Source organism: Saccostrea cucullata, unplaced genomic scaffold (genome assembly GCF_032062105.1).
Source record: "Saccostrea cucullata isolate Sc308-1 unplaced genomic scaffold, CSIRO_AGI_Scuc_v1 ctg386, whole genome shotgun sequence".
In the NCBI taxonomy this organism is placed as follows: Eukaryota; Metazoa; Mollusca; class Bivalvia; order Ostreida; family Ostreidae; genus Saccostrea; species Saccostrea cuccullata.
The window spans coordinates 131,454-275,632 of record NW_026928265.1 but is presented as its reverse complement, the minus strand read 5'-3'; the positions used below and the strand labels follow the sequence as shown (position 1 = coordinate 275,632).

General features: G+C 31.9%; 3 protein-coding genes and 1 pseudogene across 4 annotated transcripts; 3 read left to right on the top strand and 1 right to left on the bottom strand.

Annotated features, from left to right (window-relative positions):
- The first annotated feature begins 45,675 nt into the window (after positions 1-45,675).
- On the top strand, positions 45,676-60,499 carry LOC134276986 (uncharacterized). Its single transcript, XM_062759271.1, has 6 exons — positions 45,676-45,893; positions 46,270-46,386; positions 53,444-53,522; positions 57,289-57,382; positions 57,541-57,614; positions 59,996-60,499. Exons 1-6 carry the CDS (start codon positions 45,689-45,691, stop codon positions 60,009-60,011), a joined length of 585 nt encoding a protein of 194 aa, XP_062615255.1. The 5' UTR covers positions 45,676-45,688; the 3' UTR covers positions 60,012-60,499.
- A 433-nt stretch (positions 60,500-60,932) lies between these two features.
- Positions 60,933-62,236, top strand: LOC134276996 (uncharacterized; annotated as a pseudogene).
- Positions 62,237-86,529: 24,293 nt separating this feature from the next.
- On the bottom strand, positions 86,530-97,814 carry LOC134276995 (uncharacterized). Its single transcript, XM_062759278.1, has 5 exons — positions 97,717-97,814; positions 87,441-87,506; positions 87,275-87,336; positions 86,918-87,052; positions 86,530-86,705 (listed from the first exon to the last, which is right to left on the bottom strand). The coding sequence occupies exons 1-5, from the start codon at positions 97,812-97,814 to the stop codon at positions 86,554-86,556; spliced, it is 513 nt and encodes a 170-aa protein (XP_062615262.1). The 3' UTR covers positions 86,530-86,553.
- Positions 97,815-116,107: 18,293 nt separating this feature from the next.
- Positions 116,108-142,621, top strand: LOC134276985 (uncharacterized). Of its 2 annotated transcripts, XM_062759269.1 has the most exons (11): positions 116,108-116,173; positions 120,039-120,060; positions 121,033-121,085; positions 127,608-127,743; positions 127,894-128,004; positions 128,845-128,930; positions 129,594-129,837; positions 133,122-133,226; positions 135,393-135,534; positions 140,992-141,081; positions 141,291-142,621. In XM_062759269.1, the coding sequence occupies exons 2-11, from the start codon at positions 120,039-120,041 to the stop codon at positions 141,343-141,345; spliced, it is 1,044 nt and encodes a 347-aa protein (XP_062615253.1). In that variant the 5' UTR covers positions 116,108-116,173; the 3' UTR covers positions 141,346-142,621. The 2 variants fall into 2 exon arrangements, with proteins under 2 accessions (XP_062615253.1, XP_062615254.1); XM_062759270.1 differs by lacking the exons at positions 116,108-116,173; positions 120,039-120,060; positions 121,033-121,085 and adding an exon at positions 124,107-124,219.
- The last annotated feature ends 1,558 nt before the right edge of the window (positions 142,622-144,179 follow it).

Genomic DNA, 144,179 nt, shown 5'->3' with positions numbered 1-144,179 from the left:
TCAATACGTACTCTTTCTAAGGGTGCTCCAGCATGGTATTGGCCAAGGTCTGCTTTGCGTGTATATTGGCTTTTTTGTTGACATTACATACTGGGCTCGTTCAGACATAAAACTCACAATCTGTACTCATTCCAATGTACCGTACTTTGATTTCACCTTCTGTAGGGTCTTCTGCTGTCCTGTATGGCCTGCTTATTTGTTGTCATGAGATCCTTCTAGAACACAGTTTTGTAGTGACTTTGGGACCACAAGCAATAATCTAGACATAGAGCTCTCTAACCACTCATAGAAAAGGATATCAATGGAAATTCGTAGTTGCGATGATCAGTTTTTAAAGTATTTTACAGCTCTACTGGAAAGAGACACATCCAGTTCAGTTAGAACATAGTTTTCTGTCTTCCTTTTCATTAGCGTACTTGTGTTTAAATCTTGCTTTTGTGCATCTCTGATTTCTTCACATGTTAAGGCAGAAGCCCAGTTACATGCATCCTTGTCTATGGTGTTAGATGTTTCGTGGTTTATCAGTTTCTTGAAGGGTCCTAACTGCTAGGGGGATTACATTATCAACATCCTCCTGGAAGCGTTCCCATTGAGCTTGCATCCGTCGACAGTAACTGCAGCCCCCACAAGGTTGTCTACTGACAGCACAACCAGCATTGTAACAGTCAAAGGACAGGTCATTTATTGACATTCTGGAGAGGCCATCAGCTTTCTGATGTTTCTTTCCACCTCGGTGCTGGATGGTAACATCATATTGTGATAACTCTTCTAGCCAGCGAGCTCGTTGTTCCTCAATATTTTTGAACCTAATTAACTATGCCAGACTGATGTGGTCTGTCCACAAAATGAAAGGTCTGCTCAGTAGATAGTATTGGAGGTGACGAGTAAATGCCACCACAGCTAGCAACTTCCTCCTAGTAACGCAGTACTTCCGTTGAGTAGATACCAAGGTCTTGCTGTTAAAACTGATAAGGACTTCCTTACCACACTGAATTTGGGACAGTTCTGCTCCAATAGCCATGTCAGAAGCATCTGTGACCAATATGAACATGCCATCATCAGAGGGGTATCCCAGAACTGCAGGGTTGGTCATTGCCTCTTTAAGGGAAATGAATGCTGTGTCCTTCTCTTTATTTTAGATAAACTTTGTCTATGGCCCATTGAGGGTGTACAGAGGTGCTGCTACATGTATCTGCGCGCACTCTTAATATGCTTTCTAAGGTAGTTTACATTCCCAAGGAATGCTTCAAGGTCTTTCTTGCATTTGGGTTTCGGCCATTCTGTCATACATTTCACACTCTCAGTTGTGACACTGACCCCTTTTTCTGTAACCAAGCGACCAAGAAACTGAAGCTCCTTCCAAAAGTGATGACATCTTTTTTTTTGTTTTAGTTTGAGATTATTGGTCCTAAATCTTTCAAATACCGCTCTAAGATTACTTAAATATTCTTCAAAATTCTGACCTAAGACTATAACATCATCTAGGTAAGCCAGGCATTCTTTCCAGTTGAGACCTTGCAAAGCTAACTGTATCACCCGTTGAAAGGTTGCAGGGCTACTGCAGGTTCCAGATGGCATTCGTACAATTTCCAATAGGCCATACCTTGTGATGAATGCTAACTTGTGCCTATCATCAGGGTTTACCTCTGTCTGATAATATCCCTGTGCCATGTCAAGTGTGCTCATAAACTTATTCTTTCCAAGAGTGTCTAGACACTCCTCCATGTCTGGGAGTAAGAAAGCATCTTTCTTAGTGACTTTATTAACTCCCATAACATCATTGCAATACCTAACAGTCCAATCTGTTTTCCAAACCAGGACCGGTGCTGACGACCACTCAGAAACTGATGAAAAAATGATACCTTTGTCAGCATACTTTTCAGATGTTCCTCTTCCTCTGTTTGGAATCCGAGTGGTGTGCGCCTGAATTTGGATTTCACAGGGTGGGCATTGCCAGTGTTAATCTTGTGTCGGATTCCTTCGAACAGTCCCAAGTCAAAATCTCCCTTCGAAAATATACCTTGGAATTCCAGAAGAAGGTGTTTAACATTTTGACTTTGCTCTGAGGATAGATCTCTTGTTGATCTGTCTGCTAGTTCTTTTAAGTGGTCTGGTAATTCGACAGGAAAAATTTCATCCGTCTTGTTGTGGTCTTGTAGCTTTCGACCCTTTGCAGCTTGGTCCACTTTAGAAACAGTCCAAATAACTACATTTTCTGTAGTTTAATTGGTCTTGTTGACAAGTTGTGCAAGAGGAATGGCACTTTATCACTGTTATCAACTAAAGCAAGTGGTGAAAGTAATCTTTTAACATTATGACATGGTTTGAAAGCCAAGGTACCAGCTATACAGTACCGACCGGACACAACCTAACAGAAAGCGAACCCGGAGCGGACCCCGGGTTCGCTCTCTGGGTCCGCTCCATGTTCGCTCGGGGTCCGCTAGGGCTGACCCCGAGCGAACCCGGAGCGCACCCAAAGCGAACCCGTAGCGGACCCCGAGCGAACCCGAAGCGCACCCAGGGAGCGAACCCCAAATTCAGTAGCGGTCCCAGAGAGCGAACGCAGGTTCGGTATTTCTTTACAGAGCTGTCAATCAGGATTAGCGATTAACCAATCAGCGCATCAACCAATCAAAATACCGCATTGATCTGTCAATTGGGATATAAGATCGAACATGTTGATTTAATTCTATATTTATCCAAACACTGTACATACAAACACAACATGTGAATGTGCTGTGTAATCTATTATGATAATTAAAAATAGTGTTTAATATTTATCTATTTTAATTCTCTGGGGTTGTACACGTTCTTTATATTTAGACATTTATTTTCTTTGTTATTAAAGCGATTAATCAATTAATATATGCTTTAATTTTCCATGTAGAATTAAACATGAATATTTACATACTTACATGTTGAATTGGAAATTCATATAAACACCATTTAAGAAAGAAATCCGGACTGCTTGGTTTAAATATCGGGGTATACTCAGGTGAAGTGCGATTTACATAATTGAACGAGTTAATTACGCTAATTAATCACGACATTAAGTAAATCGTATCTTGTATCATTCTATCAAAATTGAGGAGTAATCAGGGATATATAATATAGAAGGGATATTTTAAAATATGAATCTATTATAAATTTTGAAATTTATTAGGACTAATTATTTGGGAAAAAATTAATAAAGGCGTAAGCAATACATAATCATGTGGGTTGTTCGAGAGTTGGTAACGCAAACTAACTGTAGTGTTAACTAAATTGAAAGAATAATCTTGTTAAGTATCACCAGGAATTTGGTCTAATTCCCGTTCATTCTGATGAAACCATTCAGTTTATTAATACCATTTGGGTGGACTTCAATCTGTACACCCAGAAGGAAGATTTTCATAATTATACACACCTGTTTTTCCTGTCCAACAAGATTAAGATCAATAATTTTGAAGTAAATTTTGAATAATTTAATGTAACACGTAAATTGAAAATCATAAAAAAAAAATAACAAAATAATTGATTTCGATTTTTAAAGACAATGTGTGTGTAAAATAGGGGGCGTATATTAATAATTTATATTCTTATGGGGTCGGGATAACAGTTATTATTTGCCTTTTACTTTATTCTGATAAAAATCATAATCGCTAAAAAATTCTGAGCGTGAAAAAGATCTAATATACAGTGTAATTTTTTTTAGAAAATGTCTGGTAAATATTTATTACGAACTTTTAATGTGTAACTACTTTAAATGAAATCTAAATATATTAGATGTGTAATTTATAGATGCGGTATCATAATTCGCGTGTTAAGCAAACATTTAAACTTTACGATTTAGCAAAACGTAAGGAATAACAAATGTATTTTTTAACTATGCAAATTTAGATTTCTTTCGTCCGTTTCACTTTTACACTATTCAATACACTGAAAATCAATTCAACACTCATTTTTTCCTCTTCTCTTTTGTTTTCTCGTTAAAACTTAAGAAAAATAATTGCCTTATAACCCGCTGTTAAATTAGTTTGAATTTCTCGGGATCGAGAAATCAAGGAAATCAATTATTCGTGTTCATGTAAATCTACGTCGAATGTACAGTTGAATTTTAGAAAATTTATCAATGTTCTCCATTATATCACTGTTTACATGTACAGTGTTCATGCCCGCATCGCTGCATAAACAACAATGATCGATCCACAATACCATTGCTGTATTGGAATATACAAGGGGCGGGGCTTACTGGCGGTGAGATTAAAGCGGGGTCTGCTTCACGCATCAGTACGTAAAGCGGTCCCAAGAAGCGAACGCCGGGTTCGCTCTAGCGGACCCAGAGCTGACCCCGAGCGAACGCGGAGCGAACCCGGAGCGCACCCAAAGCGCACCCGTAGCGGTCCCAAAATTTCTGAAAGCGAACCCGAAGCGAACCCCGAGCGAACCCGGTAAGCGAACCCGGGGTCCGCTCCGGGTTCGCTCCGCTGTTAGGTTGTGTCCGGTCGGTACTGTATGCTGGTCCAAGTGGCCAAGAACCTGCACTGAAGAAAATGGTTTCAACTCGCACTTTTTGGCTTAATTTCACTTTAGCTATTTGAACTTCTTTACCTCCTGCATCTAGTAGAGCATTCAACCGTTTGCCTCCAAGGACTATCTGTATTTCTTTAAGGTGAATGGGGAACGGGACCTGTGTGTCCTTTGGCATTCTGTAGCAAAATGACTTTGTTGTCAACAGTTGAAGCACTATGATGCGTTGAGTGGTGAAGAGTTGGAAACAGAACTAGAAGTACAGTCTGTTTTCCGTGGTGGACACTCTGACCTAGTGGAAAGCTGTTTATTCATAAGGGTGATGATTTTATCTACTTTAGCGTTGGTCGCCTCCAGCCCACTTTTGAGTTCAGCTATTTCTTCTGAAAGTTTGTCTATTCTGCTTTGGGATCGTATTGGTCTAACTTCAAATACATTCAACAAACCCAAGTCACTATCGAGGTCATCCTCTTCAAAACGAACCTTTCTCACCTCCGACTTCTTTCTGCCTAAGATTAATATCTGATTATTGAGTGCAGCCTTAACCAATAGTAAAGCCGTCTCAAGGTCAGGGGGATCTTTGTCCATAGTTGTAAGTGCCGCTCTTTTATTTTCGAGGCTCTTCAGGAAAGTGCCAGTAGCTATCGTTTCTTTTACACAGTCTGGACCCTGTGGGTATCTTTCAATTACCATTTCATGGATTTTTTTCCGAAAAATCATCAACAGACTAGTCGCCTTGCTTGATACCTTGAAGATTCCTTCTAATTGTATCTGGAAGATCTCCCTGGCCAAATCTTGTTTTCATCTCTGCAAAAAGTGATGAAAAACTTCTCTGTACTTGGGCTGAACAAGTGCAGTGATACTTCTATGCTTTATCATGTAAAGATTCAACAAGGCGTTAAAGTCGCTGTTCATGGTTCCAGTTGTACCTGGTTGCTATTAAGTTGAAATGTACAATGTATGGGTTCCATTCTGATTTTCCGTCAAAGGTAGCCATCTTTGGTGGGGGAGGACCCACGCAGTACAGTTAAGGTGAGCAATGGAAATATCAACTAACTTTTGTATTTAAAAAATTATTCGTAATCGGGATGGCGATTATTTTGAGTATATTATTTATATCGGATAATTGTAATTATGATTAATAACTACATATCGAGGACGATTATAATTTATATTTTGACTAGTCAAGTAATACGGCAGTCACGTGATTTTAGCACATTGACTTGAAGTATTGATGTTACATATAAATATCAATAGTGCAAGGGCATAACCACGTTAAATTTCCAAGTTTTGTATATAAAGATTTTCAACACGCATTGTAGTTTCTGAAAAGTGCTACGATCTTATCTACATTATGCAATTTCATTGTTAAAATTATACTTGTGTGACTGTTTGCTATATTGTTTGCAGGTCAGCGGCATGAACTATTGATATAATTAAATTGTTGTTAAGATTTCATCAGGATCGCAACACTTTTCAGATACCTTAATAGTTCTATAGTTGTAATGTTAAAGCTTACTTTGACCCATAGAGTGTATGCCCTTGCACTAGATCGATTTATTAAGACATACACATTACCCTCCGATGTTCTTGCATACAAATATACGGCAGTGTCACTTAAATATGTAATGTACAGAAAATATATTAATAAAAAAGTGAAGAAGACATTGAATTAAAGTTATTGGCCCATAGAATTTCTGTAAATAATATCTGACAAGTGTATTCCGATCAGTGACTTGTTAATAACTTGTTATATATATGTGGGATTTAACGAACGACAAAACAACACACTGTAGTAAGTTTTTATGTAGTTTGATGATTTTTTACTGGTTAAATTAGCAGATAAACTCATTTTATGGTATTTTAAAGAAATGTTTTATGACGTATATTGTGTATGATGTCATACTAAAGTTTTCCCGTACAAATCAAGCTCCGCCTCCTTTTTGTAACCTTAACTGTGCTGCGCATATTTTGATAACTGGTCATGAGGTTGGGTTTCTGTCCTTTTAACTTTTTGTGTATTTCCATCTGTAGTTACCTTAGCAGCAGTGTTTCTACTGGTCGGGCCAGACAAAAGCTAGCCACAATTAGCGGTAGCACTGTCACTAGGTAATAATATTGTTTCCTTTTTGATATCCACTTAAGGTTTCATCCATTGATTACCACCACCATAAACACCATGTGGAGTGTAACAACCGACAGCATTTTTATTTATTTTCAGTAACTTTTCTTCATATGTTTTTCTCAGGTTTTCCTCAAACTGTGTTTGCATGAGTTCATAGTGTTCTTGCGAAGCCTTCCTTTGCTCCTTGAAATTGCTTGACATTTTTTCCATTCGGTCATCCCATTCCTTTTTAAGTGCCTGAAGTAACTGTGGAGGTGTGTCAGAGAAACTTTTTCTTCATCCAATAGAGTTCTGATGGTATTATAGGTGCCCTGTAGGAATTGGCATCCTCTGTTAAAAAATCCCTTTCCTCCCTTAGTTTAAGGATAGCTGTGGCTCTGTGTTGACCGATACTTTCGAGTTCAATTGGGTCCTCATAAGACGCAGTATTCAAGTTTATAGAAGGCATTATTCTATTGATTTTAAATCCTCCTCAGATACTTGTATGTCCAAAATGAATCCCGTAAAACTCTAAAACAACTTCTGTTAATGTCCTCAGTCAACTTTCTACTCCAGATCAAAGCTACACTGAATTGACCACGGATTTTTTTCCGTTATTTCCTGATTATGACAACGAGCACACGGCGGGTATGACCGGTCGGCAGGGGATGCTAACTCCTCCATGGCACCTGATCCCACCTCTGATGTTTCGGAGGTCCGTGTTTGCTCTGCTCTTATTTTGTATATTTGTTTAATGGACGTTGAGATTGAATACTGTTCGTTATTTCCATATCCTTTATCAATAAAAGGATATGTATATTTTTCAACTGGACGTAGAATCAGTCACTTCTGACACCAGCTGTAGTGACATATATGTCTGCAAGCTTAGTTACAGGCCAATACAGGGGCTCGGGGACCAAGAGGGATCACTAAACATGTATCAGGTTGCAAACTAATTTTTTTTAGATCGTACCAGGTTGTTTCGTACCACAATAGTACCTGTAATATAAAAAAAAACATATTGGAAGGAACATAAAATTTTTGCAAAACAAAGCACATTTTTTTATTAGTAATTAAGCAGATTTATGTGAAGCTACTTCTATTGACTAATTTGATCAATTTATTTTCATTAGAATTCCTAGAAATGTAAAATATTTCGAAATCATGACAAGGAGATCATGACGGATATGACTGGTCGACAGGTAATGCTAACTCCTCCATGGCACCTGATCCCACCTCGTTATTTTTGAGGTACGTTTGCTCTGCTTCTATTTGTATTGTTTCATGGTCTTTAACTTTTTAAAACTGTTTGTTATCTTGATATCCGCCATGTATTGAGAAGACGTGTATGCTAAATTGCGTGCACTGATTTATATTTTAAAAAAATATTTCGAAAAATCTAAGCATAAAATAAACAGATTTGGCATATTTTAATGTAGGTGGAATTTTTTTTTATTCGGGACCAAAAGGAAGCGGGTGGGTGTTTCGATGGAACATATGTGACGGTCTCCAGTATAATTAGAAATATTCTTCAACTACGAGGGTGTTCGAATAGGTCGTGGGCGATATCAATATTCGTCATATTACCCACTAGAAAATTGATAAGCACAACATAATATGTAATTGTTGATGTTTGAAGTTTCATTTTATTCGATTTAATAGAAATCAACTTATTTCAATTTAAAAACAACATGTTTTGTAACCACGGAGCTCACTTAACGGCAATGAGACGTCAAGAATATCTAAAAAAAAATGTTTTCCTACTCAGCTATGTAGAAGGTCAGAGTTCAAAGTCCTGATACACAGTTTAGAAGTTGAATTGTGACGTCAAGGATAATTTAGCAAGCCACATTATTAATTAACGACATTGTGATGCATAAATAACAACTCAATTATTGATAAATTCTTGTAAAATTACAATACCGGGGTAATTGATAGCAATACAGTTGAGTAATAGAAGAAACTCTCTCGTCAAATATGACGTCATCAGCCTTGAAATGGCGCAGTATAGTTAATCCAGGATTAGATTCACTGGGTTTAATAATTACAAAAATTCTTGTATAAAGATGATTTCATCGCTTTAAAAAATCACTAAATTTAAAACAAAATAACTTATTAAATACAATTTGTATACAAAATGAATCTATCTATAGCTAGAGCAGGATTGTAAAGAATATCGCTTGACCGATAAGCGTATTCGTGATATACATCAAAAGTGCAAGGGCATATATTTTTTTTTCATTAAGCTGAAATATGTTAATTTATTGCTTATGTGGTGTATATTTCAAAAAGTGGTGGGAACTTATCATGGTCTGCATAACATTATTTAACAGAATGTAAGCGAAAAGGGAATTTTTTTTAGCTATTATACATATTAGCCCAAACAACATACAGTGGAATGCATTTTCAAGCAATGGTACATTGTAACAAAGCACTGCATTCTTAAAAGTCAGAACATTCCCATATTTTATGAAGGTTATTTGATAGTTTGAAAAATATATTTATTTTAAATAGATTTTGACATAAATTGGGAAGAAAACGTTTCAAGTTTTACATGTATTTGAGTTCACTTGAGTATATATAAAACAGATTAGTATTGAAGACAAATGAAATGTCGGAAATTTATATATTCTCCATGTCATATTGTTAGCAACACAAACTTAAATACATTTTATTTTACCATAATAAGTATTTTTAAACTGATTTTTTTTATTTATTAAAAATAGAGGAACAAATATGTATCTTGTCAAAATTCAAGGTCATAAATTAGTAAACACTAATTGATAGACTTGATAAAGTTCTTTAAAAATGACTTATTATAAAAAGTAATTGAAACCTCTTTTAGGTTTTCAACTTTTGGTACTTAATTGATATGTATAGATAACAATATAATTCAGATTTAGCGGCACAAAAGAGAACTCTTTTTATTGCATGTTCAAATTTCAATTATTCTGAGCTTTAGCTATGTGGCACAAAGTTTATAAAATATCAGGTAGGGAAATGCAGAAAAAGCAGCTTTTAACATTCCAAGATTGTTTTCCTGAAATTTTGATTTTGATTAGTGTAATTGTTATAGTTTTTTCTTAAATTTTGTATAACATGTTCATTTAGAGTTTTTAAAGCATTTTTTCCCTTCAGCTATCATGAACAAATAATAGAACAAATATCACCATCCTTATCCATTGATAAAAAAACGTAGTTGCTTCACTCATACAAGTATGAATTTTTAATTCTTGAAAAAAAAAATGAAGATTAAAAATACGGCCCAATTTCCATTTGGCATTCACTGAGTTCCGTTCAAAATTTCAAAATTAATCAATAATTCTATTATGCTTTTGATGATATTTTATTGAAAAAAGGTATGTAATATTTATCAATTCAATAATGAGTCAAATGCTGACTGACGTTTTTATATTCATTGTTAGTCCATCATTTACACACTGAACTGACGACGGATTTTTTCAATTATTTCCAGATCATGACAAGCGGCGGCTGGGATGTGACTGGTCGGCAGGGGATACTCACGCTCCAAGACACCTTATCCCACTTCTAATGTTTTAGAAGTTGTTTCGGAGGCCCATGTTTTCTCTGCTCCCATTTTTGAAATAATGTTTTATGGACTTTTGAGCTTGAACACTAGTACTGTTTCTTATCTCCTTATATTTGTCACTTTGCACCTTGACACAATTCCATATTTTTCCCCAAACCCAAATATTTATATAAATATAGAGCCGTCATTTAAATTTCTAACAATTGCTTTCGGAAAAAAAACCCACTAATTTTTTCCGCCAAATGTCAATTGTGGTTTGGCAAAATATCAAATTTTATTTGATTTCTTAACAAAGATTCTCTTTATTAATGTCTTCCAAGTATTAAGGGTACGCGGAAATCTTTTATGGAAATAAACGTTCATGACCTAGTTTATGATTATTTGCATCATGCTTTTGAAAATGATGCATCAATTGATTTATAAAGTCTTAAATATAAGCAAGTTTCTAGAAGTATAGTATGTATGAACAACATTCGATCAGGTGTGCATTATTTTACATGTAAAAACGTAAACGTTCATTTTATACTGGATATCTCGCTCACTTTACAGGATTTGTTTGATCCTTTTACATAATAACAAATATAAATGTCAGTCAATGTCAGTCACAAAAAAGTGTTCTTTTTATTCTTTAAATTGGTTTGATAATTAAAATTACGAATAATTTTCACTTATCTAGGAATTATGCAGAAATGTAACAATAGTAAAACTAAAATTTTGATTCAACCATACTTATCAGGAGCAAGGCAAAGAAGAGTCGTCAAAAACTTGATTGTTTTGTTGTTGCATTGTCTTGTTTCTTAATAGTTTGCCTCATTTTAGAAAATATGCGGTTGGATATTGGAACAACTGAGAAATTTTAAGTACGCATGCAGATGAATAAGTAATATAAATGTAGGAACCTGAGGATTGAAAAGTTAAAGTCATTATGTCAATCAAAAGGCTTTTCGGTAGTTTTCTTTTAACGATTTTTTTAAAGTAAACTATCCAAATATGAATAAGATTTGTCGTAAGTTTTGGTATCTATTATTTAAAACTCACTGTGTGATGCCGATAAGACATTGTAATGGTAGTAACTTTTGTCCGTTTATAATGCCTTGTCGATATATGAAAAAGTAGAAAGCCATTGAAGGTGATTGTTTCTATATACCGTGTATTGAAACATGTGTACAAATTCAGAGGTCTACTGTAAGCAGGTACAATGTGTATCCATTGTAATTTCACAGGTTATTGAAAGACCTGATTTAAAAAAAATAATAATAATGAAATTAAAAAAAACCAACATATATATTCTTAATCTTAGAATAAATTTCAGAGAACTCGTGTGTACAAATATTTCAGACTTAATAATTTTGCAAATGACTAGAAACGACTTAGTTACATGTATATAACAAGCTTTATTTTTTTTATTGAAAAAGCAGCTGTTAATGCTATCAAATTTTCTACTTTTATTCATAAACCAGTGTGGCTGTAAAAAGTATAAAGAATTCGTCTATTTTGATGTTGTTTATTATGGTAACATTTTGTAATTTCATTTTTTTTAAATAGTCAATACCGAATTAAACTGCATATCGACTAAATATACTAAAATACAGTATTTCTGAAGTTTCTCCTTCACTGCTGAGTATTTTATAGTGAAGAGTAAAGAAAGTGGTTTGGTAGATGTCTTTGTTTGAAAAAAGTCTCATTTAGTCGTACTTCCAGAAAACAGTATAGATACGGCTATTCATATTAATATATGTTTTGATTATTTAGAAAAATGTTAAGAACGGTTCTATAATTTTGCGTGATGTCCTCACTAGAAAGGACGCTATGGCTATGAGTTGGATTACAACTTCAAGCTCACATCAAAGAATAAACCATCAGAGCAAAAACAAATCATAATGTCAAATTCATTCAAAAGATGATTATTTCTTTAACAATGAGATTAAATTATCCTTGATAAATATATTTCAAAAATTTTAATTCTTCCCATTAAAATGTTCAAAATCAGTTTTGTTGATAGTTCAATTTGATTTGTTCAACATAGTCATAGTATTACGAAAATAAAGAGAAACAGACTCTTCCTGAATTAAAGCGTCTGATTTCAACAATTTGCTGGTTTGAAAAGGGGGATAACTTCCGGTGCACCTTTATAATTAATTCGTACACAGTTTGACTCGTAATACGACTTTGTATATTCCTGATGTAATAACTTGTGTACACTTCGTCCCAACTAACCAAACATTAAAACCCTGTCCTAAATTAATAATTTACTATTTGATATAAAATCAAATAATCTTGATTATATTCAATAGAAATGAAATAAATATCTCAATGTCCAGTAATCAATATTAGAATAAATTAAAAAGGCAACACCTGTTAAAACGAATATATACCTAAATTAAGTCTATACATCCGTTCCCGTTGAAAGAGACGAAAAAGTGGTTGTTTTTCAAAGCAATACGTGTATTATACACATTCACTCCTCCAGGTATTTAAATATTTCCAACCTAATGTTGTCACACACGGTATCTGTTCATTCGAAAAGGTAAGGTTTATCTGTTTCATACAGTGTAGTGTTTTAAAAGGACCGATGCTTTGCTTGCACACTAGGAATGTTAAATTGAATGGTGTAGAATGTGGAGCTGTACATGTGTAAGGCATAAGCAATTTTGTTGATAGCGCTAAAAATATTAAGCTGTTTATATTTGGCGTGTAAAGTACAGAATTCATACGATGTTCTTGGATTTTTTGAACAGATTGTGGACGTTTTCGTGTGTAACAGGTGAAGAATTACATGTTTAACTGTAGTTTCACTGATATTTTTCAATGGGCTTTTTTCTGTAGTTCGATATATCATAAAATTAAGAAATGAAAGATTTATTGTGGAAATATTATTCTAATCTAAATTTCAGTCCGCATATTTTTTTTCACTCATTCTCTCGATATCTCTCGTTGTACTTTGTCTGTTACATTTATTGGGAACTCAGAGGATATGGCATGTAGCATTTGATTTGTTTAGGTTGAAAAAGCGTGTTGAGACTTGGAAATTGAATAAGTCGGATAGAAATTATTCAATACTTTTTTTTGACTTTGTGTCCAGGGTTTATATAATTACATGACTGTATCAATTTCATATTACTTTCCTTATTAATGATGCAATTGTATTTAGTGTGCTACTTCATGTACGAAACAATTAAAAATATGTTTCTTTTTTATTTATTTCTAGATGCAATAACATTATAATGAATAAAACAAAACTTTTTGGCTTTTCTCATAATTTTGCTCATGCAAGGCACTACGGATTTTCAAATCATTATATATATGTATATATTTTTATTCATTTGTTCTACAATACTCCTTTAGTCGATAAGATCTATTATTGCGTTTTAATTAATCGCTTGAAAAACAAATACATATCCCATTAAATCTTAAACAAGTATGTGTTTGAGAAGACAGGTAGAACCAGCTACACATTGTTCATTTTGTAAAATAAATGCCTATAATCACACATAAGCATTACGTTTCTGATGGGGTGGGGGTCAGATACTTTTCGCAAACGTATAACCCCTTTGATAAAAAAGTCACGTTTCTGGCTTTAGACCAAAAATTGACTTGAAAAATCTTTAAAGGAGTGGTAAAATTATTAAACAGTAAACGTCCCCTGCTTTTGTGATAAAAATAAATCTTACTCAATTGTCCGTCTCTCCGTCCGAATGAGTTGGACTTTTATTTTACATTGTTTAACCAATTTAAAATAACGTCTTGGAATGAGAAGAAATAGGACCTCCATATTAAATATTCAGTATTGTATTATCGGTGAAAAATCCTTTCTAAATGCACTATCATAATGATTTTGAAAATTGTGACGTTGACCTTAAAGTTTGGACCTACTTTTTCAAAAACTTTAACCTCCATCATAGCTTTTGAATGAGAATAGATAAGATTCCATATAAAGCTTTTGTATTAAATTACATTTACTAGAAAAAAAATCTTTTTAAATTGTCTAGGGTTGTTTTATCTCGTCACCCTGATCTGCTTTTCAAAAATGTTGATTTTCCTTATAAATCTAGATTGAGAAAAGATAACTGAGAAAAGATAAAGCGTTCATATTTGACATGTGCATTACCCGTGACGACCTAATTGACCTAATTTTTAAAACAAAAATCAACTTGGGTGATAACGATTGACAAGATATTTACGAGGATGCTATGATGTCTTACCCATGGATTTTTATTTTTGAATAAAATAAGATAGGTATTTCAAGTGTTATATTTTTTTAAATTGTACCAATGCAAAGTTTTAGTATTTAATTTTACATTAAATACCCCCGTAATAAAAAGGCCGGCATGATAATATTCTCATAAACTTATCTTATATTTAGGGAAAAAAATAATCTTCTCCTGACTTCCTTATTTTATAACTTTATTCAAAAAAATAATCTTAACTACATTTGTGTAAATATACAGTCTAGGTAAATATTAATTGACTATAATAGTCTCTATACTTTACAAAAGATTGTAGGAAATCCCTGCTTTTTAAACTGTTTAAACTCAATCTGATTAAAATCAGAGATGAGTTGAAACCAATCTGATTAAAATCAGATCTTTGTTACGCTCCGAAATTCTGATAGTGGCTGTACAAAGGACTATCAGAATTTCGGAGTGTAGCCAAGATCTGATTTTAATCAGATTGGTTTGAACTCATCTCTGCTGCAAGTAAACAAAACAACAGGGGACCTGCAAATTCAGAATACACAAGGGAGCGGAGCTATCATGTTACTCAGAACCTTTTTCACAAATGATTGAACAAAGCAGTCCCAGAAACCTGTCCCAAGGACAGCTTGGACTGCTGGGACTGCTGGGTCTGCTGGGTCTGCTTTTTAGAGCAGTCCCAGAGCAGTCCCATAGCGGTCCAATAGTGGTCTCAGAGCTGTTACAGAGTGGTCCGAAAGCAGTCCCGGGGACTGCTTTCTGGGACTGCTTGGGTGTCAGGTTATTTTTTATTTCCAACAACAGTAGATCCTAAATTTGAATTGTGCTGCCAAGCAGCTGTCAATGTCTAATTTATTCAAATCCGGACTATATATCAATGGAAGTTATCAACGTTGTTTTATTATGTTGTCGACGCTTCCGTTACCGATCTACATCCTTTTTTTAACGTTATTTACGGAATAGTCTAATTGATAATACATATAATGATAATAATAATAATAATAATAAATTGCTAACTTTTTTTATCAAAATGTTTGTTAAAATGTATGAAATATACGATTATAAACCAAATGATATATAGTTTTCATATAGTTAATAGTTTTAAAATTAAAAAAAAAATTTGCATTGCCGCCGCAGTTGTAATTTTTGACTTTTTGACACCAACGTCCTGCGCGACGTCATGTTTATCAAAATCATCTATTTATTTGTAATTTTATCATATATTTATTAATTTAACAAGTTGAAACAATAAATGTTACAGCATGACAGTTTGAAATTTTCAGAATTTCTAAGTGCAAAAATCAGACATATTATTATTTCGATGTTTCATTTAACACATTTTATTTAGTACATATTTGTATAATTTAATCAACCGAATATTGAAACTTTTTGACAACACTTATTCTTAATAATCTCAAAAATCTGGATAAAGAGAAAAAGAAACAAGATTAATGTTTAAGAATAAATTGTTAGATTTTGTAAGCCAAATTCAATTTTTTTCAAATATTAAATAAGGACATAAAGAATTATGCAAGTAACAATGTTTTTACAAAATGCAAAACTGCAAATCTATGATCACTAAATTAAGCAAAAAAAATTGAGTATAACTAGCAGCAGTCTGCCTCAAATATGGAAAGATAACAAACAGTATTTGAGCTTGGAAGTCCACTAAACATTGAAAAATTGGAGCAAAGCAGACGTGGGCCCCAAAAACGTCAGAGGTTGGATCTTGTTCCATGGAGGAGTGGAAATCCTCTGCCGAACTTCACACCCGATCGGGAATTTACAAAAAAACAGTTGATAACTCAGTGAATAGATACATGTAAACACCCGACAATCATTACGAAGAATGTCAGTCGGCATTTGGCTTAATGATAAATTGTACATGTTGTCTTAGAACGTATAAATACATTGTAAAACAAAGATATTCACACATTATAACATAAGGTTTTATTAAATTTTTAAGGAACAGACTGTGATATCATATGATATTCCCATTTAAAACTAATAAATATTAAGCAATGGCATAAGACAGGAAATATAATATACATTTGTTAGACAGATTTGATAAAGAATAGAGTCTCCCATGTGAAGCATAATTTTTAAATTCATAAATAAATTTAATTTCAATAAATATTATTTTTACAACAATAAGACGGTAAACATTTGTATTTTAAAAAAAATGGAACATATTCTAGTTGTGCAATGGAGAACTCATCTGGAACCAAACAAGCTCATGGTAAATTATATTATTTCCTTTTCATTTAGTACTTTCAGAAGCATTGAATTATAGTTTTGGAGGCATTGGAATCAAAAGACAAATTGCAACAACCGTTTTTATGTTAGTACAATTCTATTTTAAATTTTGGTATTTTACATTTGTGAAATTCTTGCTTACCCTGCTACAGCATTATACAGCTGAAAATCAAATGATCATTGTGCCGTAACCGAAAAATCGGGGGTTTATAAAATTTGTACTGTTCACCTGTCTGTCTGTGTATTTCTCTACCAGCAGATCATCAGATTTGATGGAGCTGTGAATTCTATATTTCACATGTATGTATCGTTTGATACGGTCTTCATTTTGGGTGTCAACTTTTGACTTTTGATCTTGACATCGGAGTTGACCAGATTTGGATAGCAAACCCATAATCTTTATGACAGATTTCGAACAATTTGTGCTAAGGTTCGGTTCTCCTACTGTTCAAAAGCCATGGTCTCTTGTTTATATAAAAAATTGATCAACCTTATGTAAGTGTCAACAGGTAAAAATTATTGGTATCTTATTAAATAAGTATTTCTATGAAATATGAATGGCCTAGTTAAAACGATTAAAAAATCATGGTCAAAGAAAAATATTTTTTGGACGGTTAAAAGCAAATGAAAAGAGGAAAATGAAAAGATAGAAAAATATCCCTTTTGATATTGAGCCGAAGTTCAATCACGTTATGGTAACAGCAATTGCCATCTCTTGACCTTGGAGAATGACTTACATGTGAAAAACATATACATTTGCCAAAAGCTGCCACATGGGACATCAGTGTTACATAATCATATCTTTCTATTTGTTCATATATTTCCGTTACTTTATGTAGGATTAAGTTATCAATTTGATAAGGACTTGATGAATAGTGACTAGTATATGGCATTTGGATAAATAAAACGGGATTTGTAATTTATAAAAAAAAGAATGAATTATGGTATTAAAGCCCCTCAAAAAAAGTTTACAATATGAAATCTGACCTTACTTTGTAGAATTGAGAGATACATGTAGCTCTCTGTCTTCTCGGTCCCAGTTAGCGTACAGTACAATAGTTGTTGAAAAGAATAATGAATGTGAATTGATATGCAAACATTTATTTTTTTAAAAAGGTTGTGCAGCAGATATCTCTTTGCCTAAAGAGAACTTACATAGTTATAAGAAACGTTTATAGAATAATACAAATCGATTTGCTTAAATTTTGTCAATATATCTTTAAAAGCTTTAGAAAGCAAAAGCTATTGTGAGTAATATTTTTAAGAGGACTTTAGAACTTGTTATTTTGCGGCGTTTTTCTGATGACCACATGTAAGACGTTAAACTATTAAAGCAAACACACAAATAAAGGAACTTTTTTTTTGTTAAATTAAAAAAAAATTAATATATATAAATATATAAGGAAACATCTCTTTGGATTTCAGTGACAATAATAACAAGGAAGCACAATCGATACAATGATGGCCGGAATAAATAAATACGGAAACACTTTTAGATCAAATCTCAAAATATTTAATAATTCGATATATTGATTTATGATATTTAAGGCGAATTACATTTTAATACAAATTTATTTGAATTCATTGTCATGAATTTCATCCGTTATAACGAATTCAATTTTTTATAAATCATGAAATTTATTCCTTATTATGACGAATTATAAAACTTGAATGCTAATTTGATAAGACTTTTAATCAGATTGGTTCCACGAATGTAATTCTCAGTTTTTTTTTATTTGTTACGTACAAGTTCAACATATTCGTTTCAGATCAAATCATCGAAACGAATTCAAAGAAATTGTTAAAACGAGTAGAATTACTTACATGTATGACGAGTTCAAAAATTCGTTATATACGAGGGGCGTTCAATAAATAATGTCATTAGCTCGATGACATACAACATAGTAGTCATATGACATAAAGCTTGACTTTCTCTCATTATTGAATCTTTAATGAATTTATAACAGTTTATGTGACCAGTTTTTCGTGAGAAGCTGGAAAACAAGGGCTATTCGTGACACTGCATTATAAATGAATGGTAAAGAATCAGTAAACGAGAGTGAAAATAAAATCTACATTAAAGCTGCTGTAAAACTTGTTAAAAATCTTAAAGAAATATTCACTGAAATATGTGACATTTACAGCAACCGATGCCTGTTTTATAGACAAATTAGCAGGTGGATTTCAAAGTTAGAAAAAAATATAATGGGCATGAAAAATGGGTACCCTCCTTGCCATAAAAAATTATAACAACTTATGTACTGTTTGCCAAATTTCAACAAATAATATTTGATGTTGTATGATTGACTTTAAGACACATAGCAAATTTGATAGACATCATATCGGGAGTAGTTTATACACTGTTTTTAAGAAACGTTTGACAGAAATTAAACTTGGTACTCTAAGGTCACCCTGTATTTTGAAAAATGAGTGAAAACGACAGCGTGTACAAAAGTCTTAACAATTATTTCAAAATATTAATAATTGTAGTAATCCACTTTTGTTTTATATTCAAACAGATATTGGAACATGAATCTATTGCTTAAAACAATTAAAACAAAATTTACCATAAGATGTACTTGGTAAAAACGGCGAAGGTCTGTCAAGACCAAAGGTATGCAAGAGCATAAAAACAAATTCATTTGCAATTTTCTTAAATATTAGTGGTTTTATTGTTTAAATTCGTATTCGGGGGAGGGACAGTTAAATATCTGAAGGTGTCTAGAAAGCAGTTCTTTTGCAAAGAAATCGAAAGGTTTATCAGAGAAAGGACCCAGAATCAGGAATCTACTACATTGAATTTCTTCATGACAGCGTTTCAATCCGCATGGCCTAAAGAGTAAAGGGGTTTATGGGATAAACAGAAAGTTAATGTTTTTTCTTTGACCTTTTGACTTGTTTCTATTTCCAAACTTGAATAGAACACCTTTCAGAAGGAAAAAAACAAGTCCAGGAAATCATTGGATCTGCCATTTTCCAGTAAATTAAGGGCCATACCCAAAAACAAGTTCTAAAAACAATCAGAAATTGGATAAAGAATGTTACGGACATGCGTTTTAATTAAAATAAATTAATAAGTAAAATCATGAAGACTAAATCATTGAAAAGCGACGTTTGCTTCTTTCTGAGCCCCAATGACATTATTTATTGAACGCCCCTCGTAAAAGTGAAAAATATTCTTTGATCTTAAAAGGGATTCAGTCAATGTTCATTTTCAAACATGCAAAATATGGACATAACATGCAGCAGAAGTCAAACCTAAGACGATATCAACCTATATGTTAAACTGGGAAGTTTTTGACAAGCATTGCCAGTCCCACTCCAATTACAATGTACATGTCTGGGAAGAAAACGTAATTTTATCAATGCATTATAGATCTATGCATTCAGGACTTTCACACTCGATCGAAATATGCGAATTGGTTCTTTTATTAAACAATGGGAATGTCAAATACATTTAACAGAAATAACTTCATTGAGAACGAAATGCTTTTGTTTTGTATGTTCCGCCGCATTATGCTTTTCCAAGGCAGATTATGAAATACCCCCTGTGGTTTGAAGTATTTAGGAATATATAAATTTTAAAAATAAAAAAATAAATAATACATGGACTTTTTTATGTCTGACAATTAAACATACGCAGCACAGTTAAGGTTACAAATGGAAATATCGGCGATTTTTAAAGATAAAAAATACATACTTTATTAGGATGGGCGATTCTTTTAGGAATTAACTGTTATCAAAAAATATAATGTGGTTTAAATCTACATGATGGGGACATTAAGATTTTTTATTCAGACTTGTCATGTAATGTCGAAGTCACATGACTTTGGCAATTATACTTGCAGTTTAGAGGTCATCTATAAATTTCAATATTGCAAGGGCATAACCAAGTTAAAAATCTTAGTTTATTTTATAATCTTTTTCAACACTTTATGTAGTTTGTGAAAAGTGTTGCGAACCTATATAGATTCCCTTTTTTAATTGGTAAAATTTAATTTGTTGGACGGCAGGTTGAATATTTTGCTGGTCAACTACATTAGATATAGCTATAATTAATTTTTTTGCAAGATTTCAAGAGGTTCGCAGCACTTTTCAAATATTCTAATGCTTCTTGAGTTTACATGTAAAATTTTGACAAGATACATTGAGGGTATGCCCTTGCAATAAATCGATTTATCAGGGCCCTTCCATTACTTTTTCAATGAATCTGCATACAAACACACGACATTATCGCTTGTCTGGAGAATGCACGTACATTTTATAAATAAAATACTAAAATAGACATCGCATCCAAATTAACGGCTTTTTATTTTACTGCAAATAATATTTTATTTGAGAACAAAAGACATTTTTCATTGTACAAAATGTGACTTGATCAGCCTCTCACTGTGTACAAACTGCGTCATTTTTGCGAGATGACGTCACATTGACAAGTGCATTCCGATCGATGCATTGTTTATTTACTGTTGTGTGGGATTTAACAAACGACAAAACTGCATGGAATAGTAAGTTTGTATGAGGTTTACGGCTATCCAGCTGTTTTAAATAGCAAATAATTTCATTTTGTGGTATTTTGAAGACCTTACATTATGTGTGACGTCATAGTAAACATTTCCCGTACAAATTAGGCCCCGCCTCCTTACTGTAACCTTAACTGTGCTGCGTAGATATAAGATTGATTGACTGTGCATATAGGTTAAGGACTCCCATAGGCCCATTACTGGCATTAGCCTATGTAGAGTTTTGGGGAAATCGATTACGACGTCACGGTAAAACTGAACAAATGAATTTTGGCCAAAGAATACTGATTTTCTTTTTTAGATAGTCTCACAAGCAATTATTTCACATAAATATCTTAATTGTCATCATAACAGTATTTGAATGTCTACTTAAGGCCACTTTGATCTCGCTGTACTGACTGAGATGACGCCAAAGACTATTTTGACAAGCAGTTTCTGTGTAATTGAGACGTTAATCAAGTTATTATTGAAGTTTGTAATTGGAAAATTAAATCAGATAAGCGTTGTATGGCTTAAATTGAGCGATATTTTAAATGCTTTATATTTTACAGTCTTATTAAAATGGAAAAAAGATTACAGGTCCCATATAAAGCCGCAGTACTTCATATTTATTCATAAACGTACTAAAATCACAGACACAAACCTTCGAAAATCTCAAAATCTCAAAGCTCAACGATATCTGCTTAATTATCAATTATGATATTGTTTTTATACACTTGTACCTATTGTCCCATCTTCACTGTTATTTAAAAAAGTGCTCGTTGTGCACTGTTGCATTTTTCCCGCAATTTTTTATTATTTCAATGCGTACAATTTTAATGGACGATGTTTAACAAAAGACGGCTAACTTTTAGATAAATTTGTCAATCAGTCTCATAGTAAAAAAAAAAATATCCGTATATAGTTGAATTCTTACTATCTTTGTAGCTGTACATATTTTCCAGCTTAAAACATGTCACGTGATAAACAGCTGATCTATAAGTACAGTCGATTTAGTATAACTTGGCATAAACCCAATACATGTATATGTAATGATATAATTTCCACTAAATTAACCTATGCTAATAAAAATAATATCAACATTATATTGACTTTCATGCAAAATTGTAAGGCGTATTTCTTATGTGCGTCCTTATCCTAGTTGCGTGATTGTAGGCTGTTTAAGGTCCCTCTCGAGAATTTTTCACTCATGTAGGGACGCCACGAGGAATAGTCAGTGAGGGATCTATTCGTGCTAGAACATACTGCGACACGGGGCCTCGGTTTATAGGACCAGTCTCCACATCCCAACGTGGGATTCGAATCGAATACATAAAGATCGACTAATTATTTCGTGACTCTGAGGCAAACGCTCTAACCACTGCTCTAAGTGGGAGACTAGATAATGTAAGAAGATTTGGCATAAGAGTAGCGTAAATTTGCTTTTGACATTTATCACTGAAACTTTTCTGTAAATGGTATTCTTTAAGTAAGAGTTATTTTACTATGGTTGCCACATTGTAGGTCAACATTCCAAGATTTCGTCATTATTAAAAGTTTATTTGTACTAATATGTAGGCGCTGAGGTGAAAAAAAAACCAACACTGTTTTACATAAATATGAATTTACATTAAAATCTCTTTGAACTCAAAACTTAAATATTTAAGATATTTTTGTCCAAGAATTTCTGACATGCATGTTTAAAATTGGTTGCTTAAATAGAAAAACTCTTCAATATCTGTTTTTAGATCATAACCACGGGGTTTCATCATTCAGAGGACTATTATAGGAGAATTGGAAATATGTTTGATCAGGTAATATATTGATCTTACGAATAACAGACTGATTTTATAAATTATACGATTACTTTTATTTTATTTTATTTCATGATGAAATTAAGTTTGACCATATCATATTCAATGTACATTATACATTAATTGCATGATAGATGGGGAAATACTCCCACGAGGAATATGATATTTCTTGGCTGAATATGTCTAAAGGTTTCCCGAAGATTTTTGCAATGAATTGTCATACCAAAAAAAAGTAAATCTTTGAAAGAAACAAAAACCTTAAAATTCGGCAACGCTCTTATATACACTTTCATTATTGAAATCGTTTGACACATCACTTATCATTATTTTTGTGACATAAGCGAAGCTATTGTGACGTCTTCTATACTCCAGCGAGTTTTCTTTCAACGACGATAATTATTGTGAGAAAATTAAATGCACTAGGTATCAGAAGAGGTGGAATATGATGAAAACCATGCCGGCGACCGTGTAATATGTTTTATGTTCCGAGCACGTGATAATCTAGAACCAATCAGATAACACGCTGTGTAAAACAATTATAATGAAGTATGATAATTGCCTTAGTTTTATTTTAAAACAAGATCAAAGTATTTAATATCAAAGAATTTATTAAGAACCATATATGTTTATTTCAACAAATTTTTCACCTTGTTTTTTTCTAGACAATAACTTACATTTCTATTAAAAATTAGGAATCTTGTCTGATTTTTGTGGTACATGTAGATCAAGATCTAGTAAATGAACGATGGCTACAGAAGTATCAATTGTGAGAATTAAATTCCTTAAATGATACATTTTAACTTAAGCTTAGTCAAATAAGGTGTTTTGGGTCAAAATTTGTATTTAAACAAGATGAAGAACCAAATTTAAACTGTTATTTTCAATGATAAAGTCATGAAAATATTTTTGAAGGATCAGGTGCCATAGAAGAAGACTATCTCCTCCGAAACGGTCCTTGTCGTGAAAGGGAAATGATAGAAAATTTAATCGTCAATTTAGTCTTTGTATATGTAATTGCTTTACAATAAGTATAAAAAAATCACTTCATAGTTGACTTAAAGATAGATTTTATTTGTCATTGTTTCGGCCTCAAAACTTACGAAATAATGACTTTAAATAAGCTTGTTTAAATTCATTTGTCATTGACGTGTTTGTCATTAACATTCTTCGGTTAGAAATCGCTTATATGTAATAGTATAAAGCATGAACAGAAAACTAACATAGTAAGTATAATGACAACAAAAAATACTATGGTATCTTCCAAAGATCTACTAAATATTTTACAATAAATAGTTTCAAAATGTGTAGAATGAAAATTTAACCTTTGATGCATTCAAATGGTTTCAAATAATAATGATTTAATGCTTACTTTGAATATCAGAATTGAGATTTTAAACATTTCAAGTTTAAAATTTTAATTGTTTTCATCTAATAAATAAAGAGAATTTGTGCCTTTTTCTATTTCTCAGCAATTGAGAGTTACAATGTATGAGTTAATTTTTTTTTCCATTCTATCTAGATCTGTCTTTCTGTTTGTATGCAAAAACATTTAACTTATTTATAACCTTTCAGTGGATGGAGATACTACAGACCTTTCATAGAATAACAAATGAGTTTTTGTTTTATCTTAACATTTGATTAAACTCACTATTTCCAAAAAATGTTCAAACTTTTACTCTGGCAATAATTCTAAAGTACTTGGTTCTACAGCTGTAGAGATAACATATAATTACACCTGTGTATTCATTGTAACAAGAGCTTTTTTGAGGTAAAAAAAAATGTCTCTTTGACCTTGGCTAGGACGTTTGAACCACTTTTTTTACATTTGGAATAACTTTAAAATAACTGGTACATGGGATTTTATATTTCAAAAGGTGTACTTTTTGTGACCACATTTCGTTTTGATGCTAACAAAAATGACCTTGACCTAGGATTTTGACTAGCATTTGAAATCTTCAAACCTCGAAATGAACTACTATACAGGGACATACACGTGTAAGTGTTCCACAAACACATATTGTTTTGTTTGTTTAAAGTGCATGTACTAGACTTTGTTTAAATGTACAATTTTTATGATGTTCTAGATGATGACTTGATAGGGCAGTTCGAATAATAACTTACATTCCAATGGTCACGTTTTATTTTTTTTTTTTTTATTTTTTTGTGTTTTGCAATATAAATGTTAAACAGTTTGTATCAGCAAATCCACATAATGTTATAGGAGAGCAGACAGAGGTCAAATTCGATGCTTGCAAAGAGATCATAAGACCATTTCTCATGACTACGATTTGCCTTGGACAAAAGTTTCGTAAGATTGCATCATGACTGTTTCTTAAAGCGGTCATATCTAATGATAAGATCTATTGCAAGAGTTTCGTAAGATTACATCATGACTTTTTCTTAAAGCGGTCATATCTAATGATAAGATCTATTGCAAGACAAAGACAACTATCTTACCGTCCTAAATCTAAATTGAGCATGGCGACAACATAGAATTGATCTGATACGGAACGACTTTTTATAGAGAACAGTTTATCGGACTATATTTGCCAAGGCCAATTGGGATATTAATCCATATCCCTTCACTTCACCTTGAATAACACGAAATTGATACAGAACATAACATGTGTCTAATCGTACCTGATGGTTGTACGAGATCCGTTCTTTTTTCAAGGCATTCTTTTTGTTCGTCGTAATTTTAATTGCCTTTCTCACCTTAAAGCTTGTTATGGCCTTGTATATACACTGTAAGTGTACCTGTTTGAGATGATGCGGATGTAATTTCATTCAATATAATTAAATTTTAAATTCAGTTAAAAAAAATCATATATTCATTTTTATTATACCCCTCGCTTGAAAAGTGGGGGGGGGGGGGGTATATAGAATTGGGATTTCCGTCCGTCCGTCTGATACGCTTTATCTCTTATCCCCAACTTCTCTTATACTACTGAGTGAAATTTAATGAAATTTTCACAGCATCTTTATTACATATTGCCATTGTGCATCTCCTATTTTACTTTTTTATTCGATATGTTTTTTTAGGTTTCCCATAGCAAAACATGAACATTGCCATTGTATGTTTACCTATGACGTCACATATAGACGCTACTGGATAACATTTCATAGGACGAGTTATTCCTCCTTACACATACAGTCTGTATGGACAACACATGGACATTATGGGAGGCGGGGGTATCATTTAGTGAGCTCATTGCTCACAGTACCCTTAGTTTGATATTGCAATTTTTACTTATAAAAAAATGAAAGTGGCGAATGCAATTTTACATTAAACAGATTTATTGATATTCAAAGCAAATGCATTTTGAATAATTAAAAAAAAATATTCTAATGAATCATATGGAGATAACAAAGAGCATTCGACATCAAAAGTCCACAAAACAAAACAAATAGAAGCAAAACAAACACGGACCTCCAAAACATCAGAGGTTCAATCAGGTGGCATGAAAGAGATAGCATCACCTGCCGACCAGTCACATCTGCCGTGGGCTCCTTGTCACGATCAAGAAATAACGGAACCATTCGTCGTCATTTCAGTGTATAAATAAAAGATCAAGAATTAAATATATTACATGTACGTAAAACGTCATTCAGCATTTGACTCACATTGGTTTGTGAAGGCAGCACACTGATAAAATTCGGCTAATTAAGATTTTTTAATGTATAATATGTAACGCTAATAGAAACAAAGACTCATGGATAAAACTTTTGTAATCATTATGTATTCTATTGACTTTATTTGGACTTATATTACAGGAAATACTACACCACGACGTATCTTGTTACTTCTATGATTAGAAAATGTGCCTAAATGAAAAAAGTTCAACACCACACCGGGGATAGTTTTTTTTTTTTTTCAATTTGTATTGTAAAACATCTTTGTACCACAAAACATGCTTCGAGAATCGTACCGTCACAAACCAAAAGAATAAGATCTGTAGATAGAAACAAAAATCAATTTTCATAGTATGCAGCGTAATATTGAATTTTTGCATCTTTTTTGTTACGAACGACAGAGGAAAGGCTGATTAGCAGGTTAACACACTGCCTGCCTTTATTGTACGGAGAAATTGTAGAATAATATTAGCATAACATATTCATTATCTTTATTCCCACATGAATCATACATGATATTCGTTCTAAATGCTTTAAAACTCCATAGATTCTTCTAAATTTGATAAAATGTTCTTTAGAATTTACAGCGTATTACATGTGAAACATGTTTGCCTAACACTTATACTATTATTTGATTTTTCGCAGGGTCTAAGACCCCCTCAGATACCTTGCTGAGGAATTTGATTGTTAATTTAAACTTATTTACATATGCAAAATATACAGATATCGTATGCATCCCTAGCACGTAAATAAACGAAATAATAATAAACCGCCCTCTAATCTATTAGGCTTAAGTTAATAAACCGCCCTCTAATCTATTAGGCTTAAGTCTGAAGTGACTTTGAGAAGCGCCCAAAATACATGTATCAATCAAAGAGCCGGCTCGTCGCTTCTACCAGAAGCGACAGGTTATTTCTACTTATATATGGACTGCCTCCTTATGCAACGCTCACGTAGACTGTTACATACTAGGTACAATCTGTTCTGCACATCGCAAAGCAATAATGACTTACGAACAGACTTACCTGTACCAATACCCTTTCGCTGACTTTCTCCTACTGCTTCTGTCTTGTAGCGGACTTCTACAATGGCTCTCTACCGCATCAGTGATTGTATCAGAAACTCACTCTATCGAGTCTCGGCGCCTTATACATACTACGAGTAACATACCCACTCGGAATGTCTGGGAACTCGGCGTTTTACGAGCTTACGGTCCCTTTCGGAACGCCCTGTCTCCTTCCTTTAATTATCTATTTCCGTTACAGATGCAATTTGGATGAAATAAACTATCACCCTCTTTCCATTTTCATATATCAAAATAAAGTAAACAATTGGTGCTTTCATGTTCTATATTAAAATTTCGTTTTGAGAATCTAAATATTTGAAAACAGGCTCTGAGAAATTGCAATGATCTTGAAATTTGCAGAAAATATGCTTATTTGACTATTTTCAGCAAAGAGTTAAAATATGTGCACAGCCCACGATCCAAAAAATAAAACATGTTTTTTTGATCTTCAGAAATACGCCTTTCATTATGTATTGGCATATTTTGGCTCAGAGGTTGTGCTCTATATGAAATATTGAAAAAATGCTTCAAATTTAGGTCATTTTCAAAGGAATTTACTAGATATGAGGAAAATGACGCATTATATGACGTCATAATGCATTGACTAGATGTGAAATTACGTCACAATAAATAGATACGTGGTCACCAACAGTCCAAGTGGTAATTACTGCATTTGCAACCTAAACTGAGCAGTTTTGAATTTTCAGAAATTTTCAGGGCCAAATAAGGCACAAAGTGGCTCTACCTCTTTCTTAATGTTATATTACTGTAAACGCAGTATAGTTTTTAGTAATTATGTACGCATCACTATTAAAATACATATATTGCATATGAGGGAATCGAGTTTTTAAGACAATATTGTGAAAAAAAAAGTTTCTTTTAAAAAGGCTAGATAACTTTTTAAATTAAACAGGAATTTACAATTGTCAAGATAAGGTAAAGTCAAATTTATTAATATAAAAAAAATCAACATGTATTCTTGCTACATTTTTTTAGTAAATTAATAGAATATTTGCTTTTATATTGCTAAATTCTTGCCTTCATGTTTGCATATAAATGATTTTAGTTCCTGGCCATAAGTCTGTCATAAAAATAGCTGATGAAATATCAAAATTAAAGAAACAATTTTTTCTTTAGTGTTAAAAAAAATCACTTTAAACATGCTGCTGTTGAATAGTTTCTTTCTATAGAGTGTATACAGTAAATTAATGACGCCACTTCATAAAAGTGATGCATTATCTGTCAATCAAATATTCAGCAACTGAAAAAATGGCTACTAGAGGTAAACAAATGTGTTATCTAATATATAAAATTTTATTTATGATAACTTTCTTTTTGCATACTACATGTAATAGAAATTCTTCCTTTCATTTGGTAATTTGTTCAATTCGTCCTAGGACATTTCTTATAATAACATCAGAATTCAGACTGAAAATCAGTTATAAAACAGGTACATGAAGGAGGTTTACGTTCAATAGCATGCACTTTGTATTTATCAAATCTACTCGATTCCTATAGACTTGAATTTATTTGCAAAGAATTAAGTGAGAAAAAAAAACTAAAGGTTAATTTTGTGAAGTAAATAATGTCATAATTAAATGTGCAAAAAACAACCAAATGTGTACCAAAACTGATTAAGCAAAACTCACGACCTACCTTTAATCAATGCGATATGTACATAATTATGAGGAGGAAGTATGCCTATTTCAGATTTGTGAATTTCAGGGCCCCTGGGACAGGGCTTATTGTGTTAGGGTGGGGAGCTAAATAAATGTTAATTTAGTGAAAATGCATGAAAGTCTTTTCCTTTGCTCTTGTGTATTATGCCAATTATCTAAGTACATATATATGACGAAGAAAGCTGCCTCTCGGGCCCCCCCCCCCCCTTGAACGGAGGTCCTTTTTGTTGGGGGGGGGGTATATAGTTTGAAAATAATGTAATGCTTTTAAATCTGCACTTTGGTATTAATAAGCAAAATGATGGAATAAAAGTTTGAAAGATATGCCCTCAGGGTTAGTGGTTCCTATGGGATGGGGTGCACAAATGATAAAGTGGAAATGCATTTTTTCTTTGTTACTCTGATATACCTCTTGGTATTAAGTAACCAAGGTACATGTAAGCATGCTAAGTGTATAGTTATGATAATAAATGGTGTCTCTTGCAAAATTGTGAATTTCACGGCCGCAGCTGGTTTAAAAAACGAATCAGATTTAATTGTTGAAAATTTGTTACATGATCCGCAGGTAACTTAAATGGCCCATAGGCCTCTTGTTCCAATATTAAAATTTTTTTTTCTTTACTAGAAATCACAATGGGAAACATCTGAATTCATAGAATCCTTACAAGAAACAAAAGGTATGTTTATTAAGCTTGCACTTATGAATACGTTACATATTCCTTTTAATTTACTATATCTATTGGCTTAACGTAGAACCTAAGTTGTATGACACCATAACTAGTGAATGTGTTTAGCCTGTGGTAGATCCATTATGACGGCATAATTTATTCATCGTCACTTTTTCCCGTACTTTACAGATTCAATAGAAATGGTAGAAAACACTGCATTTTGAAATTTACAGAATTCAATAAAAAATCATGCCAAAATAATCTTAAGGATATCGATCCTCAGCCAGGAAAGAATACTCCAAAAATTTATATTTAAATATGAAATGCATCAAAATGAGACTTGAAAATGAATTTTTTTCATGCAACAATTTTCATTTTATTTATTTTTATAAGATTCAAGGTCTTTGGAAGTATAAGAAAAGGTCTTATAAACGTTGACTTTTCTATCCTAAAAAAGGAGAAAAAATTGATACAGTTTTAGAAAAATAAGATTTTCTTGAATCCAGCCTTAGATACCAATGATTATTAACATGATATGAAATGAGACGTGATCTGTGGTGTCTTGCAATGATAGCAAAAGCCTTTTACACTATGTATTATAGAATACATGACGGAAATAGAAGACAAAAATACCAAATAAGCATGAAAATCATGACAATTTCCCTGAATGTCTGGATACCTATCGTTTTTTAACCTAAAATATATTATTGTGTTGATCAGTTTGCATTTAGAAAATAAAATGCATTGCTGATATTCCAATTCGCTTTTTCTGCAAATTCAAATATTGGAGATTTTAACAATTTTCACTATATAATATGAATAACTTTAATCTATAACTTTAAAGAAATATTGTGGATAAATTTACTTAAATTTGTGGATTCAGAGATACTTCTATGGGTATTTTGGATTACTTAACTGCTTATTTTATATATACCTGAGGATCGGACTACCTTAATTCAAGTTATATATTTTTGGTAATAATGCTTAAATATGGAATTAGAGAAATATATAGGTACCTTTTATTTACTAGATCTTGACCTTAATTAAGTTGGCAAATCCAAGATCTTTGAATGAAATTAAAATGTATACAACTTACTGGAATAATGTGACTGGTATATATTCTATATGTAGCCATTTTGAAGGAATACAAAAATCCTAAGAAATCTTCAGTAGCCAGCTAAATAGTGTAATATAATAATGAAATGCATCTAAATCAAGCACTATATTACACTATATTAAATTGTGTGATATAATAATGAAATGTATCTAAATCAAAGATGTATGTAGATCGTGCGATCGTTTGTAAATTTTTGTGATATCATATATCTATCATGAATTGATGTGTATTCCTTTTCATAATTATTTGTTACTTATTCATATTCTTGTTTTTTTAATTACAATTATTCTATCAAATATGATATTTTTTTAATAAAAAGTACAAATTTTGATAAACATTTTAAATCCGAAAGTAACCCCAAACAAGCATTTAATAATAAAATCCTGTGTAAGTGTAATACGGTAAAGAATATTAGCATCCGCAAATACTATATCGCTCATTCGTTAGAGGGGAAAGGTATATATTTTTATCACTTTTTGTAATCATTTGGGTAAGTTCTTCAGCATATTAAAGATTGAAAACATTGGGATGAAGACTTCTAAGAAATATTTACAAATGTAGGGTGGAAGATTGACTTTAAATTAGACTTCATTTGCCTATTTTTTTTAAATGTGGACTTTTCTTTCTGTCATTTGAATAAAAAAGATATTATCATTGAGAAATATTGTTCAGTGTTGTTCAGTTAATAAAGTCTATAAGCGATGACATTTGAAGAGGTATTTTGTGATAACCATGATACCAAGTTTTACAGGCTGTACAAGATTTGAAAACAAGAAACATATCATGATATTTTAACTGATTGATAAGCAAGTTCCAATTTATCATTTTGAAAAGTTTGAAAATCTTGTGACAAAGCCTTTTCCGACAGAGGTTCTACCTTAAGTGATATATTCAAATCACAATTTGACTGATGTCCGGATATCTCATTCAACTGTAAACATTTTACGTGTTTTTTTTAAAGAATTGCTAATAAATACAACCTAATTCTCAATTAAGGAGGCTGGGGGGTCAACAAATTAACCACAAAATAACCACAAGATTTAATTTATTTTTTAGGTACGGTATCTCAAGCTGTCAACTATCATTTGGCAAAGAAAAAAGCATATATTTTAGTTTAAATATTTGACCATTTTTGTATATTTTGATATGGAGCTCTTCTTTTAAAGGATATCGAAATAGCCGGAAAATGGCTGCCATTCCCGAGCCTCGTAAAGATATATAGTAAGGAGTTGTTCAAGAAAAGGTTAAAAAATGTCCTTCTAAACAGAAACTTTCCCTAAAAATAATTTATTTAAAATTTGCTGGTAAATTTTAGAATTCATAGCTCTGTCATTCACAAAGTGTGTTTGTATATTGATTTTAAATGATTTTAAATTTAAAATACTACATGTTACTTAGATGTAGTATTTCAATTTTTGTATTGTTTAATGTTCTTTTTTAATGACTACCACATATAAGGTAAAAAAATTTTGTGGATCTTATAATTATTATCCCAGAGAAAAAAAAAACTTTGAAAGATAAGTTGTCTTGTCTAACTCTTTTCAACTGAACTGTTAGCAGCATACACTTAATGTTTTCGTCATAGAATCGTGACTTTACTTTTCCCTGCAAGTACTTTATAGAGCGGTACATGTTTCTCTAAAATATGGAGTAAGTATTATTATGACGTAATATTTTAAGATATAACTCTTCTTATTTTCGGAAATTTTAGCAAGCAAGCACAAAATATAGGGGACTGGGTATTGAAGTGCGTGAAAAATGTGTTACATGTGTGTTTTTATCTAAAAGAATTCACTGGCAACTATTTTATTCTCAAAAGGAACAGGACCATATTTGACCGCATCAATGTTTATGCATCCTACCTTGTGGACTCAATTTTCTTAAAAATATAATAACGAGATTTAAAGTTAGTAAAAATGATTCATGTGAATTTATGAAAATTTCAAATGTAGGACTGCTATTGGTATACAAACATTTTAAAGATATATGAATCACATATGTACTCTCCAAATGACAGAAGATCCTGATACGATTTGGGGCATGGAATCAATGAAATGCATTTTATTATGTAAAATGCTTTTCTCCCCGAACTAACAATTAAACTGAAGCATCCAAATAAGTCGGTTTTATGAAGAAACTGACGACAGATATGTCATAACAAGGGGTTCAAAGATCAATCATATCATCTCGGTTCTTTCCGTCAGAGGTTTGATTGATTGATTGATTGTATACTGTTTAACGTCCCTCTCCAGAATATTTCACTGATATGGAGAACTCATCATTGCCGGTGACGGGCTGCAAATTTAGAGCTTTGCTCGGCACTTATGGCCTTTGAACAGGGAGGGATCTTTATCGTGCCACACCTGTTGTGACACAGGGCCTCGGTTTATTCGGTCTCATCCGAAGGACCGTTCCAATTAGTCGCCTTTTACGACAAGCAAGGGCGTACTGCGGACCTATTCTGACCCGGATCACCACGGGGTCAGAGGTATGAAAAACAACCTCGAATTTATTAACATCACTGCAAGTTAAAAATTTATACATTTCCTGTTTAATCAGATGTAGAATAGGTGGAGTTTGAAGTACTAGTCACTTCTTATTATATTTTAGACAATATCATTAAATTGAATAAAGTTAAACTTCATATTCCATAGATAAAAGGTCTCCGTGCATTCATTTCAAAGATGGTGGAAAAGGGGTTTATCATGGCGTCTACATAACACAGTAAATCTCGTTTATAACGAAGTCACTGGGACCTTGAAAATCACGTCTCTAATCCGTAATTCGTTATATCCGTATAAGGAATTCGTTAAATTTGTGTAGTTGGGGATCCAATGTTACTTCGTTATACCCGTGAATTCGCTATATCCGAGTTCGTATTAAACTTGTTTAACTGAACATCCGAGCTTGTTTTATCGATTGCAATTATATTGGGTCGAAGATGTTCACTGGAAAGGTAGGGAAATCTTAAATCTTTAGCACAGCAGATTCCTTGTAATTCAGTCCCATGGATATTTCATCTTTTTATTCAAATAAACGTCATTCATGTACGGGAGTTGAATCGATAGGTATTTCTTAATGTGCAGTAGAAATAATTTTTTTTATATTTATTTTTAAAAATAACTTATCCCGATATGAACATTTCATATTTTGACATAATTTTCTTTTTTTTTTTTTTTGGATTATAAGTTTTAAAGATTTAAGTGCACAATTAATAAAATTTTATGTTTTTCTTCATTGATATTTTAGAGATACGTGTAGGTGCAGGACAGTCAGACAGATTTGTCATTGATCATATCATAAAAGAACGATACAATGAGTTAGGTTGAAACACACAAGCGGAGACAATGAAATCGATAATAATACTTAATTTAATTTCAGGTTTTGTTATAAAGCAATATTTATGAAATTAAAGTTATTGCTAAGATAAACTTTTAAAAATTCCATCACAACTGTGACTGAAGTATTAGGTCAACATTATTGCATATACTTGCAAGACATGCTTCCATCTGTACTAAATATGAAATAATATAGGATGAACTTTTTGAGAAATAATTATGTTATGCAAAATTTAAATTATGATTTTGCATGTCCCAAAAATTTTGCACAATTTTGCACAATTTTCCCAGCCTTAATGCTCAAAGAGCTTGAAAGTGTTTCTGAATGCTCTATTCTATCGACCAGCCTGCCTTATGAACGCATATTCAGAATTGGAATCACAAGGCAGAATAAACCAGCTGAAATATTTTGGTCCTAAAACAAGCTGACAATCGTTAGAATACTCTTGATTGAATATTTTATTTGTCATTAGCATTTTGAAATGGATGTTGGTATTTGTCAAGGGTAATTAAAAACATACTATATAGAGTTTTTCCTATATGAAGTATGAGTGTTAATTTTAAAAATTTCGTCTGATATAAATTTTTTTCTTATTAATTTTTTCTTATAAAATTATGGATATAAATACCAATGTGCACATGTACTCAACAAACTAGAAAGAGATTCCATAAATCGATATGTTTGTATGTTTTCAGACCAAAACATAACAGCTTAGCGTTGTCAGCATTCTTAATTATCAAAATAGAAAAGAGTTAATGAAACGGCGGTCTTGCAGATAGGAGATAAATGTAAACATTAAAATAAAATATCACGGAAAAAATATTTCACAGTGTAAAACTGCAACTAATGATAACATATTATGACGTCATAGTCCTATACTAAACAAGTTTATAAGGAGCAACAAAATAGTTTTGGTGCAAGGGCATACCCAACTCTGTTCTTAAGAAACAAGGTGTAATTAGACGCAAGAAACAAGATGTATTTAGACGCAAAATATTACAAGAATTGATTATATTCATGCACAAAAGTTGACAATGCAATGGTTTAGTTACTATTTCCAAAGTTTTCAGTTCAAGCAGGGTAAAAATTCACCTGTTCGGTGTATGTTTCCTAAAATAATATCAATGAGAAAGTGCCTAGGATTTGTGCAACAATTTTATTAATTTTTAGAACATTCACCTTTTGAGATAATTTGCATTATTTATTTAAAATTATATAAGATATGAACTTATGGCGGTCAGGTTTTGTTGATGTGACTTTTACTTTGAATGGGAAAGATCAAGGACGTCATAATGTGCAGTTGCTTTACCATGTTATGGGTACTAAGTATGTAAAAGAAAATAAGCTAGAACCTTCTCTGTTTAAAAATGACACAAAATATGCATTTTTATTAGCTAATTTGCATAGAAACATGTCTTTCTTGCCTTATTTTACTTTCGACCATTATATTTTTGACACCAATATAATGTTGAAGTTGATTTTTTTTTTACAACTTGATGCTCATGAAGAATTAAAATTTTATCAATGAAGCATTTTTTAAAAAAATATGTTGTTTTAAATGTTAGCTTACATTATCATTAAAAGGAACCTACGTATTTTAGTGCCAAACAAGAAGTTTTAATTAGTATGTTTTGTTTAATGATTACCCTTGTTGTGAGATGAACGAAAAGAAGAATAAAGTGACGATAGATGAACGAAAAGAAGAATAAAGTGACGATATGTTCTCTGAAGTATTTAAAGCTTATTTATGAAGACATACACTAAAATGAATCTAGGACTCCTAGGAAGTTCTATTTTATATAATAAAGTAACAGTGGCTTAATCATTCGTTTGTTTAGTTTTTCTTCCTTAATTTGTGACAGCTCCTTTTGATGTTTAGGAACTATAAATATAGAATCACATCCAGCAATTTGAGCATCTACTGAACCAAGGGTCCCTTAGTTTATATAGTTTCTTACTGAAGCTCCACCTCCAGAGATGTGATTTAATTCTGCGACATTAGGACTATTTCGTAGTCCTGCGCCTCTATAGATAGAACAAAAAAGACATCACTACCAGCACCACGACAAATTCTGCTGTTCTGTCTAATAAGATTATCTACGTAATAATAACAATACGCTTCTTCAAAAAAAAAACTTGGAATATTTTTTGTGACGCTTTACCTCCTTTTCCAAGATCTACTGACCACTGTTAAACTTGTATCAACAAACAAGCTGGTAAGGTTTTGGCTTAATTTTGCGCTGACAATTTTAATAGTTTTTGAAGCTGGTTGAATTATCAGATAAATATATGTATTTATGAGTTTTGTATCAAAAGGAAGAATCGGGGATAAAGAGGGGTCGATTTACAAATATGACATCGTTACAACATTAGAGTTCTAAATTTTGAGCAGAACTACGAGGAGTTATCAAAAAGTTCGTGGACTGAGGCTATAAAATTAGCACTATGTATTCTGTGCTTTCAAAATTTATAAGGGACATAAAGAAACAAAAAAAAAGAAAGAAATGGTGAAAATTTGAGATTGATTCGTTCATTTTTTGCTAATATATGATAAAATAAAAAGGACATGATATGGTTAGCCGGCGCCGTCGCCATTTTGTTTCATGACGTCCAAAAACGTCATTGTTTTTTAATGTCCGCTTCTTCAACCTCATACACTTAGTTTGATGAGATTCCCTGGAGTTTAGTAAGGACTTTAACCCGTCTTGTTTTATGGCTTTACAATGTCAGAAACAGTGGCTTTAAATGCATATAATATTGCAAATGGATTGATACATTGGGAGAGATCCTCGCTTGACTGTGCCACTATGTTTTGCTTTTGGGAGTTTAATATCTACAATATATGATCAACGTCATTTTTTGACGTGAATAATTTTTCACAACCTGACTAGGAATTGACATTAACTGTGCATCCCTTTTCTTTCAGAATCTCTTTTGCGTAAAAAAACAAGTACTCTGGATGCATTTATTATCTTCATAGCCAGTTTAAACATTTCCTAGGTCTATACTATTTTTTTCATGGCCAAAACCTTATAGAATGTTGGAAAATGAAACCCCTCCCCCTTTTGACGTCAATTCAAGGACTTATTTGTTAGGACACTCCATGCCAAATTTACGATTAATTTCAATTCAAAACTCCATATCTTATGAAGCAATAGTGTCCCAACACATAACTGAATTAATCAGATTTTTGGATGTCAAATGTTCATATCAAAAGAGATTTTCTTAGTTATGTTCGGTCGAAAAAACGCCGTATTCGAGGTTGCGCCGCCTGGACATAACATAGCTAACAAAAACATTACTAATTTATTTAAAAATAAAATGTATGATCTGCGGTTTATTCTATAGATAGAAAAGATGCTGCTTACCAGATATTTTAAAATGCATTGATGTACCTAAAGTGGTTTTATTTTTATGGCGCCAGTCCATGAACTTTTTGATAACCCCTCGTATATCCTGAAATTTATCCAATTCATGAGGGTTTTTTTTTCTAAAGAAAGGATTGTCCACATTTTTACCTGATTAAATACTCAGGTAATTTTCGGAAGATAATACGGTGGAAAAGCATAAGTTTATGGCATCACACTTGGTATTGTTGATGCCTATAAAATAAATACAAGTACAGTCAAATAAATACAATGTCATTTTTCAAAAAGCAGTGTTCAATTGATATTAGCTCATTTTTTGTAAGTTTAGAAACATATGAACAATATTATGGCAAACAAAATATAAGAAACATGGAACTGCGAAATAATTTAGAAAAGCATTTCTACGATAAAGGTTTGTTTTTTATATTTCAGCAATAGCTAATGGATCATGACTTCTTATTGCAGAGCTGCATGAGAATACCAGGTGATGCAGTTTGATAGAAAACACTATTAAATGATCAATGCCCAAGAGCAAGCAAAGGGCATGAACTCTGTTTTGTTAGCATTATGCTTCTGATTCAAAAGATGCAGACAAAAGGGGACTTAACAATGAAGGACATTACCAACGTTTGACAATATTGATAATGTTAATTATCTTACCAAGACGTCATTTTTTCTTGTGGATGTATTTACAAAAAGAAGATAAATTTAATGATTGATTATTTTTTTCTAAGATAAAAGTCAGTTTTAAGTCTTCCCAAAACATTTGATTTGTTAGTATTCAATGATACTGGGAAAAAGGAATTTACTATGTAAGACATGACCAATAATTGGAAATGTTGGATTGTCTCACTAAAAGGTCAATGGTGTTTTTGTCTTTTCAATTGTTTTATATGTAATTAATGTTTGCTTTTCTCTTCGATTTCCGTTGGAATGTTTTTAATATCAAATAAATTATTAGATTATATTTGTGGAACTTAATTAAGGTATACATATGCTATGAAGAGTTCAACATTTGTTTCTCTAGCACTGATGTATTGGATACTATGGACATGTCAAAGTTATTTTTAAGTCCCAATCTCTTATTCTTTAAGATTATTACTATTTATCATTGATAATCTCAAAGTTTAAAAATTTCCTCAGTCCCATTTAGTATTAAATATTGATAATCATTTTAATTGTTTTTCCTAAGATTTATACAATTTTTCCTTGTTACATGAACATCAAGCGGACTGAAAACAAATTCGTATAAATCATGTAAAAAAAATATAAACCATTTACTGAAATGTTTTCAAACTTCCATATCATTTATACAAGTCCATGGTATTCGATAAATCAGTATTTGATATTTATAAAATCAACTGTATTTAAAATAATAGTTTAAAACATCATTGTTGACGTCCACTTATAAAGATAATACGGTTGAGTCTAAACGAATGTATATAGAAATAGTTCTGCAAGTGATACAACTTATATAATATGTACCACACATACTTAAGATCATGATACAAGAAAGAGTACATATATATATATTATATTTGTATACTTTTTTAAAGAAAGTGCTGTTCAATATATATAAAATACAAAAATTGAAAGACATATTGAGCAAAGATACTAAATAAGAATATATAAAGAAAAAATGAATATATATTCATGAATTTCCTTGTTTATACGAGGATTATTGAAGAAGAAGAATGTTAAACACTATAAGCTTGTTAGATATGTAAAGTTAGCTACATGTGACTGGCTACTAGTAGCTGGCTACATGTACATACTCTGTACGAGAAGGAAGTAAAGTTATCTACTTGTAAAAAATTAAACTAACTTTAAATGTAAACAAAAATAGACACTAGTAACTGGCTACAGCATCTGTGTAAAGTCAACTACTAGTAACTTGTTACTAAAAACGAATTCATAATGCAATTAAAGAACAACTGGGCATAAATAATAAAAATAATGCATTGAATGCATTTTTAAAAAAAGAAATAATCTAATTTCACTTGTATCAAGCCATTTCATTGGCTGAATCATTCAGAGGAACATATAATATTTTGTAAAATATAACATGCCTACGTCACCATGCGTTACGTCAAAAAACGTATTACTACACTTGACGTTACTTTTAAAATAATGCTCAATTTGAAGCCTTATTCTGGAGGAAAAATTGTCTCATTGTCTACACTGAAATTAAATTATAAAGAATAAAGCTAATTTCAACTTATGTTATACGTCATAACAAAATTTGGGACAGTTTACGCTTTTTATAAACCGCTTCATTCCTTAAATGAATACAATAACAATATTTTTGTTTCAATAATCAAATATCTTGAAAAATTTTTTATGATTTGGCACTAAAGTACAAATGATACATGTAGTTACATCTCTATCTATTAATATTTTTGTGAAATATTATTTCATAGGGGAGGGTTACAAAATTAACATCTTTCATGTAGCTGGATATTTAGAAAACTGACATCTACTGATACACCCAATAAGAAATTTCTTCAAGGTACTCCACATAAAACATGACTGATGAATTCTAATTTGAAATATCGAATAAATGATGACGCCAAAACAGTAGGTTAACAATATCATATTCAAGATAATGGCACAAAAATGCTATATTGCATTCATTTTTAATGCATTCAATATACCGGGTATTACTTTTATTTTCTTCAAATTAAAGTTAGTATTTTACCCAGGTACTACAATCTATATACCTGTACTTGCATTTCGAATTCGTTTTTAGTAACAAGTTACTAGTAGTTAGATTTAACCACTCGTCGTAGCCAGTTGTTAGTAGCTAGTTTTATTTACATTTAAAGTTGGTTACTAGTAGCCAGATACTAGTAGCTAATTTTTCTCTCTTAACGTAGTCAGCTACTAGTAGACAACTTTACCCATTTGTCGTAGCCAGTTACTAATAGCCAGTTACTAGTAGCTAACTTTACATATTTAAGCTTGTTAGGTTTTTTTAACCTGCTGTAACAAATGTTTATCCTCGTTTAAACAAATACTGCACGCACTTTATTGTTTAATACAAATTGTAACCAGAAGGAATTTCATATCAAAAATTGCTTTAGAGTGATTGCTTTTTTTTTTTTTTTTGCTTTTAATGAAGCTTTAAAGAAAATGAAATCCAAGAGGTCAAAAAGGAGAAAGAAAAGTCAATTGGTAAGAATACAAGCTAAGTAACAAAAGCCTTATACGATAGAGTCCAAAAAATCAAAATGTCAATATGTATCAATTTATGAAAACATGAATAAATCTAGACAATAAGATAAAAATATATTTTAAAAACTAAAGCATCCTGCTGTATGAAAAATTTAACGCAATCGTCGTATAAACAATCTTCGTATGTAACACGATGATGACTGTGCACAAAGTATAAAATGTAACATTCTTAAAAATCAGGCTTTGATTTAAATAAAAGAAAAATGATTTTTAAAAAAAGGAACTTTTCTTTTCTTTACTGCACTCCTACAGAAAAAAAATCATGTTCTACAAATTCTTAATGCACCTTAAAAAGACTAAATTTACTTCTTAAATCCAACACAGATACTTACTGGCAATATTTCACCCAAAGAGATTGAGGGAGTAAAAATTATCAACAAATCCAAGGATCTCTTTTTGATTTAGTTCTGTTTCAAGATCTTATAGATTTTTCTACATTAAATATATATAAATCCAAAATATCCATTTAATTCTGAATCGCTCTCTCAGTTTTATATCTATGTAAAACTTGATTAAATTTTTTTACATTTTGGTAAAATGACAGTCAAATCTTTACATATTTCGACGATCAGTTATGTTTGGCAAACAAAAGTTTATACAAAAATGAAAATTAATTAAATTAAATTTTGTTTGTAATCTAAATTGATATACAGCTAAAAATGTACATATCATATTTACAGGGAAAAAATTTTCAAACACCTGTGTTTATGGTAACTGACAACATGACAACTGGTAAATAAATATAGGTTTTGATTACGTTAAATTTATGGTAAATAACGTAATGAAAGAAAGATCTCTTATAGACATTTGTTCTTCTATGATTGCATAATACGAAAAATAAAATGTATTATATTAAATACAAAGACAACATTCTAACCATGACTGTACACATTACAATTTAAATTCATCTCTTTTTGCATTAGAGGAAAAGTCAGAGATACAAAAATCGAAGAGGATAAAAAGGAGAAGACATTCCACAGTAAGAATACAAACTTACTTAATACTTTATAATTGTATCGGTCAAGAAAGCATGTTTTGATGTAGAGACTATGATGATGTTGTTTTCAAAAGAAAACACTATGTATGATGAGAAACTTAATAAAAAAAATCTCTATAAATAATATTTTGCGTATGAAAAACAAAAGTGATCACAGTTTTATCAAAGTGCAAAAATGATTTTTGCATTCTTACACATGTTAGCATAAGAAAATGACAACTTTGATAGCTTTGGAACCAACTTCCTTTAAAAAGTCTACATGCAAGAAAATATATACATACGTATTATCATTGCATCTTGATACAGAGGTTCAACTCTTCATATAAAATATATGTATATTTACCTTTAGAGATTGAGCTTATTCTAAATTTCTTAAATGTAGTACATGTATAGCGAAGAGTGAATTCGTCTACGAACTTTTCGAACAACCTTCGTACATAAGTACTTAACAATTCTTCATCCAGGAAATCAAATCCGTTCGGAAAAAAGACTTGTTCCTTAAATCACGAAAATTTGACCCAACAAAATTTGTTATCTAAAAGTATGGAGTTAATCAGGAAAAAAGAGGTTAATATGATAATTTCCTTCTTAAATGGTTGATTTTAATTGTGATTTTGTAATTTAAATTGACATACAGCTGCATATATATATTTCGATTTTCAGGAGATAACTATTAAGACAACTGAGTTTATAAACACCAGTAGAGGAACACATGGTAATCAAATTAATTTTACAAATTCCAAATATTTAATATTGGTTTTTAGTTAATGAATTGTAAGGTCCGTGATTTCCATTGAACAAATTAGACAATGAGGAATATTTCAAAGGACTGAATTTCAGAAAGACACAAACAAGCTTAAACGTTTAGAAACAGAATGATTGACTAATTTATTGAATTTTATTTAATATCTCATCAGAGTGTTTCCCTTTGTAAAAAGTCTACGGGATTTGTCAATGAACTGCATTTTTTTAGTTTATTGTATTTACACATATAGAAGTTGTCAATCCTTATAGTTTTTTTCTATAGGGGCAACAAAGGTATTGATTTAAAACTTTTATCTCATGTTACGATATATACATCTTATAGCTTTGATAGAACGGTTGCTGAATAAGGCATTCTATATTTGATACGGAAATATAATAAAAAAAAACGCGGGGTAACACTTGATGCAAAATTCATGTGACCGCAAGGCTAGAAAATAAATAAAAAATAATCAGTATGGATTATTCAGCCAGGAAATACATGGCGTGTCATAATGAAAGTTATAAAATGTCAGGCGTGCACATGATACGTTTGGTAGTGTACCTTATTTTTCCGCTCTTTCATTGGAGGAATGTAAATAGTTTTTTTTTTCTTTATTGACAACCAATTTTAATTTCCTGTAATCATGGTAGAAAAAAAATGTAGATGAATTAAAACTCATCAAATGTCCATGCGTTTTTATAAGAGATTCTTTTATTGATCACATTTTTATAGCCTGCAATTCAAAAACGCAACAGAAACAGAACCTAGAACAGACACATATGGTAAGAATGCTTAAATCTGTAAAAAAAATAAAAATAGCTACTCAACATACAATTGTAAGAAGTCTTTATTGAATGATTCCTCTTATTTGTTTTTGGAAACGTATTTTGACCTTCAAATAACATGAATGTAATGCTTAAAGTGAATGCATAAATATGTTACTAATTTATTTCCTGGAATGAAAAAAATCTTCAAGATCCTATTCCCAATAATTGTAGAGAAAAATAAAGGACAGACCATGTGAGAGATATTTTTTCGTCACTTCGAAAGGTATGCAATTACAAGTAAGACTTTTCTTAACTTTTTTCCCATGTAGATATGTCATTGCACCTTTTAAATAATGCCATTTGCCTTTCTGATTAAAGGTTTAAAAAAAAGATTTTAAAAAAATCCTTCTCCACCGGAGCTCTGCCCTGCTCAGCTAAACAACTTCCATTGAATGTATATAATAAAAAAAAGAGTCCACTCAGTGGTTTTACTGTTTCATTTCTTTTCTATTAGACGGGTAGAAAACAATGGATGCAAGAACCCCATTATGTAATTATCGGACTCCTCCAGATAATTATGGACATTTAAATGGCAATGATTGAATTAAGATATATGCCTCATACTACTCTATATGTAAATTTTTTCAAATACGTGTTAGTGATACAGTCCGTTGGATACACTAATGCTTTATCAATGGGTAAATGCTTTATCAATAGCACTTCCGGTTTTGACACGATCCCTCACTTCAAAATTTATTTGAAACTTTTATTTGTGATCCCTATTATTGCCCTAATAAAATGAATGATAAAGAGCGATAATATCTATCAAAGCCAGAAAAAGAATCGTATATGTCAAAGAAGTGTCTTATTTATTTAACAAGGAACTTGTGTTGGCTACTTGAAGACCAATCTATATTATCCCCCCCCCCCCGTTTTAATCGTTTTCGGAGAAAGTAAATCCTAGCAGTTAAGTTGTTGTTATAAGTCTCCTTTAACATCTTTCAATAAGGTTTTCTTATATTATTCTACGTATACCTACCTAGTAATGTAGGTGTAACTTACCATGGATCAACAATGAATCTACAAGTACTGAAGTAGGCCCTTGCCTATCACATTTTGTACTGCCATCATCTAAAGAGTTCATTTTCATGATCCAATGTTCCTTACAACTTTCATTCAGTAGTCCGTTTTATGTAAAGCTCCAGCAATTGTCTAATAATGTTTTCAAAGATGCATATAGCAAAAATTCTAAATTTTGAACACGATCTACTTTCTTTCGAGGTATGCCATAACATCAACGTTGCGACGTCATCAAGTTATATGTCATCAATTTGAATAAGCAATTATTCATGTAGTTTGGCAGAGGAAGTCTCAAAGTTTTGTTTAAACGAAAGTCGTATGAAATAGAACATCTATGATTGTGTGCTTTGATATTGGCTTTATCCAACTCGTTGAAATGGTGTATATTCGCTCGGCAAGCCTCGCAAATCAATACAACATTTCAACTCGTTGGATAAAACCAATATCAAATCACACAATATAGATATCCTCTAAATATCAGACTGTCCCTAATGAGCCTCAAACAGTCTGATAACATAACATGTGTAGAACAGTATTGGGCATTTATCCGTTACTTAAGACTTCAGAAGTGATCTTCTTTATTTACAATTGAAAAGTGCACTACCTGTGACAACAAAATAATTCCGGTCATGCTTTAATTTCAAACACCTTGACCTTCAAGATTGACCTAATTAAAAAAAAATCTTATGGAATAACTTCTGAATGACAAATGAAAGGGCGTTCAAATTTGACATTATATACCATATTGAAAAATGACTTATACACGTACAACGACAGCGAAAGCGGGGGACCACAATTTACTTGGTTTAAGTTACTTGATAACACTTATATCAAATTCTTATGTTTTTGTTCTTTATTTTTATTAAAGATGTTTTCCTTTATATCATCATCAGTCTTATCAGAGAAAAACCAGAGTGGAAACGGTTCGTTCAGATCTTTTTGATATGCACAATGGTATGTATATATGTACATTTTAAGTGAGCATATTTTGCATGAAAATAAAAAAAAATTCCCTTACAGATTGTCGACATGATATTTTTTTTTTTCAGTTTGAAACAACAAGAGCAATGTTTTGCCCAGAATCAATGAAAACTCTATCTGTTGTTAAAGCATGCCCTTTAAATGAAAAGGATTGGCTCTCTGCTGCCAAAAAGATGAAATGCGAAAGCAAAAACCAAACTTGCTGTCCAAAGGAAGATTACAAATACCACTGTCTTGTTAATGTCTTCCAAAACGTTACATTTCAACTTTGTGCACCCAGAATAAGATTAAGTGAGTACATAAAGAAAAAAAATATGAAATTTTCAGAATTGCCAATTATCATAAAAAAGTTTATAAGAAAAACTGTATTTTTGATTCAGAAAATGAAAACAAAACTGTTGTCATGACGTAGTGATGAAAGCAAGCTGCAGAACTGTACGTAGCTCTCTGCTTGATACACATCGGATAGATAAAGCAGAGAGCTACGGATCCAAGCGTTTTAAACACCTTCGATTTACGCCGCCAAAATATATTTCCTTTTTTATTTCAGGATTATGAAAACGGTATATGCCCTTAAATACATGTATCTTATTTTAAAGAAAAGGTTATTACGAAACGATGACATATATGATTCTTCAGTTATATGTCAATGCCTTATCATTTTCAGATTACTGTCCTCAGTATAACGACTACGGAGCTAGGGTTCAGATTAACTTCAATGCTAATTGCACCGACACGTCAACTGATTGTGGGAAATTTTATGATTCCAATAAGGCGTATGAAAGTAAGTTTAAAAACTGTGAGTTTTTGCTCTTTAGCAATGTACAAACATTGTATCTTTGTGTGTGTAAAATTTACAGTGTGTATATTCAGGAACGGTGAGTGCAGTACCTTTTTTTTAAAAAATACTTTTAGTCTTACCGTAATACATAGACAGCAATGATAACAAAGGAATAGGGGGATCATAAATCGGTCAACTGTAAGACGTACAAGTCGAATATCCTGATAATCGCATGGATAAACACAGTTTCGCTTCCTGTTTTCATCGTAATACTATTTTTATTCACGATTGAACAGTGTATCTTTTATTTTTGGCTTCCATTACATGCATTCTAATATACCAATAGGTTCACGGAATTCTTAAAAATCTCATAAATACATAAATGTGAGTTAGTTTTGGATTGCTGACTTTTGCTTTTATCTTAATTCCTATAAAACTTGTACATTGTAATAAATAAAGGTATAAATGAGGTTCCCAGATATTGCATTGCAATTAGAATGATTAATTGTATTTTAATTAGTTACATATCGAGTTTAAATTTCCTTCTGCAATATTGATTTTTGATGGAATTTTTGGATTTTTTGAATCGGGTTCGTTATCACTTAATTAATGTACCAAAAGAGCTTTAAACAGGTCTGGACGATTTCTAAATAAGGAAGTCAAGAACGATAATCGTGAATTGCTATTAATACACAGAATAAACAAGGCACTTATCCTTCTGACCAATCAGATAACAGCATTTAGACAAACCCATGAGAGGATAAATAAAACACGTGGTATTTAAGGTTTTTTGCTGTGAAATTTTTTCTAGAACAAACTTTTTGTAAACTTTACACGCATTTGGGATTAAAATAATATTTATGACAATTCTACCGTGAAGAAACACGACTTGAAAGCTTGGAATACTTTTAAGTGGGATAAAAAAAAATCTGTCACTAGGAGTAAGTAATCCAAGAAGTTTACGTTTAAAAATTGATATGAATACGGTAAATTTTCAGTTTTCAGATCCTGACATAAGAATCTGATCGGAAAGATAATAGTCTTTATTATTTTTGAGTGTTTATTACAGAATATTAGTAGTCAATGCAGTTTCTGATATATGAAGTAAGATATTGGGATAAAACGCATTCATGTATAATTACAGGATTCTCTTTTCTCCACGTTAAACGCCTTTCCTTATGCCCATTTAAAGTCTGCATAGCTAAGTATTCGGCGCTCTTGAAACCCGTGATAATGCAAAACTATATGTGTATACTCCATACGATAAACACTTATGTGAGTTGATCTATACACATGGATTTTAAGCATTATCGATGGAAATCGGACTGATTAGCAAAATTATATTTACCATCATATAATATATTCTGGTAAATGTTATAACTGAACTTGATAAAAACTTGCTGCTGCGATCTAAGCCTCTGTAAATGATAACATTCTATAGTGCATTATTTTTTTCTTTACCGAGATAAAAGTGTTTAGGTTGTTCACGATAAAAATGTGGGGAATACCTTATTCTTTAAAAGTTTTCATCTACTTTCTACATATTTTTTGTTGAAAAAATCTTTTTGAGGAAAAAAACGAAAGCACGTGTTATCTTTTTGTTCTTTTAAAATATGTTTTGGGGTGTGTAAAAATGCTGTTGTCTGATTGGACAGAAAAATAATTACGTGTACTTGATGTACATTTATAGCAATTTTCGGTTATCGTTCTTGACTTCCATATTTAGAAATTGTCCAGATCTGTTAAAGGGACACATAATTTCCAATATCTTCTGGAGTTGTTCTAGATATTCTTGATTACTAGAAATATAATTAGATTAAAATTTATTAACTCTGTGTTTCATTATTATTATTATTATTGTTGTTAAAAGATGATTTATTGAGGAGTCTACTATTTACTCCCTGCTTAAAGGACTCAAAGAAACATTGATATTCTTTGTTATAGATTCAAATTCGAGATATAAAATGTTAATTATTTGCTGGCAGAATTTTGTATAAATAAAAGTCAGATATTAGAGAGAGAGCATGCATGAGAGAGACTTTTAATTTTTGAATACATTTGGAGTGACGTGATTATATCTCATTCTGCATAAAGAATATGCAATATTTCTTTTTATATAGAATGATACATTTGACCGGCGAACAAACGCCATTAAATCATTACAGAAATGAAAACAGAAAAAAGAATAAAATTTAATAAGTATGAGAGTTGTTCAAAAAGTTCGTGGACATTGTCAATCTTCTTTATACTACTGTCATACTTTTTGAAGAAAGGATTAGGTGACATACGACCCCTGTTAAATTGACAAAAAAGAATAAATGTCCAAATTTTACTATTCACTATTTACTATTTAAATTATTTTTTGCAACAAATCACTGATATGTGTACTTTAATAATTTTTTTCAACAAAATAGATGTGTTATTTGAAGGATAGAGATCTTTCATTTGGGTAGATGTGTAGCATTATGGTTCTATATATTTGTCTTTGAGCATAACGCTACATAAATGTAGTGGATTGACCAATGCTAGAAAGTAGACAATTCTCTCCAAAAGTGTGCAAAAGATATTGCGCCGTAAATAGCACATTTTTTGGCATTACGGGGTCCATCTGTAGCGTAATGGTCAGAGACAAATATGTAAAATCATAACGCTTCAGATCTGCAGCTAGGGTAGGGTTATAATGATTGCATCCAATGGTTTCCATTGAATTTTGACCCCCACCCCCATCCCTAAAATCCCTTAAAATATACGAACACAGGTAAATATTATTGTCTCCTTTGGCAGGTAACTACATTTTTTTTTTAATTCTTTCTACGTGTGAAAGGAGCAAAATGTTCATAACTGCGATCACATGCTATTTTTCAAAATAGAAATTGTAAAATTTAGCTAGCCTTATCCATTTTGAACAGATCCACGAGATTATATTTATTTTCTAATGTAAAAAGAAATTATATGCCAATTTTGGCGCTTTTAATGAAGACTACCTACCATTTACTTAAATTGATTTCTTTTCAACGAAACCAAATATTAAGCCTTAATTTGAAAGTATGAATAATTGTAAAGGTTTTTTTTATTCAAAATGTTTAGGATATTTTGTTTTTAATCCGTTTTATAGAGAATGTACAACTACAGAAATTCTTACGTTTATATATTGTGTTGTGTTTTAAAAAAGTAATTTTTTAACTGCTTCGCGATCTTATTTTAGCAGTTTTTAATTCTGGATATGTTTGAAATTAATCATGCTTGGTTTAAAATCGTGTGAAAAATTAAGGCATCCAAACATCCAGACATGTTTTAAACATATTAGAACCCAAAACAATTTTAATACAAATTATTTGAATGGATTGATTAAATATTTTATACCAAATATGAATTGCATATAACGTTTAATAAAAAAAAAATACGTCATAGATCCCAAACCTTTCCAAACAATCCTCGTATGCTTTGAATGCATCTTTTTTTCTTTAAAAAAAGGGTTTCTTTCTAAAAAAAATTCTTATACAATGTAGAATTGTATTAGAATACAAGTCCCCTACCAACAAGTTGAATCAAGTTCCCTTGAAAATTGAAAATGCAAAATTCTGTCAAAAATCAATAAAGCAGAACAAAATATTAGATCATTTGGGTTATCTGTTTCCCGTCAAAACTTGGTATAATTCTGTCAAAAATCAATCAAGTGGAACAAAATGCAAATTTGCCTATTAACATAAAATGCAATAGTTAAAATCAGCTTAATATATGTATTTTCCGACATTTCTTTTAAATAAAAAATGCGTAAAAACTGAAAAAAATGATGGGTAGTAATTTCTTAAAAACTGAAGTGGAACGAAATACAAATTCCTTTACATTTGTAGCTTGTGAAGACACATTTCATTTCAAAAAACAGGTTCATATCTGGAAGCGATAAAACAGTCGAAAAAGTAAGTTGCACAAATTGACAGACAGAAGGGCAGCTAGACGGACAGAAGGACAGACAGACTCAGCAGAATTTACATTTCAGTCGGGTTGCATCGGAATGGAAGAAACAATTGAAAAGAATGGTAGATCTCATTATTCGTGAACAGTTTAGGTTACAAAAAGTATGCAGGCCATATTTTGTATTTTCTACTGGAAATGTTATTATGACATCTCAGAAATCTAAGGGCACTTAACGTAGAACCTACGTTGTATGACATCATAACTGGTGAATGCCTTTAACATGTGCTAGATCACTTATGACGTCATAATTAATTCAATGTCACATTTCCCCGTACTTAACAGCTTCAATAGAAATGGTAGAAAATACTGCATTTTGAAATTCACAGAATTCAATCATATGCCATTCAATTCATATATTTTTGGTTTATAATGCTTTATGGCAATATATTTACATCCACTGAATATTTTCTTCTTTATTTCTTAAGAAAACCCATTGCGTTCATCCCTGCATAAACTACATTAGGCATATCAACTGTACAGATTTATTGATCAGTGGCCGTTCCATCAATGAAACGTACAAAGACGTTCGCATCATTAACACAATAATTGATATTTTTAAGCCTACTTAAAATGATAATTTAAACAGATATAAATATAAACAATAAATCATTTTTCTTTGTTTGTTGTTACTGGAATGAACGGTCGCAGCTATTGCAGAAAAAAATTACATAACCCGCTTACGCAGGTTATGGATTTTTTCTGCAATAGCTGCTTCCGTTCATTCCAGTAACAACAAACAAAGAAAGCATTTTATTGTTTAAATATTTCTGGAATAAGAAAAAATATGTAGGCACCTTTCATTTAGTAGATCTAGACCTGAAGTTGACAAACTATCTACTGTAATGAAATTACAATGTATACAACTTCCGTAATAATTTGAATGGTATGCAACCATTTTGAAGGAATGCAAAAATCGTAAGAAATCTTTAGTTGCGAGCTATAAAGTGTAATATGTGATGAAATGTGTCTAAGTCAAAAATGTACGTGTTGAACATAGATAGTGTGATCGTTTGTACATTTTTTTGTGATATCTATATCGAAATGATGTGCATTCCTTTTAACAATTATTTGTTTCTTATTCATATTTTTGGTGTTTGATTACAATTTTTCTATTAAATATGATATTTTTAAATTAAAGTTAAAATTTTGGATAAATATTAATTCTGAAAGTAACCCCAAACAGTCATTTAATTATTAAATCCTGTGTAAGTGCAAAAAGGGTATCTCTCATCAGTAAGAGGGGAAATGTATATATTTTAATTACTTTTTGTAATCATTCAGGTATGTTCTTCATCATATTAAAGATTGAAAACTTTGTGACAAAGACTTCTAAAAAATATTTGCAAATGAAGGGTGCAAAATTGACTAAAAATAATAGAGTTAATTTGACTAACTTTTTTATAATGATGGACTTATCTTTTATGTGAATTGAATAAAAAAAGAAATTATTTTTGAGAAAATATTTTTTAATATTGTTCAGTTAATAAATTTTATAAACGACGATGTTTGAAGAGGTATTTTTGTGATTTTTCATATTTCCACTATGACAAGTACCCCTAAAAATATTTGAAAATGAGAAGTCGCAATATGTAAATACCATATCAAGTTACACAGCCTGTACTAGATTTAGAAACAAGGAAACGTATCATGAGCTTTTAACTGATTGATTAGCAAGTACGTCTAATTTAACATTTTGAAATGTATGAAAATCGTGCGATAAAGATTTTTCCGATATAGGTTTTACTTTAAAGCTTTAAAACATAAACTCTAGACATGTTAATCTATATAAAAATACTGCAATCCTTTTAAAATTTTGAAAACGAATAACAACTTTTATCAATTCTAAATTCTAAATGTTTTTGATAGGAACAACGACATACGAATAACATTTTCACAATGAAATGTGTCTAATTGATATAGGATCGCAGCAATTTTAGCAAACTTATAACAATTAGTTTTTAAAAATACACTGATATTTTTATTTGTTTAACATTATGTGTTATCAGTATTTATTGGAAACATTTTAAATAAATTCAAAGACTTTGTATTTGAAAAAAAAATGAATCATTTCAAACTTATATAGAATAAAAAACTACAAAATTTGGAAGACACAGCAGGTCAAAATTAAGTTATTTACATATTTTATTTAGTTATTAACAGACATTTAAACAGTAAAATGGAACAAAACAAATAAACTAAAACATTTGAATTAAGAACTGTTAAATCAATTCTTATTCTTAATTATGGCTTAATATTTAAAATTTGAGAAGATACATTTAGATAGTTCTTATTGAGAGCGACAAAAGGCATGACTTTGTAGAAAGTCATGAAACAGCTGATAATGATGCAATTCGGTGTTATACTGGGGAAAAAGCCCAATTAAAGTATGAAAATGCAAGAGGACTTAGAAATAATGTGACAAACGAATAGTGCATGGACTGTAAATAGGGCAGTCGGTATTCAAGCAACAGCGACTCTGTATCGGACGTTCAAAATAGGTAAAACAAAAAGTTTAACTGTAAAGATCTGATTGAAAAATATCAAAAAGTTTGAACATCATGAAACATGAAACATCATGAAACAACCAGGCGTTTCAGAGTTGCTGATCTTGTGAAAGCACAGTTAAGTGATAAAACAACTTATTGAAACATTGAAAAAGGTAATTATATAACAAGAACATTTGTTTGGAAAGTAATTTTCAAGTGATACAAAAAGGTTTCAAATCAGTGGTTATTGGACTACAATGTGTGCAATGTATAGGGATATATTTTAATTTTTTTTTATTCTTTATTTTGACATAAATTACCGTTTAATGTACATGTACTCCTCAGTAACAAAACGTTGATTTAAAATGAAGTAGATTGATTTCTATGAAATCGAACGAAATGGAACTTCACACATTGACATTTTGTACACTTGATCTTGTGCTTATATTAAAGTTTAGGACATCGTCCACGATCTTTGCAAACAACCCTGGTATTTCCATTAGACCTTCAAATGTAAAGCGTACTTTTGTTGATATAATTACGGCAAATGAACAAAGAAGAAAATGAGAGAAATAAAAAATCTTCTATACTTTTAGTGCCTAATTGCTTCAAATTGAAATCAGAGGAAAACAATATAGTGGCAGATGAAAAAACACCAGATGAAGAAATTTCAAGGTAACTTTGATCGACAGATTATATTTATTTAAACATGCAGTAATTATCTATGCATAAAAATGGTAATTTTCTTTCATAAGTTTCTTATAAGATTTATTTAAAAACTATATTTAGTACATGTCCTATAGCGTGCAATATATATCTATAGTATTTCATATACAAGTTAGTACGTTTTCAGAACTCCAGATAATAAGGTTTTAAGGTAAGTTTATATATCATTGAAAAGGAACCATATCTATACAGCAAGGATATATGAATAGGAACATAGTGTCACTTTTTTGTAAATCTCTTAAAATAATTCAGACAAATGGAATATTTGTTAAATCTCCATGATATTGTAATTTCTTTGTTAGCTATATTTAATATAGATAAAGAATTATCAGATCTCCTGAAACAATCTCATGTACAAGCTGACTTATCCAAATTTAACCGCACAGTGTAGCATGAATCATTTTTACTTTTCTTCTTTTTTGTTTCTAGTTAAAAATTTGAGATAACAAACAAATATCAAGATAAACAAACATTTTTTTTTTCATATATGTAAATTAAAGCACCCACGGAATTCTGGAATATCAGAAATGGGATCAACTGCGATGAAGAAATAAACACCGCCTGCCGACCGACCGTTCATGTTCGACATGTTTTGCTTATCATGATCGAAATCGAGAATATTCAAACCTTTTTTTAAACAAATAGTATTTAAGTAAAAATTGGAATAAGAACTGACGATTTCACGCTTGCGTTCATTTAAGGTATTGTTCTTCTCAATTTTCTTTCATTTGATTTTTTTTTATAAAATCAAGAAGACACTATTACTATATAACAGTATTAGTGAGATTAAATTTAGCTTTTTGATATTAGAGGCAATGTCAGATAAATGCGATCCCTACAAATGCAATCCCTAAAAAATGAATGTTGTTTCTTTTACATAAAAATGCTACCATAAATGACATAAAAGGTATTTTTACCTTTTTGACATGAATAATATTACTATAATGGATATTGGTTAATCCGATTTTTCTCGATTTTTCTTTCTTTCAAGGTTACATTAGTTTTTTATGCACATATGCTTCCTATTATCCCAAATTTAATTTTTTTCTTATTTTTAAAGTTTTAGTTTGTCGTATAAAAATACAAAATGATACAAAAACAACAAGAGGCCCAAAGGCCACATTGCTTACGGTACCTGACGAACTGGCTGGCTAAAATCAATTATCGTTTCAGTATTGAAAAGTTTAAATATAAAATTCGGTTAGTGGAGGGTGACAAATTTTAAAGCATTCCTTTTATCTGAGTTCTAGACTTAATCATGAGTTATCGACATACAAGTAAAACTCTGTACAGTGTCTTCATAGAGTTTAAAAGAAAACAGCATGCATATATTTCAGTTATGGTACCTTGTAAATCAAAACATAAAAATATCCATTTTTTCTATCATAACACACAATAGACATAAGTAAGACATCTGCATTTCTTTTTCAATATAAATGGAAGCTAAAATGGTTTTGAAGTTTTCAAAAATGAGATTAATATGATTTAAAAATGGTATTGCCACAAAATAGTGCATACTTGTGAATCGATATATATATATATATATATATATATATATATATATATATATATATATATATATATATATATATATATATATATATATATATACATTTCCAATGTTTTTGTCTGAGATAAAATTACCAATTGTAAATGTAATTGATTTCCTCATGAATGTTTTGGCACGGTTCCAAAAAAAACCACGTGCAGGGTGGGACAACACCTAGAGAGATGCAGGCTAGGAGCACGTGGATTGGCAGAATCAAAGCATGTAAATATAAGGATTAACTGTCTGATTTTTCAAATTCATGAAGATCATCAATAGATTGGCTTGTGTGATAATTTTATGCATAAACGCCGTCGGCGTTTATGCAAACTATCACACAAGCCAATCCATTGATCACTTCATGAATTCGAAAAATAAGACAGTTATTCCTTAAATATATATATATATATATATATATATATATATATATATATATATATATATATATATATATATATATATATATATATATATATATATATATATATATATATATATATATATATATACATAAAGCACTAAAAAACCAACAACACTGTATATCCTAAATGTCGGATCTACTAAGTAGATACAAGGTCATGGATGGAAATTTATATAAAGCACTAAAATGACCAACGTTTGTTCGTGTCGTTGGTCATTTTAGTGCTTTATATATATATATATATATATATATATAGAGAGAGAGAGAGAGAGAGAGAGAGAGAGAGAGAGAGAGAGAGAGAGAGAGAGAGAGAGAGAGAGAGAGAGAGAGAGAGAGAGAAAGCACAGAGAAGAAACTCACTTTAACAAGGATATTCACTTCTGCCGAATCCGTGGGTGAACGCTCGATCTCCGGAATCTGCCTCCTAGCAGTGCAGAACAGCGCTTTAGACCGCTCGGCTATTTAGGCAAGTTAAAAAATTGCTTTCGATGCAGATGGAATTCTCACAACGCTGCCCTACACTACACGGTCATTGAGAAAAGAAATGAGATATAGTTATTTTGACATTAGTTTTTGAGGATATTTACTAATACATGTAGTGTTGAAATTAATTTAATTTATAAAGCACAAATTACAACAACTCTTAAACTTATATGACTGCCCTAAGTGAAGAAATATTAATACAGAAAGCACAGAGAAATTTACTTTTACAAGGATGCTCACTTCCGCCCCAGCCCGAGGTTGAACTCTCGACCTACGGAATATGCCTCCTACAGTGTAGCAGTGCAGAACAGCGCGTTAGACCGCTCGGCTATCTAGGCAAGTAAAAATCTTGCTTTCGATGTCGATGGAATTCTCATAACGCTGCCCTACTCTACACGGTCATTGAGAATGGAAGTGAGATACAGTTATTTAGACATTAGTTTTTAGAGGATTGTTACCAATACATGTTGTGATGAAATTAATATAATATATATATATATATATATATATATATATATATATATATATATATATATGATAATAATATAATACATAATTTATATAATATAATATATTATCTGCCACATTACTCGCCTGAGTACCTCGGCTTGAAAAAAAGAAGATATCAGTTCAATTTTGAAAAGTTGTGCCGTATCAATGGTCCAAATTTCTCAGAAGGAAGGGGCATCATTTTAACAAAAATGAGATCATAACAAGTTTACAACATGAGAGACAACAAAAGAATCGGATTAAAAACTCACTGAAGCTTTGATTGAGGTGTACAAAAATATGTTTTGCCATGCAATTTTTAGACAATTACCAATATGAAATTAGACCAGATAATGGACACAGTAAATTAATATGAAATAAATTTTCCCAGAGGAAATTTTACAAGGAAAAAGATGAGTTTCTCAATATACAATACAATGTATTGTAGAAGGGACTGAATTAATAAGGTGTGTTTTTGGTTGAAAATTAGGTCATTTATACGAACATAACCTGAGTTGATGTCTATTACCAAACCCTAACACGTAATCAACGTTTAATCTCACTTCACTAAGAGAGCATCTAAGACGTCAGCGTTAAGAATCAATTGGTTTATCAATCATTTTCTTTACAAATCGGTAAAGAAAAATGTTACAAAGACATTGCCAAACGAAGCTCTTCCTCTTAAAAGCCTCCAATAATTAACAGAAGCCCAGAATTAAAATTCAAAATGAATTAAGCAAAACTTTTTTTCATGACAATGCTTTTTTTTTATTTAGAAGTTATTTGATTGGCGTAGTAATCGGCATCTCCTTTATCATCACCATTTTGATATTGACTTTGATGTGGAAATGTAAGGTTTTCAAGCGAAAGGTAATTAATAATAGTTTCAAAGTTGTTGATCTTTTTAGTTTTTTTCACTTTCTGTTAAATAAATTTTGATTCAGATAAAAAGAAATTGTTCAAGTCTCCAAATGATTCCTAAAACAAATCTTACTCGATAAAAGTAAATATCTTATTTTTATTTAAAGGTGTGTGATTTTATGAAATGTAATGACTCGGGGGAGAATCATGTACTGCAATTCGAAATGGTTGAAATGATCAGGTAAAGAGCCTTTTTTTCAATATAATTATTTTGGATTTTAAAGATCTGTCTTATTTTATGTATAAAATCAAAGCATGTGAATTGCGATTCATGAGTTAATGGAATATGTAAAGATAAAATAAAAGGTGGTCAATTTGAATAAAAAATCTAAAGATTTTACAAGTTTTATGAAGATTGCAAAATAGTACACTTGGAAATTCCAAGGAGCAGAGTAGAGAAGTTTTAAATAACTCAGAATGTAGTTATAAATTTTGTTCGTGTGTTTTAATTTATTTGTTCATTGTCTTATATTCATGTTAATCAGTTGTGTTGCTGTTGTTGTTTTTGTCAATATCAGTATTTTAAACTAAATTAAGTGGACTTTTTTTTAGGTATTTAAGATATTGATAAATACTACATATGAACTCATTTCTAAAGAATTAAAACTATAAAGAATATTTTCTTATCTGGATCTAATTTTAAGCAATGATTTACTCTTTCATTTAACCTTGGACAACATTAGTTTAGAAGACAATGTACATATAATATATATAAATGGTTATGAATATATATCAACTGCGAATATAAGATCGTTAACTGCATGGATTGTTGACTTAAACTTAATTACGCAAAATATAAGCGTTCACAAAATCAAACCATTATTTGTCTTTGTTTATCTGATATGATCAATCGATCACCTGTACAGCTATGTTTTGGAGCATACATTTTAACAAATGTTTAAAATGATACAATTTTTTTTTACTACAAAAAAAAAACAGATATATATATAGCAATGACAACATAAGTTCACTTTCACCTGATAAAACCTGATAAAAGTTATTCCTGTACCTGGGTATCCTTCGTCTCCAAAGCATGGTGCAATAACTTATTTGCAGCTTCTTCAAAGTTAGAAGGATGAAATATTTTTTTTTAATACATATGATTTAAGACATCATTGTATTTAATTTTCTATTATATCAAGAAAATTATATTTTGTTATTTTTATTTATTAGTTATTTTAACCTGTTTTATAGCTTTAAGAAAATTATTCAAAGTAAGTGTTTATTATTCCAACTTATCCTGAATTGATGTAATCAGGTCCAGCACAAAACCTTGATAAAGGTATATAACTTGATAAAGCTATATAGCTTTATCAAGGTATAAAAATACACCAATCATGGTATTTTATGTAGTGAAAATGAAAAAAAAATCTTAAATAATTAAATGCTGAAACTCGAATTCTGAGTTGTTACAAAGTAAATTAAAAGTAATGTATTCATAGTAATCACTACACTAAATCAAAGTTTTCAAAGTTATCACTCTAGCAAATCAAATTTTAATATGTCAAAGTTACAGTGCAGGGAACTAATTTTGTTACATAAACCAGCATCAGGATCAGCATAAGTAGGATCAGGATAGAACTAGCATCAGCATCAGCATTTAAAAAAAAACAGCATTACTTGGATCAGCATCAGCAAGCAAAGGATAGAACTAGCATTGACCAAAGTGAAAACAGATAAAGGAAAGTCATTTAATACAAATAACAAATAAAAGTTACCCCAAAAATTAATTGCAATGGCTTAAAATACTGTTTTTGAATTATCCACTTCCGGAAGGATAATCCTACTTTCGGTAGCATTACTAGCATTGACCATGTTTCAAACCAGCATCAGGATAAGGATCAAACCAGGATCTGGATAAGGATAACTAGCATCAAAATCAGCAAGCAAAGGAAGCATCAAAATCAGCAAGCATAGGAAGCACCAAAATCAGCATTAATGCTGTAACAAAATTATTTCCCTGCACTGTATCAATATAGTAAAACAAAGTTTCAAGTTATCATTGAATTGAAGTAAATCAAGTTATCATTGAATTGAAGTAAATCAAAATTTTCATAGTGTCAAATTTATCACTATAATTAACTATAGCTTCTATAGTTAGCTAACTTGTTAAGTCAATGGCTGTAAAAGTAGTTTCAGGGATAAAATTCTGTAGCAATATGCTTTTCAAAATTGCCATGAACAGAATGCTTGTGAACATTTACTTTAGCTAAAAACCCTTACTTTCTACATTTTAAGTTATCGTATGTGTTCTGAACCAAAAGAGCCCTTTTTCGTTGGATTTAAATCTATAAAATTGTCCAGGGACAACATCAATCATAAATTGATAGTTTGCTCATTAATTCTAAGCAAAAAAAAATTGTACAAGACAATGCATATTTAATTTTTTCATAATATCTACTCTAAAACACATGTACAGGAACCACGAAGCAATACAAAGTATTAAATATTTATAATATTGTCAAATTCTTTAACTAGGTTATTATCGTGTATTCAAGAGAAAATAAAACTGAAAAAGTGGGTTAAGTTAATATTTAATAACATATGATTAAATCATTTCAGAAGACAAAATGCCTAAGCGGCAGACAAACTCCATACCAAAGAGAACATCATAAAGGAAAAGTCACTTCGATGCGCATAAAGAGCCTTTATCCTTCTACAACCTTTCAGTGGCAGCTATCATAAAACATTCTCAGAACTTTGTCAACACTTGCAGTTTTTATAATATATGCAGCAAGAAAAGTGCAGATGTCTGTTATAACATTACTAACCGGGATATATGTGATCATACTTCAAGTGACAACTAGCACTGTGCCTGCAGTCGTGCGCTCTGGATTTTCATTCCAATTAAAAAACCATAAACAAGCATTGTTACTCTAACGCCTCCCACTTCTTCATATTCATATGAAATTTTACAAGACATTACAGACTCGTAAAAAAAACATTGCGAATTTAGTCAATGCTGTACCTTAAGTGAGCAATTATGTAATCGTATTTTTTTAAAGATTTTGTAGAGATTTGAAGAAGTAGTTTGTTGTATTTTTGAAACTGCCTAAGCAGCTGACAATTAAAGTATACATAAATATGTACCATGTTTTGGAATGTGTAAATATAGTTTTTTCACATCCGAATCCTTTGTTTGAATGTATATATGTTGTTAATGTAACCCATGATCCAATATTTTTGTTTGGCTACGATGTGAACCGAAATAAACTGAATATATATTTACCTGGTAATAACAAAAAGTATAGAACGTTTCAGCAACAAGGAAAATTGGTTTTCCTTATCTCCTGAGGATGCAATGTTAAATGATCCTGATAATGAAAGAGTGCCCTTAAATGTTGACATTTTCAGTTCCTGGATGACATTTTGTATGGAATTAACATTTTCCCCTGTTCATCTTTAATGATGACTTCTGATTTATCTCGGTTATTATTAAGTAAACATGTATCATATAATTATGTCCGAATCTAAAAAAATAAAATGATCCAGTGAAATTATTATAGAATTTTATACACCCGTCTTAAGATGCGATGTAAAATTTTTACTCTTTCAGCATGACTTCCATAATATTTTCAGATCTGAGGAAAAAGATCCTAGCTGCATTCAAACAGAAGGATTGTGAGAATCTTGCCAAATGGATCAAGAGATTGACCAACCACCTGCACTGGGTGGTAGCTTCAACACCTGATGGGAATGGGGTCTTTATGTGGGCGAAGTGGGAGTCTGTGGAGAACCATATCCACAATGTTCATTAGGGCCCCAATGACCTATTGCCATTGTGTTCCAATGACACATTGGGGAGTGATGAGCAGAAAAGAAGTGGATAAAAACAGGTAAAACCTTATGTCAGAATTTATCAATGATCAGTACTATCTCAATTGGTTAATGTCATAACTCACGTGCAAAAGGAAAAATCCTGTGCAGTAAGTGTATGTTTATTTTTTTCCATAAAGGAACAAAAGCCAATGAGAAGATTTGTGACATCATCCTGTCCAATCAGATGAAGAAGGATATACCAAGCTATCCCCACTGCATTAAACATCCTAGATTGGGGCATTCTACAGCACTATTAATCACTTTCCACCAAAGATGGTTTTCTTCTCTTCTTATGCATTTACTGCAGGTATGCTTACAGAGTAACATACATTTTTTCTATAATAATATAGAAAGCTGTGAGAGTTCTGTTACTTTTTGTAATCAGTAAGATTTAAAATGTTATGTAGGTTAATGGTCGCAGCTCTTCATTTTAATGAGAACTCTTCAAGACTGCAGACAGTTACAAAGCAGGGAAACCTACACTTCAAGATCAGCTTTCCCAAGTTCAAGCATGGTGAATACAGTGTGTGCATGAAGACTGTAGATTCCACACGTGGTTAGATAACGTTATTGAAGCACATCAATTTAAATGTATTAAAAGAAAAAATTTTTGAAGTCTCTGAGGGACATGATAAAAAAATTACCCTATCCCCCAAAAAACCAAACGAAGAAACTGATATGTTGAATGATTTTTTTTCAATGATGCTTTGCATTTATCAAAAGAGATTGCAGCCTCATATAAGTATACTTTTTAAATATTGTCTATGCATTCCAGGGTATGCATCTGCTTTGATCATGTTGATGAGCGAGACACTTCGACATGTTGAGGCATTGTCCAGTTCTCCAGCACAGTCTGCTCCACCTGCGCTCTGCTTAACTCGGTTACAATCACCTCTTCTGTGTACTGATTTTCTTTACCCTAAAAAGGATGAAACAGTGTTTGATTTTCAGTCATGGTTCGGCTGGAAAGAAACATCTGTATGAGCCCTTGTATACATAGAACTGTAAAATTCATTCACTCTATTACTCATGTAGTAGTTTTCCAGCATACATAGAACTGTAAAAATCATTTACTATATAATAATGTTTTAGTTTGCCATAGTCTGTAAACAGTAGTGTATTAATAGTTTCATAGTTAGTATTTACTTATAAATTTTCAAGTAGTAAAAAATTGGGAACCAAGAAGCAGGGTCCCAGTCCGTTCCTGGGTGCAAAAAAATTGTACTCAAGATATTTTTGTAGCAGATGCTTTTCGAATTTCATTGTAAATACGTTCATATTGCTTATGTTTTGTTAATTTTTTGAAACTGCTTTTCTCTTGTATTGTATGGCTGCATTTATGTTTTCTTTTTATGTGTTGTGTGAGGAGCAAGATTGTTTCTGTATTCTGTTGAAACATTACTCATTTACAAAATCTATGCCATGTAAACTTTATATTTATTGTATTTTATCTGTAAATTTGATAGTAAAATTTGATCATATGGCTTACTCATTCAGGGTCTATGGATCCCCAATTCTCTTTAGAACTGAAGGAATTTTGAATCTTTTTTAACTGCACAAGAGGTTAGAGGGACACGAACACTCTTTTCCAGGTAGCCCCAACACCAACAAACAAGCTGACGATAAGCTATATATCTGTTTCTTCTGTAATAAGAGAAAATCATGTTTATTATGAACTTGTGTGATAAAATAAAGGACCATCCTTGTACCTCGTTTTACTCAATTCTTTGTTAAGTATTTTAATGTCCTTGCTTTTACTTTTGAAAATTAACAACCAGTATCAAAACTCAATAAAAACACAAATTTTCTATAGAATGTGCGTCATTTTTCATGGACAATTTATCATAATTTGAAAGTTTTGGACAGAATTTATCCAAACCGGAAGTGACCTTGATCTTCGTTTAATGCCAAAATATTAAGTCACACCAGGTTAAAAGAGTGTGAAATTGTCCTCAAACATTCTTAAAGACATGAAAACAAACAATTTCAATCGTACGAAAAGATAACAAATCGATGCTCGTGACAGTATTATATCAGCTCAAGCATTCTGAATCATCCTTAAAGCGGTGTTCGTACGTGCTTAACACCATAGGATATTGACCAAAAGGCATCTGTGTGGTGATACACTGTCAAATTCCCGGATCTGAATATCATTTAACACATTTTGAATTTTTTAAAGGAATGTCAAGCCCCCCCCCTTCCACAAAATGTCAACGATTTGGAAAGATGTATGCAGTAGCAGGTGTGGCAGCAGATAGGTCAATTAAATTCGGGAGTACATGGTATCCAAAAGTGAAGATTATCTTGTAGTAATTAAAGCAAGTGGTGGTCATACTTTATAGTGAATTTTTTGTGTGAATTTTCTTGTTGATGGTACAACATTTCCTTGACACTTTGGTTTAAAAATCTGAAGAGATACTTCCATGAAATTTACGCATTTTCGAGCTTAAATATGCATCATAAACCATGAATTAAATATTTTTTTTAGTCTCCGCATCTGTTCTTAAAAACTTAAAAAGATGTTAAGTGAACACTCAGAAGTTTGGTTCAATACAGTTATTTTAACTAACTTGTGGTAGTCTTTGTGATTTTCTTCAAACTATATATTCAACTGCTTTACTTCATGTTAGGAAAAAAATTGTGAAAATTCAATTGAATGTCTTACTGTTCAATGGTCTTTTGCAATTCCCCATACTGGGAACGATACTGGTAGTAGGTTGTCTCCAAGACGTATATGTCAAGACAAACGGATCGGAATCCAGGGGCTCTTCTGTGATGCAAGGCAATTCTTTCTAAAAAGATGTTCTCTTTTCATTTATCCTGGCAATTTCATTGTAGCATTTACTTTCTCTAAGTATGGGTTTTGGAGTACAGAATTGGAGTGCACCTACAATATTCAAACATACTTGGGAATATATGGAAAATACATTAGACATAACGATGATTGTTATTAAATAAATTTTAAAAAATACACTAGAACTGTAGTCCCATAGTGCTAAATGTAGATGATGTGCCTTGCGTTTTTGGATTGTTTTCTGATACTGTATAAGAGGGAAACCATTTCTTTTTATCATTGCAAGAGGTTCTGACAAATCCTCACCGAATAGAAACGTTTGCAAGCTACAGACAAGTAGTACACACTAGTCTTAGGGATGTATGTAAACACTAACAGTGTTCTCCATGAGCTGTTTTACTGTGTTGCTTTCGACACAGTAAAATTTTCTCCGACACAGTAACGATTCAAATTTTATGCATGCGACAAAGTAAAATTTTGCCGACACAGAAAGATCTGTGATAATTAGAAATTCAAAACACACAAATTCTCTCTAACTGAAACTTTAATCAAACAAGTATATCGTCTTTCAATTCCAAAAGTTACAGCACTTAATTACTAGGGGTTCACCTTGCATTAGCAATTATCTCCTAGACCCTCATTGAACTTCACGCATGATGGAACAAAGACAAACACACTTCCATGTAACGGTTAATTGGTAGTTGCAATAACATACATTGTATTATTCAAAAAATATCTAAAATATGTCTTTTCTATAGAGCCATAGCTTAAGAATTATTTTAGCTCTCTAAGTCAGACATAACATCGTACCAATGTCATTTTATTGATATAAATAAATTGCTTAAAATTTTTAACATATTCAAGGAACTCTTGAAATATGTTACTGTTCTGAAGTTTCTTTTTTTGTAATGCGATAACTAGATCAAGAAAACTGATAAATAATCACGGCAAATTTACTTTCAAAAATGTTAAGTAGTTCGACAGTATCGGTCAGCATTTTCTCTGCTTTTCAGAACTTGTTTGTACGTTTATCAATGTGTACGACCATACCATTTCAACTTTATTTGTGTAACGAATAAGAGGTTTTTAAATAAGTGTGTGAATATATTCTTTTGTATTTTCATGAATAGTGATTCACTTGCGAATTTGATCGCGAAAATACCGCAAAATATTAGTTCTTTGCGTAAACTCTGCAACACAGTAACATTTAAAATGATGGAGAACCCTGACTAAGTTATTTCCTTGAAATGAAAACAATTATCAAGATTGGATACGTAAGGGATAAATAACGAGATGGTGTTGAATAATTAAGAGAAAAAATTCTCTCCGAGTGCCTGTCACAATATTGTAGATATTGCTCCAAATGCGCTTCCATACATATTTGAGTGTTTTACTTGCACGCATCGATGGTCACTAAATTGTAGCATACAGAGCTTCGGCATCGGTTGGAAAACCTGTTTGTCAAGTTTAATGATATTTTTAGTCACTTATGGGTTTTGGCTAGGTTTGTCCGATAAGTTCTGGACACCAAACTGTGTGGACGTTGTTAAATTGTGACATACTTAGTGGAGTGGGCGGCTCCCATGATGTGTGAAATTGGGATGCATTTCTTAGTTATACTGGTACCTGTGTGGACCATTTGAAACATGAGTGGAAGATTTAATCCTGTGTGGACTGTTTGAAATTTGAGCATTTTGTTTTTGCATGTATAAGGGTGTGAGTGACTACAATCCAGTAAGTGTTATTTTTCTGGGTATATTTTTTAGAAGTTTGTGTTAACGAGGTTATTTGCTTGTTGTATACATTTTTGTCGCTACAGGATGTAAATTACCTGGTTTATAGATTTAAATACTTGAATACCAGCTTTGTTTCGGAAGACCATATTTGTAATATAGTTTTTGTCGTATGTATACCTTAATCGTGTTAATGAGAATTTATTATGCTAAATTGATAAGGTCATTTTATGTGGTTGTTTAATATTTTAAATAAGTGACCTTTTTATTGGTACATAGCCTACCCTGATTTTTTACTAACTTTCCGAGTCTGATGACATTTTGTTTAAAGAACCTAGTACAATTAAAGGTAATTGTGACATTTTGATGGGAGCGGTGGGATGACTCTTTGTTCAATCAAGTGATTATATTTATTGTCTCAGTTGTTATAATTTATATTCTGTATAGTTTGTTTTTTTTCATCAGAGATGTTTTCCTCTGTTACCTTCACCTTTGATGTAACTTTTACGCTGATGCTTTGGTTTTTTTTTTCATGTTGTATAAGTGTGTGCACCTGTGTTGAGGTAATTTTGTTAGTGCTCACTCTATTATTTATCATGGAGTTTGTTCAATTAGGAGAAAGATTAGGATTAATAGGTGAAGATTTAAGAGAATTTGTAGATTAGGAGGAGAAAGAGACATTTGAGAGAGATAAAAGAGCAGTAGAAAGAGAAGCGAGAAAGTTAGAGTTAGAGTTAGTTAGAAACGATTAAGAGAGAGATTGAGTTGCAAAATTATAGAAATAAAAAAAAAAACAAATGCTGTTGATGCTGAGACAATGGGTCAGTTTTCAAACTCTCGTGCTAAACTTCCAAAGCTACCTGTATTTGAAAAGAGTAAAGACTGTATTGATTCCTACTTGCAGACATTTGAACGATTTGCAGCTAACACAAAGTGGGAGGAGTCTATTTGGGCCATCAATCTCAGCGCCTTGTTAAAGGGTAAAGCTCTTGAAGTTTACTCAAGGTTACCGGCATCTGAAGCTTTGAACTACAGAACATTGAAGCAGGCACTACTTAAGCGATTCCAGTTGACAGATGAGGGTTTTCATTCGAAGTTCCGTACTTCAGAACCAGACCAAGTTGAGAGTGCATTGCTATTTTTTGCATGCATTGATAACTATGTTGAAAAGTGGTTGCAGTCATTGACATTGATACTCCTTTCTATGTAGGCAAGGTAAATGCATTATGTATGGAAGAACCAGTGTATGATCTCATTATAGGAAATGTAGAGGGCGTAAGAAACCATTCTGATCCAGATCCACTGTGGCAAAGAAGAGAAGATAGAGAAACCCACTTACTTAAAGCCGTGCAGACCAGAAGTCAGAAAGTAAGAGAATAAAAACGTATGAAGAAACTTAATGTCAAAGATTCGATAGATATTGATGTCAATGTGGGTAAAATGAAAGAATTACAGACGACTGGTGAATCCTTGAGTGCCTACGGAAATCTTGCAAAGTGTGGTAAGAAGAAACATTTTGGTGATGGTATCGTTTCTTGGTTTTCTGTGGAAAAAAGACTGTTATACAGACATTTACAGTCTTCAAAGGTCAGTGACAATAAAAACATTCCAACAACTTATTATTCCTGAAACTCTTAGACACAAGGTGATGACCATCGCGCACGGCAGTATTGTGGGAGGACACTAAGAGACGAAGAAGACAGTAGACAGCATATCATCAAGCTTCTACTGGCAGGGGTTTCAAGGTGATGTCAAAATATATTGTCATTCCTGTGATGTATGTCAACGGACCTTTCCAAAAGGAAAAGTGACAAAAGTTCCATTGGAAAAGTTGATCGACACTTTGATCGAGAGAGTAGTAGTTGATGTGGTAGGTCTTATGGCACCAGTTACTGAAAAAGGTAACCGATACATTTTAACTGTTGTTGATTATAGCACCATATATCAAGAAGCGATTCCTTTGAAGAAGGCCCGAGCTCAAGGAGGGGATGTTTTCTCTAAACTATTCAACACTATCGAGTTATTTAGCTTAATTAAGAAATTCCCTACTTTGGGCCTCAAAGAAACATTAACCCATTCAAATATCCAACTTGCTGTAATACAATAGGATGTAGCCCATTTAAATATTCAACCGTAACAGAAACAAATAGCCTAATCGAACACCCCTTTTATTCTTGGACTAGTGAGCATGAAACTACATGGTGCTGATATCATTTCTACCCTTTTCATTGTACTGAACAGTCATGAAATCATACGAAGAATATTTTAAAATCCAAAGTAAACAAGAGAGGTGTAGAAAGTGTTATGAATATCTTTGAACTGAAAGCTGAAGAAAACCACAGAATTTTGATAAAAGGTTGGGAATCTGTCGTTAAATATTTTAAGATGATTGTTGAGATTAAGTGATAGATTCTTATAAAGCTCCATTCTAATGCAATAGTTTTGTAAAACACATTTTGATTGGTTTATACATTGATATTTGAAACAGTTAAACAAGCATTAACGATCATGAAAGCTTTTTCATTGTGACGTCATAATAGAGCGACGCAAAAACGCTATGCTCCGTGACGTATTTCAAGAAACAAAATTCATCAAAATAAGACGTAAACAACTAACAAAATGCATGGATTGCATTAGAATGGGAATAACTGATCTTCTAATTTGGTTTTTGGGACCGTTAATTCCCATTGAATTTTATAAACTTGTCAATTATTACTTTTATATAAATCTGAGACAGACAATTGAATATTTTCGAATTTTAATTATTGCACAAATCGTGTCATAGATTTTGAAAAATGATGTAAGGTGGAAATCGGCTTGCATGGCGGTTATGCTTCGAATTCATTAGGCCTAGGAATCTATTTCAAAGGGAATATTTTGTGAAAGGCTACATATGATCAGTGATAGGAATATTATTATTCTTGAAAATTGATAATCGATGCTTCAAAGTCACAAGAAACACGTCAGAAGTTTGAAGATATAAGGTTGGAGGCATTTCGGTCGCCGGAAAGGGATAGATGGATCCGATGGATTAAGACACTTGTCCGAGCCAGTTAGTTTGTAATTTGATAAAAAAAAAAAAAAAACAGTCTACGATTTCAGTACCTAAAGGTATACTTTCGTAAAACACGGATGTAACCACAGATACACTGACAATATTGAACTACAAAAACGCCGAGGTGCTTAGCAACTGTTCATGGCATGATTGCAATGATATTTTCTAAAAGATAAATACATTTATAGTGAGTAGAATTTAACGATGAAATAATAGTTTATCATGAAAATTTCACTAAAAATCTACCCAAAAATAATGATGAACGTTAGAGATTTTGCAGGTGACAAAGGTGCAAAAAAGAAATGAAATATTAGTTTTCTCTATGTACACAGGTTGATTCGATAGCCCCAAAACTGTATGAAATACTTGTTAACATATTTTATAAAATAAGTATCATTTAACTTGCTTATTTTGTTCCTTTTTATACATAAAAAAACAAGTAGAGCAGGTCATTTTATAATTTATGTACCGGTAGATATTATTGCGCCGTGTGATTAGCTCACGCATTGACCTCTGACCTCTGAAAAACTTCATACAGAATGGAAGATATTTTCTCTCTGTATGTTTATATAATGGAGAGATACCACAATGTGTATATCTTACTACATGAGAATGTCTTCATATCAATACAACATATGACTTTCCTGTTCTTGATAAAATGACTTTTGAAAAAAAAAACGTCTTGTTCCTATATATACTAGTATCTTCGGCAGTTCATATTGATCTGAATTTGATTCCCCATTGTTTTCCTCCCTTCGCAAAAGGGGCATGATTTGAACTTTAAATCTTCATTACGTGAGGATGCTTATAAGTCAATATGATTAAACAAAGCTTTTATGTTCTTGGGATTTCTCCTTAATTTTACTAAGTAAAGCTTTGATCCCAAATTGTGCCCCCGCCCTATCCCCGGGGGTTATGATTTGTACAAACTAGAATCTATACTAAGGAGGATGAATTAATATTAATATCACTTATCATGGCTTTGGAGTAATTAAGAAGTAATTTTTTAAAAATGTCCCTATATATTCCATATATATAGGTAAAACTTTATATCGGGCATTGTGGCTCCACCCTACCCCTGGGGGTCATAATTTGAAAGAAAAAAATGGACAAATAACACTAATCAAGGCTTTACAGTACATGAGAAGAAGATTTTGAAACATTTTCCTATGTATTCCTATGTTTAATTTTGATCGGCCATTTTGGCACAACCCTACCTCCGAGGTCATGATTTGAACAGAATTGAATCTACAATACATGATGAAACATGATTTTCATATTTCCTGGCCTAATGGTTCTTTAGAAGAAGGTTTTTAAAAATTTTCCTTATAAATTCCTATGTAAAATTGGGCCATTGTTGCCCAAACTTTAATCCCCTTTACCTAAGGATACTTTGAAGCAAGTTTGTTTCAACTTGGTCCTGTGGTTCTTGAGAAGAAGGTTAAAATTTCTAGAGTTTACAACAACAACGACGACGACAGACAACGGACAAATTTTGATCAGAAAAGCTCACTTAAGCCTTTGGCTCAGGTTAGCTTAAAACCATTCCCTGCATGGTAATGGAATAAACGTCAGTTTCAACAAAAGATGAGAGGTATAAAACTAAAAAGGCACAATCTAGTTACTATCATTTCAATTCAAACGAAATTTAAAATTGGTGGTAGAGTTTCTATACTGAATAATCAGCAAGTGCAGAAGAAGAAAATCATTAACAAATCAATCGATTGAAGGATCATGAGTTCAATAAATCATTTACAAATTATCCAGAAAAAAGACTGTAGTTAGCAAATGATCAAAATATCACCCTGACGAAATACTAAATTCAAGAACATTGCTTTCAAATAACCTCGAAGAAACAGGTAATTTTCAACAGACCATGAAGAAATCAATGAAGCAATTTTTATGTAAAAGAAATCATAAACAAATCAATCTTTCAAAACAAAAATAATATATATATATATATAGATATATATATATTAGGGATGTCAAATCGGTCAATTTTTAGTACTCGGTTACCCGGACTTTTTTCCGATCGAGTACCCGGGTACTCGGTAAAAGTGTAAATAAATATGAACAAGTAAATTGATGAATGTAAAACATTGTAAACACTTGTAGAAATGAAACCACATACTCTGATAGGAGGTTTACACGTAAAATGAATGCATTTCTGTTGTTACAATGATGAGAACTTCGTGCCCGACGAAATTCAATACAACATTTATTTAAGTTCAATTTATTTATCAGATAAACACAAGAAATAAAATCGTAAGTTTTTCATGGTGTTTTTGAAAAAAATTTAATCTGCTCCGTAATTGTAATGAAACTCTTTGTTGCATTTGACGTCAAGGTATATATCAGTCGTACAGTTTGACTTGAACTTGACCAAGTTCTAACAGAGCCGATTTACGATTTTCGTATACTTTTTCGATCCTAGATTTTATAGTATCACGGGACGGTATTTTGTAGTTTGGTGCAACTGCGAACATCATTTTTTTTTAAGCCTTTGCTGTCAACTATTTGTTCATGTATTGGCATGTAATCAAACACAGCGATATCAATAGTCGCACGTGTTATATCATCTGTCTCTATTCCTGAGAATTTACGGCTTCTCGGAGAATTGACAAAATTGTCTAATTTATTTCATCATAACAGACCCTAAAAGATGTTCAGTGAAAACAAATAATAAAAAATTAGGGTAGAAGACAGCTGAAGGTGAGAAAAGTCAGGTAACAGGTGCTTGGTCACGATAATTACTGTATAAACACTGCCATGGGCGATAACAGTCATTTAGAGGAGTAGGAAACCCTAATTACTGTATGTACAAGTGCAATGAGTGTTCTATGTTTTAAAACTTATTGTTTAATGCATAAATAAATAAGCTTAGAGATATTCAAAAATATACATCCGAGTACCCGAGTACCGATTTTAGTATTCGATACCCTGACGTTCGATCGAGTACTCGGTTAACTGGGTACTCGTCGACATCCCTAATATATATATATATATATATATATATATATATATATATATATATATATATATATATATATATATATATATATATATATATATATATATATATATATATATATATATATATATATATATATAATATATATATATAAAGCACTAAAAAACCAACAACACTGTATATCCTAAATGTCGGATCTACTAAGTAGCTACAAGGTCACGGATGGAAATTTATATAAAGCACTAAAATGACCAACGACACGAACAATAAATTGTTCCTGTCGTTGGTCATTTTAGTGCTTATATATATATATATATATATATATATATATATATATATATATATATATATATATATATATATATATATATATATATATATATATATATATATAGTAGTCACTTGGAAAAAATAATTCATTCATGATTTGCCTAATCATCTTTCTGGAGATGATTGGTGGTGTTATATAGATGTACATTTAGGTTTCGGAATTTTCACTTCGCCCCGGAGGGTCAAATGTGGTAAAAAAAAACGACGTTTGATGCAAAAAAGTCCCGTCTTCCCTGAACTCTTCCAACATTTTACTCTGTAACCATCTTTTGGAAGATGGTTGGTAGTGTCATGTAGATGTGCAGTAAGGCTTCTGAATTTTCATTTTGTCCCACCGGGAGGGGGGTCAAATGGGGGTCAAAAATAATGTTTGTTATGCAAAATGCCCTGTCTTTCCTTAGTTCCTCCTACATTTTACGCAATGGCGTAATCATTGCCAGAGTTAAATAATTTGAAAGTTATGTCAATATCACTGTCAAGGGGTAAAAAAAAATAGTATTTCGGGAAACATCTTGTTATGTGTAATGTACACATCAAATGTGAATGTCATATCTCTTCGTAATCAAAAGTTATAAGGAAATACATTTTGATAAGTAAGTTAAATTTCAATGTCATGGTCACAGAGTCAAAAGTCATGATCCATTAGGAAAGGTCTTATCACAGGCAACATGCATAAATGTATAATAGGAATGCCCTAAATTTTCTCTTACATAATGATCAATTTAAAACATTTTTAAAAGTAGGTCAAACAGGGGTAACAGGGGTATGAAAATACGTGTACCATAGCCTTCCATTTGAAGAGGTTTTATATTCCTCACATTTACTTACAAGAAAATATTGATGTAACCATCGATTGTCGCCCGGGAAATAAATAAAGTAACCAAGGAAAATGAGTCTTGATCATCAAACCCCTTCGATATGTATGAAAAAGACAACCGTATAAATGATAGAGACGATAGTCTAGAATATTTTCAATACTTACAGTCGGGTGAAAATCGATGAAAGACAATATTGCCCTTATCAACTTTATCAATTCCTCAAGTTAATGTTGGCTGCATAAAATATAAAATGAAACCAAACACAGGCATCACCTATTTTCAAAAATGCATTTTACTTTAAGAACAAAAACAGAAACTGTGTAAACGCGTAAGCATGGTAGGCTGTTGACCCCTTGCAAGGCCAAGCTTACTTTGTATTTTTGTATTATGGAGATTATGTGTTTGTTACCGTGAAAGGTTTTTTGCATGTTTGTTGTTGTCTTTTTAGTTATAGTTGATTATGTAATCTTATGTCATAATTTTGGATTTTACATGTATGTATTTTACATGTTTTATAATTTTTAAAAATTTTATCTCAATTTGAGTAAAATTTTTCGCAATATAGCCTGTTGTTGTGTGTTTTCTGCTAAAGAAGCATTTACTGAGCAAATCATTTCAGTTGTGATGAAAGAGGAAGGCATAAATGAAAGTTATTTTAATAACTGTTTTTATGTAAACGAGTGAATCATATGGATTTTATTCATTTGTTGAATTTCTGTATGTAATCTTATTTAGTGTGTAACCCGTGGTGAGCCTCGATGCATCAGAGGTTTTCCTGATTTCTGATTGGTTAATTATATTCGGCGATCATATTACAATTTTAGCGTCCCTGATGTAAACACTGTGAAAAAGCTCTGCAGATTTTTTAAAAATCCCGCCCACCATCCCCTGCATCGCCTTTGAATTTATTTTTTATCTGGTAAGGGGATGTTGACCCCTTGCAAGGCTGTTGCCCCTTGCTAGGCCAAGCTTACTTTGTATTTTTGTATTATGGAGATTATGTGTTTGTTACCGTGAAAGGTTTTTTGCATGTTTTTTGTTGTCTTTTTAGTTATAGTTGATTATGTAATCTTATATCATAATTTTGGATTTTACATGTATGTATTTTACATGTTTTATAATTTTTAAAAATTTTATCTCAATTTGAGTAAAATTTTTCGCAATATAGCCTGTTGTTGTGTGTTTTCTGCTAAAGAAGCATTTACTGAGCAAATCATGTCGGTTATGATGAAAGAGGAAGGCATAAATGTACGTTTTTATGCGATAAGTAAAATTTGATGTTCTAAAAAAGGGGATCTGTCGTTTTTTTCGATAGGAAATGATAAGCAACTTTATATATCAAATAGGAAAAACATATATCTTACAGATTCGCTTTATATGGAAGTAAACCTTTCTTAAATAGCATTTTAATATATTGATACCCAAATTAAGATCCTCGCACTTGAAATACATTTTTGAAATATCAAAGCCCCAGCACCACATTTTCAAAAGTAATGGCTAAGGATAAGATTTTGAAATGAAGGTTAAACTAAAAGGTCCAAGGGTTAAATTGTTACTTTCATATGAAAAGTATTTTGTCACAAGGATTACATATGTGAGGTATGGAAGCCCTAGCCCTTACCAATCAAAAGTTATGGTCATGGTTATTTTTTAAAAAAGTCGTTCTTAAAGTCAAGGTCAAAGCTCTTTGTATAAAATGAAAGGTCTTGTTACAAGGCCATACCCCCTCAAAAGTTATGGTCAATATTTGTTTTTTAAGATAGGTCAAACTACGAGGTCAAGGTCAAAGGTTCTTGGTATCTAATGAAGGATCTTCTAACAAGAATAACATATTTGATATATGAAAACTCTAGTCGTTACCGTTCAAAAGTTAGGTTCTAAGTAAAAAGTTTGAAAATAACCAAAATAAAGGCCCAAAGTCACAGATATTGACCTATACAATGAAAGGTCTTGCCACAAAAAATACATATGTGAAGTATGATATCCCTAGCCCTAACTGATAAAAGTTATGGATAAGGTTAAAATTTCTAAAAAGTAGGTCAAGGTCAAAGGGTACAAAAGTCATTGTACAGTACCAACCAGACCCAACCTGGCACAAAGCAGTCCCAGAATAGTCCTGGGGACTGCTTTCTGGGACTGCTAAAGCAAGCCCAAAACAGTCCCACAGCGGTCCCAGAGCAGTCCAACAGCAGTCCCAGAGCGGTCCCAGCAGTCCCAGCGGTCCCAGAGGGCAGTCCCAGCAGTCCAAGACGGTGGGGTTTATTAATCTAATTGGCGGAGCTAACTTAGAAATGAGATTTACAATAAACATGGAACTATAAAAGGCTGTAGAAATTGATTCTGGGTAGTATGCCAGGAATCCTTACAGGTATGTAAAGGTCATTTATTAACAGTAGGCGCATAGAGAACAAATTGAAATAATATTTATTGAAGAAAGAAGGCTTTCACACGTACATAAACAAAATTAGACTGAACATTAATATTACACCAGAGCAGTCACAAATTAAAATAAATTAAAATTAGAATTTATTATTTATAAATTAAAATTAATTACAATTATCTGGTTTGTTAATAATTCGATATCTTTATTTTTGTGATTGATACTGTTTCCTATAAAAGAAATAAATCACAATTCCCGATATTTTCAACTGTCTACTTTTAAAATTAATTTTCTCTTTTAATAACCTGTTTATAAATTTAATATTACCGGTAATTCATTAATAATTTCCCCTGTGATTATCCACATTGTTTATCTTACGGAAGAATGGTACATGTAGCATTAATTTATTAATTTTATTTCATGGTCATTTTAAAAGGTTTGCAGTTTTCTATTTGGAGTTAAAAAACATGTTCTTTTTTCAATTAAAAATCTTATATCTAAGTGTAGTTATTATTTTTAATGAGTAACAATGCAAATTTTTAGTATATAATTTTACAATAAATACCCCCGTTCTAAAAGGTCTACATGTTGATATTTTTTCTCATAAACTTATCTAATATTTAGGGAAAAAATAATCTTCTCCTGACTTCCTTATTTTACAACTTAATTTTTAAAACTTTTATAAAATACATTTGTGTAAATATGCATTCTAGATAAATATCATTAACTATAATAATCTCTACTCATTAAAAGATTGTAAGAAATTCTTGCTTTTTTTACTAGTTTAAACTCATCTCTGCTGCAAGTGAACAAAAAACAGGGGCCTGTAAATTCACAATACACAAGAGGCCGGTGTAACGACGAAAAGTGACCCCCGTAGAATATTGACCGGGGGTCATTTTTCTACGTAGAAATTTGACCCCCTGGTCAATATTCTACGTAGAAAAATGAGCCACTTTTCTGTAGAAATTATGGCCTTCGGGTCGTTTTTCTCCGTGTGCATTGTAGAAAAATGACCCCGTAGAATGATGACCCCTTGTCATTTTTTTGATGCAAAAAACATTCGTTTTGGTAGGAATATTTTTGTTAGGCGAATGTATACGGGTAATATCAAGCAGACTTATGCTTTTACACGCCCATTCTCAGCAATAAGGTGCAATTAATGTCGTACCCTTGTTACAAGATTTTTAATAATATAAGAATGTTTTTCAGCACAACCAAGTAAACATAGGTTATGGTCCGTAAACATCCACAAAAATGAGCAAAATCGGTAAAAGTCTTTCGAGATAAATACCCCTCTGAATTTATGAAAACAATACATACGTTACTGTCGCTAAATACGTATTTCAAAAATAAAACATAATTGAAAATCTCAAATCTAATAAACGTGTATTTTTATGTACAGAAATTTACTGCACACCATATGAGAGTAAAAAATGATTAAAAAAGTAAAACATAAATCACATGTAAATGGCAAATATTTTGCAGCATGTCGTTGTCGCCCAGTTGTTTGATACCTACGTAACGCCATCATATAACTGAGCTTGTAAATTACATTTATGCAAATATATTTTCATTTTCAAGAAAAACAAACAGTAGACACCTTGTACTATCTTTTAAAAATTATCTGATATTTAATTTCCTTGAAATATTTTCAAACGACTTATATGCATTATAAAACTTCGTCGGTTGTATTTTCGAAATTACATACGTTATACATCTTTCTAAAAGTATATAAATGTGTTAGGCCCTATCAATGGTGCTTATATGATTAGGAAATGGTTCATATTTTTTATTGCATACACATTTTTAAATCATTCTCAACATTTGAAAATGTACAGTGTATTAACTTACCGGAATTTACATATGTTACCAATACTTACGTTACTGAAAGAATATTACGCTTATTCTTGTATCACGTGTTTTCCTTATGATGTACCTCATTACTTGATGTTTAAAGTAAGAAAATCATGGTTGTAAATACAGATATGCAATAAATATCAATGTAGTACATGCATATCAGTAAATCTTAAAGAGCTTCGAAATTTTCGGATACCTATATAACATTCGGTAACGTTGGTATTAACTGAGCCTTAATTTTTCATTTTATTTTTAACTAAAGAGATTAAGGTTTTTATAATGGCAGGAGTTATGTTGACAGAAAGTCTACCATTTTAAATTATAGTTAATCTCGTAAACTTTATTTTCTATATACCTAATACTCTTTTTAATCACTACAAAATCTTTGATCTATTCAGTACTTCTTTGTTTATAAATTTCCCCTAGTTTATTTCAATAGATGACCAAATTTGTTGATAATGGTACAAACACAATTTGATAGTTCTATACCTTAAGAAATAAACACAAAAATTGCAAGATTTTAAACTTTAAGCCAACAAATCATATTAAAACTTTTGTCATAGCTAGTAACGTATGTAAAGTTTTTACGTTACGACAATAACGTAATATTTGGGAGTTGAACTATGTTCAATCTCCCATGGTCATCACGTATTTAACATGCGCAGTAATTTGTGTTGATTATATAGAGCTGAAAGCGAGGCTACTGTGTCAGCTGATTTACTCCGATGATATTCAACAGAAAACATGCATAAACATCCGCCACAAATAGTTCATGTCATTTTCACCTGAATTGATCTAATTTTCATAATTTTAAAATGTAAGTAAATGTAATAATGATAAAATAATCTTATTTTGAATATCAGATTTCGTTCAAAGTAAAACTAAATTATAAAGAACCTCAAAAGTTTTTCGTAATGGTACTCATTTTTTGTGTTGCGTCATACACTGAAAAAGATACGACCCACAACGATCGACAACTCTACATACTAAGCGGTAAATCTAGTCGTCCCGACGCCCGACGGTCCCGGATTTTCAGCAATTTCATTTTTACCGGTGCACAGAATTTATTCAAACTTTTCATGAACATTTTCTTGGTTAAAATAAATTCATTAATGCATAAAAACTTTAGGAAACATGCGTATTTATTACTAAATCAGCAGTATCACCTGCCAAAAGCGGTAAATCTAGTACTCTGTTATAAATATTAAAACCAAAAAACGGACACTGGTGTTTTTGTAAAATCATTTCGTAAAAACAACAAAATGTTTTTTTTTTTAAATAAAAGGAAAACCTCATTTACATACCAGATAACTCGTACGCACACAAACTCTTACATATACCACTGTTTTTATGTTTGGTCATTAAATATTTGCTTTAAACTTGGTATTGCTTTTTTCTTCACAATAATAAAGATTACGTTCTGACGTACTCAATGTATAATATTCGTGTAATTGAAATACATTTATATAATATTCACAGAGAAGTTATATATAACAAACCTGTTAGCTCTTAAAAGGATTCGGTGTTAAAATCCACATTTTATCAGCATTGATATTATTCCTGAAATTTTCGTAACATATAGGTAAAGGTGCCATGGAAAAATATCTTACAAATTTGAAGACTGTGAGCAGTGAATTATGTAAATGATCAACCGCCTCTAATATGAATATAATGGCAGTGTCCATGTTTTGCAATGAGAAACCCAAAATATGTGTAGGATGGAAAAGTAATAGAAGGTGCACAATAGCAATATGTAATAAAGATTCTATGAAAATTTCGTTCAGTGGTGTAAGAGGCGATGCGGATAAGAGATGGGTATACCTAAAGCGTAACAAACAGATAGACGGAAATCCCGATTAATAAATACCCTCCATCTTTTCAAGCGGGGGGTATAAAGGACTAATGTAGGCAGGCAACAATATGCCCCCTGCATTTTTTGCTATTCAATGTCTCTGAATGTCTTTCTCAAGATTTTTGCAACTCAAAAAATCTGAAACAGTTGTCGTCTGTAATTGAAATAATAATATTGTTCACTCACTTAACCTTTTTATCAAAGATTTTATTTAACACCACGTTCAACTCCCATGAGTGCTTTCAGTACTTTGATTTATCATTTGTTTTCATATTCTGATTCAGTTATAGTCTGGATTTTCAAAATAGTATGTAAACTTATCCATATAAAGCATTCAAACAGAGTAATCTAATTACGGTTGATAGTTACCAAATTACCTTATTAGATAATACTTACGTTACTTTAGACGTACACAATTCTGAGACCGTATATTATTCTTTAAAAATATTATAATTATGATTGTTTTTAAATTTATTGATTTTTCCATCGTCCACTTATTTCAATTTGATACAGGTCATGTTTTTCATGATGGCAATTAGAAGCAATCAGTAACGTAACATATTACATTATTCAGTAATTATTAAAAGTGTTCTTCAGTTGTTCTAAAAAAGAGGTTTATTGACTCTTATGCCTTAAAAAGTACAGATTATTTGCCCTTACATTGAATAAAAATTATATTCCTGCATATAAATGTTTTCTAAAGTAGTCAAAATGCCTTAATTATTTTATTTCCTAAATCAATATACACAGTAACGTATATATTGGGATGATTTTAAAGAAAAAATACAATGTATTTCAATTTGTCATAATTTTGTCATCAACACATTGGTGTTATGGATATTTTACCATACAACTCAGAATTATGTGGAGAAAACTTTGCAGGAAAAAATTGAGCGTATACTCAAGTTGAATTTTACGTCTCTGATATACCGTAATTGCACATTATTACTGCAGAGTCCGACACTTCTGCTTCATACTTGGATATTTTACTTGAAAAAGACACTAATGGTAATCTAACAACCAAGCTATATGATAAACGTGATGACTTTAACTTTTCTATCGTCAACTTCCCTTACTTATGCAGCAATATACCTTCATCACCTGCATACGGAGTATTTATATCTCAGTTGATTCGATACGCAAGAGCATGCTCTACGTATGAACAATTTCTTAAACGAGGTAAATTATTGACAAGCAAGTTGATGAAACAAGAATATCAACAGTCTCGTTTAAAGTCATCATTTCGTAAATTCTATGGTCGATACAATGACCTTGTCAGCAAATACAATTTATCATTGAATGAAATGCTGACTGACGTTTTTCATACCAATTGTTAGTCCATTATTTATACACTGAATTGACCACGGATTTTTGCCGTTATTTCCTGATTAAGACAACGAGCACACGGCGGGTGTGACCGGTCGGCAGGGGATGCTCACTCCTCCATGGCACCTGATCCCACCTGTGATGTTTCGGAGGTCCGTGTTTGCTCTGCTCTTATTTTGTATATTTGTTTAATGGACGTTGAGATTGAATACTGTTCGTTATTTCCATATCCTTCATTACTGAGAATTGGCGTATAGTGTTAATTTCTGAAAACTTTTAAGCTTAAATAACGAAATCAAAGCTATACAATACCCTATATTTAAGGAATCACTGTCTAGTTAGGAGGGCGAAGCCCGTTTTGCTTAAATTATCCCATGTTTCCCACAATTTTTGATGTCCCTGGCATACCCTCCTAACTAGACAGTGATTACTTATACATGTATTTCCATTTCATTGTGAAATAAAATTGTAGATTTAGACTTTAAAAATGCAGACATATAGGTTTAAATTACACGAGGAGTCCAATCCCGATTTTAATAGGCCTCGACGACCTGCAATTATTTGGCCTCCTTAGCGTCAGACTCAGATACATATCCGCACGAGATCTGCATGCATACAAGGCCTCCTTAGCTTCTGACCTATCGATCAGCCTAATTTACGTTCCGGCAGATTTATCAGTAAATCTACTCCGCTTACTTTCAAAGGGTTATCATAGAGAACAAAATTTAGAAATGGAAATATTAATCATACAAACCGTTTTATCCCCATTTAAGGAAAACAATATCTAATATTTATATTTGCTTTGTTTTTCTTCTATAAGCAAACTGTGAAATTGATTTGAAAGTCATTTTTGTGTATACTCACGCGTAGAAATATACACGAAGAAACGTTATATTAAATCTTATAATAATATTTAGTTTTCTATTAATGAAGTTTCAAACTTCTCATAAAAAATAGGGATGATTTGATTTGTATAAGTACGAAATTAAATTGCCACTGACCTATGACACAAAGGAAAGAAAAAGTGGTTAGCTCAAACCTGTAAAATGTCTTGTCGTTTGCGAGTGTCAACAAAATCTAAACAAAATGGGGGTTATAGCATAAAACATGATTAAGAGAAAAGGAAGTGGCAAGGCTCGTCTTCTCCGTTCTACACGTACTTACATGTGATGACTTTAGGAGTTTTTTTGCCAATAATAAAAAAAAACAAATGTTGAATTATGAAAATGTTGTTACGTAACATATTATACTTATGCCCCCGTTTAAACGAAGTTTCGGGCCGGGGTATATGTTTTTTTACCTCTCTGTCCGTCTGTCTGTTTGTCTATTTGTCCGCAAAAACTTGAACCTTACCCAAAACTTCAGATCGGGACTATGGCTTTCATATTATATGTGTTGTTTTTTTTGTGACAATACCTTTTTTTGTTTACAACCAATTTTGACCTTTTGACCTTGGAGTTTTACTCACTTTTACACAAAAATTTCAAACTTTTACTTTGGCATTAACTTTCGGACGGTATATGCTTGGACTTAAGATATCGAAGTAATGGCATGATAGAATAAGAGTTCATTTGTATTTGCAAAGTTAGTGTCTTTCAAAAATCTCAGAAGGGGATAATTACAGCAACCATTTGCCAGTTGTCTTTTTAAATATCATAAGAACATTCTCGACGTGTATATATAGGAAAAAGTATAGTACCTTATAGTACTTATATAAGGTAGTTAAAAAGTATGTATTTTAAACAAGAATGCATACAGATGTATATGTAAGTTTAAAAGTAAAAGCTAAGGGAATGGAATTCATATAGTTAAATTACGTTGCTTTTCTTGCTTCTTGGCTATGTTTTTGGATTTGTAAAACTTTTCAAAGTTTATGGTTATCAAAAACTTACCATACCATTTTCGGAACAAAACCTTTGAATGATAAAAAAACACCCAAAAATCTAATCATAAATTTATGCTCCTCAATGAAGAGGGATGTGAAGATCATGAACAGTATTTAATATCAAAGTCCATAAAACAAAACAAAATAGGAGCAGACCAAACACACCTCTAGCTGCAGATCTGTAGCGTCATGGTTTTATATATTTGTCTTTGACCATAACGCTACAGATCCCGTAGTGCAAAAAAGTGCAATTTACGGCGCAATATTTTTTGCGCTCTTTTGGGGAGAATTTCTCCACTTTCTAGCTTTGGTCAATCAACTACCTTTCACTCCCTAATTCTAGACACATTCTGTAACCAATATGCATAGTTTATCCACCTCCCAACCATTTATAGTTGTCTCTACAGGAAATAAACTCGCTGGATATGAATTTTCAGTAATCTAACAAATAATTTTAATCATGCGAGTTTATCACTTGTAGAGACGACTATAAAGGGTTGGGAGATGGATAAAATATACAGATTAATTAAATAATGTGTCTTAAATAAGGGGTTGAAAGGTAGTTGATTGAACCATGCTGGAATGTTGAGAAATTCTCCCCAAAAGAGCGCAAAAAATATTGCGCCGTAAACTGCACCTTTTTTGCACTACTGGATCTGTAGCGTTATGGTCAAAGACAAATATATAAAACCATGACGCTACAGATCTGCAGCTAACACACCTCCTAAACATTGGAGGCGGGATCAGGCGCCATGGAGGAGTGAGCATCCCCTGCTGACCGGTCACATCCGTCGTGTGTTCCTTGTCATGATAGGGAAATAACGGAAAAATCGGTCGTCAATTCAGTGCATAAATAATGGACTAACAATAAATATGAAATAATGGACTCACAATTAATATGAAAAGCGTCATGCAGTCAGTATTTCACTCAATGAAAAATTGTATTTGCTGACAAGGTCATTGTATCGAATATAGAACTTACGAACTGATGACTTTAAACGAGACTGCTGATATTCTTGTTTCATCAACTTGCTTGTCAATAATTTACCTCGTTTTATAAATTGTTCATACGTATGAGCATGCTCTTGCGTATCGAATCAGCTGAGATTTATAAACTCAGTATGCAGGTGATGAAGGTGTATATTGCTCCATAAGTAAGGGAAGTTGATGTCAGATAAAAAAAAGTCATCAAGTTTATCATATAGCTCGGTTGTTGAATTACTACTGACGTCTTTAAAATATCCAAGTATGAAACAGATGTGTCAGACTCTGTAGTATCTTTTATCTCAAGCTAACCAGGATATATCGTATCGACGTAGGAATGGAAATTGCCATAGTTTATTGACAATACGTCGTCGGTATTTCTAAATGTTGAGTTGAAGGCCACAGCAAGTGTTTTCTTCTTTTCACGTATAAGACAAATTCTGCTTCATATGAATACAAAAAGGTCTGCTAAGAACGGAGTGCATTGGTACCCATGGGAATTCCAATAGATTGTTGGAAGACCTGGTCTCCAAAAACCACATAGATATTGTCAATCAGAAACTTAAGCATCTTTTTGATGTCAACTTCAGAGGACTTGTGTGTGCAATCAGAATGTTTAACAAAATAATTTTGCAAATGACCAATGACCAGATAAGTAAATACACAAGTTCCATTTTTATTGAAAAAGCAGCTGTCAATAATAATATCAAAAAGCCTGGGACTTTAACTTATCACGGGGTATGGTTGTGCATAAACTTGAAAAGTCGTAAGTTGTTAAGCTGTTAATTTTGGAAAAATCTTGTAATTTAAAATTTTCCAAAAGTTCTTTGGAATTTTTGAGTATCCACATCTGATTCACACTACTTCTTGAATATATTGTTGTACAGTACTCTTAAAGTTTTTCATTGGGTTTCTGCAAGCCAAAAATAAATCCATACCAGACACATTGATTGTGATGCTACAATTAAGATATGCAATCAAATATATGTTGGAAAGGATTAAAGTACATAAAAAATCCCCCTTCTTACATTTGAAAGTATGAAAAATATCAGGAGACACAGATAAAAGGGTTTATAGTACAAGAAAGCAGTGGGTCAAATTTCTATTGGGGTCATTTTTCAACGTGTATGGAGTCGTAGAATTAATGGTCTGGAATGTTTTTCTACAGTCGAAAAATGACCCTACTTGTCGTAGAATATTGCCCCGGGGTCATTTTTCTACGTAGAAAAATGACCCCCTGGTCAATATTCTACGGGGGTCCCTTTTCGTCGTTACACCGGAACTATCATGTCACTCAGAACCATTTTTTCACACATGAATGGATAAAGCAGTCCCAGAAAGCAGTCCCAGGGACAGCTTAGACTGCTGGGTCTGCTTTTTAGAGCAGTCCCAAAGCAGTCCAATAGCCGTCCCAGAGCAGTCCCAGCACGGTCCCAAAGCAGTCCCGGGGGGACTGCTTTCTGGGACTGCTTGGGTGTCAGGTTGGGTCTGGTCAGCACTTTATCTACCGTTTAAAAGTTAGGACCAAATAATGTTTGAAATTTTTGTGTAAGAGTGGGTCATACTCCAACGTCAAGGTCAAACTGTAAAATTCTTTAAACCCAAAGAAAGGCTTGTCTCAAGAAATACATATGAGAAATTGGAAAGTCATAGCTCCACCAACAAAAAAAATACAGACATGGTTAAATTTGAACAAACAAACGGCTAGACAGACAGACACGACAAAAACTATAAACCCCCAATTCTACGACAACGGGGGTATAAATATGCTAATTTATATTCGTTCAAAGCAAGTTTTTCTTATAATTATTGTCTGAATCTTGCTTCGTTATAAGTATGATATTTCCCATATGTGAACAAAAAAGGCACGAACATTGCTTACATAACGAGGAATTCAAACTTCTGTACCTCCTTTGTAAATAAGCCAATGATTATAAAATATTTGCTGGTCATAAGATTTGCCTTGGTAAAGAATTGTAAATATTCAAACTGGTTTTAAAAAATCAGTTGAAACTGTGTTCATGTCCCTTTAAAATTAACAATAAGAACATAGTAAAGCAAACCTCAATACCCAGGTTTCATTTATTGTTTAAAGCTAAATTACATATCTTCAAGGTATTCCACTATTCTGAAATTCAACAACTACATCAACGTTTCTAGGTTTGAGACATGTAAATTTTGAACGAAAATAAATGGATATATGAATAATAATAAAAAGTCCACAAAGTATCGCAAAAGTCCAAATTGAATAATGAATAACATTTTTCGAAATCGGGTCTTTGTTAGCATCATCCTCAAAAACTCTAACAGGAAAATCTATGAAAAAATAAATAAAATGATTGAGGAAGCAAATCTATTCAAAGTTAATTTAGACGTCAAATGCCATAAGAGGAAGGAAATCAAACAATTAAAATATAAAATAGTTCATCCAAAAATATTTCCACAGTCCTCGTACAATCTCTAGTAATCTCAATTTATCAACAAATTTTTGCATACTTATCACCCTGAAAATTTTTTTAAGTTTTATATAGAGTGATGTTAAAAATATCCACATAAACATAAAAATTTATCCATCGCCCTACAGCAAAAATATTATTGACGTCGTTATGACGTTACTATTCGACAATTGAATTTACATGTAGTTGTCCCACTTATCATATCAAACCCTTAAGTACCTCTTCTCAATAATTTCGATTATCTTTAGCGATGAAGCGTCTTGTTTTGGGGCTATTATGTTAAAAATACTTAAATATTAACATAATATTAAAACTTATCTCAGTCCATTTGAATCATAGGTGCAGATACCTTTTTTTTTAAAAAGTTCCAAAGTGAAGGGTTATACTGACATCATTTACATTTTTGCAAGTAGCGAGAGACAATATTAAGGTTATTATTGATTCAATACTTTTAAAAGGTCTTTAACAACCTGAATGAAATTAAAGTCGTTATGAATAAAGGTAAACTGTATACCACTTTTTATTTGCGACAGCTTTATTTTTGCATAATTATACAGTAAAGACAGTATACTCTTAAAAAGGTATTTCGAATGTATTTGTATGCCTTTATATTATAAAGAATAAATACTATAACATGTGAAAATATGGTCTCGTTAATAAAGAGTCAATACATATATCACGAAAAACTCTTCGTAATCTATATCATAAAAGTGTACACAATATCGCTTCGTAAAAAAAATATAATTATTTGTTATGTAAATATCCATTCGTTACATTTGAACATAAATGAAATAATTGGTTTAATTAAGTTGTAATTGTTTAGCGTTTTAGAAAATGTCAAATCTTTTAAAATTGTATTATTTTATAATAACAGAAGTTAAGAAAAAATAGGGAATAATACCCGTTTCACTACTGGCTGTTGAATGGAACATGTCTTCAACTTCAAGTGACCTTTTTGGCAAATGTGTTGTAAGAAAGCTGACAAAGGAAGAGGTTTTCTTTTCTATTCCTTCAAAGATTAATTGCATCATAAAGACTCGTTGAAAGTAGAATACTAGTAAGCATTATGTCTCGACTAAGCCTATACGTCTCTCCTAAACACTAATATGTTCATTGCAAAAGCTGTCATTATGATTTAAATTTGACAAAAAAAAGATTTTACAGTTTGACAACATGACATGAGGTTCAAATCTCATACAAAACAAAATTGTTACAAAATACCTTGATCTGCAGGGCATCCTACAATAAAATTACACAAGGACTTGTTGCATCTGCATTCTTCTAAACAGCCCACTCCATAGGCAGGGAATATACACCTCGTACTACAGTTTTTTCCATGAAATCCACTTGGACAAGCTGTAACGATTTTTTTCCCTCGACACTTAAATTACGTTGTATAAATTGCATGCATAGATTGGTAAAATGTTTAGTGGTTTAAAAAAGTACATATTTATTGTTGTTGTAAGACATGTTTGAAGAAAAAAAAAACAGGTATACTTTTTAATTTTATCGGATGGCTATGAATATATTTGTAACCTAAATAGAAGACCTTTATTTTCTAAGCAATTAATTTGCAACCTGTACAGGAGTTGTTATATGTTCTGTAATATCCATCACAACAATCAAGGCCATAGGGGAATCTGATTGTAAGAAAATTAATGTTAGCAGAAAACTACATTGTAAAGTATTAAACATTTCAGAAACTGGCGTGTTTAGATATATCTATAATAACTTTAATATGTACCTGCATTTCAAGTGCCGTTGAGCAACGTTCCCAATGGAAAAGAATAACAAAAGTTTTACAAAGTTCCTACAAAAACAACCAAGCATTTTTATAAATAACTGAGCACGAAAATGCTTCAAATTAATGTGTTACACAGATCAAATTTCCGCATTCAGGAAATTCACATGTTGATTTGATGTATTACTATTTGACATTGCATTGCACTGTGAAGTTTTGGAAACTTTCTATGTTGTTTTAACAAGGTTTAAAGATTCAAAAGAAAATTTGACATTGATAGAAATCCTTTTTACTCCTCTTTCACCAACACGATGTTAGAATTAAAATAAAATATACATGTAAACAGAAAACGTCTTTCATTTTGATGAATTGCAGATTTCACTACTTCACCCGCCTTAGATAATTTTCTATTATCTTAAGTGTTCACCTGTTGAATTTGTACTAGAAAATACATGAAATTTGGCTTATATACAACTTTGATTATATATACATGCAATGGGGCCTTTATGAAGGTGTTTGCTCTTAAACACTAGATTATGACTCATGATAAGTAGATTTTGGAATTTAATATTAATTCTTTCCTTGGAATTCGCAATACGAGCAGTCTATGTATAAATTTGTGTCTGAAGTTAAAGGTATGCTTTAGAAATGTTTAAGAGAAAAAAAGCAATATCTTCAATAAAATTCAAACCTCAATTCCTATGTCTTTAAATTTAAGTTTTAGCTTGATCACTCAATATATTTCAATTCAATCAGACATTTAAGGAAGGAAATACATTACAAGGCAAAATATCTACAGTTTGACGGTAAATGGATAAAATTTCCTCAAAAATTGACCAACTTGAAAAAGGGCAAATCCGTATGTTTGAATCAAACAAAGAACTATGTCTGTCCAGTTGACTGGTTGAAAAGGTACATCGAACTGAGGCTTAAATTAGACGGTCAGTTAATTAAACATATGGTTGGTAGTCTTCTTACAAGGCTTCAATTCTGTCCAGTATTAAATAAATCTCTTGAAATAGCCGGTCTGCCAAGCTCACAGTATAAATCCTACTCTTTACGTATTGATGCTGCGTCAGATAGTTTCTCCTATGGTCATTTGGAAACAGAAATAAAAAAGCAAGGTAGACAGGGTTCGAATGCCTTGGAAAGGTATATTAGAATTAAGGGATGTTCTAAATTGATTTTAATATACGAAATGGAAATGTAATTTGGATTGTTTGTTCTTCAATTGTTAAATGTGCATTCGACTATGCAAGAAAATCCTTTTATAGTGCAGATTTTGGTTTAAAACGACAAAAAAAAAAAGAATTTTTTGGCAAGGAAGAGGAGAAATTAAATAATTTGACCTTATTCCAAAGCAAAACCTTTTGTTACTGTATGAATGAATTATTCATTATGGAGGTAATGATAAGGGTAAAATTCCATTATTGTAGCTAGGGTCTAATATGTATTCAACACTTCAAAAACTACTTACCATCACAACATTTGGTTGGTCTAATACTTTGCCAAAATTTTTTTGCGTTTCATTTTCAAACTCAAAATCTTAAAATTTTGCTGCTGTTATCTCAATAATTGTATGAATCACTTAGTTACCGTCAATCATGGGTTCTTTATCAAATATCCAGAGACTACTTGGGATTCTTATGAAATTTTTCCGTTATTTACAGATCATAACAAGGAACATACGCGTAGGGCGGGTGTGATCGGTCGGCAAGGGATACTCACACCTCCATGGCACCTGATTCCACCTCTGAAGTTTTGGATGTCCGCGTTTGTTCTGCTCTTATATATTTTTTGTGTTGATTAATCAGCTTTTGATCTTGAATACTGTTCATTATCGCCATATTTTTCATTAGTACTGATGAGTTCAACTATCATACTTCCTTAATTGTTTCTTTCTATACAACTAAGAAATGAATCAACAAGAAAATGTTTCTTTTTCTGTTAAAGGTTAGATATATTGATTGAGCTTTAAGATCTGGCCACGCCAACACATAGTTTTGCGTCTCTCATTCCACCGAACTTTGTTGGCGGTGGGTTTTTTTTCACGGATAACCATTTATGTATGTATCAACTGATTGTCACATGACTAGTATTAAATAGAATTGCTTAGCTGAATGTAGGAAAGTGCAAGGGCATATGCTTGTTTTTTAAGATTGATTGATTGATTGTATATTGTTTAACGTCCCTCTTGAGAATTTTTCACTCATTTGGAGACGTCACCGTATGCCGGTGAAGGGCTTCAAATTTAGACCTATACTCGGCACTCAGGGCCATTGAGCAGTGAGGGTTCTTTATCGTGCCAGCGCCTACCGTGACACGGGACCTACGTTTTTAAGGTCATATCTGAAAGACCCGTGACTTTCACTTCTAGTGCCGAGCGCTTTTCGAAGGAACAGTCACTACCTTTGTTTACGTCTTAGGTATGACGCAGCGCCGGGAACGAGAATCGAACCCGGGCCTCCCGATCACGAAGCGAACGCTCTACCACAAGGCTACCGTGACCGGTTGTTTTTTAAGAAAAACAAATTATACACATTAAATGATGTTTATTTCTACTACCCAAAATGTGCTGGGAGCTAGTCTGGGCTGAAAAGTTTTCCGAAAATGCGTACAATAGCTATAATTTTAGATTCGCTTAAAGTCTGTTATGAGTAAAAATAATGTTATACATACCAGGATCAATTCCCAGCAGTTTTCAAAATATGCATTGTCTAGGCAATAAATATTCCACATTTCAGCTCAAATAAAAAAAAAAATACGAGGGGTAATAAAAAATTTTCGAGAACAAATTGAATAACTCACATAAAACAAATAAAATTGGGTTTCAGTGTTAATTATTTCTTAAAGTAACCCTGTCTTATTTCAATGCATATCTGCCACTGTTCTCCTAGTCTTATATTTCTTTCCATGCACGTTAATGTTTATAACAAGAACAGTCTATTCGTCAGAAAAGACTATGTCTCGGAAATACATGTAATATGGTTGGATAAGGATATCCTTGCCAAGAAAGAACATAGTGACCATAATATCCCAAGTTCTATGTCTTAGGAACGCCGTTTATCCAATATGAATATTGCTGTAATATAAATTGATTCAGAAGTATTAAACAAGGATCATCAGTTGTCAAAGATTCCTGATGGCAGATGATAATTATGTAGTAAGAGATATATACATATTTAAATTGACCTCTAGCTATATATAACTTTTAGTAGGATAAAACAGATAAACCTGCACCACCTGATCAGGTTAAAAAAATGTCTGTATAATGGAAGGAAAAAAGGTATTAGAAATCCACCCATCTGCCTCAATTTCAAATGAAAATCTAGATTTTTTTTTAATTAAAGCTTGATTATAGGTTATTGGCTGATTATTGAGCCATTGTAATAGCTCGACCAAACAGATTGAAAGCTCAAGTGAGATTTTCCGATCAAAGTCTATTATCCGTCATTGGTGTTTATTGTCATTATAAATGATATTTCATATTTTCATTTCAGCTAGTTTCAACCAAACTTGGCACATGCAATTACAATCCTGTGGTTAGGGGAAATCAAGTTTAATATTCAAAATCAAGACTTTCAAGGGGAGATAATTAAGTAATAATCAATGAAAATTGTGGGATCGTTTAAAAATCTTGAGCCAGGAAAGATGAGACTTATTTGAAATCTTATTGATATAAAGCATATATTCAAGTTTCAATTGTTGTGAATGCATAGAAAAAAATCAGTAAATTTAAAGATGTATATAAAATTTGCATAACACATGTACATGTATTTTGCATGTAAAAAAAAGTAGGGGGAAATTCTATGGCATTCAAAGCATCATAACTTAGAAATGGGGTCAAAGCATTAAAGGTTATGTTTTATTTTGACGTCGCAAACGTTGAACGCCTTGGAAGTGCAACGTCATAAGCGAGAACCAAATATCACACTTATTTCAAAAAGATGTTACATTGGCTTTTCCATTAACTGGAACGTACCCGAATGATAATACAAGAATTTTGAAATATAAATCACATTTGCAATGAAATACTTCAGAAGATATTCAGTTTGTTTGCACAAACTGTTGCAGTTAAGAGACTATTGTATAAAAAAAATACTGATTCATTGATTCATTGCTTAAAAATATCCTCCTGTATGTTAGTTCAAAACACCCCTGAGGGAGAGGGTCACAAAAGTATGGTCAATCTTATCTTGTATGAAAAATGTATATTGTTTTATTTAGACACTATTTTCCCAGATTGATCTGTATTGGTACCAATGAACTATGGAAGTTAAAAAAAATATCTGGATGCGCAAACGTTAATGAAAAGTACGTCATGAAAATTATTTCTACATGTACTGTTCTGTCTGCCCTCAAAAGTTTTTCTTTTATCGTTTTTCTATGTAGTGAAGCTTTTATACAACCACGGACTTATATAAAAAGTATTGCGCAAATTGCAATTTTTTGATCAAATGTGGTTTATGAATCATAAGGGGTTTGGAATGTGCAAGTTTTTTGTCTCAATAAGATAAGCTTAGTTTTCAAACTTCTACTGTATCAAAATAGAACATTGCTATATATTGTACATATATTATAATACATAGTAATTTTTCAGAGAAGAATCATCACTTATAAAGAAGCAGAATCCATCATTGTCAATCTCATTGGACACATACCAACATTCATCAACTGCATCATGTGCCATTGACACACCAACAGATATAACATCTCTTGAAGAAGATCTAGAGGTAATACACAAATGTCTTTGAATTTAGTTTATGGTAAGCATGTACATGTAATAACCATCAAATTTAAGTGTTGTATATGGGATATCAAATGTTATTTAAACAGTGCTTTGTTTATATTTAAAATATCATGTTCCAATGCTGAAGTACCTTGAATTTTTTCAAAAGGGAAAAAATCAATCAAAACAAAGAAAAATCAAGAAATATAAATGATTATCAAAAACAAAACAAAAAAGAAAAGAAAACAAAGACATATATCAAATGAAAATAGTAAATTTTTTTAATGAAAAAAATAAAAAGTAATGTGTTTATATACACCACGAGGTAAATAATCACAGCATCATAACATCTACGTAATAAATTTCATTCTTTGCACAGCTAACTGCATAAATATTTTGATATAGGTTTTATATAAACCACACCAACTTAAGTGTACGTACATTTCACATTACGTTACAATAAATTTTTTAATTAATATTATTTAACTTTAAAAATGATCATTATAAAAGTATTTACATTGTAATCTCTACTTGTGGCGAATCTTAATCGTCTTCCGTTCATTGAATCTCAATAATAATGACAGATATCAACGTGATGAATTTTATGTACATGTATGGTATCCGATGGTCCATCGTAAAATCGTAAACAAACCTTTGATATCTTGTATAAAGCCTTTAGCAAAATTGCTGTATCCTCTTTTGAGCGATGCATTGGGAATTTTAGATGTGTTTGACCACGCCGATATCACATCGGCAATTATCTTTGGCACAGTTGCGAGAGAGCGCGTCTACACTCGATGACCCAATCGCATCATCTCGGGTCTTTCCGTCAGAGGTCGGAAAAACAACCTCGAATGTATTAACATCACCGGATGTTTTAAAAATTTATACATTTCCTGTTTAGCCATAAATAGAATAGATGGATTTAGATGTCCCTTCTTTTGCATATTTTAGGTAATATCTTTATATTGAATAAAGTTAAACTCCATATTCCACAGATTAAAGGTCTCCATGCATTTATTTCAAAGATCGTGAAAAGGGATGGTTGTCATGGCGGCTACCATATACATTTGAGGTTGTTTTTCCGCTAGTCGGAAGGGCCCGTGACGTTGCGATTGCTGGATGACCTTCGCCGCACTACACACTTTTTTCTCGTAGTGAAGGACGCTAGTTTGTCAGGTCAGCCTCGGTTTCGTATTTTAATGGTAGACGCGTAAATAGAGTCTATATAAAAGAGGCGTGGAGACCTTTTTTATCATATTTAACACGTTAAAGGTCTAAATTAAACGATATTTCAGGGGGTTATTTATAGCATTTTTGTTGAAATACTTAATCATTTTCTGGTTGTTACTTTGAAATCTTCCATGAAAAATTGCCAGACAAATGACACATCTCTTCTCAAGCTTGCTTTTGTTAGACTACAAAATAAATCTCAGTTTTAACCATTTTCCTCCCACTACTTCAACAATCAATCCAATTTATGATTGAACGTCTTTATAGTATATTGTCTTCATAAACCTTGTACATATACAAATTATTATACGATACTTCAAAGGTAAACTTCTATTTACTGGTATTCCACTTCATAAATTCTTGGTCTATTGAGGAAATGTCATTATATCATCTCTATAATTGATAAAAATGTCTCTTTGGTGTAAAAAGAAGTTCATTGTAGTGTTTTAGGTCACATGTGACACAAAGAGAATTAATATTTTTATAATTAAATTCTGAAAGGAAAGAAAGAATGAAAAAAAGGATGGTTATGCTTCTGACATTTAAATGGAAAATACAATGAACTGATTTATTTTGACACTGTGTTGCTGAGAAATTATCTTTTTTTGAACATTAAACCAAGTTTCATTGTTTCCAAAAATATTTTCGAGTTTGAAAAATCTATGTTTTCAGAGGAAAATTTGCCGCCGCAAAAATCGACAGAGGTACAATACACATACAAAGCAAATTGTATCAAAATACCTTCACCAGTGTGGCATCCTATAATAAAATTACACAAAGACTTTTTGCATCTGCATTCTTCTAAACAGCCCACTCCGTAGGAAGGGAATATACACCTTGTACTACAGTTTTTCCCATGAAATCCTCTTGGACAAGCTGTAACAATGTTGATTTTTTGTCTAACAATACAGGCAGATGTAATATGATCAAGAGACATATAAGTAACATATAATAAGAACAAACTTTAATTTGCCATTGCGTTTCTTTCCATTTAAAATTCAATTCCTTATTCCTAATTATTCTGAAAATCAATCTTAAATTAGTTTTACTTCGTGAACAGAACTGAACAGAATTTGTAACAGAAATAAGAGAAATATTCTTGCTATACACACAAATGTAATTTGCAACCTGCACAGGAGTTGTTATATGTTCTGTAATATCCGTCACAGCAATCAAGACCATAGGGGAATCTGATCGTTAGAAAAAAAATGGTGGGAAACACTGTTAAACATTTTAACAGCCAACGTTTCTAGAAATATTAAAAAGAAAAATACTAATAAGATGTACCTGCATTTCAAATGACGTTGTGCAGTGTTTCCAATGGAAAATAATATCAATATATGAGAAAATGTCCTACAAGCATACATGTAATGAAACATGTTTTGGAAATATCTAAAAATGATAATTTAACATTCAAAAGGAAGTTATAATTATTTTGGTTCTCCGATGAACAAATTAAATTTCCGCTTTCAGAAAAAACCATTCAGATTTATTTGAAATACATTTGAGTTATTTATTTTTGAAAAGTATATGACAGTATAGAATAAAACTACCTTCATTTAAGAAAAAAAGCTTATTTTATTGTGCTGCTTGATCTTGACATTGTAGATATATTCTATTTAATTTTTTTTCAATACATCCGTTGAATTCTTTTATTTTATACTTCACATTTTATCTGAAATATAAATCTATTTGATTAAGACTATTAAATCAAGACAAAACAGGTAACACAGGTAAACGCTACCCTTGCCCCTCAGAGGGCCTCTTAATTGATAATGATAATTGTACTGTTTTTATAGGTTTTAGACGTTCGGGGAATAAACCGTTTCTGTCTTTGGCTGCTGCCCTTGCTGACGCCCAACTCTTCCACCCCAGTTGTAGCCTCTCTTGCTCGGTGGTCCTTTTTTGCGACGACTCATTAGAAAATCAATATATTTTCGAACAACCCAATTTGAATGAATTCAAGGTCTTAATGAATTTTTAATGTTTGGTGTGATTTTTAATTTTTTATTTCAGCACAAATTTAAAATATTTATTTCAAATTATCATTATTCAACTCTTAAAAACTCATTCTGTATGCATTTTGTATTCATATGCCTCATAGCGTTTTGATACCAATCGCGATATTCGTATATTGTCTGTCAGGAGTATTAAGATACACGACATGTTTATATATGTTCCCTGAATGAATGTCATAGTCCTTATTTTTGGACATGAATGTGTTGTCCAATCAAATGTTTCATGTATGATACAGAAGTCGTATATGATCTCTGAATGAGTGTTACGATACAGAGTTTGTATTTGTTGCCTGAATGAGTTAAATAATTATCATGCTTGCATACAGTGTATGCTAAAAAATTATCAACTCTTTTGATGATGAGTACAAGATACAAGATACAGGATATTTTATTTACCACACAAGGGCCTCGAAAGGCATTTCAACATACATAACTGCACAAATTAATTATCTTTTTTAATAATATATTTTTAAGTATATATATTTTAATAAATTACCATGTTACACTGTATTCAGAGTCAATGATCATAAGACAATACAAAACTGTTATGCTAATTAAACATGTCCATACATTTATTTATTCATTTGGATAGTTTTGTCAAATTATAATGTATTTTAGACACAATACTTGAAAACTTGATAACAAATACACGTACATTTATACCTTGGGTCTTTTACCATTGTCAGAAGTAATTTTTCCAAGTACAAATAAGCATTAAATTTCTATATTATCATCATTCAAAATCCATTCACGTTTCCACCAAGTGTCAAAGAAAAGAAATATAGGTTGATATAAGAGATTGTTTGCATTACTTATTTCATAGTTATATTTTGGTCAAGTAAGCAAAAATATTGTTAATCTTCAACTTGCTGCAGATGACATTGAAAGCACTTTCTAGATTCAAGGGGATCTCTCACATATCTTCCCCTTTCGGTATTTAAGTGATGCATCCAGATATGTATTGACAATGTTGAGATAATTTTCTCTTCTAAAATTGGTTTTGAAAGTGAAATAAATCCTTAGTTTGTCCTTATTTTGTTGATTTTATTTTTCTTTATACCAATGATTTATTTTTAAAAAACTTATTATGCATGGCGACTTCGTTTTTAATAAACAAGATCTATGTGTTGATAAGTCAATGTTTTTTTTTTAAATAGTGACCTTAAATTGTCTGAATGGATGCATCCATTATGGTTTATAGTGTAGAAAAAGTCTTCCTGAGAGAGCGTATGTTTGTTTAATTAGGACAAAAGATTGATTAATGTTTGAGTCGAAACCAATAACTTAGCATAGCTTCAAAAATTCTTTGATACAATGGAAATCTACTTAGCTCTTGTAGAACGGACAAGTAAGTAGAATCTCTATGCACACAAAGAATACACAGGAAAAATTGCAACGTATGTTAACCTTATGTTTTGAGAACCATATGTTGAACATAAGTTAAAAAAAATATTCAACATATGAATTTTCCACAGTATGTTTAATACAGTAAAACTCAGTTATAACGAAGTCTCTTGGACCTATGAAATCACTTCGCTATATCCGTAATTCGTTATAACCGTATAAGAAATTCATTTGTTTCATAAAACTGAGGACCCAAATTGACTTCGATATATCCATGTATTTGCAATATCCATGTTGGTACTAAACAAGTTTAACTGTATATGGTTAAAACCTATGTTGAACATTAGCCGACTCAAAACATATGTTGAACATATGTTTGTGGCAACCATATGTTAAACATATGTTTAACGTATGTTCAACATATGATTATTTCAAACATACAATTAACATATGTTTTGAGTTTGACACTTATTACAATTAAACATGTCCAACGTCAGGAAATGTTCAACAGCTCAATTTTCCTGCTGTCAAAGTTGAGAGTTACCTTACATTTTAGATAAATTATAAATTAATTGAACATTCAAAATATAAGCATTTGACACCACAGACTTTTGTATTTCATATAAGTTTGCACTTCCTCTTCTCTCTTAACTGTTCTCATGACACTGTCACAAACACATATTTCTTTTTCCAAAATTATTGAATCAATTAGACAAAACATCACACTATATCGATTTACAATTTGACAAAAAAGGGAGAAAATGAAAGTTAATGGCCACATTGTCTTAACCCAGGTGCGAGGGGATATCCAGTATACCAACCTAGCAAGTATATCGGACAAACTGGTGGTCTGGCGTTGAGCACCAGTACCAAAAATCCCAGCTATGAAAATACCACCAATTTGGGATTGGAAGAGTTTCCAAAATATCCATTTACCCCGTTTCCCAGGGATTACACCTGGTTGTTAGTAACCATGTACTCCAGGACTAAGCCTCCCCTCCTATGTGTAGAGGTGGAGTGGGATCCAAGACTGTCTAACTTGAGTGACCCCATTATGACACACTTTTCAAAACACATACTTACATGTACATATGTAAAATTCGCTTTTTACAAGCCGCCCTCTAGCTTAAATGACAGATGGGGAAACCAGAAGGCCAGATGATTTGAAAACTTCCCACCTATATTCCCCCAGACCCGCCACAGACATTGATACGATGTTCCTCCATACCCGATGCAACCAAAACCACTCATGTTTTCTTCATTAATTATTTTAAGCACACTCAACCTAAGGTTTTTTAACATCACTTAATTCCCCTCATCACAGAGGTGTGTCCCGTCATGACGAAATAGACCTATGTTGTTGACTGCTATGTTATCATGTAAAATAAGACTTCACACCAATTCAGAAATGAACCTGTTGACCTGCATGTTTATTTTCCTGCGTTTTTTATCAATTTTGTGGCCAATTTTTAATAGTGCACCATGCCAATATAAGCGAGGGAGAATTGAAGACCATACTCACTTTGTTTTTGGTAAAAATGCATTGTATCAAAGTAAGCCACATGTTATTTCTTCCACAAACTTTTAAATGGTTAAACCTTCTGTAACAAGGTCATTTGAGCGTAAATGGAAAATCAGGAGATTTGGCTGTGCATGCTGTTCAAGGAATCTCATGATCTCTGGATCCAATTGGTGCAGCTGCATCCCTCCCTTTGCAAACGCAGCACAGTTAAGGTTACAGTAAGGAGGCGGGGCCTAATTTGTACGGGAAATGTTTACTATGACGTCACGCATAATATAAAGTGTTCAGAATACCAAAAAATGAAATTATTTGCCATTTCAAACAGCTGGATAGCTGTACACTACATACAAACTTACTATTACACGCAGTTTTTCGCTTGTTTAATCCCACACAACAGTATCCAACGATGCATCGATAGCAATGTACTTGTCAATGTGACGTCATCTCGCAAACAATGACGCAGTTTTTACACAGTGAGAGGCTGATCAAGTCACATTTTGTACAATGAAAAATGTCTTTTGTTCTCAAATAAAATATTATTTGCAGTAAAATAAAAAGCCATTAACCTGGATGCGATGTCTTTTTTTAGTATTTTATTTATAAACTGTACGTGCATTCTCCAGACAAGCGATACTGTGGTGTGTTTTTATGCAGATTCATTCAAAAAATAATGGAAGGGTCCTAGTAAACCGATTTATTGCAAGGGCATACCCTCAATGTATCTTGTCAAAATTTTACACATAAACTCAAAAAGCATTAAGATATTTGAAAAGTGTTGCAAACCTCTTGAAATCTGGCAAATAAATTAATTATAGCTATATTAAATGTAGTTGACCAGCATAATATTTAACCTGCTGTCCATCAAATTAAATTTTATCAATCAAAAAAGGAAATCTATATAGGTTCGCAGCATTTTTCACAAACTACATATAGTATTGAAAAGGATTATAAAAATAAATAAGATTTTTAACTCGATTATGCCCTTGCAATATTGAAATTTATAGATGACCTCTAAATTGCAAGTATACTTGCCAAAGTCACGTGACGTCGACATCATATGACAAGTCTAAATAAAAAATCTAGATGTCACCAACATGTATATTTAATCCACATTTCATTTTTTATATATCAGTGAATTCCCAAAAAGATTCGCCCATCCTACAAAAAGTATGTATTTTTTATCTTAAAAAATCGCCGATATTTCCATTTGTAACCTTAAATGTGCTGCGAAGGAATTCGAAAGGTAAATTCAGATCTGTTCCAAGGTGATACGATCTAGCAAACTGTCCAGCCCAATAAGGTATCGAGGATCCAAGTATCCATACCTGTGTTGGGGAACCTACCATTATTGGGTTTAGTTACATGTAGTGTAATCCAGAAATTTTGAATGTAATACTCTTTGAAAAATTAGTTTTTGGATCTACTGATTTTTAATCCTATTATACTTTAGAACAAGAAACCCATGGGCCTTATAGGTCACTTGAGCATTATGCAACAACATTCCAGTGATTGATTTTGATTCATGTTTTCAGCCAGATAATATGGTATTCACAATTTTGAAAGAGGCATCATTGATCATCATAACTATACACTTAGCTTTTAGTTTTGTTACTTATTACCCATAGGTAAGGCAGAGAAAAAAAATGAATTTCAACTAATCAGTAATATTCAGCAATAATCAGTAGTGCCCCTACCACACATGAACCCCTGACCCTTAGGCCTAAATCCACACATCCTTGCTTTTCAAAAATAATTGATTAATATCAAGAAGCAGATTTCAAGCATTTCATTCATTTTTATTCTATAAGTACAGCCCCTCCCCCCCCCTCCCTAGCCTGTATAAGACCCCTGACCCTGGGGCCTTGAAATTCACAATTCTGAAAGATAAGGGTCCTTGTTCATACTGTAACTATATAGGTAGTTCAACTGCTTAATACCTGGGAGCAGAGAAGAAAATTTTCAAATAATTCATAAATTTTCACTATAATCAAAAGAGCCCTCCCCCCAAACCAGAACCCCTAACCGTGAGGTTCTAAAATTCACCATTTTTGCAGCAGAGGCACTCTTGCTCATTATAATCATGTACTTGGTAAGTTTTTATAATACCTAGGAGCAGAGAAGAAGAATTTCAAAGAATTCATGTATTTTCATTATATAATCAATAGAGCCCCACCCCCACACACACACATACACACACACCAGAACCTCAGACTTTGTGGCCCTAATATTCACAATTTTGGTAGAGGCACTCTTTCTCATCATAACTATGCACTTACTTATTAATAATCTATTTAATACCTAGGAGCAGAGAAGAAGATTTTTAAAGAATTCATGTATCTTCACTATATAATCAATATATAATCACAAGAACCCACTAGCCTGGGCCATGAATTTCACAATTTTGGTAGAGGCACTCTTCCTTATCATAACTCTGTCCTTATTTAGTTTATTTAATACCCAGGAGCAGAAAAAATATTTTCAAAGAATTCATGTATTTTCACAAAATAATCAATAGAACCCCCCCCCCCTAACACCAGAGTCTCTGACCTTGGGGCCCTAAAATTCACCATTTTGGGAGAGACTCTAACTCATCATAACTATGCACTTAGTTAATCTTTTAATACCCAGGAGCAGAGAAGAAGATTCTTCACTGTAGAATCAATAGAGTCCCGCCCTAACACAAGAACCCCTTACCCAAGTGACATGAATTCTACAATTTTACATGTATTTTCACTTTAAAATCAATAGAGCCCCCCCTCCCCCAAGACCAGAACCTCTGACCCTGGAGCCCTAAATTTCACAATTTTGGTAGACACTCTTACTTATCATAACTATGCACTTAGTTAGTATATTAAATATCTAGGATCAGAAAAAAAATATTTTCAAAGAATTCAGGTATTTTCCCTAAAAAATCAATAGAGTCCCGCCCTAACGCCAGAACCCCTGACTCTGGGGCCATGAAATTCACAATTTTGGTAGAGGCACTCTTGCTTATCATAATTATGTACGTAGTCTGTTTGCTTAATGACCAGGAGCAGAGAAGAAGTCTTTCCAAAAAACAATGCATTTTCACTATATACTTATTAAGCCCCGCCCTAGCAATAGAACCCCTGACCGCCATAACTTCACAATTTTGTAGTGGACTCAATGCTGATCACAATCATGCAAACAGTTTGACTACTTGATGTCCCCGAGTAAAGAAGGTTTTTAAAGATTGCATTAATTTTAGTGGTTTTGGCCCCACCCCTCAGGCGACTTGTTTGTTGATGCATGGTAAAAAAAGATTTTTCAGCACATTATTATCAATTTCGATCGTATTTTTTATAATTTGCTAAACAAATAGTTATTTCTAAGAAAATGTTATCTCTGATCGTCACATCTTATCTTGTAATTTTAAATTGTGTTCAAATGACTCATCACTTAGAAATGTTTTCAAATTTTCATATCATTTTTAAAAAAATAAATCAAAAAAATTCGGCTTTTCTAGAAGTGAAAATTGAATCATCGGAGAACCACGGTTATAACTTCCTCTTGAATAATTTTGTAACGTGTATATATTGCTAAAACATGTCTGAAAACATGACGTATGTTTGCATGACATTCTTTCTAATGCTGATATTATTTTCCACTGGAAGCACTGCACAGAGTTATTTGAAATGCAGGTACGTGTAATAAGTGCTTTGTCGTCTACGTAGTGGTTTCAATATTTCTAAACACGTCGGTTTCGAAAATGTTTTATAGTTTATTTTGCACTTATCGTTTTCACACGACCAGATTCCCCTATGGTCTTGATTGCTGTGATGGATATTACAGAACATCTAACGACTCCTGTGCAGGTTGCAAATTACATTTTTGTATTTGGAAAAAAAAACGAAATTCTTTCATTCCTGTTACAAACGTGTTCATTCATATTGTAAAAGAAATTATTAGTAAGAATGATTAGGAAAAAAACTTCGAAATGAAGAGAAAAAATGCATGTTTTAGTGGAAGGAAACACTTCCATTATTGTACGACATTTATATTATATTTCTTAATTTTATTTCGTATATCTGTATTGTTTGACAATATTTTAACATTGATGCAGCTTGTCCAAGTGGATTTCATGGTATAAACTGTAGTACCAGGTGTGTATTCCCTGCCTATGGGATGGCCTGCTTAGAAGAATGCAGATGCAACGAGTCTTTGTGTAATTTTGTTTTCGGATGCCCTGTCGGTAAAGGTATATTTGTAATGTATAAATGTTGTATACTGCGTTTTACTTTTTATAGCCAAAAATCATACAAAATTATTTAATGGTTGACATACTTATGTTTTTGTTCTTTTTATAATGAATAACTAGAATGGGTCTGAAGCATAGTGACTACTTTTGCCACTCAGCTATTTCTCATGAATATAAGAGTTGTGCGGGAATTATAAACATTGCGTTACTTTCTTCTAACGAACTGGCAAAAAATGGAATTTTTCGCGATGGCAAACATTCCTCTGGTAATATAGAGTCTTCAAACTTTAATACATCTCAACGCATTTTCTAAGCTCACATGATTTTTCGCACAAATTAAGGTCACATTCTTTTTGCAATAAAATGAATATTGTAGACCTTTGATACGAGACAACGCTCTAATATGTATTTGATATCTTATGTTAAAGGTACATACTCTATATATTCATTATTGAAAAGTTTTTAAGTCGATGTTCTCAATGGAATTTCATTAAAAAAAACTATGTAGTGATACATCTCTATGGTTGCACCAGAGGTTTTTACAAATTAGAATAATTCATATTTATTTGATACTTTTTAGCTAAAATTTTCAAATTAACATCTCAAAGATGAGTATCTTTCTGAGTACTTTGCACATTTTCGATAATAATTTAGTGGTGTTCAACAGATAACGACCGATCATCGGTCGATGTTCGACCAAACATTGGCCCGTAGTCGACCGATGTACGAACGTTGTAATATACATCGGCCGATTATCCTGGAACATCGTTTTATGATTAGCAATGCATCGCTGGGCCTTTGTAAGTCTGGCCGGCAACCACGCCATTTTTATCATAAAACGCATTGGTTGCCCATCGTATGCCCATCGCTGGATAAAGTGACTGATACTTTTAGGATTACTAGACCGATGTGTACCGATGTTGAGGCATCGTTCACACCACGGATTACTGTCGATTACCACCGGTCTACGGCTACCGGCCGGGAAATGTGACCTAGGCATTATGCCTAGCAGACATCTTTTAAAAAAATATTGCAGAGGATTTTGTTTTATCCTATAAGATCATTAGCATTTTCAGCAGTTACATCAGCCATGTAAACATTAAATCATCGTCGCAGATATCAGGTATAGCATAAACGATTGTTGTAAAATGTGTTATGCGTCGTATTGAAACACAACACACTTCCAGAGAGGGAAGATATGTAGATAAAAAAAAAACATTTGAACTCAACATGCTAACAGGAATATATTTGAAAAATGATTTTATTTTTTAAAATCACCAGGACATGAACAAAGATATTTCAGTTTCACTCCATCATATATCAGGAAGCATCGCAAAAGTTATTTCATTCAACGATTATTTTTGAGTCTATAGATAGTTTTGACGTCAAGTGTGTCATATGACGTCACAATGGAGAAAGCGTTAATCCGTGTACAGGACAAAATGAAGTGTTCTTTCACTTGCAAAGAATCGGAAGGACAATATTTGTAAATGTAAACAGTTAAGATTAATTCTTATATAATATTTCAAATAAGATTATTTATGGATGAAGATATTTATTAAATATAAAGCAGATACAAGTTCTGTGAAATAACTTCTTTTCAATAAATGTGTTCAAATGTCTGACTCCCCCTTAACTTCCCCCCCCTTCCGATTCAGGTCTCTAAGAAGATACATCGCTGAGTATTAAAAGCAAGAGGGATTTTTGAAGACTGAACCCTGGTTTAGAAAATATTATGTATTTACACTGATACTATAGTAACAAAATGAATGTTTTGGAGATGAGAAACCGGTTTCTCATAAAAAAAATGAAAGTTATTTTCATGACCACTGTAAGTGATAAGTAAATCATTATGCTTCACGTACATGTATAAAATGAGCATTTACTGCAAGATTTTAGAGAAAAAAGATATTTATTTATCTATACATATGTTCTTTATTGTCTTTAATCAGATTATTTATATGTAAGTTCTAACAACAAACCGTCATATGAAAATCTATGAAATCTTTTAATATTCTAGGACGGCGGGGGGGGGGGGGGGGGGGGGGGGGGGTTGAAATGTGTGTAGCTTCAAAATGAATCCAATTACCTTACTTCATATCTTAACCATAAGTCACTTATAATGACTTCTACAGTACATATTAGTTTGGGATAAATTAACTGGATAATTTTTTGTCTAGACGTTAAAAAGTGCTATTTGGGTGAAAATATTACTGCAAATTCACAATTAATACTTCCCCAAAAATCAATGGCATTTAGTTATCTATCAAAAGTTCCGAAACAATTTTTAATTTATTCATCTATCTATTTATGAATATAAAGCTGATTAGTAAATATCTGCAGCAAAATATTTAATTTATTTCAATTTTGATGCATGTATGACATAATAAAATATCCATCTCATAAATATAAAAAAATTAAAAAATGGAGTTTACCATGGCAACCATAACTTCCTTATAACCCAGATGACCATGGTTGATACTTTGATATAATGGTATCCTTGACATAAGGCACATTATATGTAAAAATTAGAAAAATTCATTGGGCGGAATTTTTTACGGACCCTTGCAATCCTTTCCTTAAAATAGTAAAATGTTATCATTGAAAGAAAATTTTTTAATATTTACGGTCTGAAACGTTGGATTTTGTGGTAGGATGTATCTTTAATGATGCTAGATGTAGAAAGTGACCCCTAAACAAATGCCAGCTTTTAACATGAAAAGCAGTCAAACAAATGAGAAATTATACTTATACCAGCTTCCGCTTAATAGTGTCATTTTATTGTACAGAAATACAAAAGTTACATGATAAGGGCTCTATTTGAGTCACTGCAAGGAAATGAACTACTTTAAACTGGACATATAGACGGCTGCATTTTACGACAAACCACGAAAAACCATTTGAGAACTATCACAATCCATCAGGGAGAGTAAAAACAATGTGACGTTAATTTGTATTTAAAAAATCTATGTGAGTTTTAAAAGTGCGTTAGCTGTAGATCTTTGGAAACAAATGGAATTTGATTGAAAGTACAAAATTAAAATAATTAAAGTTACAAAATACAAGATTTAAATATTTCGCTGTCTCAACGACAGCTGTCTCGTAACATTTGATTAATAGAGGAAACTTTTACATGTAGCAGAAATATTTTGGTTATATTTTTTTGTGGTGTAAACCAAAATTAATGATAATGCATGCCGATGTAAAAGTAAATAAAAGTTATTGAAAGTAAAAGGAAAATTAAAATTCCAATTTCAATTAAGGAATGTTTTTCAGTTTTGTGTGAGAAATTGGTGTGTGAATCACACAGACTTGTCACGTAGGCATATTTCATGAAGCGCGCTAGCGCACAAACTTTTTTATATGTGAAAACAAGAAAAATTTAAAAATAGGAAGAATAGGAAATAATAATATTTCCTAAAAAATTAAGAAAAACAGAGAAAATTCGGATAAGTAAATATCCAGTTTAGTTAAATCATTAATGTAAATTTGGTAATATCATGCTATAGACCCGATATAGTAATATCTTTTAATGCAAAAGAAACAATCTTAATTTTTTTGAAAAAGAAGTAGGCATCACATGATTGGCAACAGTCCTTTTTTATTCATAATGTCAAAGAAAAAGATGATGACCTTGACTGGACCTTGCCTCTAATATAAAATGGTCAAATGTAATCTCACTGATACTATCACTTACTGATATTGTCTTCATGATTCTGTGAAAATTTCATTAATTTTTAAATACAAGAAATATGAGAAGCATCCTACCTTAAGGGAGAATCAAAACTCTTCGCCTAAACTTCGTGCTAATTTTACGACTGCGATCCGCTTTAAATACACTTTAAGAACTCCATTCCAGAAACAAAAGTAAGAATACTAGATAATAAAAGTAGGCATCGCTTTCCATGTGGTTGCAACAGCCATAAGAATAATTTCAGAAGCCATTCAAGTCACCAAAGTTTCAATTTATGTGCTGAAATTTTTTGTCAATACATACAGACATGGACAAAGTCATTGATATCAATCATAAATACATCAAAAATATATGGAGTCTCTTTTTATCTTCTCTTGCCTTGTATTAGGTTCCCTTGGAATGTTTGAGTGGACTGTTCGAAAACTTTAAAACAAGGCAAAACTTTAAATTTACAACGGCAGAAGTACACACAATGCTTTTATAATAATGAGAATATGCTCAGTACAGATCGAATGGTAAAGCTACATGTTTCAGGTGTGTCTGAAAACGTAATCCTTTTACGTAAATCTGTCAAAGAAAATAGATGCTGTGAACATCAGTAACATATTTTTAACCATAAAAGAAACCTTTGCTTTATTTTCTACTAATTGACTGCATATAATTTAAGAATAAGTCTACACCTTGCATTTCAGACAGATATCCCAAAGCTACTGCTTCTATAACATTCATAAGCAAATTTTATACATGCCAGTAGTTCATATGCATCTAAAGCAAAATATTCATGTTAATATTATGGAAAATGAAGACTTGGGGATACATATGTATCATTTAAACATATTCTTGGTACGTTGCCTAAATAAGAATGAATGCAACAACGGCTTGCTCTGCGGTCGCTGGCATTTTCTATGTTTATAGAACGTCTTCATCGTGTCAGAGAGGGCATTGAATGGCCTTCACTTAACCGTAAGGAAGACATGCATGCGTAATAAATCCACATTAAAAGCGGGTTATTCTTCCTGTCACTTGAGTTTATAATTGCCACCCCACTACCACAAATCTGCTATTAATGGAGTAGGTTTTCATTACATTTACGATAAAATCAAAATTAAACCCATTGCAAGATTTTGGTCTTGGGGTTGTCAACTTTAGGTTGATGTCCCTCTCACTAGGTTTATCAAGGCTTTTTAAAAAACCATCACATTAACTCACTCAACTAGTCTACGTATACTCAACATTGCTAGAGATTCACGGCGAGATACTTTTGACTTGGCGCCGCGTAACCTCTAGCATCCATAATTGTAAAAATTCTCGCCGCTGAAACCCCACGTGGAAAAAAATTATTTTATTAAGAAATAAGGATTTGTATATTAACGAATGGTACGAAATAATAAAATACTCAATATTTACGATAAAACTTACGCAATAAACACTGTTAACCTCTCGTATTAGCAATAAATCCATTATTTTTTAAATCAAACCAGAAATTGAAATAAGTCGTCTGTTTACAATTCGTAAATGGAATTCAAAAAATCTGACGAAACGAAACCAGTGTAATGCAACGAAAATTTCGTTTTCTGACAAAGCAATCCGCAAAATTAATGTGAAGTCAAATCGAAAGTACTTCTGCTGACAAAATGGAATAATGACAATTTTCATTAATTAACAATAATGCACACTGAATAAAATGGATTTTATTATTTCTTGTGACTTTCATACCCCATGCAAACACGTAGGTACCTGAAAATTACTTGTTAACAGTTTATTTCACGCATAATACGTTCCGCCCAAAATCTCAGGCGCAACGAGCTCGTTAGAAAATAGCCTTTGGATGTTAGAGTCCGAGGTATATAACGAGCGAAGGGACGTTAACCGAGGCTCTTACTTGTAGGAGTAGTCTACGTAGAGTCCATTGTTTTTTCATTGAACATCTATGGGACTTAGTGAAAGATAAGGCGGGGATGACCCTTTTCAACGAAGCTATATCTTGTTAACAAGAAGAAGAAATCTCCATTTTTTGTAGGATAAACAGATTAATGAACTTCAAGCAAAAAAAGGACTGTGATACATACGCCAAGGAAACATTAAAGACAAGGCGAATTTTGATTTTTCAATTTTGGGGGGTATCGTCTTATCAGTTTCAATACGTTTCTAATTATGAGGCAATTTCAAACAGAAATTTGGTTTTATTTTTATTTAAGACGATTTGAAATGTGAGATGGAATTACTAGAAAATGAATGAAGAAAAATAAAAAATTTCACTTAAGAAATTTAACCTGATTTTCTTTTCTTTTCAGTATGCTCTCATGTATATCATTCTGTACATATGTTGCCTTCAAAAATGTAAAACGTTATTATATGAAACTTTTAAAGATTACTGGTAAATTCCTTTATGAGGGTTCTACGGACGTCTGATGATACTTCAATCTTAAATTGAGAATGTCTTTCAAAATGATGACTAAATTGAGTAGTTTCGTTTTATGCGTCATTAAGAAATGCAAATCAGAAGCAGACAACACACTTGTCTCTCAGTCAAATGGGATCGGGTGTTGTGATTAGGAAAAAAAAAAATTTTTTGCATCTGTTGGATCGCTTTTTAAAATTTGTCCATATTGTAAATTCACAGAATATTCAACAAATCAAGATGTACGTAATGACCACAAAATTGTATTCAATAAAATGAAATACTCAGTTAGTAAGAATCAATACTACACTTGTACGTCAGATATTTTTTTATTCTTTTCTCAACTTAGAGTCTCCTGTTCAAGTCTCTGTTTAAATTGTAAAGTCGTTTTGTAAAGGTATGTTTTTTTCATAAAATTCCATTATAACATTGTACGTCAAAAACAATGACGGTAACAAAAGTTTTAAGTGTTCCTAATACTAAATTGCTTGAATCAAATCACTGCTTGTTTACAATTTCAGCAGTTTTTAGAAACTCTTTTCCTAGATTACTTTGCCTGATGTGATATATCACAATGCATTATGATTACATTTTAGCAATATCCCTATTATTTTATATTTCTAAGATCATAAGAGGCAAGATATTTACTAGATTATCATGAACTCTTGGAACTTTATGACATTATGCATTTCATATGCCTTGCGGCAATGCTACATTCAAAGATGGAACTGTTTGAAAATGAATTGGAGAAAAAAATCTTTTTCACTCAGCAATTAAGAGTTCACACTATAACAATGGTTATACTACTAGCGCAGTGTAGGGATCAAGCCTTTGGACCTATTTTGTTTGAAAGTCTTATCTAACGTAAAATTAGCAAAGTACCTACATCATTTTATTGGCAAGTTAAATATCTGAAAAGTAAAAAAAACCGAAATGCGTGCTTCCCTAGACAATGAATTACACCTAGTGTATCGTTTTTGTGTTCAAATATTGAAGAGCATCTTGTTTGTGGGAACCGAAATGCCAATAGCCTGGGAGACGCATGTTAGGCCCCGATGGTCTCAATAGTTGGTTTTTTTTTTTTGGCTTCTTAATTATTGATGTGATGTTATTTGTATTTGATAAAAATAGTTTTATATTATACAACAAATATACATCGACCATTGCCTCCAAAATGGGTTAAATGTATTAGAACAATGCTAAATTCGCGTAATAAAAGATTGAGCGACAATATCAAAATCTTTCCTTCTGTATTTAATAATCCAGATGTGAAAAAGGAATTAAATCAGTAGGTACAGGTTCCTGCTGACAAAGCAGGTAACAGCATTCTGTTTGTTTATAAGGCTCATTATATAATTTGAATGTAAGAAAAACTTGGATTTAATTCTGAATGACGTATGATAAACGTGATGACTATAAGAGTTCTATCGTCAACTTTCCTTACTTATGAAGTATATGTAATAAACCTCCATATATCTTAGTTGATTCGATACTCAAAAGATGATCTTCAAATGAACAATTTCAAAAACGAGGTAAGTTATTGGCAATTAAGTTGATGTAACAAGAATATCAACAGTCTCGTTTAAAGTAATAATTTCGTAAGTCTTATGGTCGATACAATGACCTTGTCAGCAAATACAAATTATGATTGAGTCAAATGCTGACTGACGTTTTTCATAGAAATTGTTAGCCATTTATTTTATTTATACACTAAATTGACGACGGATGTGTTTGTTTATACTGAGGACATATAATTGTATTGTATAATATACATTGTATTTAAAAGGAGAGCAATAATTAAACCTTAAGTATAATTATTTTTCATGTGAAGTACATGTGTACAGGTAAAATTCAGTTTCATGTATGGCTGTAAGCCCTTGTACACTGAATAGCTCTTATGAAAAACACGTGGGTTCACGAATGATCTGTGCTGAAAATAATCACTTCCAGTATGAGTATCAAGAGGTTAAGTTAAATTTGATCATTGTTCCGTTTTAATTTGGTATGAATGCGTAAACTTGTACTCGAGAAAAAAATCCTGAATGAAACTGGACTTCATTAATTTTCTAATAACGTTTTTTTCCTTATAATGAATAAGGATTCATATATGTACAATCTTTTGAATGAAAAAATATTATTGACATACACATAAACCAGCTATTTTTGTGAACTTTCTTAATAAATATTTCATTGTAGAATGGGCTAGAGCTTATATACGTACCATTAGGTTTTGTGCAACCAAATGCAGAACTACATAGATCTTGTGTGCACATACATTCTTTTCGGCAGATATATCCATATGATGGGTATGGACATTCAACGCTGCAGTTTGGGCCATGTCTTCCAAGAGGACATTCTACAGACAAATATAACAAAATTAATCAAATGAAAAGTAGCTCTTAAAAATTCTATTAATAGAACTCAACGAACATTAAAGGTATCTAATTACTTAATTTTTGATATGTTGTTCCTGACCAGTTAGAGATTTCTTTTTTCTGCTTGACAAAAAGCATGTTAAAAGATTCCTTTCTTAAAAGCCCCTTTCATAAGTCCAATGGTTAAGGCTACCAAAAGGAGACCGGGCTCAATACGTATGGACATTATCGATCGGACGTCGAAAATTTCAAAATCTGATAGTTTAGGAACAGTTTTTTTTTATTGTAGGCTAAGTAAAGCTAGTTTTTGATAGTCATAATGTTACCAATAAGGAGAATACATGACATTGTATAACAGACAAAAATCACAGAGATTGTTTGGCTTTCGTTAAATAATTGAAATCAACCAACACAAAAATAAAACATGTTTGTACAACAAAAATAGCAACAAAATCAATCAAGTGTACTGAAATTAGGAAGATTTCATATAGTTTTTCTAATAATAATTCTTTGGAACTGAACAGGATATATAAATATTAGATAGTATTCTTCCTTTTTACAAACGCTTTTTTTTATTGTCTAGCTCTGAAATGTCACATTTACGTTATAAAATGTATTCAATGTTAAAAAAAATCACCTATACAGTCTTTAATGGTGTCATTCCAGGAAAAACCATCACAACATTCTCTCTTTCCGTTTCTATCCCTGGAATCAGACTCATTTCCATATACCCTTCATATCAATTTTGGTAATAATTACGTGAATTTAAGTACAATGTAGTGGTTTGTAAAGTCTGTAAAAGCTTTTACATTTTGAATTTAAATTTCATTTTCAGAAATGACATCTAGTAAGATCGATACTTTTTTAACTCAAAATTTTGCTAAAGCAGGGTTCCCAATGAACTGTTTGCTGTGTTGCTCCCGACACAGTATCAATTCAAATTTTATGCGTGCGACACAGTAAAAGTTTTCCGACAAGGTAGGATCTGTGATAATTAAATAAAATCTAAACATATACGAGGGATGTTCAATAAATAAAGTCCTCGGTAATCGGATAGAAACAAAGGACGCTTTTCAATGATTTAGAATAAAGGATTTAATTTGATATTCTCTTTTATTAACTACGCATGTCCGTACAACTCTTTATCCAACTTATGATTGTTTTCAGAAGTCATTTTTGGATATGACCCTCAGTATACTAGAAAATGGCAGATCTTAGGATTTCCTGGGTTCGTTTCTTCCTTCTGAAAGATGTTTTATCAATTTTGGAGAATGAAACAAGTCAAAGACGAAAGATTTTGCGAATATTGTTTTTATGAAAAAAATTAACTTTCTTTTTATCTCCAAAACTCATTTACTCTTAAGGGCGTGCGGAATTGGACACTGTAATGAAGACATTTAATGTAGTGGATTCCTGATTTTGACTCCTTCCTCTAATTAACCTTTCGATTTTTTGCAAAATATTTGCTTTTTAGACTCTTCCAGAAATAAAACTGCTTCCCCGAATACGAATTTGAACAACAAGATCACTAATATATAAGAAAATTGCGTATAAACCTGTCTTTGTGCACTTGCTATTCTTTGCTCTTCTCATACCTTTGCTGTTTTTGTCAAGTACAACTTATTGTTAATTTTGTTTTGAGGGTTTTAAGCAATAGATTCAAGTTTTATTCGTTTTAATTTTAAAAAAACTTGGATATCTACAATTTTTGATTTTTTAGAAATAATTGTTTATTTGTTCTTACATAGTGTCGTTTTCACTTATTTATCAAAACATCGGGTGGCCATGAAATACTTAGCTTTTTTACTGTCAAACAATTCTGTAAAACAGCGTGAAGTACTCCCGCAATGATGTCTATCAAAGAACTTTATTCGGTAATGACCAATATTTGCCCACAAAATCCAATTTGGACGAAAAAGTATTTAATTATGCTCTTAAACAGGGTGATATATGCTGACTTCAAAGCACTAAATATTTTCATATTCAATAACGTCATATGTTTGAAATGACGTCATGAAAATGACGTAAATTTTAAATTTCCTGATTTCAACAGAAAAATTTATATTTTACGTCGATATTTTGAGTAAAAGTCACCGAGCGCATGTCTGATGCTCGATATTGTGATATAATGTGTTGAATGATAATATCAATGAAACATGTAAATATTGTACCTGAACAAACTTGCGCTTTATAAATTTCAAAGTGAAAAGTTTTGAAATTTTGTCCATTTTGTCCTCTTTCTCAAAAATGATATGGATCGGACTAGTTTGTGACGTCATAAAAACCAAATTTTTGAATTAAATACTTTGAAACAATAATATGTTCTGTTAATTTATATATCTCATACAATTTAAAGAATTCAGCACATTTCAAGAATTTTCAAAAATTAATTTTGGTGGGGGCATAGATATTTAATATAATGCATATAGTTCTTTGCTATATGTCTTAAAGTCAATCATATAATTATCATTAGTGATAATTTGTTGAAATTTGTCAAACCGTACATTAGTTGTTATTATTTTTGTTGGCAAGGACGGTACCTAATTTTGATACCCATTATATAATTTCTATCATTGAAATCCACCTGCTCTCATTTGTCTGTAAATCAGACATTGGTTGTCGTAAATGCTACATATTTAAGTGAATATTTCTGTGGGATTCCTAGCGAGATTTACAGCAGCTTGAATGAAGCGTTTAATTTAAATCTAATTTACTGATTCTTTACCATTCATTTTACATGCAGTGTCTTGAATAGCCTCTATTTTCCAGCTTCTCACAATCGTTCAGCTTTTTGCATACGTGGAATGACAAAAGTGCATAACAGGAAAAATAAATGCACATTAAGATATTAATTTTGCCATGATGAAATAGTTCAGGTAATTCATAAAGTCATGTTAAAACATATATAAGGAGAAGTAGATTTTTTTTTATTTAAAGTACTGTATCATTGAAATACTGGTTGTAGAAATCAAGTATAAAGCAAGCGTTGAATTAATCTCACTGCTTAAATAGTAATGAATAATAAAAACAATGTTATCAAAATTGATTTGTCTTTTAAGATTACATCAGGTATTTTATCTTGTTGAAAGTCAACCAATTTCCTCAAAAACTTGACTTGATTAGCATGCGACTCACCAACATAAATAATCGTAATTCTTTGTTGAAGCATTGATCGAGTGGAAGTAACAAATCACCAATACAGTTGCAGAAAACATTGTTGAACACATTCTGTTCAACTTATTATCCCTTTGATAAATAAAAACAGAACACGGAAACTAAACTATAAAAACAAAACTATTTATTTTTAATAGAATTATTGACATTACAATGCCTATAGCAATAACAAATTACTAGAAATACATTTCCTTAAGGAGGGTTGATCAAAAAAAGTTGCAAACTAATTGCATAATCTCCATTAAAGAAACAATATTTCGTTCCAATGTTGATTTTACTCTAAATTAATACTCTCCAAATTTAATTCACATCTGCAAACGATCTGATCATGTACGAATCACGAGATATTGGCGGTTATGTGACCTGCGTTCTGTCACAAAAGCTGAAAGATGTTTCTGAGTTTTTTTTTTCTTTTACATGTATGCAAGTGAATTTTTATACCAAAAACAGTCAATTTGTCATAAATGATCAAGTCTCAACTACAGATTACTATAAGGTGGATATGAATATCATTTCTCAAAAAAGCATTGCGATCGTAAAACCCCAAATCTTCTGTTTCGTGAGAGTCGTTTATTCAAGGTGGCCTCATTATCATATCTTATTTGTTTAATACTTAAAGTAAAAGATATCTTAGGTATTCGATAATTATATTGGTAAGATAATCAACTATTTTTCAAACTTTTAATTGGAGCTCTTTCTTAACAAATTACTTAATTAAATACACTGTATACATCTCTTTTCAAACTTGCTTTTACTGAACAACAGATCGAATACCATTTTAACCATCTTCTGTCCTTCACTAAAAGGACCAATCCGACAATTGATTGAGTTTATATTAATGTTTTTGTCTCAATTAACTGTGTTCAAATTATTAAACGCAACTGCAAAGGAATTTCCAAGATATATCATAAACTTAACAGTCGTTTGTTGAATCAGTACGTACAGAGACAACCATTTTTGTCTTAAGTGATCTACATAGTCATGTCATTTTAACATTGTGACATCATAAACAAAGAGCACCTTTTTTCAGCATCAGCGACTTAAAGATCTTGTTTATGGCTACGTGTGTGCCAAACTTTATTCTAATTTAAATTGTGGTTTTGAAGATAATAGGAAAGTTTGCGATCTTTTTGATCACCCCTGGTGTTGAGGCACTTTTAAGAGAAATCAATAGAAATAGGCATACAAACCCCAACAAGTTCATTATGTTTGATATTTAAGCAAATTTTACCAACACAGAATTTGGAATCTGTGAAAAGTATTTTTTAAGTAAAAAAAAAACTTAAGGCCGGAGTAAGGACAAAAGGTAACCCATATAGAAAAATAACTTATTGCAAAGCTATTCCCTAGCTTGCTGTGAAATTCCTGTTTATAGAGAAAGCACTCAAGTGGTCATTTTTGACATTTAATACCTATAAGAAATTGACCTCGTTTTAAAATTGCCTCGCCATAAGCTGTGTCGTAATGACCTCGCCATAAACTGCCATATAGGCATAATTGATTCACAAACACATCTTTCTTTTTTTCAAAAACATGCGTATTCCCATTCACTATCCTTATCAGGTTAAAAAAATATTAGTCACGTGACAATCAGCTGAGACATGTGATATAACTGGTACATATGTGTGCGGCCCAGCCTTATCCATTATGGATAATTTTATTACATTGTCTACATGTATTCAGTTACTTATTTACATTGCTATTAAAAAGTAATACATAAAAAGGGGTACTGAGGTCACATTTTCGATTACGGTCCTATAACATAGCTGTGGAAGAGGTATATCTCTAAGGAATAATGAATGTATGTGTTGAATATAAACAAATAAAAAAAAATCCCATTGCAAATTTAAAATGCATTTTAAATTGAAGTATGATGCTAATGATTTCAATCAAAATCTTAATTAGGTTATTTTGGTGATCATTGATTGATTTTCCTGTTAATATCCTTCGGTTGTTTCCGCCTTTTAGCAAACACTTTACTTTTATGACGAATGCGGAAGTGACAAGGAAACTTGTACTAATCAAAGGTATTTTTTCTCTTGTAGCATAATTTGACAGTGAAATTCCTGAGTGTTCACAGTGAATGGGAAAATTTAAAAACAAAAAGAAGTGTCTTTAAAACATTTCAAGTAGGGGAGTAGAAATAGAAGAAAAAATAATCAGGTTCATTAAAACGAAAGTAGCCATCAAATTTCGTATTCTGCAAAACGTAAAACGTTCTTATATATCTGAAATAATAAACATTTCCAATAAGTATAATCAAATATCTCTTTCCTTCGAAGAAAAAAATAATATTATCATTTACGGCAATAATTTGTTTTATATATCTACCACACGGGTATTTGTTGACATAATTGTACATAATTGTTACAAAATTGTAACTCATTAAAAACGTCTCAGGAGTCACAGTGACTGTTTCCTTACTCGAATTATTATCATAATAAATAATACAAGTCATAGTCCAAGAAACACTCTTCAATTACTTTTTAACTGATCATGATTAATGATACATGTTATTAGAATTATGCCTACTTCTAAAAAAATATCTGACAAAAATTTTCAAGAGTTATTCTTATGAGCTGTTTATGAAAATATGAATAAAAAAATTGTGCGGAAATATCAAGTACAATGTAAATTGAAAACCATAAACTCGGCAATGGCCAGAAAAAAATATTTAAAATTCTTGCGATGTACATGTACATATGGTACATATTAAAAATAAGACTGGACGATCAAATCTACCTCTCTTGTTCAAGTTTTCCCAGGCTAAGACAAGTTCTCACCACAGTTTCTATCATTTACTGTAAGTCTGTAGGGCATTTAGAATTTGTTCAAAGGAACATTATTTTTATCTTCTCTCAAAAACAGCTCGAAACAACAAATTCCCTTGAAAATTGATGCTATACAAGCATGTTTAGATTTTACTTTATCTGAGTCAATCCTCGGCGGCCTAGGGACAATGGGATTTTATGTATAATAAGTTTTAAAATATGACAAAAGAAAAGAAATTTAAGGACAAATAGAAGCCAAAAAAGCAAGAATTCCTTCATTGGTAGCTATTTTTTGACATATTTTGTTTCATTGCAAGCAATACATTGTCTAATGCTTAATATTAGGAAATTGTAAACTTTCTAAGAATTTTGAAAATGCTACTTTCTGCAACCAATCATTATAAGTCTTTAAAAATTGTGTCTTTTTTAATTCGATTCTTGTTGAAACTCTCAACAAAAAATGAAAATCATCTATATTGTTAAAGTTAATTATATTTATCCCTTGAACCTGACTTCATTCGTTATTTCAAGCTTGTTGACAAAAGTGTGCTTGTACATGTATGATCTGTCCTTTACAGTAATTTATTTGCAAACAATAAACGTAATTCAGAATTTGCATATTTCCTTTAAGTAGGAAACTAAGAGTTAAGAGTGTAAACAGGAAAGAGGAAACTTAAACAATATAGACTGATCAGATTCTGACATGCTCTTGCGAGTTTTCCTAAATGAAGTCAACCGCACACGTGTTTTTCATGTAACAATTGCTGGAATACAGAACATTAAACGTAGGCGTTTTGATATGCAAACACACGGATTCAATTCTGTACAATAACTACACAATGTCAATAATTCTGAAAACGCTGTTTGTACCTTAAATGAGAGACATGGGATTGCAGCACTTTAGGATTGTAGCACCTTTTAATAAGTATTAAATTCCATAGCTAATATTAAAGGGATATTGACACAGTTTCAACTGATTTTGTTCACTAATTTCAATGTTCACAATTTCTAAGTAAGACAATTCAATTGATTAGCAAAAAGAACATTAATTCTTCCTTTACAAAGAAAATACAGATTCAGTTATTCACAGGAAACTATCCAATAGTTTTCAGAATTAACTATTTTATTTAAAAAGTCTGCTTTAAACGAACATATATTAAAACATTTCAGTTATGTAAACAAAAACATGACACTGGGGTTGTTTACATGGCAAAGGTGTGAAGCTTTACATCTATCTTGTATCTCGGCAACTGAAATTCACACTTTTGATAATCATTAGAAATACAACATATTTTTAACAAAAATAGAAAACAAATTTGAAAACAGTGAAAAGGGGGTTTGGTAAGGGGTCAAGGATTGTTGTACTACACAACCCCCACCCTAATAAGATCTTTTCTTAACAAAAGAAGAGGAATGTTCGATTCAGTCTTTATTCTGTGTGTAACTTCGTTGTTAAGCTATGAATAAAAAAGTGTATGCAAATATAATTAAACGGAAGTTTTGGCTATGAATTAGAATGCAAGATTTTCCTTAATGCTAGATCCGTCTTTGATTATAATTTTCTCCCTTCCATCTTTTTATCGGCTTATTTCTTATCCTACAGGTGGATGACATTGTCAGACATTACTTTGAATTAATTGTATTCCATTCATATTATAAACGTACTATGGAATGTTGTTGGCCACTTATTGTGTTCCTTTATGAGCTGACGTGTATTAACATTCTTATTAAGGAGAGTTTATTTAAAAAAAACAGCTACATGACGAAAAAACACCTGTTGTGGCTTTAAACTCGATGTTTAAATATTTTTCGACAACGTCAAGTGAATTTGAAATAGTTACTTCATATCATATGTCAACGCAAAATACTTAAGTGTACTTAAAATAAATCACTCCACCCACTGACTGATTCTGTCAAAAATCAATCTGGAATATTTTACCGAGTAACGGCAAAAGAACTTTTAATAAAATATTGTAAGACAAACGCGGACGATTTCATTTATTATCATCACATTTCTTTATCTATAGAATAATACCCCACTATCACCTGGTTGATGGTATTTGTACATCTAACCAGAGAGCATACATGTGCCCTGCAGAGTACGACCATTTTTTAAACCGAGACAAATTTTATTCAAATTTAATGTTACATGCACATGGATTACAACAATCTCCTCTTAAGTCAGCATTACTAAATGTTATGTCAATTGTTATAAATATCTTAGTCATATATAACTAATCACTGTATGGTATTTTGCTAACATATATCCAACCAATTTTTTGGCTTTTACTTTTCTACTAAATTTGAATGCAAAATGGTTCATATACTAGATAAATTTGATCAATATATAGTTTTTACGGTGTGCGACAGGGCAGAACGCTCACTTTACAAATAACGGAATCCCCCACGAGTTCCTAATGGTTTTTAATTATCATTTACTTTAAATTTTTACCTTTTTTATTTTATGTTTGGACAAAAAATTTCAATTTGTCAAGATTACTTTAGATTTAAATTTGCGAAAAAATATTTTTTTGCCATTTTCTTCATTCAAAAATTAGTACGCACTTGCACTGGAAAAAAGCGTCATATAGTTTCTATCCACTTTTCCTAATAATTAGGGTAAGATAAAGGAAATAATGAATGTATTAAATTGTTACTAAGGATTTTTTCTTCATCCTTGTAAGTTTAATTATCATGATCGTATCAAAATGCAATCATGCTCAATTGGCAATATAAAAATAATGGAGAATAGAATTAAAAAATAATAAAGATAAAAATTTAAATCCCTAAATCACACGATGTCATTAGTATTGTTGATGCAAGCTTCAGGCATGTATATATCAAATTGCAAGACATCTTGGGCAATTTCCATACATAATATCTCTATTTTAGTGTTGTTATCCAAATATATAATGTCTATAATTTTGAATTTTTAATGCAATTTTTTCTCTCTCTCTTTCTTAAAAATTTCACAATGAGTAGACAAAGAGGATGTTTGTTAACAGGGTTTATTTTATTGTTAATCATTATGAGATTATGCATTTAATAGCTGAAGTATTCATTTATTAAATGTTCAAATGTCCTTGGTGTTTTTCTTAATCTTAATATTTTTTTCTTTCAGATGGCCTTTACACTACACTACAGTAAGTTGTCCGTCCGTCTAGCTGTCTGTCCACCTGTCTGTTATCATTTTTATTAAATCAATGCTACTCTAGCGACAATTTTGGTCGGATTTCAATATAACTTAGTTCACAATTAGAATACAATAGTTACATAATTTATTACATAGTTATGTTTTTGAATTCGATGAAGGTGATTTCATGGTCACCAAAAATAGAAAATTCTGTGATTTTTATTTTAAAACACCACTCTCTCAACAGTTTTTACCTTTTTGGCATACAAGTACATTCTAGGGTACACTTCGATTCAGTATTATCTTTCACATTTTAATTTTGATGTTGCTATGATTTCCAAAATCAAAGATTATGTGTTTTGTTTAGTAACTACAATTTCATTATTTTAGTCTAATATTTTGCAATTAAAAGAGAGTAAATCAAGATTCTACATAATTCCGTTGCTAATTTTCATTTAAAAGTCCATTTTTAATCCCCATGTTGAAAATTCAAACCAGTGGATAGTGATATACATTCCCGTCTGGGGCACGATGTACCCTCAGATGAAAACTCATTATAATAATCTATATGGCGAAATCCACCTTTCGCTCTTATTTTTTTTTATATAATTTTCAAATATTTTGCATCAGATACATGCATGTTGACAAAAAAATCAGATCTTTTTCAATCTATCAGTACATGTCTAATTGTGACTTCTATTTTTAATACACTCTTTATTAACACTTACATCTCTGACAAAACAATACTCTTATGTTTATATTCATGTTTCAGGAGGAAATAGGTGAAAAAGTGGGTTTTGATGACACACTGGTCACTTCTTTGTTGAAACTAAATCATACAGTGATAAAAGAATGTTTTTTTTAAACTTAATATATAAAAAATATTAGGCTGAAATATTCTCTACCTGTTGTTTAAACAATACTTTATTCGTTAAAAATTGTTCTTTAGAGAAAAATAATGAATCTGCTTTCCTTTTTTCAGACAACAGGTCAAGATGGACTAAAAATGTTCCTGATCCCGAACAGAATTCAAAGGTATTTGACAGGGATAGACAAAAATTCCCACCTTATTTAAATAATACAAAATGGGAAAAGAAAAAGAATTGTACATGTATACCTTACATGTAATATAGTTTCAAATCTAATCAATGTATTCATACTGGTACTATGAAGTCATATGATACCCTCTCCCCCAAATAGTTTTCAAGAAAACGTAAGGCCTTCAAGTAGCAATTAAGATTTTGATGCAAGATTCCTTTAGCACTTTCAAAATGCTTTTAACATTATACTAAAAATGTATTTATGCCTTTTAAATAGAAAATTTTAATGTTCATTTTTCAAGTAGCTTAGCATACAATGAAGCACTCTTTACACTTCCACTGAACTATGAACGATATCATCGATATAATTAAAAACTAATGATCCGTCTGTCCTAATACTTTTATTCAATAGTTCGATCAAAATAGATCTTCAACAGATATTATCAAATGTTTGCATGTTTTAAGAGAGGCGAATAGCAAAGATTTCATATTTTCTCCCTTCTTTTACAATGTCAACATCAATAGTACGGCCTTTCAATTTATACGTCATCAGTTTGAACATGTTGAATAGATGAAATTATTTGTAGAGTTTAACAGGGTTTAGCTCAAAGTTATGTAAAAAAAAATCGTAATAGATTATTAACTTTTACATTTATATTTGAGTGAAATAATATTGACTTTATCCAATGCGTCTAAATAGTGTGTATTCTCCAGATGAGCCTTGTTCATATTCATTTATCTGTTTCTGATAAAAGTCTTGAAATTTAATTGGTTAAGCGATTTAATGCTGCCTAACTTCAAGTTCATCATATTGCTAAGTTGCCCCTTCTATGATCTACCAAACAAAAAACAAACTGGATTGAAACATATCTCACAACGCCTCAGAAATACATTATTTAACATGATCCCACGTTAAGCTTCATAATTGACATCAAATATGCAGTTAATGCAGTGTGACTTGCTTCTCTAAGGGAAAGTGATAAATTACATGTAACACTATAAATATTTAGTCTTCTGGAGGACCATTGGCAGGATAAATTCCTTATGTAGACAGTTAGATTTCATGTACGTGAAATGTAAATCTCATGAATCACACGTAAATCACTTAGATAACACCCGCATACGGAGTTTAAGTATTTCAGTTGGTTTGATACGCAAGATCTTGCACTATGTATGAACGATATATAAAACGTCATAAATTATTGAATAAGAAGTTGATGAAATAAGAATTTTAGCTTATATTAGATTATTTAAAATCAATATTTCGTAATTTCTATAGTTGATACAATGACCTCGTCTGCAATTAAAATTTATCATGGATTCAAATGCTGACTTACTTTCTTATACTAATCCATTATCTATACACTGAATTCACGACGGCTTTTCGGTTACTTCCCGATCATGAAAGGGAACACACGGCCGGTGTGACCAGTCAGCAGGAGATGTTCACTGCTCCATGGCACCTGATTCTACCTCATGTTTTGAAGGTCTGAGTTTGCTCGTTTTTTGTACCGTTTTATTGACTTTTGATCTTGAATACAGTTCGTTATTTCCATATGTTTCATGAGAGGTATATATAATACTTGTCTTTAAAATGCATATTGGGCTCGGTTTACGTCTCATCCATGCACTGTGCATTTTTGTTAAAGACCCCACTTCTTACGTGCCGTATTAAGGACAGATGATACAAACAAATTTTTTCTTTGAAAAAGATTTAATATCATGTCAAAAGTTTAGAAAAGTGGAAAAACAATGAAAAAGACTTGGAAAAATTGAAATTATTTCAATGAAAACACAAATATAAACAAATCACATTCAGTATATATTTACAAATGAAATTTTTTTTAGAATATGTTACCTCGATGCTAAAAGTGTAAAAATAAACTTTAGAAAAATATACCAAGCCAGGTGAATTTTAAGAGGAAAATCAAAATGGCAAAAAATTTGCAAAATCACATACAGTAAAACTCGGTTAAAACGAAGTCACTGGGATCTTTGAAATAACTTCGCTATATCTGTTATTCGTTATATCCATATAAAAATTTCGTTCAATTTATATAGCTGGGGATCCAAGATAACTTCGCTATATCCGTAAATTCGCAATATCCGTGTTCGTACTAACCGAGATTTGCTGTAGGCTGATTTTTACCATTTAGGTTTTCCTAATAAAATTTACCTGGCTTGGTATATTTTTCTTAAGTTTATATTACACTTTTTAGCACCAATGTAATATATTCTAAAATTTATTTTCACCTGTAAACTTATACTGAATGTGATTTGTCTAGATTTGTTTTTTAATTGAAATAAAATAATAATTTCCAAGTCTTTTTCATATTCCAGTTCTTAAGAGAAAAATTTATAAGAACCATCAACTTTTCTAAACTTGTGACATGATATTAAATATTTTTCAAAGAAAAAAAATTGTTTGTATCATCTGTCCTTAAACCTTTGAGTATTTGCATATTTGAAAAAAAAAAACACACTATTTCAGCACGTTGGATAAATCCGATATCAAACGAACAGATAGATAAGAAAGAGAGATAATGAAGTACATATATTAATATTTTCAAATAAGTAAAGGAAGGAGACATACAGGGATCCAAAAATGTATATGAAATCTTTTCTATGAAGACATGACAAATAGGAGTAAGGGATTTTCTTGCTTTAAAATTGATAAGGGAATATTTTTAAGCATTAATCTAAAAAGAATAATAAATATATATTTTATAACAGAAACTTGATCTGAAGGGTTGTATTACGTCGAGTTGACAGGCATGGATCGTCGAGTTTGATCTGATGATCCGTGCCTGTCAACGAGACGTCATACGGTTCTTCGGATCAATTTACTTTTATAATGATAAATTTATGATATACTTACTTATAAATAGCTGAATATAGCAAAATGTACATTTAGATCTATTGCATAATATTTATTCATAAAACAAAACCATAACAACAATGGACTATTTAACGCGCAAGAAAAATAACGTCATGTTTTTGCATACTCCGTCATCAATTTCAGGGAGTGGTGATATGGATTCAGAAAACATGTGTGGTGATCCGGAAAGTCGGATCACGGCGTCACGTGATTGCGTTATATCTACAGTAAAGTTGAGTGGTACACATTAGGTACATGAATATAATAAAAAAGCAAAACCAATTACAGTGGAGACTCAATTATCCGGACGCTTTGGTTCCCAGTCAATTTGTCCGGATATGTGAAGCGTCCTGATACCTGACTCACCAGTTAGAAAAGACATAATTACATTTTGAAATTTTATTCCGATGTAAAAGCGTCCGAATACTGAAGCATCCGGATATCTGGCGTTCAGATATCTGAAGGTCCACTGTATCACGTTTATGCTTTCGACGGTATGCTTACTCTTCCATGACACCTGATCTCACCTCTGATGCTTTGGAGGTTTTTGTTTGCTCTGCTCCTGTTTTGTATTGTTTTAATGGACTTTTGACCTTGATTACAGTTCGTTATCTCCATAATTATGTTTCATTCCTTCGATAGGACAACTTTCTAGTGCTTATTCATCACTTTTGGCTCTTTGAGTAAAATAGAGTTAAAATAAGCATTTGGTTTATGTCAAAAAAAAACACTTTATCTCCTATTTCTTACTAATCTTTTATTCTGACTATAAAAGACAAAAAATATATGAGCATTGATTGTCTTGTTTATGGACTTAAGCAGCCTTGATTGTCAAAATTAATGATAAGGTTCCCCTGTGAATAAATGACTTTTTTATGCTTCAACATTGCATATACTGTTAAAATATATACAGTTTCATTTGCAAGGAAAGTGTTAATTTTTTATACCCCTGATCCAAAGGATAGGGGAAGTATTGTTTTACTCTTGTGTGTCTGTGTTCGTTCTTTAGTTACCAAAATTTTTGATACAGCAACTACAGTATACTAATCAAACATGCTTCAAATTTTAGCAAACTCTTTGTTGAGGCACGTCATAACGTGGGATTTTTTTTTTGTACGAGTATGATATTAACTTTCTCTTTATCTAGGCATCTCATGAAACAATACATATCATTTTTTAGCGCAGATTTTCAGTAATTACCCATTGCAGATGCTTGATTTTTTTTTTAGGAAATTCTTTGCTGAAGCATGCCAGATGGAAGTATTCATTTTTTGTTCCACTACGATATACTGTGGAATCATTTTTATTCGTGGGGGTCAATGTTCGTGGGTAGCCAAAAATTTTCTGGTTCGTTGGGACGTAATTTCGTTGATAACAAGGTCTATTTCGTAATTTAACTTTTAATGAATAATAAAACAAATGTTTGTTTAAACGTTCGTGGGGATGTTAATTCGTGGGTCAGGATTACCCACGAAAGCCACGAACATTGGTCCCCCACGAACAATAATGATTCCACAGTAAACTTTCTGTTTATCTGTTCGCCTGGCCGTACCACACATAAAACAATTTTTTCAGCAATTTCTCTTCACTGATTCTTGAAATTTTAACCGGAGGGGACTATAGGTTTCCTCTGCGTCTGTTCGTCCGTCTGTCTATCATTCCGTCCATTTGTCTAGCTTTCTGTCAGTCCGTCCCACTTGTTTTTCAGCATTGTTTTTTCTAAACGTTTGCAGATATTGAGGTGAAGTATGGTATGTGAGTATAAGTTACAGATCAAGATTGAATATCGTATACCTGCATTGACTTTTGGCAGAATTTTGGCATTTTGAATTTTTCATATACCCTTAATTAAGATCGAGTTTGTGCTGCGCTAACTTTCGATGGTTGACATAAATATGCACTGATGAAGCGAGAAAAAAACGTTGGAAAAATGAGTTGAATTTTGTCTTAATGTGGCTTATTTCATTAGGTTAAAGGCATTCACAACCTCAAAATCAAGCAGTTGTACCTCGGCAGAACTTTTGTATATTATGCAAGAGGCCCAGGGGCCAAATCGCTCATCTGAGCACATAGGCTAAGAAAAAGCACAGATCAGGTCAGAACTGAAAAGTACTGAGGTAGGGGTGATGGTGTCCTACCATTCCTACCCCAAAGGACCATGATTTGAACAAATTTAAATCTTCAATATATGAAAATGCTTACATGTCAATATGATACCATTCCTACCCCAAAGGACCATGATTTGAACAAATTTAAATCTTCAATATATGAAAATGCTTACATGTCAATATGACTAAACAAGTTTTTCTGTTCTTGGGATCTTTCCTTTTTTTCTATGTAAAACTTAGATTGACCTTTGTGGCCCAAACCTATCCTTTGGAAAGGTGTTATGATTTGAACAAACTTAAATCTACACTAAGGAAGACGATTCCACATTGATATCACTGATCATGGCTTTGAAGTACTTGAGAAGAAGATTTAAGAAGATTTCCATATATACTCCTATGTAAAACTTTCATCAGCCTTTGTGGCCACGCCCTACCCCCAGGGGTCATGATTTGAACAAATTTCAATCTACACTACCTGAGGATAATTCTACATGAATTTCATTTTTCCTGGCCCAGTGGTTCTCCAGAAGATTTTTTTTATTCCAATAATTTTTCAATAATTCGTAATTTTCTTCCCTTAAAACGAGCATCGTCCTTCATTTGAACAAATTTGAATCCCCTTAATCCAAGGATACTTAGTAACAAGTTTGTTTGGAATTGATCTAGTGGTTCTTGAGAAGAAGATGAAAATTGAAAAGTTTACGACGAAAACGACAACCACGACAACAACAACGACAGACAACGGGCAATTAAAATTTTGATCAGAAAAGCTCATTTGTGCCTTCGGCTCAGGTGATAAAAAAAATGAAATCCTGGAGAAAAAGGGGAACCCGCTTGGGGACATGTATTGCTTATGCAATACGCTCAGATTGCTTCTTTTTATATGAATCTGATGTCGCCTTCCTAATTATCCGTGCATTTGCCCGTAACTCAACCTGACGTGTGTATATATACATGAATGTGTACATATACATCAGAGCGGGGTATTACTAGTGAGCATTTCCTCACAGATGTCTTTCCAATTTTTTTGTCGTTATCACTAAAGATGATGAACCGGCGAGCATGTTTTTTTTTTTATCTTGTCATGATCTTTTTTGCTTTATTTTACCAAAAATGCTCAATTGTTCACCAGGGTCTTATAATAACTACCATTTCCTTGCCTGATAAATTTTTGTCATGACATTGTTATTTGCACATACATTTTCACCGTTGAGCAAATTTCTATTTATGTTACAATTGTATAGGGTCATGTTCTATTAAAATGATTTAGATAAAATATAATGATTTGTGTATCAAGAAATTCAATTGCCTTACTGGATAAATTTCATTGAAACAAATTGTTATTTTGATTGATCATAACATGAAAATAAATAAGTGCGAAGAGCACATTTGTTTGATGATTATGAAATGGATATAAAATTTCAAACGTTCGTATTAAAGTACAATAATTAATCAAAATGTCCACTTGGACACCAAAACGTGAATCTTTCAACATATATTATCAGTATGGCGATAATATATTTGATTTTAGAACGAATCTGGGAATGTTTTTGATGTGAATGGCATATCAGAGTGTATTGAAGATGATGATTTTGATGAAAACTCAATGTCCAGCGCCGAAGAGTTTGAGGATACTCTAATAAAGAATCCAGATCGCAAAAAGAAAGGTAAGATACTATGAGGTACATGTACTTTTTTAGTCCATAGCTTTAAATTTGTTAGGAAATTTTAATTTTTATTTTCATATTTGTTACTACAGATTTTTAGCCTTTCAAAATTTTGTTTTCGAAAAATTCATGACATTATTTATTTCATAGCAAAACATAAATACAGACGACGAAGAAGACTGAAGAAATCGGCTGCCCGGTGTACCAAAACGATTAACAAGAAATGGGAATTTTTCTCGATACATAGTATTATTTTTGCTGGTAAGCCACATTTTCTTCATTAAGTTTTTTAACTTTAATTTTACGTTAATGAATAGAAATAAAACATTCATAATACAATTATTATACACTTACCAGTATGCAATTATTACCAAAGTCGTATATTAACGCAGATATTTCACCAACTATTAATTTTTTTTCTGAATAATTCCCGAAAAAAAATTGTATGTTCACCGTACTTCTAGAGTCATGAATTTAAAGTAAAAAATATATATATATATCATATACTCTCAGAATTTTAACCTTTGAATTTCGATTTGTATCGCGAAACAGAGCAGTCTTCATCAGTGCACAAAACAGTATATTTCCTGACGATAGAATTAGAATTATAGTACCCCCTCCCCCTCTTTGTTAATATTTATCCCTGAATGGGGCAAACGTATGCCTTTAAAAATCCTCAGAATATATGCTGGTTGGTGCAAGTTGGATAAAGTAATTTATTTGGCGGCCGCCATATACTGAAAAATCACATATTTTCGTGGTGACAAATTTTCGTGGTTTGAGGAAAAAAATGTTTGTTCATAAGATTTGAATTCATGGATGAAGAACTTTTTAGTAGTTGTACATATGAATATTTGCATTTCGTGGTCGACATAAATTTTTGGGTTTCTTCATACCACAAAAGCAACGAAAATTAAACCCCCACGAAAATAAGTGATATCACAGTAATATATCTTCCCACCGCCAGAACTATTTTTTGCAGCCGCCCGATGAAATATTTTCCTTCCCGCCAGCTACCGGATTGCGTAGATTCTAAACTTGTTCTGTCTGGAAAACCCATTTTAAGAAATAAAAATATATGAAATATTTTCATTTCTATAGATTTCTACAATAGCCTAAAGCGAGGATTTCTTCAAACTCATTTGACATACGGACCATTGTGTTTGTGGCTTTTGATATTTGTACAGGTATAAATGTTTGTGAGCATTTAATATGTATTTGTGTCTATTCTGTATTAAAATGCGATGTATTTTTTTACTCTGAGGTCCTTACCTCGATGCAATTGCTTAGGCGAAAAGGCTAATGCAAAAAAGCATGTTGTTAGTACGGACATTTTTTTTTCTGAGAATAAAGGGAAATATAGATCTATTAGGTAAAAACCAAAAAGAGGATCATTAATTCCACTTTTAAAAAAGAGTTTTGCAAATGAACTTGTCAACTATTTGCTTAATTACAAAGATTCCTAGTATACAGTCAAGTATTGTTTCATGTATATCAAAAAGATAAAATATGGGACTTAGAATTGGTAGTTATTTTGATTTTTGATGGATTGTTATCTGCGTAACAAGTGCAAATAGAACAAAAAACATATTTTCACGCTGTTTATCCGGGCATGAAAGATACAAAAGGAAGAAAATTCAATACGCTAACTTTCTTAAAAGTTTACCACTGAGGACTTCCTGTAACTTATCAGAAAACTAATATTGAGCAAATCAGTACTGAGTGTATTATTTCTAACTAGAAATTAATATAATTATATCTCATTTCATGTTAATATTATTTATAGGTTTGAAAGTAAATAGAGTCATTTTAAGTAAAACCAAAATGTTTTAAGGAACATTTTTGTATAGGTATCTACGGCAAATGGAGGTCAAGTACGTGTACCACGTTATTGTCATGAATCAATGGAAACAATTCGAATGGTCCAAGAATGTCCATCAAATGCACATGAATTTAGACTTGCCAAAAGACGTGCAAAGTGTGCTGATGTTATGCAAAATTGCACTAATCCAGCAAAGTTTAAGTATCACTGCGTTCTTGATTCAAAAGGACAATTAATAGAAGTCTGTGCAGTGGAATTCAGCAGCATAAACGGTACAATTTAATTTATTGTGATTCTTATTCAAAAATATTTAAATAAAAGTATGGTAAAAGTTTTTATTTTTTATCTGCTATGACAAACAGTGACTGCTTACACACAGTCAAATATGTTTTCTAGTATGTAATAATTAATAACAGAAGAGATATACTTAAGCTTCAAATGTTAATACACCTGCATTGCTGTAGAATTATGATCTTTGTCAAACGCTTTAACTGAATGTGGGGGATTTTCAATATTAATTGGATGTGTTGCATGTACGTCTGATGGTCTGTCCACGTATGCGCCATTCTTTTTTTTCTTTCCGCAAAATATCGTTAGAAGCCTCTGAGCTTTTGAAATTTTACGAGAAAAAACACCCTGCAGCATACGGATAACCCAGTAGTCAAGGTCTTACATTCGTACATTTTGCTTGTGTGCAAAACTTCCATTTTCGAGCGATAGAACGAGAGCCGTAGGAGATTTTGCAATAGTTATCTTTATAAATTAACACCTTAATTCCACCCGCCCCTCTTAAAATTTCCTTCTCTTTACATCCCTTCATTTTCTTTTCAGCTCTTCTGAGCCAAAGGCTCAAAGAGCTAATGCTATGGCCATTTATGCGGTGTGCAATGTGCATTAACGTTTTAGAATATGTGCCATTACTCAAGAACCCCTTGGCCAATCAGTACCAAATTTGTCAACGGGTATACTTGGCCCAAGGACTACCATTTATACTAAATAAGGGTTGGGACCCTTAAACAAGGAGAGATAATCAGGAAAACAAAACCAAAAGTACTGGTTGCTAAAATTTCTTCTTCTCCATAACCAACGTGCAGATTTTCACCAAACTTACAAACAAGAATCAGGATATGACGAAGATAAAATTTGCACGTGGAAAGGGCGTGGCCTCAAGGTCACTTCAAAGTTGACCTAAATTTACAATTTATTAAAAACGTCTATATTTTGCGTACTATAAGAATTAGGATCATCAAATCTTGTAAGTTGATGCATCTTATGATTTCACATCATGTTAACTCAAAAGTAGGTCACGGTGACCTAATTTTTAAATTTTGCAGGGATTTGTTTTCAAATTGATTTGAAGGCATATTTTGGGCACCTTAAGGCCTATGATCATCAAACTTTGTCAGTTGATACATCTTGGGTCCTCAAATAATGTCAACTTAAAATTAGGTCACCTTGACATATTTTTTGAACTTGATGACTTATCTTTTTAAAAAAAATTAAATCCTATTATTTCAGACACTGGGAGGTTTAAAATAATCAAATTTTGTACTTTGATGCATCTTGAGACCTTAAATCATATATATGAAAAAGAAGGTCATTGTGACCTATTTTTTTTAATTTTGCCGACACTTGTATTCAAATTGTTTAAAATGCATATTTTGATTACTTTCAGACCTTCGATCATCAAACTTTGTCAGTAGATGCATCTTGGGTCCTTTAAAATTGTTAACCAAAAAGTAGGTCACGATGACCTACTTTTGACATTTTATGGCTATATATAAGTATCATAGGTATTTATTGGCTTTGAATCATCAAACTTAGTGAGTTGATGCATATTTGGTTTTCGGAGATTGACGACCAAAAAGTAGGTCACGATGACCTACTTTTGACATTTTATGGCTTTATTCAAATATCTCCGGTACTTATTGGCTTAGAATCATCAAACTTTGTCAGTTGAAGCATCTTGGGTTTTCGGAGAGTGGCGACCAAAAAGACGGTCACAGTGACCTTATTTTGACATTTTGTGGCTATATTTAAGTATCTCAGGCACTTATTGGCTAACAATCATCAACCTTTGTCATTTTAGTCATCTTGGGTTTTCGGACAATGTAGTCCAAAAAGTACGTCACGGTGACCTACTTTTGAATATCTCGGGTACTTATTGGCTTAGAATCATCAAAATTTGTCAGTTTAGGAATCTTAGGATTTCGGAGAACGTCGACCAAAGGTAGACCACTGTGACCTACTTTTGACATTTTATGGCTATATTTAATAATCTCCGGTACTTATTGGCTTAGAATCATCAAACTTTTTCAGTTGAGGCATCTTGGGGTTTCATTGAATGAACTACTTTTAAAAATCTAAGGTACGTTTTGGCTTAGATTCATCAAATTTTGTTAGTTTAGGTATCTTAAGTTTTTGGATAACTTCGACCAAAAATTAGGTCATCGGGACCTTCGTTTGACATTTGATGGCTATATCTAATTATCTCTAATACTAATTGGCTTAGAAATGTCAAACATTGTCAATTGATGCATTCTGGGTTTTCAAAGAATGTTGATCAAAAAGTAGGTAATGGTGACCTACTTTTGAATATCTCCGGTACTTATTTAATGAGAATCATCAGTCTTTGACAATTAATGTATCTTGAGTCCTCATAAAATTTCAGTCAAAAGGTAGGTCACAGCTACCTACTTCTGGTATTTTATAATTATATTATATTATCTTCAGTCTTAACTGGATAAATATTATCAAACTTTGTAAGTTGATGCATTTTGGGTCTTATGATACAAATAGAGCTTGAGGCTTCTACTGGAAGGTGATAGATATTTCAATTGATCAGAAGAGCGATTCAAGCCCCGTGGGCCCCGTGGGTCTCTTGTTTCCTATTAAGGGGACACGGATTCAGTGAATAACTTTGAAATATTAGTCTTTGGTCATTATTGCTGTAGATCTTGTAATGCAGATAAAGAGCAATTTCAGGCGTAAGGTTTTCGGTTGATTGGTCTGTGGAGACGACATCAAAGGATGAAAATATGGATAAAACATAAAGAAAGCAGAATATGTCTTGAACTAGGAATTGTACTTGATTGAACAATTCTGGAAAGTGTAGAAAATTGCCTCAAAATGCGATAATTTTTTTTGCCTTTAATTGCACCTTGTATAATTATTTGCATAAGGGATCTGTAGCATTGAAGACTGATATATAAAACTAAAATTTAAATTCTACAGTTCTGCAGCTACATGTATGTTAAATAGTACTTGTATGCTAGCTCTATTTCAGCACTTTCCATAACTTAATCTACTTGAATTATACCATTTCCCGCGGGACACAGTTTAATCCGTTTAATACCCATATCATCCTCCTCAATATACAGAGTAAAACAAATTGGCATATTTTTATAATTATAGCTATACAGTACATAAAAAGGCCATCATGTTTAAAAAAGAAAATAAAGAAATGGGTTTTAAAATTAGACATTTACTAAACATTGATTGTCTGTTATAATAATGAAATTAAACATGTCAACTGTCAATATTTAATTTCTTGTAGGACTATGTATTGAGTATAACCACGGTGGACAGAGGTTGCAAAATAACGATAGAATATGTAAAGATTGCTTTAGCAACCGCATTATGTCACCTAAAATGTATCAGTGTAAGTTTTCTTCTCCTCCAATTTATAGTGAAGGAAAATTTCAAAACCTTTTGTTGAAAAGTTTTAAAAACAAAAGAAAGTTTATTTTATGTATCATATTTTTTTTCAAATATCATTATGCTCTTGAAATATTTTCCCTTAAAGTAGTTCTATACTCGCACTACGTCATTTACGAATAGTAAAACTGGAACCGCGCGTCCTTTTCCGAGATGAGAGTTTTTAACTATATTGGTTTGAGTTTTACTTAGCGTTTTAAATATCCGGTAACGATTTTCCTCGAAGTCGATCGCGTCAACAAACACATATTCTACAGTTTAAGGATAAATTAATTAAAAAGAAAAGGCTGGGAACAACTTTCGGTTGACAGAAATAATTAGGTAATAAAACGATATTTCTGTGAATGATGCATGTTTGATATGCCGCGTCGAAAACACGGACCATATACATGCTACATCAGAACATGACTGTATCAAACTATCGAGGCGACTATTGTCGGCGGCCAAGTTGAAGCTAATAGTCATAATTCGGAAGAAAAGTAATGACTACGATTTGACTTAGAAAATTTATGGATTTTTCTAATCAAACATGACAAAATTTACTTTAAATAATAATAATTGCATAAAACACATACCCCCTCCCCCAACCTGCCTACCCACGAACCCCAATGCAAAATTATCTTTTGAATAAGTATTTGACAAAAGTTGATTCACTTGCAGCATACTTTGTTACTTTCTGTAACAAAATCATCCAGTTTCTTAGAATCAGTGAATTACTTTCATTTTCATCGTCTCCAATTTAAAGACAAGTGTTTATTTTTATTTTCGAGTAAAATAGATAAATTTTAGGGACAATAGGTTTTGGGTGTGTATAATTATTGTTTTAAATAATGTATAAGCTTGTTAATACAAGTATACACTCAAACATTAACAGTATAACAGAAATAGGTGGCAATACATTACTTCTGGAAGAAAGAAAATAGGGGGGTACCTTTAGTGTAGAGCTCATACCACGAAAAGTAATGCGTCAACATATAATTTTTTTAAGCTTTTTATTTTTCTTAAATATAATTTAGTAAAAATAATGAAAATTTACGAAGTTTGAGTCCATAATTTTTCTTTAAATGACCGAGATTGTCCTGGGAAGCATATTTTCTCACATTAAATTTTGATACAATAGCTTAACAAAGTGCATCTATTTATAATAATTCATGCAAAACAATGATATTTTATTGTTTAATAACATGTTTCTACTCTATTTTGGGTATTGAAGTTGAATATTTAGACTTATATTAATTTATAAACAACGAAATCTAGGATAGGTAAAATTTCAGTATTTTACATTTCGGGGTATATAATCCGATAGGCTATAGCGGAAAAGTGAACATGTTGACATATAATTTTTCTTGTGTCTATCCATTGCTGGGATGTACATGTATGTCTATCTTATAAAAGCAGATTTTTAAAGATTGAGCCCATTTAGTGCCGAGTATAGAACTACCTTAAAAAATCCTTTATTTTTTCCCATTGCTTCCATATAAGTAAAATTAAGTTGCCGTCATATAAAAGCCCCATAGGTTTGTAATTTTAAGAAAATACAAATCAATAGCAAATAAACAAATATTTGTAGTATTGAAGATGTTGTGAATGTAATTTCTCCTTTATTAAAACAAGTAAGTTAATTAACAGCTACAGTATAATCTCATGTCTTAAGCTTAAAAAACAGGTAACATTCAAAACAAATATGCTTGATTAAGGCAACTAATATAGTTTTGACCTTTTACACTGTACTTTGAAAAGTGACATTTGTTATCAATGTGTTCAAAGTCTCCTGTATGTGTTATCTTCCACTCAAGCTCAACGTTTAAAATATAAAACATTAGACAGTAAAATTAAGCAGGTATAAGGCATAGCAGATCGTACTGTTTTATCATAAATCTTTATCAAAATAGTAAATTTCAATTAAAAAAAAATGTGCAAAGACAATTCTTTTACCAATTCATCCTATTTATTTTCACTTGTATCATATTTCATCAAAAATAATAAAACCAATATATTTTGTGAAAAAATGGTTTTCAGATACATCATTTCATTGATTAAATACGTCTTAGAGAGAATGAGAGCAAAAGAAAGAAAGAACACTCAGAATGCAATTTTGCATCTTTTTCAGATAAAGATTGCCTTCAAGCACGGCCGCTTATTGATCGAATATTTATCCAAATCAAGCAGAACTCAAGTACTCTCCTAAATACTGGTTTGAAAGAGAAAAGAAATATAACAAATGTACCTGTACCAAAAGACAAAAGTGCTAGGTGAGTGTTACATGTAGCTAAATGTTGAGGTAAAAATGTCAATCGTTACACCAGTGTATTTTTCTTTTTTAGCTCACGTAGCTGACAATAGACGCAAGGTAGTTTTCTGATCACATGTTGTCCGACATCCATTTACCTATCTGTCTTGCTGCACTTTTTTTAACTCGACATTTACATTAATAGATAATGTATGATCTTTTAGTCACTTAGGAAATCACTTTTTCTTAGTACTGGACGCCACGGCATCAACGATTGTTGGAAACGTGGGATTATTTACATAACGGTTAACTCCATACCTCGCAAACATCCAAAGTCAAACCTCCGCGAAATTTAGTTATACACTTTATCACAGTATACATGTAGTAAAGCTTTATGAAATATTGACATCCAGGTTCTAGGGTGAGATTATAATGGGTGATCAATTCAAAGTTTGAAATAGAAATACAGTTAAAAACAGAAGAGTTATGAATAGAGATATTCATATATAGAGGCATATTCGGGCAGTGTAGGTTCAATTGTTTTAAATCATGACACTGAACATGATATGGGGTTTCCGTTAGGGAATAATTAACACAAACACCATGTTGTCGATATGGATAAGTGTATTCAATATTTTCACAATATATATAAACAATCATAAATATTTTATAACATACATAAATGTAGATCACTTGCCAGATAGCACGGCATGTCAAAATGAAAAGTTATTTCCCTTTAATTGTGCTAATAGATAAAAATTAAGAGTCATATTTCTTAATCAATAATATGTACAAAGTATGAAGACTCTGGAATTTATAGATAAAAACAATGAGATCAAATTGAACTCTTCCAGAATAATATATGTATATGGACAATGTTTAAAATGCATAAACATCATACGTATATACTAGGATATATATAGAGCCAAACACTCCGATGTACAACTCTTTCTCATGCTGTGATCGATATATAAATAAGTCACAATTTTAATGTATTCCTCTTAAAAATATAAAATACACTGCGTTTGAGATCTTTACTTTCATTATTTACAAAGTCATAATAAAAAAATTACAAAGACTGAATCTTCATACTTATCTGGGACTTAAACAGGTAGACAATTATACAGAGATAAAAAAAAATTAGTAAAAGTCAACTTACGTTAATATACATATAATATATAAAATGTCCTGTCTTGGTCATTGTCAGAATAATGTCAACATGGACAAATATGTATAAACCGATATGTCTGCTGGCCAGACCAAGATCTTCAGGACAAGTACTTAACAGTAACTAAGCTAAAACCAAAGGAGAGGGAAACTAACCAACAAATGAAATCCAAGTTTGCCCTGACACTACACAAGATAAAAAAAAGAAAAGGGACATAGGTTTCAATGACCACTGTGATGTCATACATCTATAAATAACTCAATAAACAAAGATTGATGTAAATAATTCCATGGTGATTTATTCAATAAACAAAATACTGAAAAGAAATAAAGATGATAATTCAACTTAATTCATTTAATCCTGAAGTATAATAATTATTATAAGAATTAAATCACCCTTTCACAAGCATAAGGAGGGAAATAATGGACGATCAATGTCTTACATATGAAAACATAGAGAAAATAGTTTAATATCTCCTCTAAGAGGGTATGCCATTATTGTTCATTTTAATATGGAAGCATGCTAAATAACTGTAAATTCAAGTCTGCTTAAATCGTAATCGCAGACGGTAGGGTGGGGTCACAATTACAATTGCTGATCAATGTTTTATGTAAAAATACAAATCAAAAGCTTTAAAAATCATATTCTTAAAGCTGAAAACGACTCGTAAATAGGCATACACCATTTGCGATATCATTATCTACGATATATCAACTCCAGGGTATACTCTTCAGATTCGTCACACCTGACTGTCTTAATGTCATCACGGGTATCGTTGTTAAATGGCGACCAATGTTCGTGCTGCTTATCTTGCATTACTATTGTTTACATTTTATCGTATTTACGCGTATCTTTGTTTGTTTGTATACTGCACTGACCTGTACAACTATATAGAGACTAAAGTTTCTTTGGTATCTTACTTTTCTGCTTAGACGAAGCGTCACGTTATTAATGTCGCTAACGAATGCTCTAAAACATACGTCCTTCCACACCAGTGAAGACTGATTACACTGAAAAGAGAATAAGTACCTACCTTTATATATGGGTCTGCAGGTAAAGGGATTCTCCGAACAGAAATGGCGGAAGAATCCCCTTTACGATTCGTGTTCAGCTTTAATACCATGCTTTGTCATATTCACATGAAAAAAGCATCCTTAGACAATGTAAATTAAAGTATGTTCATGACATTCCTAATTACTCCTGATTTATTTAAAGGTTGGAGCCATTGTTTATCTAAACGTTTCAATACTGAACTACTGACTGGTTTTTTTTTCCTTACCAAAAAGCCGAGCTGAGCGATGTGGTCCATGAGCATTTTTTTTTTTGTTAAATTTATTTCGTATCTTGGGAAGGGATGTCTTGTTTTGTCTTTTTCTTTACTTTCTTGATGCTGACTAGATAAAATTAAGTATATCGCTCATATTTCCTGTACATACCAAATGAATATTTATGTTCCCCAAACGAAGTTGGGGAACATATTGTTTTTACTCTGTTTCTTATTATTATTATTATGTCGCCCCGAACGAAGTCGGGGACGACATATTGATATTGTACGCATGTTTTTTTTATCCAGGCTGTTTCTCGGAGATGGCTGGGACAATCTTCCTGAAACTTTCCTCAAAGGACGATCACTGGTTGTAGTTGTGCAGTGAGGTCGTTCAGTTCCAATATGTCTACCGTTGCCATGGAAACCTGTAAAAAGCGACAAATTTTGTCCGAGAGTGTTCTCTCTGGTCCCTTAAACGTTCGTCATGAAACTTTTCTTATTTTAAGGATTAGTATCTGTAGTTCTGCAACTCGTATTTAAAATTTTCATATAATCGATTATAGCCATGGAAACCAGGTGAAAGTATAAATTCTTTAATTTCGATTTTCTCAATAACTACTCAGGCAATCGTTTTGAAACTTTCAATGTTTATTCCTTGCAATGTGTCAAAGTGATTTCTACTTTCAAAATAATTGTAATGAGTCGCTCACGGTTGCCATAGAAACGAAACAGAAAAAAAGATTCAGATGTACACATGTGTTCTCCAAGGTCTAGGTCAAAGGGTCAAAGTTCGTCGTATCCAATAAAAGTTCTTTTCACAAGGATTACATATTTGAAATACGAAAGCCCTAGTACTTACCGTTCAAACGTTATGGCTATTTACCATGTTCAAGACGACCCCCCCCCCCTTTTTTTTGAAGCACACAGCCAAGTAGAATACACAGATATAACATATACAACTTACAAGTAACTTTTTAAAATCTTCATTCATAAAATTCAGTTCCCGTCATGTGATATTTTGCCATCATTTATTCTCCTTCTGTTTTGTCTCTTGAATTTATAAATATTTTATTTTATCTATATAAAAAAAATAACGATTGTCAGCTGCATTTATTATCATTTCGCGTTTTCTTGTATATCTATCACTTGTATACTATTCATTTCATTAGATAGTGCAAGTATAAATAAAAAAATTGGTACGTCATTTCCATAGTTTTTATTCATTCATAAATTCTTTGATCCGCTCCTGATGGTTCGCAAAGCCTTGATCACCACTGTATACAAAACATTCATCTCGCCGAAAATGTTCATGATTCCGCTAAACTGAGAAAGTTCACACATGATTTATCATCTCATAACACACATCAGCTCTCTGCAATGCAGAAATGCTCGAATTGATGGTGGCATGTCAGATTCGTTTTTCGGTAGAACCTCTAAAATGAAAGTGAAAGAGGGAAATTTCAGAGTTCCCACTGGCGTTACAATACACAAAATAATTCGGCTGATCTTCTTCATAAATTACATTTCCCAAGCTTTTATGATAGGAAAGATACTGCCAATTAACAAGTATGAGGCTCAGTTCAGTACATCTGCCAGATTTCGTTTATGCAAGTCTGCAAATTGAGGAACTTGTAATTTTCCTGCACTACTTTCTTCTCCTACCGATTCTAAAAATAATGAGAGGGATGTACCGAATTAAGGTCTTCCGTTTCCAATGGAAAGGACTGATATAACTCAAAGGTTTTCAAACTTAGCTTATGGACTTTTGTTTTAGTGATGATAAAAATGAAAGTCTTGTCTAATACGGGGCGACATATGCTATTGCTTGCAATAGCAGACTTTCTAGTTTTTCTTCTTCTTCTTCCTGGGTACTTTTTTGTCCCGGAGTGATCTTGTAAACTACACATCCGACTTAGGTAAAACCTTTTTAGGGTCAGTAGGCATGTTATGTAGATTTGCGGAACGAAGGTCATTTTGCGCGCACGTGCTTGCAAGAACGTGCGCGTGCAACACGTGAAATGACCGATTTAATTAATATAGGCGTAACTTTTTACCTTTTTGATTAAATGATTTGAAACTCATAATATAAGGATACATTAGTAGCATAGACAATATCACATGGTCAAAAAAGCAAGATCTCACGCACATGCACGTGCGCTTCGCTCTGATTGGCTGAAACTATAGTCTCAATATCATTCTTGTTTTTTGACGAAATCCTTTGAAATTTTGAAGATAGCCATGAATTAGGATATTCTACAACCTGATATATAGCAATTATCATGAAAACACGTGCATGCACGTGCGCTGCAATCCGATTGGCTGAAACTTTATATAGCTATAACTCCCTTGTTTTTCAACCAAACAGAATGGGATTTGGAACATAGATAGATATAATGGACTTCTACAAGAAGGTATGGTCACCATGCACATGCATACACGTGCGTGTGTGTGCGCTGCAATCTGATTGGTTGAAACTTTAAACACCTACAACTCCCTTGGTTTTCAACCAAACGGGGTGGGATTTAGAACATAGATAGATGTTATAGACTTCTACAAGAAGGTATGGTTACCATGCTCACGTATGCACGTGTGTGCACGTGAAATGAGTAAAATCAAAAATACACTTGAATGAGCGTATGTTTTAATACTTTTGGATTAAATACTTTAATATTTAGTATATTAAAATATATAGATTGTGTAGACAAGATGATATGGTCATTACGCATATGCATTCACATGCACACGCGTGCAATGCTAAAATTTGAATGAACTCGGTATACTTCTGTATAAACGTTGTTAAAGTCTTAAATGCATAGAGTTTGTCTTATTCAATGAAGCTTACAGGGAATATGGCACAAAAAGAGAGTTGGGGAGCGTTTGGGGAACATCTGTAACGGTCCCCGTTACAATTAGCACTAGTTCTTTTTAATGTGTGGTATTTAGATTTTTTTTAATTATCGCGTCTTAAAGATTGAACTGTATTCTTCATGTTAACAATGAGAATTCTATATAGATCCAAGTTATAATCATTTGCCTTGTTTCAGAAACAATACAACATCACAAGCTGTAATATCTGTGACAGTAGTTCTGCCTGTGGGAGTGCTAGTTGCTGTTGTTTATATCCTTTGGAAAAAGTGAAGTTGTTTATTACGGATAAAATACGAATTGATATCTGTTTCTTTTAATTGTATATACACGAACTTTTTAAACGAAAAAATAAGAAAGGAAATTTAGGTTCTTTGCTACATTTTTTTGTGTAAAGTAAACATAGAAGACAAAATGAGTTAAGAATGTATCATCATGTGGTATAACTTTGTAATCTTAAATGTCATACTTATTGCAGAAGGAAAAAAGAAAGAAGAAACGCTCCTGTTGAAGAACTGGAAAACTTGAATTAAATAGAAGCAGCTGTCGGAGATTTATAATAGACAAATAATTTACCGTGCTGTTTCATGATTCATAAAAGTTTATATGAGATAGAATGACTTATAATGTTGGACAAATAGGTTTTAAGATACACCTTTCAGGATGGTAGAATGGCAAGACCAATTCTTTCCTATCCTACATTGTTTAACAGCTTAAATTTGAGAAAAAAGTTTATTAATCTACAAAAGTAAAATGATATGTTATCTATGGTGTATATTTAGATATAATACAATTTTGGACTTCAGTGTAGGTCGATATGTGGTTATAAGGACTCATGGCTATTGATATTGACCGAAAACACAGAAAGTGATAGCGACCAAACCTGCAAGGTCGTTAGCATTTTCTGTGTCTGAGGTCAATATCTATTGTCATGAGTCTTTATAACCACATATTGACCGTTCACTGAAGTCCATAATAGTTATATTATATAATCACTTAAAGTGAATGCACTAAGACAGTTCTAACTGAACAGACTTGGCTGTCATTACGTCACAGTGGTTAAAAACACGCTTCTTATATAATGACGTAACGTTCTATAGTGCAACCGAACGGCGTGTCGTGCGATATCATATTCCGCGGACGCACTTTCGCGTCAATATCACAAAAGGAGGAATATCACGTGACGTCCTTTCAGCCAATGAAAATTACGAAAATAATCCTCTTATATAACTTTAATTATTAATATATCAATTTTAAGTTAAGTGTTGATTCAATATTTTTTAAAACAAAATCTTTATCAGACTTTAAAAAGGTATATATTTAGGGGTCGGACTATATTTAGTTTTACTGTGTGAAAACTACAATAGCGAAAGTCTTCATTTTTATACCATATATAACTTACTTTAAATTCAGTGTACATGCAAAGATTGGGGAAATTTACCGTCCAGGTATTTTTGAGGGACCGTCTCAGAATACTGGTACCTTTACTATGGGATTTTTTAGGAAAATTCCAATTTTTAGCACTTTAAAGCAAATTATACAAAAACAACAAGAGACATTTGTTCAAAGTATAATATTTGATGAGTAATACTATGTTATACAATATAAGTAAGAAACACACAATTCTACCGTCTTGTTACCGGAGGGGGCATCTCAAAATGCAAAAAAAAATTGCACATTTTACTATTTTGATAGAGTATTAAAAAATATGACGTACACCATGGATTCACGTGAAAACATAATAAAGATATTGTAATTTTTTCAAATTTCTATGTTTTAAATTTCAAGAGCGTAAGTTTATTACTTTTTCTTTAAGAGCTACAGATTATCATTACGTCAAAAACACACTGCAACGACGTCAACCTAGATAGACAATAGTCTTTTTGTTCAAACTCTGTTCAAATATTTGATAAGTAATACTATATTAAACAATATTTGTAAGAAACGCAAAATTCTACCGTATTGTTACCAGAGAGGGCGTCTCAAAATGCCAACAATTAACGAATTTTTCTGTTTTATAGAGTACTATAAAATATGGCGGTAAAACAAGGGATTCATATGAAAACATGATAAAAATAATGAAGATATTCTCAAATTTCAATATTTTAGATTTCATGAGTGTATGTTACTTTTTCTTCAATAACATTTTTATTACCCCCTTTCTTTAAGAGCCTCAGTACATCATAGCGTCAATAACACAAGGTATTGACGTCAACCTACCTGTGAATTGCAAAATTGAATCCAGCAGGCACGTGATCACTTCCCGCCCCCTGATATGTCATTGCATGGTGGCTATTTGTGATGTCCGAGGTACATGGGCACCATTTGTAAACGTTGGTTTTAGTAACAACGAGAAGTTGGGTTCAAATTCACCAATGTATTAATACACTGAGGTCATGTTGTTCACAAACAAGAGTTCAAAAATATGGTATATGAAGTTGATCTGTATATGGTTTCATTCTCAGTCAGTCATAGCTGACTGAATTGCACTGGTTGCCGTAGTGACTGGAGAAGTAAAGTCGTAGAAGATGCAAGAGGTACACATGATGCCTGCAGGTTATTATAAGTAGATAGCACATCTACTGCGAGGGTTGCACAAGTGGTTAATATCGTCTTTGGGATGTTAATACTTGGATATGTCACATTAATGTAGTAATTCTCACGACGGGTAATATGGATGGGCGCTTAGTCCTTGATCTGTTTGCCCTGATTATGGTCATGTTTCTGACGTTTGGCTAAATGAAGTCAGTGCATTTGAGTGAGAGTTATCTTTCCTGGGCTTTATATCTAAATTTGTCTCCATAACGGGACTTAACTCATATTGAGTTAAGTCGGATTATCAATGGATAGTGGAACTTCTGTACTGTAGCATGAATTTATTGTACGATTGGTTGATTTAGAGTGAATGATCACTATTCAGTGTGCTTTGCAGATAATTGATGAATACGCAATCAGACTAATACATCAGATTTTACAATTACTAGTAACTATGATCAATTTCAGTTACATGTAAGTGTGCATATTTTCTTACTTAACAGCCTATGATGACAGCTAAGCTCAAGGAAAATAGTACATGCATCCTAACCGTAAGCTTAACGACTGGAAAGTTTTTTCTAACCCTGATGGACTGCTCGTGTAACAGACTATTTCCGTGTCAATGTTGTTGATATGAGTTGGCCAATCACAGAGGGTAGGGGGTCGACTTGTTTAAGCTGGAAATATCTGTCGAACAAAGATTCTGACGCAATGCAAAACGACAGAAACAGAAAATTGATTATATTGTATGACTGGCCTATTTAAACGTACATGTCATCATTTTTGCTTCGTTGATATGACAAATTTGAAAAGCAATGCATATTTTTCTTTA

Excerpts from the sequence above, each read along its gene's own strand:
- LOC134276986 (XM_062759271.1), top strand. The coding sequence starts at position 45,689 with ATGTTTTGCCCAGAATCAATGAAAACTCTATCTGTTGTTAAAGCATGC. Across the intron at positions 46,387-53,443 it reads TTCCAATAAGGCGTATGAAA|TGCCTAATTGCTTCAAATTG; the intron begins GTAAGTTTAAAA and ends CTATACTTTTAG. Across the intron at positions 57,383-57,540 it reads GTAAGGTTTTCAAGCGAAAG|GTGTGTGATTTTATGAAATG; the intron begins GTAATTAATAAT and ends TTTTATTTAAAG.
- LOC134276995 (XM_062759278.1), bottom strand. The coding sequence starts at position 97,814 with ATGGGGTCACTCAAGTTAGACAGTCTTGGATCCCACTCCACCTCTACA. Across the intron at positions 87,507-97,716 it reads ATGGTTACTAACAACCAGGT|GAACTTTGTAAAACTTTTGT; the intron begins GTAATCCCTGGG and ends TTGTTTTTGTAG. Across the intron at positions 87,053-87,274 it reads ATATAACAACTCCTGTACAG|CTTGTCCAAGTGGATTTCAT; the intron begins GTTGCAAATTAA and ends AAATCGTTACAG.
- LOC134276985 (XM_062759269.1), top strand. The coding sequence starts at position 120,039 with ATGGCCTTTACACTACACTACA. Across the intron at positions 121,086-127,607 it reads ATCCCGAACAGAATTCAAAG|AACGAATCTGGGAATGTTTT; the intron begins GTATTTGACAGG and ends ATTTGATTTTAG. Across the intron at positions 127,744-127,893 it reads TCCAGATCGCAAAAAGAAAG|CAAAACATAAATACAGACGA; the intron begins GTAAGATACTAT and ends TTTATTTCATAG.